Consider the following 111,394-nt stretch of genomic DNA (forward strand, 5'->3'; position numbering starts at 1 on the left):
ACAAAGTAATTTCTAAATGTAAAAAAGAAGATGTTACCCTAACAAGTCTTAATCTTGCCAGAAAAGAAGATATCTAGTTGAACAAGGAGCTGCTAGATGCCTTTGTCTGAACTTTTCACAACCATACTTTCACCTCAGATGTATCTACTGGGGAATATGTGATTGGCCATCTTCCCGAACCAAGGGAGTTAACTGACTACAAAAGTCCAGTTTCCACCCTTACCAAACCAGGGTGGAATTTCTTGACTCGATCGTAGCGCCACCAGTGTCTTATACGAGTAATGTCCCTTCTATGTCCCCCCCATTGACCAGTCAGATTCCACCTCTCATCTCACTTGCATTTGCTTTGAACAAAATTGTGACACCCAGTGAAGACGATCTGATCGATAATAAGATCTATGTTGTAATAGAAACGGTCATACCTCGCGAAGTGCATCAAACCATTTGATCACCATGATTAGAAACATGAAAAGATTATCTAGTTCGTTGCGCGATTTTTATTGGACTGTGCATAGACTCCAGCCAAGATGTCACTCCGGAAGTCAAGTCTAGTTCGGCAAGGGTGGAAACTGAAATTCTACAGTCAGTTCACTCCCTTGCCTCTGGAAGATGGTGACCAGGTAACGTTGAAGGACTGCGCAACCTCCGCAAATTGGCTTTTTATTACTGAGAAGACAAACATTTTTACAATCAGTGACATTTATCAACACCTAATACACATCAATTAGTAGGTTATGAACTTACAAATGTGTACTGAAGTATTGCCGATATGATACAATAACTTCATATTTGTTGGTGCTGGTAATGACTGACATTTTCGATCAAGGTCAATCATGAACACAGCCATCAGAAAGGCTTCTCACCACAGCAACTTGTGCCACTGTAATAGGTCTTGACCAAGCTTCACATACATCATCTCAGGAGGTGGGTTCTCATTTGGGTTGACTTACAGTCCAAGTCACCAAATCTGGAAAACTAGTTTAATTCATGAGAAAACACTTTTCCATCAGTGTAAATAAAGGCACGTGATAAAAATGCCACTAATATGTCAAACGTTAAGGTCAGTTGCTTATAATAACACCTGTCAATAGTTTGGTCCTGTTTATTTGTTGATAGCATGAGAGATATTGTGACTGCCTTATTACTTCAAATAGCACATACTAGAAGTGAATTCTTAAGTTAATTCAGGTGGATATGTTTTAAGTCCTGCTGCATCAGACAAGCGCTTGCCTTACATGCAGTGAGACGGGATTTTATCTCATTTTGTAACCTGAAAGAATTCAGTTCAAAAAGATATTATCCAGAATCTTTTTACAGGTTTGTTGAACAAGCATTTATTGTTTTCAAATTCAGAAAAAAATTGTGGTTAGCTGTGTCAATATCGACATGTCATTAGTTTCAGAATTTAGGGCATTTCCTTCTGAGATCCATTTTTCCAAGTAATCGAATGGCAACATAGGGTATTTGTTCCTTAAATATAGATGTATGTTCGTGATGATTAGTTGACTTCCTCTAAATGAATATTTTGGAATAAAAGATTTCGGAAAAACAAGTATTATAGTTTGTGTGGCCTGTAGTGTGACACTTTCTCTGCAAGTGAGAAATATGTAATACTGACGCTATCACACGTTATTGCATCCCACGTGGATCTTGTTACAGAAATATACTGATTGAGACCCTACCTAGATCAACCTATTATAGCCCGGCCTCGCGTTATTCCATTAGTCATTATCTTTATGAATGATCATAATGAAATATTTGTTTTTTTTGGTCTTGACATCCCAGTGTTAGCTCGTGCACGTCGTATCGCATTTGAAATAACGGATGAGGAATTGCCAAGTACCATGGACTGTGACACAATAGTACAAAGGACCAAAATCCATCAATTACACATTTACATTTGATCGTCATGTAACATAATATATTTCAAAGTATTTATTTTGCAAAGTGGCCAGAAAATGTTTCGCAAAATATAATGCCATGTAACAGACACGCGGTCCCACATTTAAAACCTCTCGTTTATTGACACAGGATGACATTTTGATTACATGTAACCTTTTCTCGAACTGAACAAATCTGGTGCAATGGGAAGGGTTCTGTGAATAATCAAACCCACCCACCTTTTACAATCACACTTATTATGCTATTCAATACTGAAACATAAACCCCTTTCTTTTCCTTCCGTTTTTCGGCGACCATCCTGGTTTCCCAGCTCGGTGTTGATGTCTTGCACGTTTGGGACGAAAGGCTGTAAATTGTCGTCTGCTCTCCATAATGTCATCTGCGGGCTATTTTTCCTATGGCGCAGTGCAGTGAGCGGGGTGTCAGGCGTCGATTGCGAGCAATGCAACCCGAGTTAACGCATTTTCTATCGACAGAGGTTTCAACAAAATTAGGGGAAATTCTAGCCAGACCACACAAATTGGATTTACATCGTCATGTTATCTTGCGAACATGAAATGGTAAAAGTCTGGTATTGTGAACACATTGGGCATTGTACAACATTCTGATCGTATGTCTGGTTGAGTTGAGCGGCTCATAGGGACAACCGCACGTGCGCGGTGATGTCTGAACGCTCGGGTCCCCGCTTTGTCATGTCTGCGTCACCTTGGTGAGGACGTGTCAGAACAACTGTTAGTTGCAGTTGTGAAAGATGAGGGTGAAGTTACATGCATTAACTGCAATGGCATGTTGCTCTAAATAGAGATTTCGGTTTGGTGTTATTTCTCGTTGATTAGCGTAAGCCTTCACTCTTGCACGCAGTATACCGTAAGTCTTACATATGGTGAGGCCAACGACTGGTCATATATCAGAAGAGTAAGTGTCAACACAAACTAAAAATGACCAAATAACCATACATGTATACCGACTGAACGCCTCCCTACAAAACTATAGGAGGTAGCGGTTGTACCATACATGTATAGGAGGCAGCGGTTGTACCATACGTGTATAGGAGGCAGCGGTTGTACCATACATGCACCGTCTAAACGCCTTCCTACAAACTATAGGAGGCAGCTGTTGTACCATACATGCACCGTCTGAACGCCTTCCTACAAACTATAGGAGGAAGCGGTTGTACCATACATGCACCGTCTGAACGCCTTCCTACAAACTATAGGAGGCAGCGGTTGTACCATACGTGTATAGGAGGCAGCGGTTGTACCATACATGCACCGTCTTAACGCCTTCCTACAAACTATAGGAGGCAGCTGTTGTACCATACATGCACCGTCTGAACGCCTTCCTACAAACTATAGGAGGCAGCGGTTGTGCCATACATGCACCGTCTGAACGCCTTCCTACAAACTATAGGAGGCAGCGGTTGTGCCATACATGCACCGTCTGAACGCCTTCCTACAAACTATAGGAGGCAGCTGTTGTACCATACATGCACCGTCTGAACGCCTTCCTACAAACTATAGGAGGCAGCGGTTGTACCATACATGTATAGGAGGCAGCGGTTGTGCCATACATGCACCGTCTGAACGCCTTCCTACAAACTATAGGAGGCAGCTGTTGTACCATACATGCACCGTCTGAACGCCTTCCTACAAACTATAGGAGGCAGCGGTTGTACCATACATGCACCGTCTGAACGCCTTCCTACAAACTATAGGAGGCAGCTGTTGTACCATACATGCACCGTCTGAACGCCTTCCTACAAACTATAGGAGGCAGCGGTTGTACCATACATGTATAGGAGGCAGCGGTTGTGCCATACATGCACCGTCTGAACGCCTTCCTACAAACTATAGGAGGCAGCTGTTGTACCATACATGCACCGTCTGAACGCCTTCCTACAAACTATAGGAGGCAGCGGTTGTACCATACATGCACCGTCTGAACGCCTTCCTACAAACTATAGGAGGCAGCGGTTGTACCATACGTGTATAGGAGGCAGCGGTTGTACCATACATGCACCGTCTTAACGCCTTCCTACAAACTATAGGAGGCAGCTGTTGTACCATACATGCACCGTCTGAACGCCTTCCTACAAACTATAGGAGGCAGCGGTTGTGCCATACATGCACCGTCTGAACGCCTTCCTACAAACTATAGGAGGCAGCGGTTGTACCATACATGCACCGTCTGAACGCCTTCCTACAAACTATAGGAGGCAGCTGTTGTACCATACATGCACCGTCTGAACGCCTTCCTACAAACTATAGGAGGCAGCGGTTGTACCATACATGTATAGGAGGCAGCGGTTGTACCATACATGTATAGGAGGCAACGGTTGTACCATACATGCACCGTCTGAGCGCCCAAGATGGTACTTGTTGTTACCTGGCGCTCGGTAAGGAGCTGAAACAAGTCGGGAGTCAGTAAACTGTGTTAAACTGTGTCATGGTATCTCAGTGGGCCAACACTATAAAATTGGCATTAGTTCGGACTAGTGCAAGCAGCCACACACACACACATACTCACGCACACACACACGCACGCACGCACGCACGCACATACAAGCACGTCGCTATGTAAGTGCAATAATCTTGGACGCGACGTTTAAGCCCATTTCACCTCACCCCACCTTCCTACAGAACTCTATATAGGGGCTTGTACCATACATCTACCGACTGAACACATTTCTAAAAAGAACTATAGGAGAAAGTGGTCTTGCCAGGGATAAAACGGGAGAAATTAGAATAGAGAGTGGGCACAGATTGGCATCCAAATCCAATATGATGTCCAGATGCAGTTCAAAACGGACACAAGGGGCGGTCGGGTAGCCTTGTGGTTAAAGCGTTCACTCGTCACGCCGAAGACCCGGGTTCGATTCCCGACATGGATATAATGTGCGAAGCCCATTTCTGGTGTCCCCCGCCGTGATATTGCTGGAATATTGCTAAAAGCGGCGTAAAACCATACTCACCCACTCACTCACTCACTCAAAACGGACACGGGGCTGTTACAAATTAGATAAAGTGCGAGCTAGTGATATATCTGTCGTTTGTTTATGGCCTGAAACGATCAATGCCGTTTTCTCTAAACTGCGACAATAATTACTGTCTCATGTAGAAACGTGCTCACAGACACTAATATTGGATTATAGACACTAATAGTGGATCATAAGTACAAAGAGTGGATCATAGATGTCAATAGTGGATTATATAGGCACTAATCAGTAATAGGTGGATTTAACCTACAATTGAGCGGCAATGCCAATTCCTGGAGCCACTGTTATGTGTAGATTTTGCAGACTGAGCCAAATATCACCGAGTGTTCGGTACGGGTGTTTCCGGACTTGTTGATGTTTCAACCCTGCTTGTTTCCCTTGTCACGACTTTCTGTCTCCCCGTGTAAACAGTGAACAATGTAACATGTTTAAAAAGAGGAGTCAAAGGGATACTTGTATTTCAACTTGGTTCTGTGAGATACGACTTGGTAACTGCCCCTATTTCACATAAGTTAACATTTATGAAATAATATGAGATAGCTACGTGATAAATCGCAAAGAATAATGAAGAACGAAGCGTGGTTTTTATTGTATACTTCAGTGTGAGAGACTCACGTTTCCGAACTTGAGAAAAGCGATATCTTCATTGCAGTGTACATAACACTTGATATTTCACTGCAGTGAACACTTGGACGGAACTATTGTCATTCAAGAGTTACCTTCCCGCAAATTGTCTCCATTTATCGTAAATGTAAAATGCCCCATTTTTGTTACTTGACCAGCGTGTCCTCTCTCGTTTCAAACAGCTGTCTCGTAGATTTCAAGAATATTTTCGAGTTGATTTTGTATATAATCTTATCCAAATATATGATAGATATGAGAGATTATTATACGAGCATGTGTTTTATACTGACTTTATACAGTGTTTTATTGTACGATAAACAACGATCACGTTATATTTTATATGAGATATCAACATTATGCACAGTCACTTTGAGGATGTTGATATAATGTGCAAGCTTTGAAAAAAGTCACCACAATTTTAATAATGATGACTCCCTGAATAGAATTCGACCTCGGCAATGTCGGACAAGTCCATTTACTGAATAAGTGGGTTAAGTTTGTATTTATCGCATATTCTCACAATCTTCACGACGATTATCTGTTCCTTTTCTTCCAAAAAGGTTGTCATATCTCTCCAACTTCTGGATGCGATCGTTCGGTCACTGCGTTCATCTGCGTTGCCCAGCTACATCAATATGAGGAACAGCTCACCAGACGCTTCAACGTCGCCCAACATATGTTCGAATCTCTAGAAATGACCGCATGATAGAACAATGTTTTATCGTGAAATAAACGCTTTGTTCTGCATTGCTCTTGCGATTTATCGCGTAGCTATCTTATATTCTGCTGTAAATGATATTTCTTTCATCACAGAATATTTTATTGTTTTAAGATTCAATTTAGGTTTTCGTGGTATTGTCAAGGGATTCGATTTAGCCCTTACTCCAAAGTTGTCCAATGATATTAATACGCAAACAATTCAGAGATGAAAACAAAATAAGTGTACAGTGGCTTATTCACGTTTTTCTCCTATTTTTCTCCATTTGAGCTTAGACACATTAGCTTACACTTAACAAAGGTTTGGTTCCAGTTAAACCATTGCAATACTTTATGGCCCCAACGACAATTCCGGGGCAGGATAGATCCTCACTCTGTCCTACTTGAACCGACCACAGAGGATCGGGTGTTCACAATGTGTGACTTATTGTGCGTCATAAAACATAATTCATTCAGTATTTTATCCTGTCAACATCCGGGTTTGAACTGGTCTTCATCAACCCATGCTGCAGTTCCCATGCTTGTCGTAAGAGGCTACTAACGGGATCGGGTGGTCAGACTTGCTGACTTGGTACATGCATGTCGTCGTATCCCAATTGCGTAGATCGATGCTGATGATGTCAATCACTGGATTGTCAGACTCGATTATTCACAAGCTATATTACATGAAAATGTATGTTAAATAAATGTACTTGAGGCTACATTTCAACTCTTATGTGGAACATAAAAAGTAAATATTTGGCAAACGTACAATTTGTTTCTTTATCTTTGGCTGTACAACGTTTGGTATCGTAGGCCAAATTTAACTAACACATCACTAAATATAACTCTCCCATCTTATTATAAACACGATTCTCATCATCAAGAACATTACATTCTATACAAACAAGCTTCAGGATCGCATACATGTAAAGTGTTTTTTCCTCTATGAACATTTTGTATACCAAATGAGTAAACCCGCTGCGATTATGCACATACCGCCGTTATATTGCTGTGATATTGCTGGATGCGTCGGGGACAAAAAGAAAACAAACAAACACCCAGTGATTCATGAAATTTGCATTTTGATTAATTCGAAAGCTCATTCAAAGGTAAATTCTGGGTTAGAAAAGGTCCCCAACACTATATACAAGTTGTAAGAGGCGACTTAATGGATCGAGTGGTCATGCTGCTATTTCTGTGTTCAGCGTGGGGGCGGTGGGGTAGCCTAGTGGTTAAAGCGTTCGCTCGGCACGCCGAACACCCGGGTTCGATTCCACCCCCATATGGGTACAATGTGTGAAGCCCATTTCTGGTGTCATCCGCCGTGTTACTGCTGGAATATTGCTAAAAGCGGCGTAAAACCATACTCACTCACTGTGCTCGGCGTGTGTCGCTAATTGAAAACAAACAGGCCGTGATATTGTTGGAATGTTGCTGTGGTGTAACAGTGGTTTTAAACAAGGAAACAAAACTCAAATACTAGGAAATAATTAATTGTAGTCATATCTACACACATTATTTGTCACATTGTCTGTAAAAGAAAGACCAGAAGCTAATACTACACATTTATCTAATCACTACGACATCTATACTTGAGAAAACTCGAGACTCCAGCAATCGTATCGTTAACGCCGGTTCCGGGACTTCCGTACTTCCTCGTAATAACGTTACGTGCACTTGTGATACGGGTCATTGATCACATTGTATTTTGCTCTGATAAAAAACGAACAAGTCCAGAATTGATATATTCTATTTTACACTCTCATAGCGAGATGGCAAAATTCCCGAAGATCAAAGTTACATGAAACCTCATTCTGTGTATAATATTTATGTTTATACTAATATAGTCAAGAAAGCTTGAAACTAGACTAGACTAGAAACTAGACTGGAAACACCTACATTGTATATATATACAAGGTAATGTCAGTGTCAAATTGTAACATGACCACATGGAATTCCAGAGTGACCTCGACTGTGGTATAGTCTAGATAATGATTTCTGTGGTATAGTCTAGATAATGATTTCTGTGGTATAGTCTAGATAATGATTTCTGTGGTATAGTCTAGATAATGATTTCTGTGGTATAGTTTAGATAATGATTTCTGTGGTACAATCTAGATAATGATTTCTGTGGCATAGTCTAGATAATGTTTTCTGTGGTATAGTCTACATAATGTTTTCTGTGGTATAGTCTAGATAATGATTTCTGTGGTATAGTTTAGATAATGATTTCTGTGGTACAATCTAGATAATGATTTCTGTGGTACAATCTAGATAATGATATCTGTGGTATAGTCTAGATAATGATTTTTGTGGCATAATCTAGATAATGTTGTCTGTGGTAAAGTTTAGATAATGATTTCTGTGGTATAGTCTAGATAATGATCTATGTGCATGGTATAGTCCAGATAATGTATACACTGTATGATTCTTCCTACACGCGATAGGAGCGTTCGCTCGTCACGCCGAAGACCCGGGTTCAATTCCCATCATGGATACAATGTGTGAAGGACATTTCTGGTGCCCCCCCCCCCCCCCCCCCCCGTGATATTGCTGGAATATTGCTAAAAGCGGCGTAAAACCATACTGACTCACTCATACACACGAGGCATTGTTCACGTTGTCTGTATCCCAAGGTTATCGATATACATGAGGTAGGGTACCCGTTCCCTGAACTGTAAGTATTGTATACACTACAAATGTTTGTCGGTATACATGAGGTAGGGTACCCGTTCCCTGAACTGTAAGTATTGTATACACTACAAATGTTTGTCGGTATACATGAGGTAGGGTACCCGTTCCCTGAACTGTAAGTATTGTATACACTACAAATGTTTGTCGGTATACATGAGGTAGGGTACCCGTTCCCTGAACTGTAAGTATTGTATACACTACAAATGTTTGTCGGTATACATGAGATATGAGACATGTTTACAATTGTACAATCAGATATGATACAGAGTTTATGTCGTGTTTCTGATCTTCCACTCCGACTGTAGGCAGGGATGGCAAGTTTTATAACAAATGATGAAAGGTTCGGCTCTACCATAGGCTCCATGCCATACCCTACACAGACGGTGAGACTACAACTTTCCATATACATATGTGTATCCGATACGTGAGACGGCAGCTGAACTGGGGGGGTTCGTAACTGTGTGGTTTTCGGTTAGAATATGAAATAAAATCTTATAGGCAATCACAATATTCTCACGATCCAGTGACCGACTTCCTTTTGAAACCCGAATTTGATACACTGTGAGCATTACTGAAACACTAAAACGTAACCGGAATTTCGAATGACTTAAAAAGGAGTAAGATTTGAAAATTGTATAGGCACATAGTAGAGAACTGGTATATTTTCTTTCACATTCTGGAAATCTCAGACCTATATCTGCTCCGTCTGCGGAGGATGTTTGTAATAATAATTTTGCGTGGATGCCTCATATGACTTGTTGTACATACTTCTGTGCATTAAGCTGACCTATGTTGTAAAGTAGCGGTTATGTATAAGACCCACCTGTGGACTGAGGACATACATATATATGGTCATCAATTTCACACACCACTATGCATGCTAGGAGATTATACTTTCTATTGACAATTTTAATCAATAGCTGCTCGGAATCTGATAGAGTTGAATCAGTTATAACGCTGTCATTATGTTGAGAGCACGAAGGTCCCCGCTTGACACTATCCGCTGTCGACATGACCTGGCCTGTCTGGGTGCATGGATTAACAGATGCATGAACGTTCCACAATTACAGCGTTGTATACGATCACTAATGTGATGGCCCCAGTATAGTAAGTAAGCTGTGGAAGGAACAGAATGGTGGTCACAATTAATGTCTCGTGTTATTTTCGGGTGCTGTTTGTAATTTTATTGATTGGAAATTGAACTCTGGCACAAAGTTTACCAGTATCTACCAGTATGTACACCGCACCGCACCGCACCACCCTACCATAAAACACCACACACCATATCGCAACATACCACACCGCACCGCACCGTGCCACGCCTGCCTACCATACAACACCACACACCATATCGCAACATACCACACCGCACCACACCGTGCCTGCCTACCATACAACACCACACACCATATCGCAACATACCACACCGCACCGCGCCACCCTACCATACAACACCACACACCATATCGCAACATACCACACCGCACCGCACCACCCTACCATACAACACCACACAACATATCGCAACATACCACACCGCACCGCACCGCGCCACCCTACCATACAACACCACACAACATATCGCAACATACCACACCGCGCCACCCTACCATACAACACCACACACCATATCGCAACATACCACACCGCACCGCACCGTACCTGCCTATCATACAACACAACACACCATATCGCAACATACCACACCGCACCGCATCGTACCTGCCTATCATACAACACCACACACCATATCGCAACATACCACACCGCACCGCACCGTGCCTGCCTACCATACAACACCACACACCATATCGCAACATACCACACCTCACCGTGCCACCCTACCATACAACACCACACACCATATCGCAACATACCACACCGCACCGTGCCTGCCTACCATACAACACCACACACCATATCGCAACATACCACACCGCACCGTGCCTGCCTACCATACAACACCACACACCATATCGCAACATACCACACCGCACCACACCGTGCCTGCCTACCATACAACACCACACACCATATCGCAACATACCACACCGCACCACACCGTGCCTGCCTACCATACAACACCACACACCATATCGCAACATACCACACCGCACCGTGCCTGCCTACCATACAACACCACACACCATATCGCAACATACCACACCGCACCACACCGTGCCTGCCTACCATACAACACCACACACCATATCGCAACATACCACACCGCACCACACCGTGCCTGCCTACCATACAACACCACACACCATATCGCAACATACCACACCGCACCGTGCCTGCCTACCATACAACACCACACACCATATCGCAACATACCACACCGCACCGTGCCTGCCTACCATACAACACCACACTCCATATCGCAACATACCACACCGCACCGTGCCTGCCTACCATACAACACCACACACCATATCGCAACATACCACACCGCACCGTGCCTGCCTACCATACAACACCACACACCATATCGCAACATACCACACCGCACCGTGCCTGCCTACCATACAACACCACACTCCATATCGCAACATACCACACCGCACCACACCGTGCCTGCCTACCATACAACACCACACACCATATCGCAACATACCACACCGCACCACACCGTGCCTGCCTACCATACAACACCACACACCATATCGCAACATACCACACCGCACCACACCGTGCCTGCCTACCATACAACAACACACACCATATCGCAACAAACCACACCACACCACCCTGCCCCACCCCACCCTACCCCAACCCACTCTACCCCACCCAACCGCACCGCACCTTACCGCCTTTACCATACCCCACCACATAACGCCCATATCGCAACATACCTCGCCACACCACGCCATACACCACCCCACATCACGCCCCACCACCCTGCCCCACCCCACCCCACCCCACCCCATCCCACCGCACCGCACCGCACCGCCCTTACCATACCCCACCACACCACGCCCATATCGCAGCATACCTCGCCACACCACGCCATACACCACCCCACCGAGAAACATCTAAACAATGGTGCCGTAGTGACAACAGTTTAATGAGCTTTGCTTAGATGCATGGAACCTATTAATATGTTCCTGTGTGGTACCTCATTTGCATATTCATCGGATTGCGACACCATGTTTACCGGATTGGTTTATCTCATCCGTAACACTTGGTCTCTTTTCCAGACCTTAGAAAATAAATTTGAAAAGTCCAACTTAAGTCTAGAATGATTTGGCAAGTCTAGATTGCCCCAACTATAGACTTCTGAAATTAAAGCTTGTTCAGGGCTCCATTCGGATTATATATTTTTTATTTCGTAGATAAATATGTTGAAACGGTATAACTTTATTTCTGGGACTAGATGTCAGTCTAACGTAGTTCGTTATAAACATATATACAGCATAACTACAGCAAATAGTCGGGACCAAATTGTAAGTTCGTTATAACCGTAGTTTACTGTATATATTTTTACACACATAGTTCAAATTTTCGTACAGAAAGAATTTGGCGGGATCGGTCCCCTACTGATAATCTAGATCAAGGACGCGGGAGTACGTGAGTATGTGTTTCATTTATAACTGGTCCTGCAATCAGGAGACACAAGAATGATGGCCTTTGCAGTCTACGACTATTTTATTAATATAAATCAGGGAAAACATATTTGCAAATGTAGCTTTCGAGCTGATATACGAGACATATTTCCAGCCCTGTTGCTTCATTCATGTTGTTTATGTGTTTCCATGTTGAGATACACATCTCCGTCCAGGCGACACGTGCACAGACACATGACGGAATAGTTCAAGATACGGAATCGTGAGCTTGTACGACTTAGTTACACCCCAAGGCTGCAGTTAAGGCGTCAGGACGTTATGTATCCGTATAACCCCATCCTTAAAATGAAAATATAACGCAGTTCCATTACTTAATTACATTTAAATCAAAGCAACACGTCAATGGGACCTGCTCGTGGTTGCTGTGCTGCAGAGATCGCCCGTACCGAAGCTGGAAATAGTCTGCTGGTATTAATGTCAATCGTCCACAAGGCATTCACGTTGAAACTCCATTTCATCCTCAACAAAACACTCGAAATGCTATCATTATATGTAGCATGAAGCTGAACTTATCAACATATGTCTATTATTTAAGCCACTGATGTGGAGTTATCACATGGCTGTCCAAGGAACTGAGTTCTCGTCTGTTTTCAGGAAGAAATTTCACATGTTATTTAACACCTTCGGGTGATATATGTTTTTTAGTAGCCTGATCAGTCTGAACGAGCCAACGTGAATCGGAGTTATCTACCCTTGCTAAGTCATGCATTAATCGTGTGATTTGGTTTCAACTCAAATGAGTGATGGTCGCATTGAATTGTACTTTCATCGGACGGGATATTTCACAATATCAAGACCTGACACCTGGAAAGATGTGTAATTGTAACGTGCCTGCTCATGACGTGACGATTAATGGTCTCTAATGGGATTATAGAAAAAGACATGGACGCCTGTCGATGAGTATTGTTTGAATTAACCGTACTTTCATCAGGTCGTGCTGGTGTTATTTGAGCCTATCCGAGCCTGTGCTGAAGTCCGTGGCTGTTTTGTAATTATATCCTAATAATCGGCAAGTCTTGACAAGCGGATACTTACTACGCCAGTTTATATTTTTTTTTAATGATAACTTGTTCTTACTATTTAAATATTTTAGCATTTAAGATTTAAACAAATAATCATTTCGTTAGAGACTTGTGCAAGTCTATTTGAGCAACCAGTCTCTCTCTCTCTCCCTCTCTCTCTCTCTCTCTCTCTCTCTCTCTCCCCGTTAGTGCATGCTAAGTCGTTCAACATAAAAATTGCGTTCCATACATAATATTAATTGCCAGTTTATCTGTCGACAATAAAGGCGTAAATATCGCGACGGAGACCCGACATAAACAGGATATAGAACATAATTTAACATTAGTAAAAACATGCATGGGCACTGTCTGGGTGGGTTCCTTGCAAACATCACATCATTTTAAGTACGTTAGTCTATTGTCATGACAGAGGCTACTTACCCACTTGGTAGAAATGTCCTGCATCCATGTATTTTAACGTGTTTCACACATGATAGCATGACTGCTCAGTCGTGCATAGATGAGCGAGAAACATCTACATCAACTGGAGGGTGTGAACTGCAGTGTAATGGTGTCTAACTGGCTGATCGAAAAGTGAAACTACAGATGTGAGTTTATCTTCACTGTACAGCTGCTATAACAACGACCCCAGTTCCACAATGCGATCGTATTGATACCATTGTCTTAACAACGACATAAATAGTTTGTAAAGTTTACTAAGTTAGTGAATTTCACTGTCCACTCGGACAAAAACATGTTAGTAGACTTTACTTATCAGTTAGTATTTTTTACTAGGTGGCCTATCGTCACTAACTCAAAAAGGACAAGTACTAATCAGATATACTTTCGTCAGCTTCCTGTATTATTGGTTGGTTGGTTTGTTGTTTAACGCCGCACTCAGAAATATTACAGCTATATGACGGCGGTCTGTAAATAATCGAGTCTGGACCAGACAAACCAGCGATTAATATCATGAGCATCGATCCACGCAACTGCGATACGATGACATGCATCAACCAAGTCAGCGAGCCTGACGACCCGATCCCGTTAGTCGCCTCTTACGACAAGCATAGTCGCCTTTTACGGCAAGCACGGGTTGCTGAAGACCTATTCTACCCCGCATCTTCACGGGTCCTTCCTGTATGAGGCAAATACAACACATTGATGAACAGCAATAATTTAAACCTAAACATGTTTAAAGGTGTTTAAATTCTAAACCTGTTTTGGGTTATGGGGATGTTGTGTTAGGTGGTGTTTAAGCTACGAGGCGATGGCTCACTTGTGTTTAGACCCTAAACGTGTTTAGATGGAACACACCAACTGTGCATTCCGTTTAGGATTGAAATACATTCCTAAACATGTCTTTAGTGTTTACATTCAAAACATTTTTTACAGTGCGGTTTAAGTAGTGATTTATGCTAATATGATAAGTTTTATTTCCAATCTTCAGCGTCCTGGTGCAAGCTACCATGCAGGGTAGTATATTTGCTGTTTACTAACCTTCTGTTACTAATTAAGTTAGTAGAATTCACCAGGGTTTTTCTCAGTTAAGCTTGTGATACCAAATGTGATGTATGATCATATTAGCGCAAAGATCGCTTTGTGCAACAGAGCCCAGGATGTTACTTACTCTTGATAATATAAATATACTGAACCATAAAAATGTCACTTCTCATGTTCAGACTGCGGGGTACTGTTATTTGATGCCATTCTATAGTCACTGCGTCGGCGGTTGATTGTGTATCACGTATGCAATCTTCCAGGGTTGGGCGCTTTATATCACATTTGAAAGGGTTAGGCGTAGTCACAGTGGGTTGTATCAGTAATGTACATGGAATAAACGATGTTAGAAACTGTACTATAAATAAGGCCAGTTATCATGCTCCAGTGCATCTTCCCGAGGCAAGAGAGTTAACTGACTTTAAAAGTCCAGTTTCCACCCTTGCCGAACTAGGTTTGAATTCCTGGGCTCGATCCTAGAGCCACCAGTGACTATTAAGATTTATGTTCCTTCTAAGCCTCTCCTATGGAACAATCATATTCCACCTCTTGTACCACATGCATTTGCTTCAAATAAAATGGCGTCGCCCAGTCAAGACGATCTCATCGATAATCAAGATCTATATTGTGATCAAACGGATCTTACATCGTGAAGTGCATCAAATCACGTGAGCACCTTGATTAAGATTTGGAAAATATCTGTTGACACCGAGTTGGCGGTGCACATGCTTTGCAAATCCTGCAATCGAACGAAATCTGCATGACAGTTTAGGAACCGGTTTTCGATTTCACTGCGCAATTTTGATTGGACTATGCATGGACTCGTTAGTCCATAATCCCAGCCTAGTTCGGCAAGGGTGGAAACTGGACTGTATAGTCAGTTAACTCCCTTGCCTCGGGAAGATGGCTCCAGTGAGGACATATATTTGTCTAAAAGATAGATACCTCACGTTGATGAAATAACATGCTTATTCAAGCGTGTGTGAATATATACCTCATGCTCGAACTACCTTCAGTCTCCCTCCAATACGTTATGCTTTCAGAAAACATACATTGTACGAAGAACATTTGTTTTTTCTTGACAAATGACATATTTATTTCATCTCGTGACGTGGCAAAGGTGACAATTTGCCTCGCGGCTGCGCACCTCATGAAAATATCAGCTTTGTCAGGATTCTAAGTGAGGAAAAGATGTTATTTAATACGAAAATCAAAGTATACATGAGTTAACATAGTTTTACCTCACGTAATTATCAGTTCGAACGACCCGTGAAGATCCGGGGTAGAATAGGTCTTCAGCAACCCATGCTTGCCGTAAAAAGCGACTATGCTTGTCGTAAGAGGCGACTAACGGGATCGGGTCGTCAGGCTCGCTGACTTGGTTGATGCATGTCATGTATCGCAGTTGCGTGGATGATGCTCATGATGTCAATCACTGGCTTGTCTGGTCCAGACTTGATTATTTTCAGACCGCCGTCATATAGCTGGAATAATGCTGAGTGCGCACAACAAATCAATTCGAATCCCGAGAACGTGAACATTGTGGTCCGTTGGTTGTCCAGAGACAATATATTATTTCGCTCCCAAAGTCTAGTCATGGTTCTTGAACGGCTTGCCCGAAAGAGATGTACACTAGTTTAACTATTAAACCCATGTTGCCGTCGTAATATAGTCTGTCTTACAGACCCTGATACAAATATATATCAAATACAGCCCATGTAAGTCTCTAATGTTTGGCAAGTCTAAATCACTGCAGTATCTGAAAATGAAGAGAGTCACTGGGCTCCTTTTTATTATATTTTTATTAAGATAACTGAACAACTGTTTTTTTAAGTACGATATGTTCATTTCAGAGACTAGATTTTAGTCTAGTCGTAATACACCCGTGTCTATAGGTAAGTTATTACCAAGAGCTAATATGAACAGGTTTACTCGAGTGCAGCCTCACGCTTAAGTCGGTGTTAAAGTCCTGGGCGTCACCGTATATAACTTTATAGACTTTATAGACAATTCGACAATGTGATATTCAGCGACGACTTATTGGTACTCGCTTTTTCTTGAATGTATATGAAGCCCATTTTTAAAATTGCATCTAATTCTTAAAAGCTTGACAATAACAGGGACATTACGAGTAAATAGTTACAGGGCACGAGCAGACATTCATGTAGGATATATATTTTGAAAGCAATACAACTGCAAATTATTGTTCATTTATATGTATGAAAGAGCAACATAATCATACACACAAACATCTATTTAGTTTCTGGAACATGCAGTAGCTGAATGTTAATTTCTTTTCACTACATCTTTCAAAATTTGCCTGTACCATACATTGGGCGTTTCCCCGTTATATACTTGTTGTGCCTTTCACTGTTGTCAATGGTCCGAAACAAACCACCACACATCTCTGTCTCTGTTTGTCTGAATCACAAAATTTTAAACAAATCCAGTCAGAGCTCAAGTACTAAAATCTGACGTTTAGACTGACTTAACTTATCTTACTTAAAACTATATATCAACAAAATTAAAAATTAGAAATATCCAAACGGATACCCGTGAAGATCCGGGGTAGAATAGGTCTTCAGCTACCCATGCTTGCCGTAAAAGGCGACTATGCTTGTCGTATCTTGATGCTTTGGCTTGATGTCGGAATGAGTGAATGAGATTGGTTTACCGCCTCTTTGAACAGTATTTCAGTTTGTCCCCGACAAGACAGCTTGATTTTGGATGAACGCTGAGGAGATACATGGCTTAAACGCCCACCGCTTAGATGAAGATCTGGGTTACAATAGGTCTTCAGGAACCCATGCTGGCCGCAAGAGGCGGCTAACGGGATCGGGTGGTCACGCTCGTTGATATGGTTAATGTATGTCATTGTATCCCAATTGCGTGGATGGATGCTCATGATGTCAATCACTGGATTGTTTGGTCCAGTCTTGATTTTTGTACAGACTGCCATATAGCTGGAATAATGCGGCGTTAAACAACAAACAAACAAACAAACTCAGGACCCCCAACGACTCGCGTCGGGTAGATAATGATACAAATGGCAGTCACAGCAGTGAGTCAGTATGGTTTTACGCTGCTTTTAGCAATATCCCAGCAGTCACAGCAAATACGAATACAAGAAAAACTGTAATAAGTACAATCGGTGGTTTACGAAAGCTTATTGGGTCAACATCGTAGCTAAGAAAATTTAACCGTCGTAATTACGATGTTTTTGAAAGTCGTTGTTACCAGAATTAAGTCGTTATTACTAGAACATTTGTAAAATTAGTAATAGTAAAAAATTGTTTAAAATTACCTAAATGTGAAATTCTTGTAAACCTGGACAGTATCTCTCGAAGCAATATTGACAGTCATTTATACAGACATGATAAATACTACTAAAAATATGTTAAGGATCACTCGATTGTCACTCGACATGACAGATTAACTATCGTAGTAGTAATATGAAAAAATCGATAACCTTTAACTTCTTTTGAGAAATATATAACAACAGTAGCACACATTAAAATAAAACTAAATTCATGATATACAGATCTTACAAATCTCGTTATATATGTTAGGCAACATTTGTTAATGTAGCCAAATAAACACTGATATAAGAGAAAATATAAAAAACCAATGAAATCATTTAATAACAGTTTAGATAAATTGAAGTGTTTGAAGTAATATTTTATTGGTATTATCATTTTGGTCATACATGAGAATAACATTTACAATTTCTCTTCTCCCACAGATAATTTAATAGGTTGTGACTGTAAATAGATGGCAAGTTATTGAAGACACAAAATATGTTGCACTTTGTTTTCAGGTTGGTCCAGATGTCATTGAAGTGATGAAGTTTGTCTCACTCCATCTCAGTGTATTATATGGTGGCTGATTAGGGCCATCGCCATATCGCCCTGAGATATCGCGACAAAGCGATAACACGACATGAAATTGCGATATTGCGATACAGCCAATAGACACATAGCGATAACACGCAACGACATGGCGATATGGTGATAACGCGACATCGCGATATTGCGATATGAAAACGCGATATGGCGATATTGCGACATAGAGATATTGCGATATGGTAACGCGATATGGCGATATGACGATATTTTCAGTTGTTATATCTGCGCATGCCAAAACCGAAACCGATCCCGAGTCGCTATTTGCAAAAAGTGAAAAACAAATATTGCTTTGTAGGAAGATAGTGATTGGACATTAGGGCTGGGACGGGGCAAAATATACTAGCCGGGTACGCACCACCCTATTACCCGACCCCACCCGGGTACCCGCTGTAGGTATTCAAACTATCCGATTTGGAAAAGTTTGACCGTAGCCCTGGCAAAACGTACTTTGATAAAACGTGTAAAACGACCCGCTCATGCATACACTGACGTTTTTATCTTTATTCAAACATATAAAAGTCAGAAGGAATGGGTGCTTTGTCAGAAAGAAATGGACACATTAGTGACTTATAGTGACCATAGAGTTTTAGATAGTATTTGTGATTAAACAATATCTATCACGTGACTACTCACGGGTCCGGGTAGTCCTGTGGGTACCCAGGTCCTACTCAGTACCCACCCGACCCAAGTACCCGAGTTACCTGTCCCAGCCCTATTGGACATGAACCAATTTAGTAACAGAATGTACAGTAAGATATAACAAAAAATAATTCTGCAGATGACGTCGGAAGAAAATTAGAAATGATCAACCACTGTTAACTGTTACGTATTATTGTTCTTGTATAATCCTTCTTATTTTGTTGTTCCGAAAACATTCCACAACGCTTTTTTTAAAAAAGTGTTGCATTTGCTGTTAATAGGTGTATGTTTCCGGGACATGGTGCAGTCAGGCTGCACTTTCCTGCTGGCTACGCGAATAGGGAGATCTGCTGTCTCCTCAGCCGCCATCATGATATATACACATCAGGCGTTGTTCCTTGTTCGTTATACTAGATTGAACTTGTTACTGAAGTATAAACGAAACACAACATCTTTATGTGCGATGTAACACACATGTACTGTTACTTAGTCGAAGGGTAGCACTTTAAGTGAATTAATAGATGATTTGAAATGTTTCAGCATACGAACACTGAAGGGAACACTCAGCAAACTTGACCTAAGACGTTGTCTTCCCGGTACAGTTCGTGAAATAGTTACACATGCAATTCAGGTGAGATTGTTGTTTTCCTTAATCTGTTATCAACGGTTATTTGACAAATATTATATTACGCGGATTGTGTTTCCATGCATATGATATTTTCTGAAATGTTAGGTTCTCTTCAGGAGGTACATGGTAGTGGTAATTGTCTCGGGTACTGAAGCATGGCAGAACGTCTGAGAAATGTTCTTGGTCATGGAGAACCGAGGTAGAGCGTTTTGTGCAGCTTTAAGTAAAGTGGAATACATTCGTGCACATTTCTCCGTGAAAACAAAGCATCAGTATCCATCAAGAAATATAGTATCGAAATGCGCAACAAGCGACAGCTGTACGGTGCAAGCATATAATTTGTTGTGAGGAGGGCCGAAAGTGAGAATAAATCGTTGGTGGAATTTCTCATATTATGACATAAGAACCTAAATGTTATTTATTTCAAATTATTTCATACTTTTGTCCGAAAGTCCTATTCATACCAGGGCCCTGGTTAAGGAGATACTAAGGACTGTCGACCAGGACAGAGTCTCGGCTCGACGGACCCAACGCCTTTCAAGACGACCGTACAATAACAAGGGACCAAATTGTCTTGTACACATAGATGGCTATGACAAGATTAAACTATTCGGTTTTGCTATTCACGGTGCAATTTGCGGGTGAGTTCGAATTCACATTATTTCTTAAGAAGGTGCATGTAGTAAATAGTTCAGTGTAATGGCTCATTTCCTCACAATGTGGGGGCACGGGTGGCCGTCGTCAAAGGCGCTGCAATTTGCTGTCCTGAGATGCTTCCCTTGGGCACCTACGAAACCCATGATTGTGGGTCCAAAACCCGGTTCGCCCCAATTATATTTTATAGGTTTGTCAGTACCATACCCATGCTTGTTGGTTTCACCGAAGTGGTAAGCGTCTGACACCCGCACTATTTCGGGATTTCCTCCCACATTAAGCTGACACGCCGTGATATACCTGGAATACTGTTCAAAGATGCATTATATCCGGGTCACTCACTCACTCCCTACAATGTGACTACATTGTACGTGAAACGTTAATATAAATATCATGAAAGTTCTTTTTTTCGATAGATAAACATAATTTCCCAAGTGCAATGTGAAATGCCTTCAAGTAAGTACATGTTTAATGTATGCTTGGTGATAAACATGAATCTATAATAGAAAACAGACTCCATATACTCCATATAGTATAAGCAACAGTACTAGAGATTGGGGCAACTAACTAGTTTCTCACATAGTAAGATATATTTCAGTGAAGGTGTCTGCACATTTTGATATAATTTTTCAGCTTTTCAAGACGAATACTATGGCTCAAAGTTGGTGGAAGTAACAAAGATCCATATGTTGTAGCACATTATGTCCTGGAATACGTTGAGGTGATTCAGAGGCGATCGTCCACAGGTATACTAGGTAATGCACAGGAGAAAAAGGCGAAGATTTCTGTTTCAAACGCCACAGATTTTGATACACTCAGAATGTAATACCTGAAACATCATGGTATTGCAATTATTCAGGATTTGAGCACCGCAGCTTGATTGTGATTGACATGAATGGTATTTTGCATCAGATCAACGTAGTAGATGTTCGACCACGGCAACAATGTTAAATGTGCAACTTGGTGGTTGTCTTTCATTACATTAATGGTGGACTGAACACGAGTTGTTTTCCATTCAGGGGTTCCCCGTTGCATAAGGATGGGCCGGGGAACTGAGAACGTGTTTATTGAAGATATGCAAAAGGCAACGAGGTGGTCCCACGTGGATGATATGGCAGGGGAAAACAGTGTCTTGTGTGGAAGTTCTCACAGACATGAGGTAATAATTGATCCTTAATCCTGAACCCTTTTCCGAAGTATGAAACATTGCCTCACGATAATGTGTACATTTTTAACAAGGTTACATTTGCAAATTTCAAATTTCATAGAATTTTTCATGTCTTTCAGAATTAAGGTGTATTTTCCATATGTTATATACTTAGAAGTGGTTGGAAGCCATTCAACACTAAATAAATATATGCTAGGCCAAAAATGTAGGGGATATTTTGTTTTGAGGTGAAAGTAAAGGAAAAAACACCAATGTTTGGCAATGAAAGTTTGTGATTTATGCAAGTATATATCCGCAAAAATCACGCTTCCACACACGTGATCTCGGACCACATGCAAAGCGTAGTATGCCTGATTTACCATTGTCACTCAGACTTGGATGTGAGCAAACGCGTATTGTTTTCTTGGAACTAAACACTCGAAGACATTTCATTAAACACATATAATCATTAAGGAAGCAACAGGGTCGATCATGCGACGTTTGCCACGGGATGGACGTTTAGGTGTCATATTCGTGCTGCAGGCGGACACACGTCAGAATAATGCTGCCCAAACGCTGCATGTCTCTCAATCTGTCGTCAGCACATTGTGGCCCAGATACCAACAAACACATAACGTCGATGGTCGACGCCGCCTTGGACGCCAAGGCCAACAACTCCAGCCCGACACACATTAGTCAGGGCGATGGCATCAAGACATCGGTTGCAAACTGTCACTCAGATAAGGGAGCGCTTGCAACAGGCAACTGGTGTAAGATTGCATGCCCTGAGGATGCGAAATCCTTTGCACAGATCGAACTTGCGTGCACGACGTCCAAGTGTCATTCCACAGCTTGCTGCACTTCATCGAGTTTAGGGACGTCCTAATGAGAGTGTTATACACGTTAACGTCGTACAGCATGATTGTTTGGGGGGTATGTCCCTAATAGTATGGGGTGGTATCACAATGACTAGCCGAATTGCACTCCATATTGTCCATGGAACTGGTCAATACTATCGAGACATGCCATGCCATGCCCAATAAGCATGGTGTATTCTTATACATGCCACCGTTGTTTTTAGGGTGAGGTGAGGTGAAATGGGGTTTAACGTCGCGTCCAAGATTATTGCACTTATATAGCGACGTGCATGTACGTGTGTGTGTGTGTGTGTGTGTGTGTGTGTGTGTGTGTGTGTGTGTGTGTGTGTGTGTGTGTGTGTGTGTGTGTGTGTGTGTGTGACTGCTTGTACTAGTCCGAACTGATGCCGATTTATAGTGCTAGCTCACTGAAAATCCATGCCGCAGTTTAACATGAATACCCCACTCAGGCACAGTATACTGACTCCGAGCCGACCAGTCCTTGTTTTAGCCCCTTAATGCCGAGCGCCAGAAAGGGTAACAACAAGTACAATCTTTTAACGTCTTTTGGTATGACGCGGTTGGGGATCGAACCCCGGACCTTCCGCTCTTCGAGCGGACCCTCTACCACTAGACCACATAGGTCTGTTTTTAGGGAGTAATATAACTGATTTAATGTTTTGTAAAACAGCATATATTTTAAACTCTATGGTTGGACCAAATATGTTTCGTCGAATTCTTAAATGTTTAATAGGCAAATTTTGGTAGGGTGTTCAGGGTAACATAAATAACCTACAATATATGAACTATAACAAGTGTCGAGAATGGCCGGACGTACATGATGAAGAAAATTTTATTTCAGGGTCATTGTAAGGCACAGAAATTGCTTCGGGTAGATATGTACAATGCCCGGTCAGTATGACATATGAGACATTAAAGTCTTTCAAATTAAAAGGAAACGCTACACGTCTGTTTATATTCAATACGGGCCAGTTTGTAATTAAAGCATAACAGACAACTCTCGCACTCTCCGTGAATCGTTAATTTGTATGAGCACGTGTTACTTGTCATAACACAAAAAGGGGCGTTTGTCAGAAAGGGCCCCGATTGGCGGAGAGGCATGGATTGCCTAAAAGTCGGCCCGGGTCGGGCCAACGTGTAATACTAAAAATGGATTGCAGAAAATTAGAGCGAAACGTGCATATCTGGACAAATATATCTCAAGTGTCTACACATGTATAGTTTTGTCAAGGAATTGAGTTATAATATATAACTATAAGTGATAACTATGACTAGATACCGTGAGCCCCCAGAAGAGCCAGTGTGTCTGGTGTGTCTTGATTCTATGTGTTTTCTTTGAGCATATGAGGTGTGATGTCCTGGGCAGGAAGTGAAAGTGTTTTGACGACTTTCTTTTCTTTAATTAATTAACGTGTTTGGCCTCCCTAATTAAAATTTGCTCATTCAACCAGCATTTTATGTTTTTATTCTGGAAGTGGATACCTGCGAATGTCAAACGGACTGACACGGACATTCTACATTCTACCCCGGATCTTCACGGGACAGATATAACTACATTAACGATATGTGTAAAGGATGATTAAATCATTTGGTACCAACTTAAAATTGTCATTGTTGTAATCACCAAAATGCAGCAACGAAGATGCTTAATTCACACATTGTAACCATGTGGGGCATCGAACCCGGGTCTTCGGCGTGACGAGCAAACGCTTTAACCACAAAGCCACCACACTGACCCTGATTGAAAGGAGACGAACCTCAGTCGGCTGTTGTAGCCAGGATATTCAATGTGTACAGGGCACCTTTGGTATCGGTACCAACACGTGGCATGGTGCATCACCGACCACGGCTGACTCGGACATTTTCATACAACGCCATCATTTGCGTTAAATGATACACCACTACCGCAGCACACGTGACGCTACCCGTGAAGATCCGGGGTAGAATAGGTCTTCAGTAACCCATGCTTGCCGTAAAAGGCGACAATGCTTGTCGTAAGAGGCGACTAACGGGATAGGGTGGTCAGGCTCGCTGACTCGGTTGATGTATGTCATCGTATCCCAATTGCGTGGATCGATGCTCATCACGTTAATCACAGGATTGTCTGATCCAGGATCGATTATTTACAGACCGCCGTCATATAGCTGGAATATTGCGTTAAACAACAAACAAACAAACATGTGACGCAGAAGCCATACCAATATCTGCTATAACTATTTCAAACTTGTAAGACAATCTTTAGGAATATGGGTCATATTTATCAAGTAAGCTTGAGTCCAGGACATTATAGCATGTATTGCAAGTATGCACTTATAAACAGTGAGTGAGTGAGTTAAGATTTAACGCCACATCGGCAATATTTCAGCCATATCGTGACGACTTATAAACAGTAGTAACGCCTCCAGCACCTCAGGGGCAATGGGTTGACCCAGTGGTTAAAGCGTCCGCTCGTCTCGCCGAAGAACCAGGTTCGATTCCCTACTTTGGTACAATGTGTGAAGCCATTCTGGTGTCCGAAACGTGATATTGCGATGTAAAAACATACTCACTCATTCACTCAGCATTACATATGCGAAATAACTTGACACTTGATGTCTTAAAATCAAACAACATAGGCTTATATCCTTGAATGAAAAGCATTTATTTAAAAAGTAGATATAATTGATTTATGAACCTCGTTTGAACATGAATGATTTATTTTTCAGAAAACTGAGTTCGAATACAACTGGAATGGATCCAGTCTTGACTAAAGGATAATGGCCCTGACTTGGACCAGTTTTGGGACAGTACAAGCATTGGGTATTGTCGTGAAGGACATTAAGTAGTAATACACCTGTATAATGTGCCCGGCAATACAGAGCCTCTAACAGCTGAACACATTGTTCTCATAAGGTACTCTCCACACGGCAACACTGACTTTTATTGTCATGATTTTATGATATTCCTTATTGCGACCTTCATGCTATTTTCGTATTATATAATGCAAGTCTTTCAAAGACCGGTGTTTCGTATCCCCTGGCAATGGTATGGGTAACTGAGTGTATGTCGAGCCCCCGATCACACCACCTGCCTGCACGGGACATTCTCTAGAGTACATGGCGCTGAATCCTAAACCGATTATATGCTGTGACCTGACGGGTACATTTAGCCATGGCAGCAGTGGTTATAATCAGATACACTGGAGTGAGTATGGTCTTAAGCCGCTTTTAGCAATATTCCAGCAACTCCAGACCGCCTCCGTGGTCTAGTGGTAGAGCGTCCGCCCGGAGAGTTTCGATCCCCAGAAAATCCAGTCATTGATATCATAAGCATCGATCCACGCAATTGGAATTCGATGACATGCATCGACCAAGTCAGCGAGTCTGACCACCCGATCCCGTTAGTCGCCTCTTACGACAAGCATTGTCGCCTTTTACGGCAAGCATGGGTTACTGAAGACCTATTCTACCCCGGATCTTCACGAGTCTCTTCTCATTTGAACCAACTTGTCGTGGAAGTGGATAAATACAATATTTAGAAAAACTTTGTCCAAGTTCAACGGGTATGCAATGTTTGATAAACTATCAAACTGCTGGGCAGATCGGGACTGTATCCCTTCCTGACTTCGTGACAGGCCCACTGAATCTGTTTATAGTACTCTAGGGCAAGCTGACTGAATCTGTTTCTGATACTCTAGGGCAAGCTGACTGAATCTGTATCTGATACTCTAGGGCAAGCCCACTGAATCTGTTTCTGATACTCTAGGGCAAGCCCACTGAATCTGTTTCTGATACTCTAGGGCAAACTGACTGAATCTGTTTATGAGACACTAGGGCAAGCTGACTGAATCTGTTTATAGTACTCTAGGGCAAGCCCACTGAATCTGTTTCTGATACTCTAGGGCAAGCCCACTGAATCTGTTTATAGTACTCTAGGGCAAGCCCACTGAATCTGTTTCTGATACTCTAGGGCAAGCCCACCGAATCGGTTTATGACACACTAGGGCAAGCTGACTGAATCTGTCTATACCACTCTAGGACAAACTGACTGAATCTGTTTCTGATACTCTAGGGCAAGCCCACTGAATCTGTTTCTGATACTTTAGGGCAAGCCCACTGAATCTGTTTCTGATACTCTAGGGCAAGCTGACTGAATCTGTTTCTGATACTCTATGGCAAGCCCACTGAATCTGTTTATGAGACACTAGGGCAAGCTGACTGAATCTGTTTCTGATACTCTAGGGCAAGCTGACTGAATCTGTTTATGACGCACTAGGGCAAGCTGACTGAATCTGTTTATGACGCACTAGGGCAAGCTGACTGAATCTGTTTATGAGACTCTTGGGCAAGCCCACTGAATCTGTTTATGACGCACTAGGGCAAGCCCACTGAATCTGTTTATGACGCACTACGGTAAGCTGACTGAATCTGTTTATGAGACACTAGGGCAAGCCAATTGAATCTGTTTATGACGCACTACGGCAGGCTGACTGAATCTGTTTATGAGACACTAGGGCAAGCTGACTGAATCTGTTTCTGATACTCTAGGGCAAGCTGACTGAATCTGTTTATGACGCACTAGGGCAAGCTGACTGAATCTGTTTATGACGCACTAGGGCAAGCTGACTGAATCTGTTTATGAGACTCTTGGGCAAGCCCACTGAATCTGTTTATGACGCACTAGGGCAAGCCCACTGAATCTGTTTATGACGCACTACGGTAAGCTGACTGAATCTGTTTATGAGACACTAGGGCAAGCCAATTGAATCTGTTTATGACGCACTACGGCAGGCTGACTGAATCTGTTTATGATGCTCTAGGGCAAGCTGGCTGAATCTGTTTATGATACACTTGGGCAAGTTGACTGAATCTGTTTATGACGCACTAGGGCAAGCTGATTGAATCAGTTTATAGTACTCTAGGGCAAGCTGACTGAATCGGTTTATGATACACTGGGACAAGCTGACTGAATCCGCCTCAAAGATCTGTCCTCTTTGTTCGTTATTTCCTTCTTGATATTGAATAAATATAAGTGGAGAATAGACATTCATATCACTAAGTGGTGAAAACTTGTATTTGTGTAGAAATTGACACACTTTTGTGTTATTGTGGTCTGACTGCGACACAAACATGTATAGCAGTGCCTCCTCACAGGTGGGCGTTTTGACACAGGTTTAAATGTCATCACAATAAATGAGATAATAACACTTCCTAAATGGTAGATTGATGAATTCTGTTAAACAGGGTTTAACGAGAGTTTTACAAAAAGTTTCGAAGTGGTTTTAAAAAAGGTTAACAATAAAGATTATATAGAATAGAATGTTTATATCAAATATAATACACTTGAATGAGTGCTGCTTATTGAATAATGCTGACACAGTAAACATTTATTGTATTTATGTATATGATAAGCTAGGGCATCGGCTGTAATTTGAATATTGTAGTCTGAAGCAATTTGTATATTTTGAAAACTACCTGCCATCATAACATTTGACTCAAGTACCGTACACATTTCAAAATTGTGTTCCAAGTGTACAAAGTATAAACAAGATTCTATATACCAATTTTTGTCCTGTGTTAATAGGGACCGCGTTTAAACTTGTTAGTTGTTTAACGCATCACTCAGCAATATTCCAGCTATATGATGGCGGTCAGTAAATAATCGAATCTGGACCAGACAATCCAGTGATTGACATCACGAGCATCGATCTACGCAATTCGGATACGATGACATGCATCAACCAAGTCAGTGAGCAGTCGACTCTTACGACAAGCATGGGTTGCTGAAGACCTATTCTAACCCGGATCTTTACGGGTCGGGGGTCCCGAGGCTTCATCTAAGCGGTGGGCGTTTAAGCCTCCTCAGCGTTCATCCAACATCAAGCTGTCTTGTCGGAAAAAAACTGAAATACTGTTCAAAGAGGCTGTAAACCAATCTCACTCACTCATTCCGACATCAAGCCAACGCATCAAGATACGACAAGCATAGTCGCCTTTTACGGCTGACCGCATTTAAAGAGGAATTACCTTGTAAACAATCATGTTGTACATATTCTGACACAAAGGAAAGGTGGTTATCCTCTCTTTATAGATTTTGCACATCATTGTACGTTCAGTTAGTGAGTTTGGACCGACCCCAAACAGTGCTTCAGTTGTGTTGCAGTGTGGGAAGGGATACGTGTTAAAAGACCTTTGCCACTCTGGTCAAACCCGCAAACATGGCGCAGTGCTGACCGAGCATGGATCATAATCAGAGTGAATCTTGGAACTTTTTCCAAGATCTGCAGGTCCTGGCACTGGTAAAAGTGGCCACTTTCCACAACTAATGGCTGCACCTTAACAATTGTGGCACCTGTGTAGAGAATGGGCCTCGTTGGCTAACGGGCGACTCGTGACCTCTGCAGTGACAGTGTGATTGTGATCTGGGTTGCAGGTTTCCTCTCAGCCGAATGTGCAGCAATGCTGCGTCGACACTGCATGTTGCACCTTAACGGTGCATGAGAACACCAGGTATTTACCCTGGGACTTTTCAAGGATTCCTTTCTGGACAGTTTTCTCAGACATCAAAAAAAAGGATGAGTGTTTACATAAGAATTTGTGTCCCTGTGGTCTGTTATTATTCCAGTCTTGGAAAAACGCTTCCAAATCTCCAAGATTTACATGATTTTCCAAAAGAGTTCACCTTTTTTAGCTCCCACCTGCAATTTCTCTGTTTTCTGCAGCCAAAAGGTTGACAGAGCAAATGGAATCAATTTTTGTTCATTCTCTGTAAACAAGGGACTACAGACTTAAATTTCTGGGAGGGAAGCAGGGATTTTGGTGGGAGAAAAAATGTCCCAGGCATCCCCACCCAGTGAGAATATCAACAGGACCCTAAAGAGTTTTTACTGTGTTGTTTTTCATATATCCCCGCAGCTGGTAACCAAATCAGTGATTGTCACACTGAACGACTAATCCTCATATATTGGTCACCTTAAGCTGTGACAGGCATTGAGCCATGGGTGTGCAGTGGGGATATTTAGCAGTGCTACTTTAAGCTGTTACATGTCTCACGTTTGCCTACCTCACATTACTTCAACATGTGTTATTCAAAGGGTGACACACCTTATCTTCTTCCTGGTTCTTTTCTTCCTTTTGTGTTCAAGGTAAGCAGCATTTGAGTAGTGTAAGAAACATGAGAAGCTGGGTGTGTCTGACATACTGGACACATCTCAATAACGATGGTAATAGTATGACCAGCATGGGGTACTGGGTGTGTCTGACATAGAGGACACATCACAACAACGGTGGTAACAGTATGACCAGCATGGGGTACTGGGTGTCTCTGACATAGAGGACTCTCCACAATAACGGTGGTAATAGTATGACCAACATGGGGTACTGGGTGTCTCTGACATAGAGGACTCTCCACAATAACGGTGGTAATAGTATGACCAACATGGGGTACTGGGTGTCTCTGACATAGAGGACTCTCCACAATAACGGTGGTAATAGTATGACCAACATGGGGTACTGGGTGTCTCTGACATAGAGGACTCTCCACAATAACGGTGGTAATAGTATGACCAACATGGGGTACTGGGTGTGTCTGACATAGAGGACACATCACAATAACGGTGGTAATAGTATGACCAACATGGGGTACTGGATGTCTCTGACATAGAGGACTCTCCACAATAACGGTGGTAATAGTATGACCAACATAGGGTACTGGGTGTCTCTGACATAGAGGACTCTCCACAATACGGTGGTAATAGTATGTCCAGCATGGGGTACTGGGTGTCTCTGACATAGAGGACACATCACAATAACGATGGTAATAGTATGACCAACATGGGGTACTGGGTGTCTCTGACATAGAAGACTCTCCACAATAACGGTGGTAATAGTATGACCAGCATGGGGTACTGGGTGTCTCTGACATAGAGGACTCTCCACAATAACGGTGGTAATAGTATGACCAGCATGGGGTACTGGGTGTCTCTGACATAAAGGACTCTCCACAATAACGGTGGTAATAGTATGACCAACATGGGGTACTGGGTGTCTCTGACATAAAGGACTCTCCACAATAACGGTGGTAATAGTATGACCAACATGGGGTACTGGGATTATCTGGACTATCACGGACACTCCACAATAATGGCAGTTAAAGCAAAAGATGATTCTATTCAGAATAAAACAAAACTTAACAAATATCTCAAGACTTTTATTGCCAAACAATAAATTACCTATTTTTGCCTGCCCTCGTCTGATGTTTCTATGCAAAGAATCAGAAGAAAACTCTCATGGCCACTGATAGCTGACACCCAATTCACAAAGTCAGTGAAATGTTCATTCATGCCCCACTATTTCTATCAACATGATCAAAGAGTTATTTACCACAAAAAAAATAAATAATTTTGAATAAGAAAAATCTGCATTCCCAATACCTCAAATATATTCCTTTCCACGTGAAGTGCTACATAAATTATATCTCTTGTTTCTGAGTTTACAAATTTCAAAACTAGCACAAGTTGGTTTGACATTTTGCTCACATGTATTTCAAAAACATCTTTTAAAGTGATCTGAAGTCAACTGAGGACAAAGCCAGAAGGGAAATAGGGTCCAAAATGACAATACAGACTTCTGGCTAACCAAAGACTATTTCTGATGTTCAGTAGTTTTTATCATTTGATAAACTCTACTCTTAACAGTCACAACGGAGTTTCCAGGACAAAAGACCATGGTACAGTGTATTTGACGCTCTGTTTATTTAAAACATATCCAACACTGCACAAGCAATCTGGTAGATTGATCATTTACAATGTCCTCACATCTTATTAATGATCTAAAGAATGGACTCATCATTGCAGTAGCATGTTTCCAAAGATGGAAGTGACACAAGGTGAACAGCCCATGTCTTACTCTCACAAATGAAAGCCAAAGTCGCCAGTTTACATGAACAGATCATATGTATGTAGGGTAGTATTCCAGCACCAAGATGACACCTGAATATCTAGACTTAATGTATGAGTGAATGAGTGAGTCAGTGAGTACAGTGTCTCGCCCCTTTAGCCATATTCCAGCAATATCATGCCAGGGGACACCAGAATTGGGCTTCACACATTGTATGGAATGGAACCCGGGTCTTTGGCATGACGAGTGAACACTTTAACTAGTAGGCTACCCCAGCGCATCACTTAATATATTAAAAACCAGATGATACAAATAGTCAAGTCTAGCTAGCTATTCCATTCAAATGAAATCAGCTGTAGGCAAACAAGTTTTCTTAAACAGAGAAATATAGATGTAAGAAAAGACATAAAAGACTATGAGTTATTTAAGTTACCATTGTTTTGTTGTTGATTCAACACTGCAGCAGCTGACCAAGGGAGATAACTCTAAAATCTGACACCCTACTTCCAGAACCTCATATTTCACTCCACTGATTTAGTTAGATTCCACTCTATTTACATATACAAGATAGCTATGCGATAAATCTCAAAGAACAAAGAAGAACGAAATGTGGTTTATTTCACAATAAAACATTGTTCTATCATGACGTCATTTCTGGAGATTCAAACAAATACAACCTGATGACGTCATGAATTGGACAACATTATTTTTGAGTGAGAAGCATCAAGTGAGTTGTTCCCCATAGATGTACCTATCTGGGTAGCTGGGTAATCCTGATGAACGCAATGGTCGCATTAAAATTGTGAGAGATATGACAATCAGTATTGGGAGACAATTGGGAGAATATCCGTGAAATACCAAACTTAACTCTCCTGTTCACTAAATTTTATTTAGTGAGTCATCATTATATAAATTTGGGTAATATTTGAACAAAGCTTGGGCATTTTATTCACATCCTTAAAGTGTCTGTACAGAATGTTGATATCTGATATAAAAAATAAACAACAGCGCCCCTCATGGTTTATTCTCCCTGCAGTGTTTTATGGTATGATACTCCCACTCAACTTTTATTTCTTAAATATTCTTTCATCTCTTAACAATACAAAAAACACAACTAAGGAACCCATTTCCCTTGAAGATCATAACAAATACAAGCATTTGGCAACTATTTCATCTTAGTGAGGGTCCTCTGTTTTTCTCCATGTTCCACAATCTTCTCATCCACTTTCAGCCCTTTACGTTTGCGGACCTTGTTCATATACATGCGGGCTCGGTTGTCGGAGTCGGCCTTCTCCCCGAAGTGAGTGTACTCCTCTTCTGTTGTAGGTGTCCAAAACGGGTCGATGTCGAGCGTCTGAGAGGGAGAAAAATAAATGATAAACCTGTCACTGTATTACCCTATGTTGCATTAGGGTTCTGACAACCTCAGGTAAACCAAGTAACAAGCTCAACTTCCAAACCTAGGTTTTGAAATGGGTGACTTTTAAACCTGCTTTGAGGTTTTACATTTTAGTTTTAATACATGTATGTAGGTTTTACAATTTACGTTTTATATACTTGCCTCTCGATATGAACACAATTGTATTTGTTGATTGGTAAAAAGTTTTCTTTTCATGAAAATTCCATAACATAAATCGAACCTGCAACCTCACATACCGTGTTAAGTTTTGTAACACACTGTTTTCCCACTGAGCTTCTGGGGCAGGTCATGAGAGGTTGTTCAATTTTACATGTCATGACTCTAGCTGGTCCATGCTGCACATGGTTTTTGTCTTGCACGTTTTGATCGAATTCCTTTTATACCGCGACACATTGTATTGTTTCAATAATAATGTCGATATTTTCTCATTTTTCTGGTATTTCTTGCATTTTGACGGTTCATAAGTCAGATAAAACACACCTCCTTGGTTTTGGTTGAAATTGTAAAACTGCATACCAACAAACAATTGAAGGACATTTCATTTACTCTGTACTGACACCTTGTCCTCAAATTACACCCTCATTTAACAATAGATAGAAAACAAAAACAACATAGAACATTTTTGCAAAAATTACAAGTAACTCTAATAATTAATTTACTGTTGTCATACGACTATCACATAATCCATGACATATACACATAGAAACAATCCAGGTTGTTGGGAGGACTGCCATGGTAGATGCACCTACCTCCCAGTGACTGAAGGTCAGCTGTGGACTGGCCAGACCGCTGGTCTTCTTGCGGATGTCCTGAGCAAACCCAAAACTTTCAATGATGGGGAGCGTGGCTTCTACGCTGAAAATCTGTGTCCCTTCCCTCATCTCTTCGGACATCACTCGACCATTCCTCTTGCCCAGGACTGCATACAGTTTACCTGGTGGTGGAAAATAAGGATGGGTTGTCATCATGGAGACTACACCAACACTTCCTGTATGTTCAACACAAGTTAGAGCAGCTGATGTGCTTTTGGAGGGAATGGCTAGAGAGGGGGGAGAGAGGGATGCCAGAGAGAGGGGTGCCAGCGAAAGGGATGCCAGCGAAAGGGATGCCAGAGAGAGGGGTGCCAGTGGGAGGGATGCCAGCAAGAGGGGTGCCAGTGGGAGGGATGCCAGAGAGAGGGGTGCCAGTGGGAGGGATGCCAGCAAGAGGGGTGCCAGTGGGAGGGATACCAGTGGGAGGGATACCAGTGGGAGGGATACCAGTGGGAGGGATGCCAGTGGGAGGGATACCAGTGGGAGGGATACCAGTGGGAGGGATGCCAGTGGGAGGGATACCAGTGGGAGGGATACCAGTGGGAGGGATGCCAGTGGGAGGGATGCCAGTGGGAGGGATACCAGTGGGAGGGATGCCAGTGGGAGGGATGCCAGTGGGAGGGATACCAGTGGGAGGGATGCCAGCTGTACTGATGCCAGAGAGAGGGGTGAGTTGTGAATTGTGTATTGACATTAGCTGAAGACTTGGGCTGGTCACCACCACTGACAGCATGTATGTGTTCACTGGAGACGAAGGACCACAGTGCAGCCCGTGAAGTACTGATGACTGTTTATAAGGATACACAAAATGCTACGTCTCAGACAATCTCACATGGAGAACATATTGGTGTAGGCATGGTAACGAGGATGTTTCAGTTGGAAAAGAATGACTGGTGATCTAAATTTTATTTTTTATCTCCAGTTAGAAATAAAATTATTTCATGTTGTACTGACGTGAGAGGGCCTGACAAGCAAGTGTGTATGTTCTTGTGCCTTAGCTTACCGAGCACCTCTGTTGTGGCCTGTATCGTGCACTTGTACATGGCGACTGACAGCCTCTGTGGCTGAGCCTGGTACGCCCGGCGGCACCCATCTCTCATGCAAGACATCAGCTGACCAGAGAATGGACCAAATGCTACTTGCTTCTGTTTGGATACATGAGAATCCCCCTCAGTTGAATCACAGTCTAGAGTTTCATCACAGTCTACAGCAGTGCTTGTCCTAGAATTGACCTTGACCTCCCCATTGACCTGAGGTTGAGCTGAACGCTTAGTCCTAGATTTTAATGAGGTCCCCTCCACAGTAACATAGTCCCACTTCTCCACCACAAAACACACGCCCACCATTGGCTCATCACACAGTGGCCCTGACAACGTAGCCATCTGGAACCCATTGACTACAGAACTGTCAAAGTTCCGACACTGCATGGAGCTCGTGGATTTCTCTATACTGCTCCAAACGGATGGTCTCTGGTAGCCTGGAATTCGGTTCAACAAAATATTTGGTCCATTCCTCCGAGGTCCAAAACTCCACATCTGATCAACAGCATCCTTCCAGAAGTCTCCGGCATGTTCGAATTCCTTTTTCAACTTTGCCTTCAAATCATTCAATGCTTCAATCGTTGCCGTGTTCATCTTAACTTCATTTTCGCATTCTGATTTATCATTGATTCTTGCAGTTGTGTTCTGGTCGAGAGTTTTTATGATTGTTGGGTGGTTATTCAAGAGACAGGTAACTGATTCCGGGAGGGGTGCAGCACGTACATGAAGCACACATTTCCTGTTGGATGTATAAACTTCTATCAAACCTTCCTCCAATGCATCCTCCTCCTCTTTTTCACTCTCTCTTGTAACAACAGATTTGATTGGCTGGTTTTGGTCCTGAATAACCTCATTGACCCTGTCAATTTTGGGGGGCTCAATTATTGTCTCTCGAAAAGGAACAATGGGAGCAGACGCAGACACTTCAACCTTGGCATATCTGAAAGAGACGAGATTCATCTCAGAGGTCACGCTACTTGATATACATAGTCCCCAAGACAAACAACAGCTTCTACTCCAAGCATTCTCAGTTATATATGAAAAGTATGTCTAAATTGAAAATTATAAAAAAAATGCTTTTCGACAAATGCTTTTATTTTCTCAGATGGAACTTTGAAGCACTCTTGATGAGTTATCTCCCCTTAACCATACATACTGGCTGCTGGTTGAGGCAGTGTCCCTCTGATACTGAAACATTTCCAACAAACTCCTGGACTCCACTCAAACTCACAATCCCAACTCTAGATTCCTGTTTTTTTCCAATTACTTCAGGAGGACAACATATGAACAAGCATGAAATACTCACACCACTGTATTTGGAATGAGTAAGGATGAGACAAATGGACAAACAACTTCTTTATTACAACTAGGAGCGATGGTTTCGGTGAAGGTTCTAACACCGTTATCAAGCAAGTGAGTATGGTTGACAAGAATATATAGTGTTTATACAGTTGAGTAGGTTTAAGATCAGTTACACTGTTGTATTTGTAATGAGTTGTGTTTCTGCATGAAGTTAGTCAGTGAATGCAACAACTGTGTCCATGAAGCTTTTGGAGGATCATACACTCAAGCAATGCAGAACTTACCAACAAGAAAGGAAATGTATTCAATACTGTGAGATTACATTATGTGCCAAGTTTGGTAAAGAAATATGATAGTTTTCAAGATCTGCTCCGGAAACAAGGACTACCGCCATTTTCAGCCTAAGTTAAAGTCGTTGCCATGGAAACTCAATTTTTACATTTTTTTTCAATCCCAAACTATCAAAAGGCACAAGTTCACCACTAGATCTATCTATGTGCTAAGTCTGATGAAGAAATATAGTACGGTTTTCAAGATCTGCTCCGGAAACGAGGACTACCAGCATTTTCAATCTAAATCAAAGTCCTTGCTATGGAAAATCAAATTTTTTTATTTTTTTAAATCCCAAACTATCAAAAGGCACCAGTTCACAACTAGACCTATCTATGTGCCAAGTTTGGTGAGGAAATATGGTACAGTTTTCAAGATCTGCTCCGGAAACGAAAGGTGACGGATGGACGGACGGATGGACGGACGGCACCCATTCCTATATCCACCTTCCACTTTCACTACGCCCAAGTCAGCAGCATTCCAGCTACATTCCAATGGCCAGTACACACATATAATCACATATGGAACAGACAAACCTGTGGCATGATCAATAATCTGTTTCATATGGTGTAATCACTTGATCACTAAAATACGTTCAAGTATTACTTTTGAAAAATAAAATGGCACATAAAGATTTGTAGGATTTGTACCAATCAATGAGTTTGACCTTACGGACATCGATATCAATTTGTGCATGACTGTCTCACCTCCCTTGTGGGGCGGTCAGGTAGCCAAGCCCATTTCTGGTGTCCCCCGCCGTGATATTGCTGGAATATTGCTAAAAGCGGCGTAAAACCATATTCACTCACTCACTCACCTCTCTTGTAAATCCTCGATACACCGGTGCAGATGCACCTCCCCTGCGGTGATGATGACATGCTCCCCGGTCTCCTGAACCAGGACTTGAACACATGGGTCCGCCTGGTTCAACAGCTTCAGACCCTGTATCACAGCTGCCATGTCACCTGCAGCAGCACAATACACACGTCATGTCACCTACAGCAGCACAATACACACAGCATGTCACCTACAGCAGCACAATACACACGCCATGTCACCTACAGCAGCACAATACACATGCCATGTCACCTACAGCAGCACAATACACACAGCATGTCACCTACAGCAGCACAATACATACATCATGTCACCTACAGCAGCACAATACACACGCCATGTCACCTACAGCAGCACAATACACGTCATGTCACCTACTGCAGCACAATACACACGCCATGTCACCTACAGCAGCACAATACACGTCATGTCACCTACTGCAGCACAATACACACGTCATGTCACCTACAGCAGCACAATACACACGTCATGTCACCTACAGCAGCACAATACACATGTCATGTCACCTACAGCAGCACAATACACACAGCATGTCACCTACAGCAGCACAATACACATGGCATGTCACCTACAGCAGCACAATACACACAGCATGTCACCTACAGCAGCACAATACACGTCATGTCACCTACAGCAGCACAATACACACGTCATGTCATCTACAGCAGCACAATACACACAGCATGTCACCTACAGCAGCACAATACACACAGCATGTCACCTACAGCAGCACAATACACACGTCATGTCACCTACAGCAGCACAATACACACAGCATGTCACCTACAGCAGCACAATACACATGTCATGTCACCTACAGCAGCACAATACACACGCCATGTCACCTACTGCAGCACAATACACATGTCATGTCATCTACAGCAGCACAATACACACAGCATGTCACCTACAGCAGCACAATACACATGTCATGTCACCTACAGCAGCACAATACACACGTCATGTCACCTACAGCAGCACAATACACATGTCATGTCATCTACAGCAGCACAATACACACGTCATGTCACCTACAGCAGCACAATACACACAGCATGTCACCTACTGCAGCACAATACACATGTCATGTCATCTACAGCAGCACAATACACACGTCATGTCACCTACAGCAGCACAATACACATGGCATGTCACCTACAGCAGCACAATACACGTCATGTCACCTACTGCAGCACAATACACATGTCATGTCACCTACAGCAGCACAATACACGTCATGTCACCTACAGCAGCACAATACACACGTCATGTCACCTACAGCAGCACAATACACACAGCATGTCACCTACAGCAGCACAATACACACAGCATGTCACCTACAGCAGCACAATACACACGTCATGTCACCTACAGCAGCACAATACACACAGCATGTCACCTACAGCAGCACAATACATACGTCATGTCACCTACTGCAGCACAATACACACAGCATGTCACCTACTGCAGCACAATACACACGTCATGTCACCTACAGCAGCACAATACACACAGCATGTCACCTACAGCAGCACAATACACACGTCATGTCACCTACAGCAGCACAATACACGTCATGTCACCTACAGCAGCACAATACATACGTCATGTCACCTACAGCAGCACAATACATACGTCATGTCACCTACAGCAGCACAATACACACGTCATGTCACCTACAGCAGCACAATACACACAGCATGTCACCTACAGCAGCACAATACACACAGCATGTCACCTACAGCAGCACAATACACACGTCATGTCACCTACAGCAGCACAATACACACGTCATGTCACCTACAGCAGCACAATACACACAGCATGTCACCTACAGCAGCACAATACACACGTCATGTCACCTACAGCAGCACAATACACATGGCATGTCACCTACAGCAGCACAATACACACAGCATGTCATCTACAGCAGCACAATACACACGTCATGTCACCTACAGCAGCACAATACACACAGCATGTCACCTACAGCAGCACAATACACACAGCATGTCACCTACAGCAGCACAATACACACAGCATGTCACCTACAGCAGCACAATACACATGTCATGTCACCTACAGCAGCACAATACACACGTCATGTCACCTACAGCAGCACAATACACACGGCATGTCACCTACAGCAGCACAATACACACGTCATGTCACCTACAGCAGCACAATACACACAGCATGTCACCTACAGCAGCACAATACACATGTCATGTCACCTACAGCAGCACAATACACACGTCATGTCACCTACAGCAGCACAATACACACGGCATGTCACCTACAGCAGCACAATACACATGGCATGTCACCTACAGCAGCACAATACACACGCCATGTCACCTACAGCAGCACAATACACACAGCATGTCACCTACAGCAGCACAATACACATGTCATGTCACCTACAGCAGCACAATACACACGTCATGTCACCTACAGCAGCACAATACACACGGCATGTCACCTACAGCAGCACAATACACACAGCATGTCACCTACAGCAGCACAATACACACGTCATGTCACCTACAGCAGCACAATACACATGTCATGTCACCTACAGCAGCACAATACACACAGCATGTCACCTACAGCAGCACAATACACACGCCATGTCACCTACAGCAGCACAATACACACAGCATGTCACCTACTGCAGCACAATACATACGTCATGTCACCTACAGCAGCACAATACACACGTCATGTCACCTACAGCAGCACAATACACACGCCATGTCACCTACAGCAGCACAATACACACAGCATGTCACCTACTGCAGCACAATACACATGGCATGTCACCTACAGCAGCACAATACACACGTCATGTCACCTACAGCAGCACAATACACACAGCATGTCACCTACAGCAGCACAATACACACAGCATGTCACCTACAGCAGCACAATACACATGTCATGTCACCTACAGCAGCACAATACACACAGCATGTCACCTACAGCAGCACAATACACACGTCATGTCACCTACAGCAGCACAATACACACAGCATGTCACCTACTGCAGCACAATACATACGTCATGTCACCTACAGCAGCACAATACACACGTCATGTCACCTACAGCAGCACAATACACACAGCATGTCACCTACAGCAGCACAATACACACGTCATGTCACCTACAGCAGCACAATACACACAGCATGTCACCTACAGCAGCACAATACACACGCCATGTCACCTACAGCAGCACAATACACACGCCATGTCACCTACAGCAGCACAATACACACAGCATGTCAGTTTGTTTTTTTTGTCACCTACAGCAGCACAATACATACGTCATGTCACCTACAGCAGCACAATACACACGTCATGTCACCTACAGCAGCACAATACACACGCCATGTCAAGTCGGCAGCACAATACACACAGCATGTCACCTACAGCAGCACAACACACACGCCATGTCACCTACAGCAGCACAATACACACGTCATGTCACCTACAGCAGCACAATACACATGTCATGTCACCTACAGCAGCACAATAAACACGCCATGTCACCTACTGCAGCACAATACACACGTCATGTCATCTACAGCAGCACAATACATACGTCATGTCACCTACAGCAGCACAATACACACGCCATGTCACCTACTGCAGCACAATACACACGTCATGTCATCTACAGCAGCACAATACACACGTCATGTCATCTATAGCAGCACAATAAACACGCCATGTCACCTACAGCAGCACAATACACACGTCATGTCATCTACAGCAGCACAATACATACGTGATGTCACCTAGAGCAGCACAATACACATGTCATGTCACCTACAGCAGCACAATACACACGTCATGTCACCTACAGCAGCACAATACACACAGCATGTCACCTACAGCAGCACAATACACATGGCATGTCACCTACAGCAGCACAATACACAGGCCATGTCACCTACAGCAGCACAATACACGTCATGTCACCTACTGCAGCACAATACACGTCATGTCACCTACAGCAGCACAATACACACGTCATGTCACCTACAGCAGCACAATACATACGTCATGTCACCTACAGCAGCACAATACACACAGCATGTCACCTACAGCAGCACAATACACATGGCATGTCACCTACAGCAGCACAATACACAGGCCATGTCACCTACAGCAGCACAATACACGTCATGTCACCTACTGCAGCACAATACACGTCATGTCACCTACAGCAGCACAATACATACGTCATGTCACCTACAGCAGCACAATACACGTCATGTCACCTACTGCAGCACAATACACGTCATGTCACCTACAGCAGCACAATACACACGTCATGTCACCTACAGCAGCACAATACACACAGCATGTCACCTACAGCAGCACAATACACACTGCATGTCACCTACAGCAGCACAATACACATGGCATATCACCTACAGCAGCACAATACACATGGCATGTCACCTACAGCAGCACAATACACATGTCATGTCACCTACAGCAGCACAATACACAGGCCATGTCACCTACAGCAGCACAATACACGTCATGTCACCTACTGCAGCACAATACACATGTCATGTCACCTACAGATCCTAAAGATCCTGGCTAGAATAGGTCTTCAGTAACCCATGCTTGCCGAACTCGTGACTATGCAATGGGATAGGGTGGTCAGGCTCACTGACTTTTGGTTGATACATGTCATCGTACCCCAATTGCATTGATCGATGCCCATGATATCAATCACTGTACTGACGATTATTTACAGACTGACGTCACATAGCTGGAATTTTTCTTTAATCATAATGCCTCCTAGTTTCCAAGCAGTCAGAGCTGACCTGGGTGAGCTGGTTCAATGGCCACTCTGACGATGGGATCGGCATCAAAGAACATCTCTGTGAAGGAAGGGCAAGCCACGGTCGATGAAATGGTGCCGGACTTCAAGATGTGGTCATCCAATCCCCCAATACCTGCAACACAGATACCACCAACTTACATTTAATACCTGAAAATTTCATTATGGAGCCAAATGGATTTGAAATGTAAGTTTCAGAATGACTAAAATTAACCCAAAATTCACTAAATCTGAAACTTTGAGTTCAAGAAATGACACATATCATGAGTACTTAAGCCATGTTTCATGCTTATAGGCAGAGTTGCCTGATGGGCCTTGCATGACCTGTAGAGATTGAATGACCTACAATGTTGCCTGTGAGGGTAATGCATGACCTGTAACTACAGACTAACCTAGAATGTTGCCCGTAGGGGTCATGCATGACCTGTAACTACAGACTGACCTAGAATGTTGCCTGTGAGTGTCATGCATGACCTGTAACTACAGACTGACCTAGAATGTTGGCTGTGGGGGCCATGCATGACCTGTAACTACAGACTGACCTAGAATGTTGCCTGTGAGGGTCATGCATGACCTGTAACTACAGACTGACCTAGAATGTTGGCTGTGGGGGCCATGCATGACCTGTAACTACAGACTGACCTAGAATGTTGGCTGTGGGGGCCATGGATGATCTGTAACTACAGACTGACCTAGAATGTTGCCTGTGAGGGTCATGCATGACCTGTAACTACAGACTGACCTAGAATGTTGGCTGTGAGTGTCATGCATGATCTGTAACTACAGACTGACCTAGAATGTTGCCTGTGAGGGTCATGCATGACCTGTAACTACAGACTGACCTAGAATGTTGGCTGTGGGGGCCATGGATGACCTGTAACTACAGACTGACCTAGAATGTTGCCCGTAGGGGTCATGCATGACCTGTAACTACAGACTGACCTAGAATGTTGCCTGTGAGTGTCATGCATGACCTGTAACTACAGACTGACCTAGAATGTTGGCTGTGGGGGCCATGGATGATCTGTAACTACAGACTGACCTAGAATGTTGGCTGTGAGTGTCATGCAGGACCTGTAACTACAGACTGACCTAGAATGTTGGCTGTGGGGGCCATGCATGACCTGTAACTACAGACTGACCTAGAATGTTGCCTGTGAGGGTCATGCATGACCTGTAACTACAGACTGACCTAGAATGTTGGCTGTGGGGGCCATGCATGACCTGTAACTACAGACTGACCTAGAATGTTGGCTGTGGGGGCCATGGATGATCTGTAACTACAGACTGACCTAGAATGTTGCCTGTGAGGGTCATGCATGACCTGTAACTACAGACTGACCTAGAATGTTGGCTGTGAGTGTCATGCATGACCTGTAACTACAGACTGACCTAAAATGTTGCCTGTGAGGGTCATGCATGACCTGTAACTACAGACTGACCTAGAATGTTGGCTGTGGGGGCCATGCATGACCTGTAACTACAGACTGACCTAGAATGTTGCCCGTAGGGGTCATGCATGACCTGTAACTACAGACTGACCTAGAATGTTGGCTGTGAGTGTCATGCATGACCTGTAACTACAGACTGACCTAGAATGTTGGCTGTGGGGGCCATGGATGATCTGTAACTACAGACTGACCTAGAATGTTGGCTGTGAGTGTCATGCAGGACCTGTAACTACAGACTGACCTAGAATATTGCCTGTGGGATCTATGCATGACCTGTGACTACAGACTGACCTAGAATGTTGGCTGTTGTGGCCATACAGATCTGTAAATACAGACTGACCTAGATTGTTGCCTGTGAGTGTCATGCATGACCTGTAGCTACTGACTGACCTAGAATGTTGCCTGTGATGGCCATGCATGACCTGTGACTACAGACTGACCTAGAATGTTGCCTGCAGGGATCTCATCCATCTCTTCCAGCTCGCGTCCCATGAACAGGTAGAGATCCTGGACTGTGAACCTGGTGATGTGCTGGCTGCTGGACAGGTCTCGTACTGTCATCCCTGGGGTTATCTCCCCTTCAAGGTCAGGCTGCAACATTCACACAGCTATACTGTACTCAACACTAGAGGTTTCATCTGATATATTCTCGAACTGGGTTATGAGACAACTTTAGGTATATCTTAAATGTATTTTCAGTAAAAAGAAATCAGTATTCCGAAAAATGTGTGACTTTTATTATCCTCCATGATAATACAAGAGATAGTACTAATCAAAAAAGGGAATTCCTAAGAGGGTGTGAGTGAGATGGGTTTAACGCCGCTTTTAACAGTATTCCAGTTATATCACGGCGTGTCAGCTTAATGTGGGAGAAAAGCCTGAAGCGATGCAGGTCTCAGACGTTAACCACTTCGGTGAAACCCACGTGCACAGGTATGGTGCTGACAAACCTAGAAACATAATCGGGGCGAACCAGGATTCGAACCCACTATCATAGGTTTCTGGTGTGCCCAAGGGACGCAACCCTGCACAGCGAATTGCGGCAACTTAGATGACTGGGCCACCTGTGCCCCCAATTCCTAAGAGGAGAGTTAATATTAACCAATAGCATGAAGTGAACACAGACCATATAGCACAAGCTGAATCAGCTAAGTTCCATGCACTTCTGTTTGCTTGGAAGCAGATGCTTGCCTCTAGCTTAAGTCATTGAGAAAGTGACACACACTTCCTGCTTTTAAAACAGGCAACCCCATTTTTCATGGCAGCCATATTGAAAACTGGAATCAAACTCTTGACCAAATGGAGGTGTCACCATTGATGGGAACAAACCAGTGAAGTTACAGATGGTCCAGAGGTTTCTAGAGGAGATGATGTTTACAGATGCTGCTGATGCTGCCATGGGACAAGCAGACAAGGACATTAACTCCCTTGACTTTCAGTTAGGTGAGACGAACAGTATAAAGCAAACCATCTACAACTATAAAAGCATGAGCACGTGGAACTGGAAGCAACTCCTATCACTGTTTGTTCCCTAATTCCTCAAACCTTGTAACTCAGGAAATACATACGCCTCATGCAGAAACACTTTGAAAGAGCCCCATGGCTCATGTATGCTTCTTATTATGCAGTGCAAATAAAACATTCTACATTAACAAGGCCCCAAGGAGAAGAAATTCAAAATGCTGCGCAACTTGCTGCCAAGTTCTATACCTTGTCAAGCACCTTCTCTGGGTCATGTTTTGGCCCAAGGACATACAATGTGCAGCCTTTCTTCACTGTGCCACTGAACACGCGAGCAAAGGCGACGAACACATGTCCATCCAGATCACTTGATGCCTCGACGTCATCAATGGCTACTCCATTTGTAGCAGCTTCTGGAACTACAAAATGGAAATCCTAATTAAAGGAAAATCAGTAAAATCAGATCTCTACTTAAAATGCACAAATACGTTCACCATTACCTAAATAAATTTTGAGTTGCTTTTATACAAGTACAAGTACAATGTCTACACCTAGATCTGACATGGGCACCAGACCATGGATCATATTAACTCTTTAGGCTGGCCCAGCATTAGTAACACACTCTCTCTGATAGCTCTAAATGGTCTCCAAAAGTGAGATTAAATTGTCCACCTTCCTCCAACGGTGTGTCCGTTGTCTTCTCTGACTCCTCTGTGCTGCAGTCTTCGGCAGATGCCATCTTCTCCGCATGTCTTTTCCTCGCGATGTCTCTCCTTATCTGCAGCTCTTCCTCTGTCAGAGGTCTGAAATATCATAAGACACATGAAGTCGACCCTCATTATCTTAAACACTGTTATCTCGAATGTACTCAAACCTGTTCTCGGCCTTACTTTGTTTGTTGTTTAACGCCGCACTCAGCAATATTCCAATTATATGACGGTGGTCTGTAAATAATCAAGTCTGGACCAAACAATCCTGTGATCCACATCATGAGTGAGTGAGTACGGTTTTACGCCACTTTTAGCAATATTCCATCAATATCACGGCGGGGGGACACCACAAATGGGCTTCACACATTGTACCCATGTCGGGAATCGAACCCGGGTGTGACGAGCGAACGCTTAACCACTAGGCTACCCGACCGCCCCTCCACATCATGAACATTGATTACACAATTGTGATACGATGACATGCATCAACCAAGTCAGCGATCCTGACGACCCAATCCTGTTAGTCACATCTTACCACAAGCATTTTCGCCTTTTACGATCCCACTAGGTTCAAGATAACAGGGTTTGACTGTACAATGCCTTGTTTATTTAAGGCACGATAAAGTTAACAGTGGACTCTCATATTCATAAAACCACACAGAAATTGTCATCTTCAGTGTGGCTACAAAAAAACCAACATGGTTCTAGAAAATAATAATTATAATTATATGATAAATCACTTGTGACTGTGTAGCGATGCGTGACTATGTGTGACAATGTGTGACTGTGTATGATGGTACGTGATTGTGTGTAATGATGAGACAGTGTGTGAAAATGTGACTGTGTGTGACTGTGTGTGACGATGGTGTGACTGACCTCTGTTTGTTGTGTGGCAGGTGCCGCCTCTCTACAGGGAACATCTTGGACACAAACACGATCACAGGAGTGTCTGTCGTCGGGTTGCATGACAAGAAATCTGAACAGAGAAAGACGAGTTCTGTTGACATAACATCTACACAAAGTCCACTGCTGTATTGTGAGAACCACTGAATACCTTACACAGAAATAGTCAATATCAATATGTAGTTCACATAAAAGGGACCTCTCAGTATCAAGCTGAATCAATCTGGTCCACAAATTCAAACAAATATTCAACCAAGTCAAACATCTGACAATCCAAATAGAATATCACCATAAAAAAAAGTACAACCACCATTCAGAGCTGTTAGAGTGACACAGTTAATAGACATGTACCACATAAACCAAGAAACCTATGACCTTGGCCCTGGAATGGCAAAGGGACACAACTGTGCACCTTTACCCACTAGCCACCCACTCTGTTCTGAGTGAATGTTGTGTGGTCCTGCTGTCTGCAATAATCCAGCTATATCAGAAAAGCCTAAACACAATCAGCGCACACTGGTGTACAAACAGCCAGGTCACAATCTGTTACCACCTTATCCTCAATAGTTTGGGGTAGATGGAGCTACTCGACCAAGTTATCTCCCCTTGCTGACTGACCGCAGCGGGCCCTTGACTTTGTTCACACGACTCACGTGGCTTCAGATGTTGGGTCTGCTCTGGCAGGGAGTCAAATCTCTGTGAGTGGCTGCACATGAGTTTCTCCACTCGCTCCTCCGTCATCTGTAGCGGGGACGGCAGTGTGTCCACTACCACAGCTGCAACAGGGACATTAGTGCTACTCAGCAAGGAAGCACACTTGGTTTAAGCATGTAAAGGGTATCTAACCAGTTTGATTCAGTGCAGTGTTGACAGTGAAGATGACATTGAAATGTCTTCTTTTAAATGCCCCACAAAAAATGTATCAACTCAAATGGACTGTTGTGAAAACAAAATTTGTCAGACAAAAGACCATTGTAAGATTAACTTCTACTTGTCAATACTTGTTTGTGATAACTTTTCACATCCCCCCTCAACCCTCTACAATAAATGACCAGTCCATAAGTAAAATTGTAAATTTTCTAACGACAACACAAACAAAAAATTCTCTGTTCAAGAATAACGTTCGAACGCCATAGCGATAGAATTAAGTGAGTGAGTGAGTATGGTTTTACGCCGCTTTTAGCAATATTCCAGCAATATCACGGCGGGGGACACCAGAAATGGGCTTCACACATTGTACCCATGTCGGGAATCGAACCCGGATCTTCGGAGTGACGAGCGAACGCTTTAACCACTAGGCTACCAGACCGCCCCCGATAGAATTAAGAATGAGGGTGCTGGATATGTCAGGTGATCAGGTCGCTGGGGTCGTGTCGCATGGGATTTTGGTGGTGCGTGAGCCATGATCACAGTGATATGTGGGATGTGTTTGGGTGAGTGGTGTTTTCGAAGTTGGAAACTTTGTTCTAGGACGTTTCCACACCAAGATCTAAGAATTAGAGGAAATGCATAGTGTGAGATAGGATAAGTTTAAAAATTTATATTCTTAGCTGAATCATGGGGTTAAGAGGAGTCAATTTTAAAGCCCCACCTGAAAAATGACCCCCTTTCAAAGTCAAATGACACAAATTAAATTCAAAGGACTTTTGTCTCAATAAAGCAGAATACCAAGTTTATGTTAAACACAGTGTAAGTACTGGGTGCTGTTGTACAAAGCGATCTTAGCGCTAAGGTGATCATAACTCCCATACCTTAACACTGACTTATGACAGTCGTAGTGCTAAGGTTGTTTTGTACAACGGCACCCTGGTCTTAGAGGGGTCACGGTATGAGTTACACATCCATATTTCTGAACCAGTAACAAACAATGGGGACAGAAAGCATGTGATTGAGACATACCTAGAACTGCTGATGAGACAGGAAGCCACTGAGATGTAACTGCCTGTAGATGTACGCGAGGGTCGTTGTGTCGGGCATCTCGGGCCAACACCTTCAGTTTCAGAGATTTCACAATCTTGTCCGTCTTCTCCTTGTCCCTGGAATCAAATACATATCCACTACTACTTGAAGACTATGTCACAGTCATATGCTTCTTAAACAGTTCTGACGAGAGTAGGGAAGGTTTGACACTAGAGCTAGAGATGTCATGATACAGGTGTCACATGAAATGATACATATCTTGATACAGAAGCCACGATACAACAAGTATCTTGATACTGCATCTACAGCATTTTGTGTGGAAAACCCAGTTATTAGACTGAGAATAGAGTCCATAGACTCGCTCATGAAGGAAAAGACAGACAATATAATACTAATACCCATCGACATGAGACTGAATCAAATCAACTATTCTGTATGAGAAAATAATAAGAAACGAGCAAGTTTATGCACTGTATTGTGACAGGCAGGAAGGAAAAGCTGGTCAGTCTAATTATCAGACCGGTTTCGTCTCCAAAAGATGACCAAGAAAGTTTAATTAAAGGAATTAAGAAAATTGTTTATACTTGCTTATAGATATTGATGTGAGATCACCATGGACAATCGATATGGGGTTAAACGAGAATTGATGCCAAATTAAGTGTATTGGGTATGGTATTATGCAAAGTTCACCGATGATGCACCAGTGGCCCGGTGAATCGCGACATCACTACTAAGTGCCTCCTCCACCAGTGGCCCGGTGAATTGTGACATCACCACTAAGTGCCTCCTCCACCAGTGGCCTGGTGAATCGCGACATCACTACTAAGTGCCTCCTCCACCAGTGGCCCGGTGAATCGCGACATCACTACTAAGTGCCTCCTCTACCAGTGGCCCGGTGAATCGCGACATCACCACTAAGTGCCTCCTCCACCAGTGGCCCGGTGATTCGCAACATCACCACTAAGTGCCTCCTCCACCAGTGGCCCGGTGAATCGCGACATCACTACTAAGTGCCTCCTCTACCAGTGGCCCGGTGAAACGCGACATCACCACTAAGTGCCTCCTCCACCAGTGGCCCGGTGAAACGCGACATCACCACTAAGTGCCTCCTCTACCAGTGGCCCGGTGAATCGCGACATCACCACTAAGTGCCTCCTCCACCAGTGGCCCGGTGAAACGCGACATCACTACTAAGTGCCTCCTCCACCAGTGGCTGGGTGAATCGCGACATCACTACTAAGTGCCTCCTCACCTTGAGATGACTATGGAATCATACACAGCCCAGATCTGTTCCAACACAAACTGTACAAACAATGGCTTCTTCCCTTTAGACTGAAATACAAGAAAGATCCATTTGGTGCAAATCCATGTAATTTTCTCACAAAGTACAGCAACAGGCATCATGCACATCTGCTTGAAGCATAAATTTCATTTGAACCATAGCGTTTCTTTGCTGCTTGTTCCACCATAAATAGGTACTACAGCTGTCCCATAATCTTAGTAATCTTAGTACATATCTTGTGTTGAAATGTCTCACAATCTGAGTACATATCTCATGCTGAAATGTCTTACAATCTGAGTACATATCTCATGCTGAAATGTCTTACAATCTGAGTACATATCTCGTGTTGAAATGTCTTACAATCTGAGTACATATCTCGTGTTGAAATGTCTCAGTGTATGTGTATGTGTAAAGGAACTTTTCTCGACTATAACCGTATGTTTTTTAATATTCCAAGAAGTTGGAGACAAAATATTGATAAAAATCTACATTCCTCTTCTAATCTCACAGTATCTCCTTGGATTTATGATCTTACACGTTCTATTAAAGGAACAAAAGTGTTTTATAATAAACTGATAGGGAATTCCCTCCCTCTCCCTAAATCTTGTTTGAAATGGGAAAATCAGCTGGGAGGCTCTTTTCCATGGAATCAAATATTCAGTGTATATTGCCATGGGTTAAGGGACACAAAACTCAGGGATTTCCAGTTTAGATTTATTCATAAAGTAATATTTACTAAACGTGAGTTATTAAGAATGAAACCTATTGATAACGATGAGTGTTTTATGTGTCATACTCACAAAGAAAATATTTTTCATGTTTATATCGAATGTCATGTTGTTAAGAATTTTTGGTCAGATTTCTGTATTTACTTGACTCATATCTTGCATAGAAAAATCCTTATAACTGACAACGAGCTCCTCTTTGGTACCTCTGATGTATTAATTAACCATTTGATTGTAGCTGCTAAAAGATTCATCTTTGTCCAGTGTATTAAGAATGAAAATGTTGACTTTGTTGCTTTTAAGAACACAATAAGAAGTATCTATGACGTTGAATATCATATTGCACGTAGAAATAACGACTTCTCTGCCTTTAATAGAAAATGGGCTTTGTTTCCTCAAACTGCAAAATAACTTATTCACTTGATGTTTGCAACATAATTTGATGTACCATAAATACCGCATCTTCTTAATTGTATACATAAATATGCCTTCATCTGTACCATGATGTGGATTATGCCTTCATCTGTACCATGATGTGGATTATGCCTTAGGCCTCCTCTGTACCATATCCTTTTGAGAAGTACCTGTATTCATAAAGCTGTATTGCTTTCCGAGTGCTTATGTATCCTGTGTATATGACTGAATAAAAATTTAAAAAAAAAAAAAAAAAAAGTATGTGTACCAAATCTTTTCATGTTTTTAATCAAGGTGCTCAAGTGATTTGATGCACTCCACGCTGTAAGACCCGTTTTATTAAAATACAGATCTTCATTATAAAACAGATCATCTTGACCGCCATTTTGTTTGAAGCAAATGCAAGTGATATGAGAGATGAAATCTGATTGGTCCACAGAAAGAACATGGAAGGGACATAACTCATAAATGCTATTGGTGGCGCTACGATCAAGCCTGGAAATTTCAGCCTAGTTTGGCAAGGGTGGAAACTGGAATCAGTTAACACCCTTGCCTCAGGAAGATGGAAATCTCCAGCAACACTCAAATATTCATAAAATGTACACATTTCCCACGTGACCACATACCTGAGCACCTTTCATGACTCTCTTGTTCTTCACATTGAGATAGTAGTCCCCCCAGAGCGTCTTCTGTAGAACTTTGTGGCTCATCCCCAACTTCTGGGCCCACAGCTCAGCAAAGTGAGAGATTCTGAAAGATGGATTCCCTCTACAGTCAACTCCTACACAACAGATTGGTAGCTAGTGTTATTCATACTGGTGCAACACAATCCACACTACAGGATTTTATTTTATTTTGCAATAATACTAGTAAAGATCTTTGAAAAGATCTGTTTGATTGCCACTATTAACACTGCCCAACACATGTGATTGGTTTTGAATGAATGAGTGAGTGAATTGGGTTCAATGCTGCTTTGAACAGTATTTCAGTTATCGATGGTTATATCACGGCATGTTAGCTTAATGTGCGAGGAAAGCCCAAAGTCATGTAGGTATCAGACATTTATGAAACTCATGAGAAGGGTCATGGTGCTGACAAAGCTAGAAACATAACTGGGATTTGAACCCTTGATCATAGGTTTTTGGCGTGCCCAAGGGACACAACCATACACAGCGTCAACTTGGGCACCCATGCCACCTGATTAGTTTTGAGAGTTCAATTGAAACCTACAACTTGAGACAAGCATCCGTACCTAAATCCCCAGCCGTCTAGTGCGCTGGCAAACACAACGTTGTCCTGGTCCGGGGAGAAGTAGATGTTCTTGTTCTCCATATTCTCATCTTCATCTTCCAGCGTGGTCCAGTCGTAACACTGAAAACATAGAGAGGGCCATTAACAAGGGTGGTCCAGTCGTAACACTGAAAACATAGAGATGGCCATTAACAAGGATGGTCCAGTCATAACACTGAAAACATAGAGAGGGCCATTAACAAGGGTGGTCCAGTCATAACACTGAAAACATAGAGATGGCCATTAACAAGGATGGTCCAGTCGTAACACTGAAAACATAGGGAGGGACGTTAACAAGGTTATTCCAATAACACTGAAAATATAGGGAGGGACGTTACAAGAGTGGTCCAGTCTGAACACTGAAAATATAGGAAGGGACTTTTAAAAGGGTGGTCCAGTCATTATACTGAAAAAATAGGGAGGTACGTTAACAAGGGTGGTCCAGTCATAACACTGAAATATAGGGAGGACCGCTGACAAGGGTGGTCCAGTTGTAACACTGAAAATATACGGAGAAATGTTCACAAGGGTGGTCTAGTCAAAACACTGAAATATAGTGTGGACCGTTGTCAAGGGTGGTCTAGTCAAAACACTGAAATATAGTGTGGACCAGTAACAAGGGTGGTCCAGTCATAACACTGAAATATAGTGAGGGCCAGTAACAAGGGTGGTCCAGTCATAACACTGAAATATAGTGAGGGTCAGTAACAAGGGTGGTCCAGTCATAACACTGAAATATAGTGAGGACCGTTATCAAGGGTGGTCCAGTCATAACACTGAAATATAGTGAGGGTCAGTAACAAGGATGGTCCAGTCATAACACTGAAATATAGTGAGGACCGTTATCAAGGGTGGTCCAGTCATAACACTGAAATATAGTGAGGGTCAGTAACAAGGGTGGTCCAGTCATAACACTGAAATATAGTGAGGACCGTTATCAAGGGTGGTCCAGTCATAACACTGAAATATAGTGAGGGTCAGTAACAAGGGTTGTCCAGTCATAACACTGAAATATAGTGAGGACCGTTATCAAGGGTGGTCCAGTCATAACACTGAAATATAGTGAGGGTCAGTAACAAGGGTGGTCCAGTCATAACACTGAAATATAGTGAGGACCGTTATCAAGGGTGGTCCAGTCATAACACTGAAATATAGTGAGGGTCAGTAACAAGGGTGGTCCAGTCATAACACTGAAATATAGTGAGGGCCAGTAACAAGGGTGGTCCAGTCATAACACTGAAATATAGTGAGGACCGTTATCAAGGGTGGTCCAGTCATAACACTGAAATATAGTGAGGGTCAGTAACAAGGGTGGTCCAGTCATAACACTGAAATATAGTGAGGACCGTTATCAAGGGTGGTCCAGTCATAACACTGAAATATAGTGAGGGTCAGTAACAAGGGTTGTCCAGTCATAACACTGAAATATAGTGAGGACCGTTATCAAGGGTGGTCCAGTCAAAACACTGAAATATAGTGAGGGTCAGTAACAAGGGTGGTCCAGTCATAACACTGAAATATAGTGAGGACCGTTATCAAGGGTGGTCCAGTCATAACACTGAAATATAGTGAGGGTCAGTAACAAGGGTGGTCCAGTCATAACACTGAAATATAGTGAGGGCCAGTAACAAGGGTGGTCCAGTCATAACACTGAAATATAGTGAGGGCCAGTAACAAGGGTGGTCCAGTCATAACACTGAAATATAGGGAGGACCGTTATCAAGGGTGGTCCCGTCAAAACACTAAAGAAACACTGGAGGATAACACTTCACACACGTTAAATCCTATGCTATCAAGATTAAAAAAAAATTTAAAAAATTATTCCTAAACTCGGAGACTGGGCTTAACTCTCAAAAGACATCAACAGATGTGGCCACTGACTCACCTGTGGGTCAGCCTCTCTGGATGTGGAGCGCTGCAGTTTGTCGATTTCCTATTGATGGAAAAAATACCACATATCAAAATGACTCTGCCACCATGCACAAAGTTTATCTAGCATGCGATCTTTTGTGAAATACACACTTAAAACACATGACAAAATAACTGTAACCTTGATCTCTGATATCAAAATATACCAAACTTACTGTGGATGTTTTCTCCATGGCCTCAGATGTAAACAGCTCATTGGTTAAGAGATTCACCTGAAACAAACATAATACAAGGCTTAAAAAAATTAAAGAATTGGTTCTCGGATATTGGCTTTGGAAAATAAAGTGTGGGCGGGTGGTGTTCTTCTTTTTTCTTTTTCTTAATTGTTCAAACTAGTAACCAAATAAACAGTTGTGTACAATCAACCTGGGAAAGAGCCTCCTTACATAAATGTATTCCTTGATAAGTAAATTACTGGAATACAGTATTTGACTACCATGAACTTTATGATGATGCAGGCGGTGCCTAAGAACAAAGACTATTATTTTTTTAGCCCAACATCATTATTTTAAATGTATACTGAAAAACAATGATCTGTTCCAATGATTTGGCGATTGATGGCTGATATAGTTAATGGAAATGGAAGGAATGTACTTTGTAAGACAGGCAACAGAACACCATGCCCCACCTGCTCCAGTATCTGCTGCAGATGCATGTGAGCCTCTAAAGGAGACATCTTCAGCTCCAGTACAAGTCGGTCGATCTTGTTGAGAACCAGGACCGGTTTGATATTCTCCAGCCATGCCTGCCGCAGCACTGCATGTGTCTGTATTGACAATCAGGGAACATCAGCTATCACATCATACATGGCAATCTAGAAGTTAATATCAGAATGCCAACTTTATAGAGTTACCTCCCCTAGTTTGAACAACGAAAGGACAAGATATTGTTAATCATGTTTATTCCTGGCTTATGTAGGATACCATAACAAGACCAACATGCTCTGCTCAATTGTGGTACCTGCGGACAGACTCCCTCGACAACATCCACCAGCACCACTGCCCCATCACACAGCCGTACCGCCGTCGACACCTCACTAGAGAAGTCTACATGGCCCGGTGAGTCAATCAGGTTAATCAGGTACCTGGCCTCGTCTGCAACACAGACAGTATCTTGACATCTTGAACGTTCAACATTGCTTTGAACAACAGCTGAACACTGTTCGTCATATTACAAAATGTTATAGGAAAGCCCAAAATGACACAGGTCCTACTCATTTACTATAGAGACGAAACATTGGATTTTGCTGACAAAAGGATGATCATAATCAGAATGAATTTGGATTCAAACAATAAGTCGATCCTGGCAAAGGTAATGGTTGCAAACATTGCCAAGTAAGAGATTAGGATTACTTCATCTTAATTACTGCCCACAGTGACACTAGTGGTAAACATGGCCTGGGAACACCCAGGCAAAGCCAAAAAAACACTTTTAACTGACACTCACCTTTCTGATAGAAGAGAGAAATGGCACTGGACTTCATGGTGATGCCTCTCTCCTGCTCATCCTCCCGACTGTCCATGTACCGCAGCTTTCCAGCCATGCGCTGAGAGATGATGCCATTACTGGCAACCAGTGCATCAGCCAGAGTTGTCTTCCCTGTCAATAACAACAAAATGGAATGCCTGGAGCCACACATGGGTAGTCCACAGCAGGACCGACAGTAGTGAGTGAGCAAGTATGGTTTTATGCCACTTTTAGCAATTTTCCAGCAATATCAAGGCGAGGGACACAAGAAATTGGTTTCATAAATTGTACCCATGTTGTGAATTGAACCCGGGTCTTCGGCGCGACAAGCGAATGCTTTAACCACTAGGCTAACCGACCACCCCGACTGACAGTAGTGAAATGTACACGTTTCATTTTTTTTCATAACAAGAGACAAACATTAATTCTTGAAATTAAATGCTGGACAAGGTAACAAGTCTTGTACATGTTGCATTAAAATGTAAGGAGGATATTTTCATGTTAGGTGTGACATGTATTATGCGATAAAATAATCATGTTTCTGTTTACTATACATGTTTAATAGTCTATTATGCACAGAAAATTAAAGCGAGTCAAATAGCAAGCATCTCAGGTAATAAACGTGTCTATAAACATGATGAAAGCTATAAAAAGAATGTCAGGCGAATTGTGTATAAAACTGTTCATGTTCAAGTGAACTAGAAGTTTACATGTCATCCCTGACCACATAAACCTACTTTGATATTTTCAGTACTAAACAGTGCTGAAACAAAATCCATGGTTGCATATTTTAAGTATGTTCAGAACTGAATGAGAAGCAGTTTTTGTCCTTTTCATCACATCCATGCTCATGAAATTCACCTGACAACCGATGGAAGGTTTGGGAGATCTTGAAGGAGAGTTTTAATTTTCATTTTGATAAGATTGTAGAAGAACAGGTACCTCCGAAGTTAACATGCAACTGTAGATAGTTTACCATTGTTTTCTCTAGTGTTAACATATATGATATGAATACAGCTTTTACCATTGTTTTCTCTAGTGTTAACATATATGATATGAATACAGCTTTTACCACTGTTTTCTCTAGTGTTAACATATATGATATGAATACAGCTTTTACCATTGTTTTCTCTAGTGTTAACATGTAAGATATGAATACAGATGTAACACAGAATCCAACTACATACTCACCATGATCTACATGGGCAAGAATACAGATGTTGCGAACATTGCTCGGATTTTTCTGAAGTGACGCTAACTGATCCAGCGTCTTGGTCCTCATACTGATGATGTATACTTGAAAAATTAATATACTCTAAAACTGAAACAGACGATAAACAAATATTGCTTTATATGTAAATCGGACTAAATATGTCATAATGATTAATACAAATTGATAAGTAACCATGCATTTAGCTACTGCATTTTTGTGGGAGTTTGTGTCAGTACAGACCTGTGAAGATCCGGGGTGGAATTGGTCTTCAGAAACCCATGCTTGCCGTAAAAGGCGACTATGCTTGTCGTAAAGGACAAATAACGGGATCCGGTGGTCAGGCTCGCTGACTTGATTGATGCATGCCATCGATCACAATTGCTGTGACATGTGAATTGATCCCCAATAACTGATCACAGGTAATCAGACCACCTTTTCACAGACCACAGGTAATATTTCCACCCATAGCACAATCACAGGTAATTATCATGCAAACTAGTTCATATTTCATAGAGATGAGGAATAATTCATTCTTATTAATAAATTTGATAGTGACTAGAACTTTATCTTTATCAAGTTTATGTTTTAGCGACCATGCTTGTTGTAAGAGGCGACTTACGGGATCGGGTGGTCAGTCTCGCTGACTTGATTGATGCATGCCATCGCTCACAATTGCGTGGGTCGATGCTCATGATAGTAATCACTGGATTGTCTGGTCCAGATTCAATTATTTACAAACCGGAATATTGCTGGGTGCGGTGTTGGAAAACAAACCAAACCAACAGATGCAAATCAGAGATATTGGTAAATATAAATTGCTGGCACGTGAAATAGAATGTTCTTTTTCTATACGACGGATAAATAAAATAGTTTTGTACTCCAAACGCTGAAAGTCAACAATGAACATAAGCTTACAGATTATTGCGATGGAGCTGATTAGGGAACACTTTCAGGGTGTCAAACAGTTTTCAGATTCTCAATACAGGTTGCTGAAAATGAGAATTACAAATTGTGGTTTGAAGGACATTAATAACACAACTGTTAAGACAATACTCACCTATGGTTAAATCATTTCTGTTTCAATATCGATATCATCAAGTTTATACAAGTGTTATTTTACACAATATGTCATTACGAGTGGCAATAACAACTATTGCACATGTGCTTCCGGAAAGCGCCGCCTATCGGATTACAACACTTCCGTTAAAAGGGAAACAACTCTCCCAGTTATATGCATCTCTTCCTGGTGCAAGTTCGCCCCAAATCCAAATACTACTCCTACTAGATTCTACCACTGCAGTCGAAACTACCTCAAGACGAAATATAATTATAAGACATGCTTAATATTTTCATTGTGCTTTTGGTTTGGAAATTATCGTGGGTTTTCGTTCAAACTTATGACAAGGAAATCCTTATTTTCCTCATATAGGAGTGAGTGAGTATGATTTTACGCCGCAATATTCTCGCAATATCGCGGCGGGGGACACCAGAAATGGGCTTCACGCATTGTATTCATGTGGGGAATCGAAAATGGGCTTTCGGCGTGAAGAGCGGACGCTTTAACCACTAGCTAGGCTACCCAATCTCTACTGATGAAGGAATTTCCTTTTCTGTCGTGATAGTTTGGTAAGACGCGTTTATCTGGCACCATAGATTTAAAATCTAAACCGCTCAGACGTTCTTGAGTTGGATATGGGTGTGCCTGTTTTATTAGTGAGTATGGTTTTACAACGCTTTTAGCAATATTCCAGCGGGGGACACCAGAAATGGCTTCACACATTGTACACATGTTGGGAATCGAACCCGGGTCTTCGAACGCTTTAACCACTAGGCTACCCGACCGCCCTCTGTTTTATGAGAACGGTCGACGTACTACCCCTTTATATAGACAGACTACTTTGCAGTTACAGTAGGCAGGGGATGGTCTCTTAGTTTTAGATATAGATCGGCATGCAAACAAACTTCTTCATAAAAACATAGCACTCCGCCCCCCCCCAACAAAAAAAGATGAAATAAAACAAAATAATGATGATAATTATAAAAATAATCAAAATTCAGTTAGGTTTCTTACCTTTGAGGTACGTATTATGGGATTGCCTATCAGTCGGATCCCTGTGGGGACACATGGTTGGGAAAGGTCCCAGGCAATCTATGTTAGTCATAGAGGCGACAACATGGATCAAGTGGTCAGACTTGGTGACTTGGTTTATCGCCTGTAATATCGCACCCCGAGAGGGTGTGTCGTAGCTCATTATATCAGTGACTGGTTTGTCTGGACCAGATTCGGTTACTTAAAGGACGAGTGTCAGAAACAGGTCCGAGACAGGTCAAGGTTGTCATAATGACAAATTACTCCATTATCGACGATCACACCCACATGAAGAGTATATACACATAATTAACGATCAACCACTCACCAATACTGTGCAACAAGGGAAATGCTAAGAAAATCAGGATTTCGAGAGGCCAAGGGGCCTTTTCTTTCACCAATTATATTGCAGTGAGACGTATTCAATCTCACTTAACATGCACAATTCACCCTGATGAAAACATCTTGTTTCTGCACAAACTGGTTGTATGAAACTATATGTATGTCACACTATAATATTGCCAAACATAATATAAAATACGCACGAAGTGAAGACGCGTATTTTTCTCTTCACTCAACATCAAAATTAACTGATCGACTCCGTGGTCTAATGGAGAGGGAAAGGTCGGGGGTTTCGATATAAAAAGACGTTAAAAGATGGTACTTGTAGTTACCCTGTCTGGTGCTCGGCATTAAGGGGCTAAAACAAGGACTAGTCGACTCGGAAAAAGTATACTGTGTCTGAGTAGGGTATTCATGTTAAACTGCGACATGGTATCTCAGTGTGCTAACACTATAAAATCGGCATCAGTTCGGACCAGTGTGTGTGTGTGTGTCTACATATGTACACACACACACACACACACACACACACACGTGCATGCAGGTCGCCATATAAGTGCAATAATCTTGAACGAGACGTTATACCCCATTTCACCTGACTCAAAATCAACTGATCATGTTGTGGTGGCGCTGAAGTGGGTCTACTGATCATGTAGTAGTACTGGTGAAGGGGATCTACTAATCATATGGTACTGCTGAGGTGAGTCTACTGATCATGTGGTACTGCTGAAGTGCGTCTACTGATCATGTAGTATTGCTGAAGTGCGTCTACTGATCATGTAGTACTGCTGAAGTGCGTCTACTGATCATGTAGTACTGCTGAAGTGGGAATACTGATCACGTGGTACTGCTGAAGTGGGTCTACTGATCATGTGGTACTGCTGAAGTGGGTCTACTGATCATGTAGTGGTACTGCTGAAGTGCGTCTACCGATCATGTAGTACTGCTGAGGTGAGTCTACTGATCACATTGTGGTACAGCTGAGGTGAGTCTACTGATCACATTGTGGTACAGCTGAAGTGAGTCTTCTGGTCATGTTGTGGTACTGGTGAAGTGGGTCTACTGATCATGTTGTGGTACTGCTGAAGTGGGTCTACTGATCATGTAGTGGTACTGCTGAAGTGAGTCTACTGATCATGTTGTGGTACTGCTGAAGTGCGTCTACTGATCATGTAGTACTGCTGAAGTGGGAATACTGATCACGTGGTACTGCTGAAGTGGGTCTACTGATCATGTAGTGGTACTGCTGAAGTGGGTCTACTGATCATGTTGTGGTACTGCTGAAGTGCATCTACTGATCATGTAGTACTGCTGAAGTGGGAATACTGATCACGTGGTACTGCTAAAGTGGGTCTACTGATCATGTAGTGGTACTGCTGATGTGAGTCTACTGATCATGTTGTGGTACTGCTGAAGTGCGTCTACTGATCATGTAGTACTGCTGAAGTGAGTCTACTGATCATGTAGTACTGCTGAAGTGCGTCTACTGATCATGTAGTACTGCTGAAGTACGTCTACTGATGATGTGGTACTGCTGAAGTGGGAATACTGATCATGTAGTGGTACTGCTGATGTGAGTCTACTGATCATGTTGTGGTACTGCTGAAGTGCGTCTACTGATCATGTAATACGGCTGATGTGAGTCTACTGATCATGTGGTACTGCTGAAGTGGGTCTACTGATCATGTAGTGGTACTGCCAATTTCAGTGGTACAGCTGAGGTGAGTCTACTGATCACATTGTGGTACAGCTGAAGTGAGTCTACTGATCATATTGTGGTACTGCTGAAGTCAGTCTACCCATCATGTTGTGGTACTGCTGAAGTGAGTCTACTGATCATGTTGTGGTACTGCTGAAGTGGGAATACTGATCATGTAGTGGTACTGCTGAAGTCAGTCTACTGATCATCTGGTACTGCTGAAGTGAGTCTACTGATCATGTAGTGGTACTGCTGAAGTGGGTCTACTGATCATGTTGTTTTTCTGCTGAAGTGAGTCTACTGATCATGTGGTTCTGCTGAAGTCAGTCTTCTGATACAAAAAGACGTTAAAAGATGGTACTTGTTGTTACCTTGTCTGGTGCTCGGCATTAAGGGGCTAAAACAAGAACTTGTCGACTCGGAATAAGTATACTGTTTCTGAGTAGGGTGTTCATGTTAAACTGCGACATGGTATCTCAGTGTGCTAGCACTTTAAAATCGGCATCAGTTCGGACCAGTACATATGTAACCACACACACACACACGTGCTTGCCGGTCGCCATATAAGTGCAATAATCTTGAACGAGACGTTATACCCCATTTCACCTGACTCAAAATTAACTATATGTTCGACGGATGTACCATATAATGTATTAGAAAGACTACACTTTACACTATGTTCCATAATACTATTTTTTTTATGTCAAAGTACATCGTATTTAAAGGAAACATGTTCATTGTAGTGAAGCCCATACGCTGAATGGTCTAGGTTTACTATTCACTGTTTTCCGTTTCGATCATTCAGGGAAAACAAACATAACGTTCTCCATAATATAAATATGTTTAAATTTTTATATATTATTTTTACAGTTGATTTAGACATTATATTAATATATCGTTTATGAATATAACGTCTAAGGCGCCGCGATTCGCTGTGCAGAGTTGCGTCCCTTGGGTACGCCAGAAACCTATGATTGTGGGTTCGAATTCCGGTTCGCCCCGATTATGTTCCTAGGTTATATCACGGCGTGCCAACTTGATGTGGGGGGAAAGCCCGAAGTGATGCAGGTCTCAGACGTTTACCACTTCGGTGAAATCCACGAGCACGGGTATGGTGCTGACACGCGGCGTTAAACCAAACTCACTCACTCAATGTGTGGATGCTTAAATTGGCGTAGCCACACGTATACAAAAACGTCCAGCAAGAGTCCCTAAAAGATCGAAATGTGTAGCATGTTATTTATTGAATTTGTTCAACATATAGTGGAACTCAGCATCACCACATGGTCAGCCAGCGTTGTGACGTCATAGGCGGCACAATAGCAATGACGTCATAGAACAGTACCATGACGACGTTCCTAGTCCAATCCACCAGTTCTAAGCACATTGTCTTTGTGTTCACACGTACACTTGCTGCGTGTCATAAAGATCAGACTGTTACTGTTCAGGATCGCCGATTATTTGATACCCGTGACCATCATCTACTGCTTATGAGGTAAGCAAATATGTTGGAATTAATATAGGGGTTTATCATCGTATATTTCCGTAATTAAAGCATGTTGTTTACATCTTAAAGATTGACCTCGTTCCTCGGCTACACTAGCTTCAGATTCTTTCTGAAACTGGAAAAATCGGAATTGCATATAAAAAGTGCCCATATCGATAAACAATGTATACGGTGGTTCTTCATATTCCGAAATTCAAAAAGAACATGTGTATGTTTATCTATCAACAGATGGCTTTGTGCACACAAGGGCGTTTGAAAGAACGAAAACTTCTCTCTCCCATTCTCGAGGCGGAAGACGAGGTGTCTATATTGTCTAGTCCAAGAGCCATGGAACAACACAATGATTTACTGGGTAGGTTATCATTCTGTTGGGTTTCAAGTATTTTGGATTTGTACGGAGTGATGTCAGAAAAAAAACACACAGAAGGAAAACTTAGAATGTTTTGCGTAAGAGTCACCCATCAATTTGATAACTCTTGTGGGTAAGTGGATGTAGAGTCCTTATCACCATGCTAAACATCTGAAGAGAATTGGTGTTGCGTACAGTCAACTTTGCCCACGTGCTAATGTGGAACTTGTTCCGACGTGAAACACGATTCGCTTTTTGTTTTCAGCTCAATACATGGACTTGAAATCGCAAGTTGGAGATATGGAGGAGAGGTAAGCAGAAGCCATGACTAGACAGAAATAAACTTGTGGTACACCAGGTGGTCTCGGATCAAATATAGTAAATTTTGTATTTGACAATAAACTGGCAGTGGTAAGACATTGCCAGCAGAAGTATAAACTTACATTCATTTGACAGTCATTTTGGAAAGAAAAGTTGTTAATATATACTCTTTATATTTTGATACAATAAATGTCTCTTCTTCAGTCTTCTTGACCATCTTCTCAAGGAAAACCAGAACCTGCGCCAGGTGAATGAGCGACAGAGTCGCGAGCTCCGACAAGAATATGAACTGAGACTGAAGGCAGAAAAGGACAGGGCGGGGTTTAGAGTAGAATATCTAAATTACAAGCTCAGTTTAACAATGGAGCATGCTGAACTCCAGGAACTGAAACAGACGCTGGAAGAGCTCGCCAGCAGCCGGGAGATGGAGAAACAGGCGGAGGTGGAGCAGAGGAAGAAGCTGGAGGAAGAGCTCGAGCAGCTGAAATCCATCCATCAGTTTGCAACCCTCCAGCGCCAGGCTTTACCTCTGACCTGCCATAGTCCAGGCAAGACACAGGCCAGTCTCCCGGTCATAGCTCCCCCAGCCCACCCAAAGAAGGCACAAAGGCCGTACACTGGAAAGACCAAAAGAAAAGTTCCATGCAAGATCCAGCCTGCGCAGAACACAGCCTCTGCTTGTGGGGACAGCACGATGAAGACCATAGCTGACAGCAAGGTCAAGGTCACTCCTGGCACAGAACTTACACCGAAGGACACTAAGAGAGGTCAAAATGTACCTAAACAGTCACTTAGATACTCAAGGAGAGTTCGCCAGATTCACTGAGATATGTTGACAATGTTATGTGTGTAATATTTTCGCTTTTAATTGATGAGCAGAACTTGTTTGTAAGAACAACTGTGCAGCACCAGTTTCCTTTGCAAGATAAGAACGGGACATATGTAAATTTTCAATTAATTTGTACATAGAGAATTTAGTCTGACAATGATTAAAATTTCTTACTGTTTCAACAATTGTTTTTTGTTGATGTCTCAACTGTCCTAAAAATGCTCCACGTCGTATTATCTTATTTGTTAATGGCGGACCGAATCAGCATGGGGTACTTATTGAAGCGAATCTACTGATCATGTTGTGGTACTGCTGAAGTGGGTCTACTGATCATGTTGTGGTACTGCTGAAGTGAGTCTACTGATCACATTGTTGTACTGCTGAAGTGAATCTACTGATCATGTTGTGGTACTGCTGAAGTGAGTCTACTGATCATGTAGTGGCACTGCTGAAGTGAGTCTACTGATCATGTAGTGCTACTGCTGAAGTGAGTCTACTGATCACATTGTGGTACTGCTGATGTTAGTCTACTGATCATGTAGTGGTACTGCTGAAGTGAGTCTACTGATCATGTTGTGGTACTGCTGAAGTGGGTCTACTGATTATGTTGTGGTACTGCTGAAGTGGGTCTACGGATCATGTTGTGGTACTGCTGAAGCGAGTCTACTGATCATGTTGTGGTACTGCTGAAGTGGGTCTACTGATCATGTTGTGGTACTGCTGAAGTGGGTCTACTGATTATGTAGTGGTACTGCTGAAGTGAGTCTACTGATTACATTGTGGTACTGCTGATGTTAGTCTACTGATCATGTTGTACTGCTGAAGTGGGTCAACTGATTATGTCGTGGTACTGGTAAAGTGGGTATACTGATCATGTTGTGGTACTGCTGAGGTGGGTCTACTGATCATGTTGTGGTACTGCTGAAGTGGGTCTACTGATTATGTAGTGGTACTGCTGAAGTGAGTCTACTGATCACATTGTGGTACTGCTGAAGTGAGTCTTCTGGTCATGTTGTGGTACTGGTGAAGTGGGTCTACTGATCATGTTGTGGTACTGCTGAAGTGGGTCTACTGATCATGTTGTGGCACTGCTGAAGTGGGTCTACTGATTATGTAGTGGTACTGCTGATGTTAGTCTACTGATCACATTGTGGTACTGCTGAAGTGAGTCTACGGATCATGTTGTGGTACTGCTGAAGTGAGTCTACGGATCATGTTGTGGTACTGCTGAAGTGAGTCTACTGATCATGTTGTGGTACTGCTGAAGTGGGTCTACTGATCATGTTGTGGTACTGCTGAAGTGGGTCTACTGATTATGTAGTGGTACTGCTGAAGTGAGTCTACTGATCACATTGTACGTGGTACTGCTGATGTTAGTCTACTGATCATGTAGTGGTACTGCTGGAGTAAGTCTACTGATCACATTGTGGTACTGCTGAAGTGAGTCTACTGATCATGTTGTGGTACTGTTGAAGTGGGTCTACTGATCATGTTGTGGTAGTGCTGAAGTGAGTCTACTGATCACATTGTGGTACTGCTGATGTTAGTCTACTGATCATGTAGTGGTACTGCTGAAGTGAGTCTACTGATCATGTTGTGGTACTGCTGAAGTGGGTCTACTGATTATGTTGTGGTACTGCTGAAGTGGGTCTACGGATCATGTTGTGGTACTGCTGAAGCGAGTCTACTGATCATGTTGTGGTACTGCTGAAGTGGGTCTACTGATCATGTTGTGGTACTGCTGAAGTGGGTCTACTGATTATGTAGTGGTACTGCTGAAGTGAGTCTACTGATTACATTGTGGTACTGCTGATGTTAGTCTACTGATCATGTTGTACTGCTGAAGTGGGTCAACTGATTATGTCGTGGTACTGGTAAAGTGGGTATACTGATCATGTTGTGGTACTGCTGAGGTGGGTCTACTGATCATGTTGTGGTACTGCTGAAGTGGGTCTACTGATTATGTAGTGGTACTGCTGAAGTGAGTCTACTGATCACATTGTGGTACTGCTGAAGTGAGTCTTCTGGTCATGTTGTGGTACTGGTGAAGTGGGTCTACTGATCATGTTGTGGTACTGCTGAAGTGGGTCTACTGATCATGTTGTGGCACTGCTGAAGTGGGTCTACTGATTATGTAGTGGTACTGCTGATGTTAGTCTACTGATCACATTGTGGTACTGCTGAAGTGAGTCTACGGATCATGTTGTGGTACTGCTGAAGTGAGTCTATGGATCATGTTGTGGTACTGCTGAAGCGAGTCTACTGATCATGTTGTGGTACTGCTGAAGTGGGTCTACTGATCATGTTGTGGTACTGCTGAAGTGGGTCTACTGATTATGTAGTGGTACTGCTGAAGTGAGTCTACTGATCACATTGTACGTGGTACTGCTGATGTTAGTCTACTGATCATGTAGTGGTACTGCTGGAGTAAGTCTACTGATCACATTGTGGTACTGCTGAAGTGAGTCTACTGATCATGTTGTGGTACTGTTGAAGTGGGTCTACTGATCATGTTGTGGTAGTGCTGAAGTGAGTTTACTGATCACATTGTGGTACTGCTGATGTTAGTCTACTGATCATGTGGTACTGCTGAAGTGGGTCTACTGATCATGTTGTGGTACTGCTGAAGTGAGTCTACTGATCACATTGTGGTACTGCTGATGTTAGTCTACTGATCAGGTTTTGGTAGAGCTGAAGTGAATCTACTGATCAGGTTATGGTACTGCTGAAGTGAGTCTACGGATCATGTTGTGGTACTGCTGAAGTGGGTCTACTGATTATGTAGTGGCACTGCTGAAGTGAGTCTACTGATCATGAAGTGGTACAGTTGAAGTGCGTCTACTGATCATGTGTGCTGCTGAAGTCAGTCTACCGATCATGTGATACTGCTGAAGTGAGTCTACGGATCATGTAGTAGTACTGCTGAAGTGAGTCTACTGATGCTTTTCGTATATCTTCCATGAATAAAACTATTTATTAACGCTTGCCTCACCGTTGGGATTCGGGGTTAGAATGCCTATGCTGGTAGTATTTTCGTAACAGTGTATTCGATGGTATACATAATATAAACAAACCGTTTACATACATCGAGACAGCTATATGACGGCGGTCTGTAAATAATCGAATCTGGACCAGACAATCCAGTGACTGACATCATGAGCATCGATCCACCAAATTGGGATCGATGACATGCATCAAACAAGTCAGCAAGTCCGACCAACCGATCCCGTTAGTCGCCTCTTACGGCAAGCAAAGTCACCTTTTACGGCAAGCATGGGTAAAACTGCTGAAGACCTATTCTACCCCGGATCTTCACGGGTCGTATACATGTATGTGACATAACTTGGTGAAATTACATGCAACATAACTTGGTGAATCTACAGAAAATAATTTCCACAGTGCATCATGCATACATTTATGGGGATCTCCTCACTTTGCCACCACCTATTGTTCTCAGTATGAAAATCAGTCAGGCATGCTAATTGGTTAAACAATAGAAGGCATCAGGGGTCATCTCAAAATTTTGATATGTGATATGCACAAAAATTTCATTATTTTATTCTATATAGCACTTCATATCATAGCGTTAAGTAACATTACATTTAGCGTTTTGATACATTCATACACATATTTACTGTGTATTTCATTATTTCATTATTTTATTCTATATAGCACTTCATATCATAGAATTAAATAACATTACATTTAGTGAGTGAGTGAGTGAGTATGGTTTTACGCCGCTTTTAGCAATATTCCAATATTACAGCAATATCACGGCAGGGGACACCAGAAATGGGCTTCACACATTGTACCCATGTCGGGAATCGAACCCGGGTCTTCGGCGTGACGAGCCAACGCTTTAACCACTAGACTACCCGACCGCCCCAATTACATTCAGCATTTTGATACATTCATACACATGTAGTCCACTGAGATGTGACACTGAATCGGCATACTCAATGGATGTTTTGATGCCAGCTAGAAGAAAGTCCTTTTCTTTTTTTTCTCCCTATACTAGGCTTCTGCCACCACGACTGTTGGGAATGAACTGAATATCCATCTGTGCATTTGCCATTTTGCAGTGACCGAAAATTAACCTTCTTTTATAGCAGGATCTACAAACTGAACGTTGATCGTTAATCAGTAATTAATCAACAAATAAGAAAATTCGCTCACCAATATTGCCAGTGAAAACTTTTGACATTAATTGAGGGGGTGAACTCAGTTCAGTATTTGGTGACTTTGATATGGCCCCCATGCTTGTATAAACATTGCTACTGTTAATCCCTGGTGGCCTGGTGGCAAAGTAAGGATAAACCCATTTATGTATGTTTGATTTGATTGACTTGCATATTGTAAGCATACAGATTGATTTATCATATATAAAAATGTCTAATATATAAACACACACACGGCCCAGAAATTTAAGCTTAGCTGTTCCCTGCGTAGACTTAGTGGCATTTCTCCTGTTAAGGCCTGAAGTGAGATGTAGGAGGTGCCATGTTGGGTGCGTGTAATGAGTTTGAGAGCCTGATATTGTATTGAGTCAAGTTTTTTAGATAGAGAGTTGTTTAGGGTGTTGTATATGGCGCAGCCGTAGTCTAGTTTTGATCTAATTAGGGATATGTAGAGAGAGAGGAGAGTATCTTTGGATGCTCCCCAGTTAGAGCCAGTTAGGCATCTCAGGGTGTTTAGGTCTTTACTGCATTTAGTTGTTAGGTTTTGGATGTCAGCATCCCAGGTGAGATGTTCATCGAAAATAAGTCCTAAGAATTTGGTTTGTTTTTGAAATTTGATTGTTTGATTGTTTAGCTGGAGGATTAGGGAGGCGGGTTTCATGTTTTTATGTTTGAATACTATTCCTGTTGTTTTTTCTTAGTTTTTTCCCAATCAAACCCTCTCATCCAAAACTTAATAAACCAAAACATCAGCCCTAAAAACCAAGCTCTAGCTCGTAAACAACCCTTACTTACCCCAATATCCCAAAGAATAACAAACTACCTAAATGAACACCAAATTAAAAATCTTCAACAAAACTGCAAACAATCAAATATCTTCACCCCTAAACTTAAAATACCCAAAATAGACACAACACTAGCTAGCCAAATAAATAAACAAACCGACCCAAACATAGCTAAAACTACCACACTAGCATACATACACAAAAAATGGCCAAATTGGTGTCACATTTACACGGACGGATCCTCAGATCCGACCTCCAAACACACGGGTTTCGGAGTCCATACCACACAGCCAACTAAAACCACACAATCCTTCCGACTCCCAAACAACCAATCAATATTCACGGCAGAACTAATGGGCATGGCCTCAGCCCTCCACAATCAAGAATCCAAAAACCACAAAAAAAATCCTAATACTTACCGACTCCCTAAGTGGACTGCAAGCCCTCCAAAACAAAAATACCAAAAACCGACCTAAATTAATAAATAAAATACTTAAAAGCTCCAACGACCTAACTAAGGCAGGCAAACAAATAACCTTCTTGTGGATACCAGCCCACGTAGGAATATACGGTAATGAAAACGCCGATAAAGCAGCTAAACTATCCCTCAAAATCCCAGAAATAAGCTTAAACTTACCCATCTCAAAATCAGAAATTAAAAGTGTAAACAAGCAAAAAATCACCAAAAAAAGGCATAACCTATATCTAAACTCAAATAGCCAAATCAAAAAAGTGCTCAGCAAACCACTAACCAAACCAAAAATTCTCCATCCATCAAAAGAAAATCGACAGAGTAATCACTAAACTCCAAACAGGACACACCAACCTAAATAACCACCTAAAAAAAATAAAAAAACACACTACAGGTAACTGCCCACACTGCAAACAACTAGAAACCCCAGAACACGCTCTCATCCACTGCACACACTACCTCACACATCGAACCGCATTACAAACCACCCTCAATCTAAACAAGGCTCTCACTCTAGAAGCAATACTAAACCCACAAAATAAACTAGAAAACTTCAAGGCCTTAGGCGTATTCTTAATCAAAACGGAACTAATAAAACGGATCTAAAAACATAATAACCTACCAAATCAAAATCACATAAACAAACAAACATCCACCATACCCAGCTCCCTTAGTTCTCCTCCCCAACCCCATCGGCATCTATTCCAAATATCAAAATTCCCAAATTATATATAAGCAACCCCTAAAGCCCCCTCTTGGGTTGCACAGACCACCTTCGCCCCTTTCGGAAACACATTAAATGGCCTGGCCGGGTCCGTGTGCGAAATACGCATCAGTCGGAAAGCGCACGTTAAATCTCCAAAGTAAGTAAGTAAGTAAGTAAGTAACACACACACACACACACACACACACACACACACACACACACACACACACACACACACACACACATTATTAATTGTTACTAAAATGATCGATACTCATTGATCATTTATTTCAAATTGGTCTCGGTTTTCAGAATAGATATTGGAACATATTGTAGTGATAGTTTTTATCATCCTTATGTTGGGTTCAAATATATACATGTTCACATTCATATAACGATTACTATAGGTGTTAGACCTACCGATTTACCATAAGACGTAACTAAAAGTTGGTACGGGAGGCGGGGCAGTGAGCTTAAGGGTGAGTAGGACCCCGGTACCCACAGGGCTACCCGGACTCGTGGCTATAGTCACGTGATATATCAATTGTTTAATGACGATAACAGTCAAACTCCATGGTTACACAGCAAGTCGCGTTTTTCTGACAATTTATACACGCATTTTATTTGACTTTCGTGTGTTTGAGTAAAGATGGAGCTTAATTCTGTCAACTTCAGTGTATGGATGATAAAATCGTGTTATAGGCGTAAATTCTACCTAAGTTGTTTTGCAAGGGCTCCGGTCAAAGACATTTTGCACCCAACTTGTGATCTTCAGCGGGTACCCGGGTATAATGTTTTTTATTACCCATATGGGCTCAAGTGTAATAACTTTTTGATATTTGCACAGTGTGCAATTAGTGATTCTTGAAGCTGATTGGTCAGTGGAACAAATATCAATTTACAACGGAACTATTATTTTTTCTCATTCCATTCATTCACAAATCCACGCCTTTCCCTTCAGATGTTTTACGTGCTACAATCTCACTGATTTGAGATTTTTAAGACAAGACACATAGTTTCATATTAACAACATGATATTACATTATCATTTTTTTCATTTATTACACATGATTTTCATTTTACAGTAAAAACCAAAACTACGTCCCCGTTTGTAAACAAACATGGCTGGCCATTTGAGGCCTGTCAAAGTAAATGACCTCGTTAAAGCGGACGGAGATCTGACTGACATGAAAAGTTATTCGTATAATTCAACCTCTGAACACATTTAATGTCTCTGTTGTCAAAACTGCATATGGCCAGATTGAAGTTCCAAGATTCAGATTGTGATGTTGCCAGAAACTGTTTCTAGAGCGCCAAGATCATCACCACCAAGTCCTGGTTTGCGTCTGTGTTAGAGGGCTTGCTGTTTGATGAATTTTTCGACCACCCGAATCCCAAAACCGGACTTTGTATAGACAGGTTTGCCTTTGTGAACGAAGATGACACCAATAACTGCCAATGAAAATCAAAACACAATAAAAAAGACTAAACTTGACAAGTTGACATGAACTTAGTTCACATATGTATACAGGAAAGAAAAACACGAAAAATGTGACTACTCACAATTTCAACGATGGCATGAGAATAAAAACAAATTCATTTTGCAACAACATTTAGACTTTCCTAAAGACATCATAAAGATACACTATTTCGTAAAATTTTGTAACGTTGTGTGAAGAAATAAGAACGTGACACTTTTTTATACAATGTATACGTTTTTCGTAACCGCGACGTCTGCAAAGCACGGCGCTGAGCGGTATGCAGGCTCACAGGTAGGTGCAACTAAACATTATCATTTGCAAATTTATCATTTCGGCATGCACATCAGACAGTTCAGAATTCGAACTGTCTACTTTGAAGGAGATCAAGGGTAGCCTAGAGTGTTACCTTATCGACATGATTACCAGCATCTGGTTGCGAAATCGATGCACTTTGCTGAACTCGGAGAGGTTTTGAAATCAAAACAAAAATAATTAAAAATACAAGGAAAAGAAAACTTACCCAAGCGAGCAGATACTGTGTCCGATATTGAACTAATTGAACCCCGTGAATGCGGACAGTTTAGCACCAAGTCTCCAGATACCGTCAAGTCAATTTAATTTAAGCGCAGGTGGATATTTCCTGCATATTGTCACAATTAATGGGGGTTGGGAGTGGTCGTGAAAAATGTTATATATAGAACGGGGTGTGTGTGCGGTCTACTGGCCATGCAAACTCACCGCTGGTACTGCTAAAGTGAGTGTACGAGTTGATCATGTTAATTGTGGTACTGCTGAAGTGAGTCTACGAATTCTCTCTCTTCCCCCTTTCATCCACGCATCCACCTCTATAATACATGAGTAGTTCCTAACGTAAAACGTTCCTAAATCAGATCAAAAATAGTTTAATCAATTCAAGGCAACAATTTTTTAACCAACAATAAATATTTTAACATACAACGTGATGGTAACTAAGAAACTAAACAGACAATAAACAACCATACTTGTCATTGTTACCATATGCGTGACCAACTCATATAAAATTAAGTAATTTCTAAAATAATTAAGTTAAAATATGTCTTGTATGAAAGGTGTCCGATGAAGCGAGTTTATTGCTATAGTCTACATTCCCAAGATCTGTGCCACCTTTTTGATTTTGCAAAACGTGATATATCCGAACCCGGCATTAGTACGGTAATCAACCACCAGGTGACACTGCGCGTTGGGTCTACCCTATTCTTTGTGAGGGGAGTTTGCACCATTATCAACACTTTCATGTGTTTCTCCAAGAAAAGAGAACGGAAAGAATTTTACCCGTATCCCCCTACAAAGGTTATATATCCCTTGCGGCTCAATCCATTTAATTATATATACGAATCCGCCCAGCGTGAGGTATAAGGATTATGACGAAACCTGATACCCTTACATTGGACTGCCCTGTTGCCATCCGCCATTTTTGATAAACATATTGTGTTGTCTGCTTGGCGACCCGTGTTTCATCGTTACCACCTGCTCTAGACGAAACAGTGATATCTAATCGCAACTTTGAAAGAAACTGCATCTAGATACCACGTCTCAAACATCCAGTGATGGGGAAAAGGAGATGCATATGTGAGATCTGTACATGCGGGTAAGTAGTTTATCATGGTTTTAGTGTAAAATGTCACTAGTCCTGTTGACGAGGTGTCAAGTGTCGTTAGAACAACCAAATGAAGAAAGTTTCTCCCAAAGGAAACATAATTGTGTAGTAAACATATTCTTATCAGTATATCACAAGTAAATATCTGAAGAACTTTTGTTAAAATCTTGTTTCAATATGGCCAATTTAACCAGTTAAAAGACCATTAGATATTGGCAGGGACACTCAATTCCCACAATTAATATAATTGTCCGTGGCATTTTGATAATCATCTTTAGTATATTCAATTTAGTGTAGCTTAACTTGACAACACTCAGAACAAAATATAAACCTCTACAGTATGAAATTAATTAGTGAGTTAACAAAAACTGAAAATGATTCTTGTTTTGCTGTAGAGACAAAATTAATTAACTCTGCATGTACCACCACTATCTGTTCTCAAATAAAAAAAACAACTAGAAAATAGATGCTATCTACATCTAGTAAAACCAATCTATTAGAACCTAAATAGAATTATCCTTTTTTACCCAAATCATTATTTATGGTGGTGATTTAAATTTTAAGGGATATGTTATTGTATCTGCTTGGGCTGGGACAAGTCCAAATTTACTATTCGGGTACCCACCCCCCTATTACCCGACCCTACCCAGGTACCCACTGTAGGTCTCAGGAGATGTCTCAAATTGTCCGATTGGGAACATTTTTAGCACAGCCCTGACAAAATATATTTAGATACATGTATTAAATAATCTGGTCATACATACACTGAAGTTGAATTAAGTTACTGTATTCGACGTCCCGCTCTAATAAGCGCCCACAGCAACATTTGCTAATATATTGGCTAGTGAACAATCCCAATTAGCACCCCTTCCAATTGATCAATGAACACAAGACTTATTTATTCGCGTATAACTCGCACTCATGTGTTATATGCACCCTTAATTATGGGCAATTAAATTCTGGAAAAATATATCTGTCGTACATTAACATTTCAGACTGTCAGCATATACCACGAAATTTATTTTTCAACTCTGTTTTTTCCCCAAAATAATATTCTGATAAGAGCCCCCTATTTCAAATTTTGAGAGCGCCCTGGGTGGTTATTACGTCAAATACGGTATATCTTTATTCCACCATATGAAAAATCAGAAGGAATGGGTGCATAGTCATAAAAAATATGTGAACATTAGTGACTTGTAGTGTAACCATAGAGTTCTAGATAATTTTTGTGATTGAACAATATATCACGTGACTAACCATGGGTCCAGGTAGTCCTGTGGGTACCCGGGTCCTACTCAGTACCCACCCGACCTTGGTACCCAAGTTACCCGTCCCAGCCCTAGTATCTGCTATTGCATTGGGGACCTTGTCCAGCAGAAACAACTTGTCACCACTCAGGTAGAAAGATCCGGTAAAAGCTGATGTGTTGCCCTTAGTCTGCAGTAAATGTCAGTAAAATTTCCGAAATATTAATTAAACATTTTCCGGTACACATGCATTATGCCAGACACCTATCCGCCATGTTTGTTAGATGCTTACACATAAAGCCGCACGCGACAGCATCACTATTTGAAAAATAGGCAAGAAAGATTAAAATAAACCGACAAAATGACTCCACTTGCATGTGTATGGTTTAACATGATTAAACCTTGAAATTGAATATCAAAGTGATGCATAAACTTTGAAAATGACATCGAAAAAGTACTCGAAAATAGAAGTTCCATATTGGTGTGCAACAACCTCATCAGTGATATCCGTCCGTACCACATTTCAGCAAAAACAATATTTTGTATCTACCATGTCTACTTTGGTAATTAAATGTAACATTTACTTATGACAGCATTTCATTCAATCTGTTGAGTGGGGGTCAAGCCCTACAAACCCCTGTTATTTTAGCAAGACAACGAAAATGGCGTTCTAAAAAACTTAGAAACAGTTACTAAGGAATGAACTTGTGCACATCCCTTACCAGAAAGGCGGAAGGTGTCGGTATACTGCATTTTTACCCTTTTTCCAATTCATGTCATAATAGCTCTGACAGTATGTCAAATTAGGATCAGAACTGAGTATAACAAGAATAAAAACCTAAATGTCTGATAACAGACATGGTTCATAAAGAATACAGAGATGTAATTATCTAAATTTATGGTTTGTCGACTCTCATACATGATTGGCCATTGGTCAGTCATTGATTGCTATTTCTAACCACATTTTATCCTATTTCCATCACTTCTTGACTGAGAGTGAGGTAACATGACATGAATAAAACTTGGTGATGTGTGTGTGTGTGTGCACATGCATCTGGGAAGCTGTGAATATCCGGGTTAGAATAGATCTTCAGCAACCCATACTTGCCGTAAAAGGTGACTAATGGGATCGGGTGGTCAGGCTTGCTGACTTGGTTGATGCATGTCATCGTATCCCAGTTGTGTGTGGTCTTTTCCCTCGGAGGTGTGTTTTATCCTATTAATACACAAATCAAATTATAGATGTTTATCCTACAAAAGAAATAAAAAATAAAAAATCTCATCTCTGTTTTGCGAGACACAAGAAATTTACTCTGACCTAAAAATGTTATCTACCGGTAATACATGTTTCAGTATAAAATGCAAAAACAATCTTTGACCTCATACACAACACATATAACCTGTTTTCTCAGTCAGTAAGTCCGCCATTTCCTACAAGAGAAGCTGTCATACATTACAACCTGTCCACCCCATGGGGAACTTCATAAGGTGAAACTTGAGCATGTCAAAATCTGAAATCAATAAAGAAATAAAGCTGATAGTAGCGCCCCCATCTCCCAGATAAGGTCTCGGGTATATTTTTAAGAAGTCAGTCTTGAGGGCCTGCCCTTGGCTTTATTGTCAGGTACATCGCTAGGTTGGGGTGCAGTGTCATGGGAGTAGTTGATCTCCTTCATGGATAAGAAATGTCTAGCAACATGTCTAACGTCGTGGGGATCTATTGCAAATTTGTAAATCTGATAAAAAGTATTTGAAATAAAATATATTCTAAAAAGTCCCTTCAGAAGATATGTCAGGATAGTACTGTCATAATTGTTTGTTTCTTTCTACTTTAGAATTATTATCTTCAGAAGAATTTTTTATATGTACATAGACATGTCGAGAACAATTTTTTAATTTAGATTTTAAATACAAAAGAGTTACTAGCACTTTAATATATTTCAAGATTTATTAATATTACTGATGTAATAAACATGGAATTCAAAGTGAGGTAATAAAGGCTTTTATTGATGACTCTTTGAAGAATAAATTGATTCATTTTGAAATTTATGAGTGAATAAATTTGGGACAAACGATAGATACAGTTTAATTAGTAAGTTCATAATTGATTGACATAGTGAGAGTTAATATTTTTCTTTTATCATTCAGCCTTGAATTTTTACAGTTGAAATGACGATAAAACATGATTGATTACGTTTCATTGACTGAACAGTCATTCCATTCATCACTGGCAATAGTGCTCTGACAGCAATAAGCTGATGTAATGGCCACACTGCCATTGTACGTAGACCATTGTCGCTGTAACCAAATCAGAAGCTATTGATCTTCAGCTGATACATTTTATTGACATTGATGTTCCAGGATTATTGATTTTCTGTAGTGATTAGATACAGTCAATGACAGTATGATATATCGTACAAAGAAGGATTAATCAGATTTGGTCTTCTGTAGCTGCACAATACAATGCTTGAAAGATCGGTAGACATTGATCACAAGGGGTAACCGACCTAACCTAATAATGTCTGATCATATCCAAGGTTAGCACAGGTTTGTAGATGTGAGTGATGTTTTCATGAAAGATCAGTGATGATTAGGAACTATTTATAAATATCAATAGGCTTAGGTACTGTTTGTAAAACTGAGGGAAATGTTTTCCATGTTGTCATTAACAGAACATGAATACTACTGTGCATACTCCTAGTGGATAATGTTAATGTGTTCCAACCTACTGTAAACTAGAAATGGACTAATACTATTATAAAAACGTTTTAGCAGCGGTAGAAACTAACAATTTTGTCCACTAGTCCTCATAATGATCACACATTGCAAAACCCTTTAAAAAGGAAAATGTCTACTAGTCCTTATGATACCTTAAGTATTGGGCAGTTTGGCAAGAACTACAGGACTAGTTCCAATTTCTAATGCTGGTTTTAGCATTTAAAACATTACCTTTTGGACGACACTTAAATAATAAAATATACAGTGATTTTCCCATTGAAAAATGCATTAGGATATTTTCTTTTTAAACAACATTTGTCTATGTTGTCACCATATATTGTCAGGACATTTTGGATGACAATCAGACAATGTCCTAGAAAAGTAACCAATCTGGGACCCTGATGTATAGATAAACTATGAACAATATACATTTCCCACTTGTATACCTTTAACAAAGATTGCTGTGAATATCTGCAAGATTGCTGTTGTGCGTTAAGCAATAATCACTCACTTGCCCACTCTAACATGGCACAGATTATTTAGAACGACAATGTATACCTAATATTTTCTGTTATAATTATTGCAATTGGCATAAATGACTGACCATTGTAATATCTACGTTATGCATGTATGGAACATGATAGAAATGGTTTGTCGTAGATTGTCTGAATTTTTAGGACCAGATCACTTTCATAACCTTGGATGGACACTTAGCAGTGTGGATTATTAGATATAAAGTAGATGGCAGCGAGAATAAATTCAGCAATTTAATGTGTTTGAAATTTGAGTATGATTTATATTTGACTTTTTTCTCTCAGGCGCCATCGCTGCCCGCATCGCCCCAATGTGACGATAGGGAGGGGAGACAGACCATGTTTGCTGTCTGAGTATAACACAACCTACAGGGCCCACCCTATCTTGCCCCGGGAGTCGTGCAAGCCCCCTGCAGTAGCCATCAAGGGTGAGGGACCCCTGGAAGACAGGACTACGCACAGGTATGTACAGTTATACTGGAGGACTTTGTCAGTACTTTACAGGTTTGTCTGCACTGCATTCCAGCATCACCCACAAATACCAGCTGCCATGCAGTGGAACAATCACACACTTCTATATTCAGTCACTCAAGGGACAACCATTTAATTTTTGGGTAATTGGGTTTTGGTTTTCTAGAAATATATACACGCCCCTTTTTTACTGAATTATTTTCACATACACCTTGTATTGTCGGAAAATAAAAATGTGCCCTTTTCTAGCAGACAAGTGTCCAAAGAATAGAGTGTAATATTCTTAGTTATTTAAACCAAAAAAATGAGTAACTGTTTATGTTGGAAAGAATGATTGAGCTCCTAACCCAAAGCACCAGATAAGCTGCGTATTTGCAGAAAATACGCATCAGACATTCAGAAATATGCAGTAAAATAAAATCCAAGCGTATCAAATACAAAATGAACATTACAGATACGCTACAAAAATAAAACTTGTGCATATCATCAAAATATTGTGAAGTAACCCTGCATATTCGATTAGCAAATCAGCAACTTATTTTGAAATTGTAAACGGGCATTCCGTCAACCTTGCCAAACTCCACGATGACAGTTACATCATGATCATTTGCCATCGCACTTTCTTGTGGAAGTACCGTGGTATTTTTAGGTCCTATAAAGCTCTTGAAACCACACGACACCAGTTTGCAGGGACTTGATGAATAGTGTTTTTAAATATTTAACTTTAATATGAACATGTGTAAAAACTAGTGGGTAACAGAAATTTGAATACCCAGATAGAATTACTGATACCTAGTCTGTCTTACAGACCCTGATACAAATATATCAACTACAGCCCATGCAAGTCTATAATGTTTGGCAAGTCTAGATTACTGCAGTATCAGGAATGAAGAGAATCACTTGGCTCCCTTTTTATTATATTTTTATTAAGATAACTGAGCAACTGTTTTTTCTGTACGATATGTTCATTTCAGAGACTATATGTTAGTCTATACTAATACCCAATGATTTTAAAATGCATGGGTAAAATACCCACAACACCAAAAGCTTATCTGGAGCTCTGTAACCATTACAAAATTAAATGCTGATCTCAAACCAAAAATCCCAAAGTGGCCAGGGCCCACTTGCACAAAGCGATCTTAGCACTAAGAGTATTGTAAGCCTATGTTTAGGTATGGAAGCGCTAAGATCACTTTGTGCAAGTGGGCCCAGATATCAACAGTATGTATTCATGGGTGATGGAGGAAGGTAGTATGCTAACCTGTGATGTTGAATGGAGATGTTCCTTGTCCAAGTGGTACAGACTACGCTGGTGGAATGAAGCAATTGCCAGAATAGTGGCGAAGGATGTTCACAGGTCTCGAATAAGAGAATTTGACTTTTCTACTATAATTATTTATAAAAAATAAAAATAAATAATGGCTGTCTGCATAGATAAAGGGGATGCTTTGCATTATATTGTGCTTTACGGCACTCGTTTCAAACTGGCGAGTTCCATTTCAGACTACACTCGAAAAATATGTTGCCACAGTTCTCGATTAAAATTTTGAAAACTGAACAAAAGAACATTCCAGAATGCCTAATATATGGTTGCGATTGTATGGCAGTGCTTCCCAGGTACTGTGTAACGTCTGCTCCGTTCAAATGTTTATCCCAAGGAAGCGAGATATAGATATATAATTTTGACGAAATCAGTCGTATGGGTCGTAACTGTTTTTCGGAATACCCCGCAATAACGTTTTCAAGGTTGCATGATAAGAAAACACTTTCCGACTGTCACTTTCACGATCTGGTAAGCGACGCGTTGATTGGTCGGATGAAAGGTCGTTCTAACGTGACCCATAATGGGATGTCCTCAGATCTTTGTTCAGCGATCGTGAGAACTAAGATCTGATTTTAATGAGATTGGAAATTGGCAAGTCCTGTAGCCCTTGCCAAACTGCCCAAAGGTTAAGGACAAGTAGAAATTTGCAAATTTTAAGGGTTTTGCTATAGTTTAATGTTATCATTATAAGGACTGGCCACTTATCTGTCTTTACCATCCATTACTGCCTGCTTTCTCCAACTATCCATGCCAACCCACAATAGGTTTTGTCATCTCTGTCCAGTTATATTGTGCCTAGCATGTTGAATGAGTAGCCTTGCTGTGGCTGTAAACATTTTTTAACAATTTAGCAAAGTTTGATATGTAAACAACAAATATAATCAATTTTTTTGTCATCTTAAGAATAAAGTTTAATCCTACATATTTTGGGGATACTTTAAGAAGAAATCCAGGTTTCTTTTGAGCTGGCATGAATATAATAAAATACTTAGCAAGTCTATGCTCATAATTCCCTCTACTCCGACTGAAGGCTCTGGCTTTTACTCTGTCCCCCATAGTGTCCAGTAACATGCTGCAACATTTCATTGATAATGTCACGGGGGAATAATTAAGTGCATGCAAAGTTAAACATTAGAGTGTACTGAAAACAAAACTCTGTTCAATTGTCAGAAAACAAAGCTATGCATTTCTGGACGTTCTAAATATTCAGTTGGTCCTTCAATTATAATTTATCAATCTGTACAAGCCCAAGTTGGGCCTAGAATGTTTTTTTTCTACCAGACTTTTGCTCATAAGATTTAATCTGAAAGATATGTGTGGGCAAACAAGAATGCATCTTCCTGAGGCAAGGGAGTTAACTGACTTTAAAAGTCTAGTTTTCCACCCTTGCCGAACTAGGCTGGAATTACTGGCCTCGATAGTTGCGCCACCAGTGGCTATTACCAATTATGTCCCTTCTAAGCCTCTCCTATAGAACAATCAGATTCCCCCTCTCGTATCACTTGCGATTGCTTCACACAAAATGGTGGCTCCCAGTCAGGACGATCTGATCGATAATCAACATCTATATTGTGATAAAACGGATCTTACATCGCGAAATGCATCAAATCACATGAGCACCTTGATTAGAAACATGAAAGGATTTGGAAAATATCTGCTGACAACGAATTGGCGATGCACATGCTTTGCAAACCCTGCAATCGATCGAAATCTGCACGACAGCTTACGAACAGGATTTCAATTTCGGTGCGCGATTTTGATTGGACTATGCATAGACTCGTTAGTCCAGACAAACCATAACTCCATAATACCAGCCTAGTTCGGCAAGGGTGGAAACTGGACCTTTGCCTCGGGAAGATGACAAGAATGTGATTGACAATTTGGATGTGCATATTATCAGAGAAACAATTTGTTTTAAAAGTTGTTAGAAAAAATAAGTTACATGTTACGAAATTTGATAAAAGTAACTGACATAAGGAACCAGTAGGTCTACAGTGCCATGTATCCAACACTCAGTACACATTTCTGGGGTTCAAACACTGATAAACCTCAGACTTACATATTACATGCCATGGCATTGTGCAGTGTTCAAAATTAAGGGAGGTCTTTGAGGTTTTCTATGGTATTTGAATCTATCGACCCCCTAAATCTTCATCTTTAACATTATAACAAGGGCCCTTTACCTTTCATGTTAATTTCAAGCACTGATAATGGATTGATAGCTATTTCAAACCATATTCCAGAAGGATAAATAAATAGATTGTAGAATTACTCTTGTTAAAATTCTTATCTCTTTTAACTCTTTCTGTCAATATTAAGCAATAACTCTGCCATGAAAGATTTGGTAATATTTCCCATTTCACTCTGAAAGAAAATATGCTGACTGTGCAGTTTGATTGGCACTCTTTTATGCTAATCATAGGGATGTGGTTGTCACTGTTTGTCATCAAAACATAAACTGTTGTCAGTATCTAGCTTGACTTGTCATAAGAGTCACATAATTAACACCATTCACACGTCATGCGTGTTCCTTCAGACAATATCATACTACACTGCACATCCCATTTTACTCCAACTTCGATAATCAATACTACGCAATAATAGCTATACCCCAATGTCAATAATAACCATACTCCAATGTCAATAATAATCATTAAGGAATGTAATGTTTGTGACAATGACGGTAATGTTCTTAGAAGCTTGACACATTCTTTCACACCTGCCTAGCAACAAGGTAGTATTTGTTTACATAGATTTACCCACTGAAATATTGATTGGAAAAGGCATTGTTTCTTGGTGCTAAGAGCCTGAAGTAATTGTATGGATTTAGAACTAAGACCGAACAGTCTTCACCGTTCATTAATGCATCAAGTGCATCAGTGTGACTCGGTCATAGTGAGAATTGGTTTCAGTTTCAAGATTGACCCTTGGTTTTAGAAATCAATTGATCAATAATTAATGATCAGTCAGGAATAAGAATAAGAACACCCTACATTTACAGTCTGTGCATTGAGTGGATTAGCCCGAATTTGACGCTTAGCATCATTTTCAGGAGATTTTATGTTATTGGCTGAGCTTACTAGACTGACGACAATTTTATAAGACATGGGCTTTGTTCCAGTGGCTTAAACACAGACAGTATTTAAACATTACTTTTCAGTCTTTCATCTAATTTTAAAAACCCAACCCAAAACCAATGATATTATGCCAGATTCTGCATCACAAAACAAATCCACTTGGCACCATTGCAATAGCATCTGGCTATTTTACAATAAGTACCGCAATACATATCTTCCCTATTGTGATAGTTCATACTGCAACACTTTGATAATATGATGTTATGTACACTTCGAATTTTGAATATCTAAAAACAAGTAAATGATAAGAAAAATAGCGATATCATCACAATATTTGTATTGTCATTCATTTTCTGTACCTTCCTTTAACATATAGCATATTCTTGATTTATTGAGGGGGAAAATTGAAATTGAAAAACAAGGAAAGTCGAAATTATGATCCTGAGTCCAAATGATTAGTTTCCACTCTGTGTTGGAAGCATGGTGGAATAATTATTATAAATTAATTCTGAGTTGGTGATATGGGAGTATGAAACAGGTCGAATTTGAATTAGAACCTAATGACTACTAGTGTTTGATTGTTTAATGATTTAAATGGTGAGATTTCAAACACATTCTAATTTTAGCCTACAACAAGTATTTAGAAGACAAAATGCTAGAACGTGAAAAATATTTTGATACTTAAAGAAAGATAACTTGCACTAGCAAAATGCAACAATTAAAGTAAGGACTGATGTGTTATTGTTTTACTCATCGAGTTAAGCCCAAATATAAACTGGATGAATCTGCATATCAAGAGATTATGTTTCATCACATGGCCTTTGTTGAGTAAAATATCTTCTGCAAGGCTTGCCACTGTCCTACTTTTATTGGAGCAAATGCTTTTTAAGTTATTGTATTTCTGATGTTGGTCATGTTTTTGTCTCAGCGTGTGTTTTTTGTAAATGTACATTGTGATGTATTTCAGGGTGGACTACATCCCCCACCCCATAGAGCGCCCCCAGTTCCATGTCCCTGACCAGTACTCCCAGCCTGCTGGGAATCATGATATGATGACGTCATATCACAAAGATTATACAGGTAGGCAGATAAACATGATTAGTCTCGTAGAACTTGATGTGTGAAACCTCAATTCAATAGTTCCTATTTGAATTCAGGGGTAGACACCACTGGGGATGTCCAAATAGTCTGCAGTTCCTTGTGGACCACTGTGTTCTAGCTAGATCTGGGGAGACAGTAACTAGTCCCTGTAGATTATAGCTAGGCTCGCACATTGGCCTTGTCTGTCCCTAGAATGTGAACAAATTAGTGGCTTTGTGATCTGTACTACTGTTGTTGCTGTTGATTCTGAGCCAGGAATTCGCTGGCCATTCTGAATGTGCCTTTTAAACAAGTCAAACTGATGCAGCTGTTGGTCATTGAGCAAAATTATAGAGAAATTATAATTATATCAAACATAACATGGGAAATCACTCGAATCTGTTGATTCCAGAAGTAGAATCATTCTCATGATTTCTCTATTTAACATAGAATGTTAATGTCAACAATAAAAAATATAAAAAATGATCAGACAAAATAGTGCTACTGTTAAAAACATCATTCATATTTGCAATTGCTTTGTTGATAAAGAGATCCAAACCACTGTCTTATGATTATTCATTTTGTTTCAATATGTTTCAGTGTATTACAAAATATTAAGTAAATTTAAGTATATTCATAATCATGAATATATTGTACCACAGATAAGTCACTTTTCCCTCAAAATTTGAGAGGGGCGGTCGGGTAGGTTGGAGGTTAAAGTCTTTGCTCGTGATGTACCATAAATACCGCATCTTCTTAATTGTATACATAAATATGCCTTCATCTGTACCATGATGTGGACTATGCCTTCTTCTGAACCATGATGTGGATTATGCCTTAGGCCTCCTCTGTACCATATCCTTTTGAGAAAGACCGATATTCATAAAGCTGTATTGCTTTCCGAGTGCTTATGTATCCTGTGTAATGACTGAATAAAAATTTAAAAAAAAAAAAAAATCTTCGCTCGTTACGTCAAAGACCAGGTTTGATTATCGACATGGGTACAATATGTGAAGCCCATTTCTGATGTCCCCCGCTGTGATATTGCTGGAATATTGCTAAAAGCGGCGAAAAACCATACTCACTCACACACTCACTCAAAATTTGAGAAGTACAATATAGGAAAATTGAAACTTTGAATGTTTAAAAGTTATGAATAACACTGATCAGATTGTCAATAAAAGCGTGAAGAACCATATTCTTAGTCAGCTGTCTTTTGGTGTATATTGCTGTGACATAAGGCTCGACAATATCACTACACCATATCAGATTTCAAAAGAAACTGAAGAGTGCTGTATATCTTATCTATTGCCATTCAAATCCTTGCTATTCAAATTTACACTTATTGAAAACCTCACAGTGGTAACCGCGACCAATTCATGATGACAATTTGTTGCCCATGGCAACCTGTGCTGTTGTGTCAGAGAGCACACGCTGCTAGTATCCATGATATGTGAAGTGTGAATGTGTGTATACCTCCATGTTAGTATGAATAAATAATGACACACCTGTCAGGCTTGACGCTAGGTAATGCTACTGTACAGGCTGCGACGGGTGGCAACTGTTCCCAAGGTGGGAAATACTGTCAGTGTTTCTTGAGGCCTTCCCTATTTGATTACTTGTGTTTTCTAAGTATTTTGTAAATTTTTGTGTGCCCTATTGCATGAGCCAAAATAAACCTAAGTGAAATTGTTTGCTTTGCTATAACACAGAAAAGAATCTTCTAACCTCAGGTTTCATACTACAGAAAGTAGATCTGAGAATCAAATTTTGCAAATGTTATTTAATTTGGAAAATATTTTAAGTATAATATTTTTCAGTATTCTCTTGGCAAATACAATATGTTGGCGGCAAAACCCAACCAAACAGAAATGTGTTTAGATTCCTCTTTCTTTTTCTACAAATTAAAACAGTTCAGTTGTCTGAAATAGTTTTTTGTCTGAAAGAAAAACATAAAAAACCCATAAATTTTTTTTTTTAAAAAGATTTGTTTATTGGCATTGTCTTAAAATAGGAAAATAACACAGAAAAGACAACAATTTTAATCTCTCTTAAACAACCACAGACAACAAACAAAAAAACTATATATAGCAAACAACATAAATATTTATTATAAGGGTAACGCTATTTTTCAGGGCATTATCATTTGCAGAAGCCTGAGGTCTTCCATTTACTTCCATTAACCCGACGAAGGAGGGCAGTTGAAAAGATCGCAGGCTTCTGCAAATGATAATGCCCTGAAAAATAGCGTTACCGTAATTATAGCTAAAATGGATAGAATTTGTTATCATATATATATAAACAACAATATTGGTTTTGAAACATTTACTGCAATCAACACAAATTTCACTGACCCGCTTTTACGAATATGGAAACGTCATAGAACAAACTAGATGGCATCTCTATTGAATGTGACATCACCTTTCCCTATCCCCATGACGTCACCTAATAACGGGCATGATAATGGCCTGTCGTCAAGCATTATTGGGGCATTATCAAGTTACAGTGGCCCGCTCATTTCTGATAACGTGCGGGCGGTTTAATGATAATTCTATCCATTTTAGCTATAATATAAATTAAAACACTCACAGAAAATAAATTCCCATGGCATTTAAAAAGTTATTACTCAATAAACTTTGTTATTGCATGCTGACCATGGTGATTTTGTCCACAGAGAAGCAGGGCGCCCCAGCCAAGGCCATCAAACAGCTGGGCATGCGGCACGTACCAGGGAAGTTCGAAGGCGAACCCACTTACAAAAGTAGGCACACATTTTTGCGGAGATGAAGAGTTTTAATGTTCCATGGAACAAATGGAACAAATGGGGACCTACTTGGTTACAAATTTATGTTTGTGATTAGTCAACAACTCAACATATTAAATTATGCTATTGAGGAGTGTTCACAATTATAATAAAAATATAAAGTTTGAAAATCTGTGCAGTAAATGAGGAATGTTGCCCGTAAACAGAACAAGTTTTATCACTTCTATGGTTACGTGTTACTTATGAAACTGTATTCATAAGTGTGATTACTCTGGTAACAGTGATTGAGATTTGTTTTCTTATAAGTTTTTCAGTATGTGTTTGATTTGCTCTGGAAGGGAAATAAGTGGTATATGATGTACTGGTGTACTGGAAAAGGGAAATAGCAAAAAGGTTTCCTCTTTGAAGTGTGAATAAGAGATGCATTGTATTCACCTGACCTGTAGTGATGTGATTTGATAACTAAGCATTCTTTCACTTGAGTTTTCATGTGACATTTTTCTGTTTCTAGCTGACTACAGAAAGTGGGATATGGCTGGTCGCCCTAACAGATTTGGTGATGTTTCTACCTGGAACCCTCCCCAGCAGCCATTTGAAGGACAGAGCACATTCACCCGGGATTACCAGCGCTACAACCAGGCTCCCCGTACCACCATGAAACCAAATGAGGCTGCCAAAATGTCTGATGCTCCTTTCGATGGAAACACTGGCTACAATGCTGCATACATCAAACATCCTCTTCAGGCAAAGTTTGTGAAGGAAAAGGACACCTACAGACCATCTGGTGTCCGCTTCGATGGCCTGTCCACCTTCAAGAGAGACTACCAAGGGGCATATGCACCCAAGACAGACAGCTGTAAGCCTGACGCTCAGGCATTCCAATCTCAGGCCCCTCTTGAAGACATGACAACCTTCAAGAATGACTACCGGAAATGGGATGCTGATCGTCCATTTGTAAGGGATCCGGAGCAGTACAAGAAGCCAGTCGGCGACATGGACATGAACACAACACACAATCTGGCATTTAAGGAATATCCTTTACAGCGTGCCTTTGCCAAGAGGCCCCACTCTGCTAATATCATGAGAGCTGGAACCTTCGATGGAACCACAAACTACTCCACCGACTTCCGCCCATGGGACCTTGGACAGAGAAGCCGTCCAGTCATGAAGCCAGACTACCAACCCAACAACGCACCATTCGAGGGCATGTCCACCCAGAAGTCTCACTACATTCCCCATCCAATCAATCCCAACCAAAGCTGCAAACCTTCCAACGACTTCGTCCAGAGCCAAGGTCCCTTTGATGACAACACAATGTACAGGATGGACTACACCCCCAAGGCGTCGGAGCCCTGCCCTGCTGCAGTCATCGATACCACACGATCCACCTACAAATTTGTGGAACTTGATACTCGTGGTCACAAGCTATATCAACCTGTGTTTGAGTCTGTCACAGCACTTAACGGGTACGAGAGAGGTACCCCTCAAGTTAGAATGCAAACTCTTGTTGCATAAGGACTGACTTATATAAAAGACTAATAACCACATGTACATTTTATATACTGTCATGGCTGTGTCTTATTCTGTTTTAATTATGGATATGTAAGTAAGAAATAGTAAAAAGTAAAGAAGTGTATCTTTACGTTGCATACGCATATGTCATCAAATTATAGGGATACTTTTGAATACTAAATGTTATTTTTCCATTCTTTTTGTGACAAGAGTGAATTTCTTTAGCTCAGCCAACCACTGATATGTAATGGGAGGATTTTAGTAGACACATAGTATTAATGTGTTACAGCATTAAAGGACTATTATTCCGTCCAGAGTTACCCCACTTGCTGCAGCAGGCTCCTCTTCCAATCTGCCAAATGTGTGATTGTGCCTACATGGCACAGATGTGTTTCTGCCATAGATGATAGTATAGACATATTTTTAACCACATTTTTGTAATTATGTGTAGGAAGTCTTGTAGAATCACTGCCCTTATTAAGCCACTTGCTTGATATTTAAATCTGTTATGTTTTTTTACATGTAGGAAACTATCTTTCAGTCATTCCATTGGTAAAAATTCTCAGTTAATTTTCCATGTGAATTTTTATATATGATTTTATAATTTGTTCAGAAACTAATTGTTACAAATATCTTGAAAATTACAATAGCTAAGCAGTTGACTTGGGGAGAATTCTTTTTCCCCATTTTCCTTTTGCGTGAAGGAAGATCTTTTTCACTCATTCTATTGTAAATGATTCTCAATTAAGTTTCCTTACAAATTTTTAAATATGATTTTGTTATTTGTTTAGAAACAAGTTGATGCTAGTTATTATCACTACAGGAGCTAAGCAGCTGGCTTGTAGTTAATTGTTTTGTTATGAGCATATTACTTAAATATGTTTATCATACTGTGATAATTATTTGTAAATATTGCCAATGAACAAATTGGAATTTTATATAAGGAATATTGTTATTTATTAAGGAATTGTTGAGTTTGTGAAAACGTGGGAGAGTGATTATCTTCAATTTCGATATTTCGATTATGAATGATTTTGTCGAAGGTATTTCATGATATTAACATTCCAGTCTTTTTCTTTACTTCTCTTAATTTTTGAAGTATTTTCAACATGAATGTCAAGGGAAAAAGACTTTTGTTTTCTGTTTTAATTACCATCAGTTTAAGCCCTGTGTGCCAGGTATTTCTTTCTGATATTGTGTCCAAACACAAGAGTGGTGGCTGAACATATGTTTACATGGCACACGTTTTTAGGACAAAAGAACATTAATTAACATTCAGTACACCATTTGTAAGGGCGAAAAGCCATAGAAACTGCTGTTGATATTCGTCGAACAAAAACAAGACAAAGACTCGTTGGATGTTCTTGATATTCTTTCTTGCTACCTAATCATGAGTGTCAGTTTTCTTTTGGAGACTTCTTTTTATCTTTTATTTGTTGAAAGGAATATTGGGAATATTCTTAAAGCGTTCTTCATATTTTGAAGAATCGAAATTTGTTGTTTAAGTCACTGAAGCTATTGGGATCATGCTACTATTATATATCAAGTCAAACACCTTAATTATGATAATTGTTTTATAATTATTTTTACAATGTAAACCATTGGTAAAACTGACATAACATGTGACATGTATTCTGTAGTAATGTTTGTGATATTGACAAGTGTAAAATGTTTCATATCTCACAATATTCATTTCCTAAATCTGTTTCATTAGTGTAGAAGAGACTGAGTGCATTGTGAACTGTACACTGATGATAGATACATGTGTTAGTACTGTATGTCATGTGCAAGTATCCGTCTCATGTTGAGAGAATGCAGAAACATTTCAGAGAACTGAAATGAACACCACTGTGATTGAAATTGACAATGCTGTCTTTGTAAATAAATGTGCCTATTTATCTACATAAACGATACTCTATAAATTATCTGTACCATGTCTGTGATCTGGTTTTGATATTCTCATCAAAACACTGGGTATTCATTGGAAAAGATATCTCGCAATAAAACATCCAAATGTCACATCATTCAGTGTTGCTGTTTGTCACAAAGAGTTAGTGACAATGCTGCTTAGAGAGTGTTTCATTCATAACATGGCAGGTCACATTAAAGTGGGGATGGCCCAAAGCAACATCTACATATTTTGTGAAATTCATAAGTATTTTGTTGATTGGTCAGATTTCATAACTGGGGATTCAATCTCACTGTGATGTTGGCAGTTATGATGACTGGACATCCATGTCTCTGGAGGTAGTGGACATTAGGGCTGGGACGAGTCCAAATTTACTACCCGGGTACCCACCTCCCTAGTACCAGACCCTACCCGGGTACCCACTAAAGGTCTGAGGAGATGTCTCAAAATGTCCGATTGGGAACATTTTTAGCATAGCCCTGGCAAAACGTATGTAGATAAATGTATTAAACAATCTGGTCATTCATACACTGAAGACCGATGTGACATAAAGCATTAACTCACTCACTCACTCACTCATACACTGAAGTTGAATTAAGTTATATCATTATTCAATCATATGAAATATCAGAAGGAGTGGGTGCACAGTCAGAAAGAAATGCGAACATTAGTGCCTTGTAGTGTTACCATAGAGTTCTAGATAACTTTTGTCATTAAACAATATATCACGTGGCTAACCACGGGTCAGGGTAGTCCTGTGGGTACCCGGGTCCTTCTCAGTACCCACCCGTCCCGGGTACCCAAGTTACCCGTCCCTGCCAAGTTACCCGTCCCAGCCCTAGTGGATATCTGGTCTTGGTGAAACCCACAAGCACAGGTAAGGTTCTGACATATCATGGGTTACAACTGGAGTGACTGGTGGATATAAACCCCTGACAAGAAGATCCTGGTGTTGCTAAGGGACATAAGTCTAACAACAGGCCACACTTGACCTGGCACTTCTGAGATTCCTTACTACAAATCCATTATGGAAATTCATTTGAGGTCCAGGATTTGTTTATGAAAGTGTCACCCTGTCACAGACGTAATGAGTTATGATAGGTTTATATAGAGAACTGGTGGGTGGGTGAGTTGGGTTTAACGCCGCTTTTAACAGTATTCCAGTTATATCACAGTTATATAATGTGGGAGGAAAGCCTGGAGTGATTCAGGTCTCAGACGTTTACCACTTCGGTGAAACCCACGAGCATGGGTATGGTGCTGACAAACCTAGAAACATAATCGGAGCGAACCGGGATTCAAAGCCACAATCATAGGTTTCTGGCGTGCCCAGGGGACGCAACTCTCCACAGCGAATCAAGGCACCTTAGATGACTGGGCCACCCGTGCCCCCACAGAATTTGTGATGTATTCACCTTGGGGTGCCCTTTGGTGTTGAGTATATAATCAAGCTCTATACCAGCAAACTATACATAACCAGACTGCAACTTACAGCAGAACCAATTCTGAGATTAATCCTTACTATTTAAGATTTATATTCTAATGACATTTGATGTTAATCACTATTTTTTTATAAGTTAATATCGTGCAAACTTTGCTGCTGAGCACTTTGTTTATAAACGTTAATTAACATAGGTTACACAAATTATGCCCAAACAAATAAATTTCTTAACTCAATTTGGGATGAAAACGTGTTAATGTTGCCACTTTTGGTAAAATCATCTAATCTTGTTAACAAAGTCAACTTTCAGCAAATCTGCCATGTTTTTGACATATTTAGACATCTCGGACAATATAAGCACAATTTAGCTAAAACATGTAAGTTGAGAAAACTCACTATTCTCTGAGTGTTTACGTAACATTTAAAAAAGGAGGGACGGACAACTCGAGACACCAAAATGACTATCATTGACAGCAGTCAGTTATTTTATGGTCTGTCAGAAACATGAAAAGTTATATCACAGGTCCGGTGTTTCGCTAATATCACTATCCTGCCTCAGGGACCTGTGAGTAATATATCAGCACATTAATTTATGAATTCTGGACTGATACAGTGGTTATGCAACAAACAAACAAACAAACAAACAAACAAACAAATGATAAACGCCAGTTCTGGCGATTGAATGGTCAAAGAGAGGAGTGAACCACAAGTTTCAATCCAGAGCACATGTTTGTGATATGCCACCACATTTTCCACTGTCTCAGCCCACAACTGCCTTGGGTAAGGGCAGTGAGGTAGCCTGGTGGGAGAAAGCATTTGCTTATCATGCCGAGGACCGTGGTTCGATTCCTTACACAGGTACAAAGTGTGTCACCTGCTGGGATATTGCCTTGGGTATGAATGACAACAAAAGACACAGACTTTAGATATTAGGATTTATTTTTCTGAACAGATTGTGTTTGTGAAGAATGAATGAACAAAGGAGAAAGAATAAACTTAAGATGTTATGATTTATTTCTCTGAAACAGATTTATATTTTTAAAGCATAAATCAACAGAAAGATGCAATTATATTTTTATTCAACAATTATGATTCCACCTTTATTGATGTTTTGATATTTATAACAAAATTTATCCTATTTTCAATTTATTTGACACAAGGTAGACACAATTGTATGGATAACAACTTCTTTAATACAGTATTAAAGAAGTTGTTATCCATGACATTGTGTCTATCTTGTCATCCGTCAACTTTTAAGTAAAGCCTATTAAACAATTTATTTGACACAGTTAATGTTTACTGATCTTCAGCTTATTTATACACTGTATACAAACTACTAGCCTAACTAAACAGTGACCTCCCCTTCGAACCACACCCACACCACATTATATGAATGAACCTTTATTCATGTTTTAATAATCATAAGAAATATACATCATGTAGCCAATTCATATTAATGTTTACCAATCTTTATCTTATTCATACACTGTATACAAACTACCAGCCTAACTAAACAGTGGCCTCCACCTCCCCTTCTAGCCACTCCAACACCACCCTTACTAGCCCTGACTTTAACATGGTATGAAAGAATACCTTTACTGAATTTTTATTAAGAAAATACATCATGAGGGCAATTCTTTTTAATGTTTACCGATATTCAGCTTATTTATACACTGTATACGAACTACTAAACAGTGGCCCCACCCCTTCTAGCAACGCCCACACCACCTGTACTAACCCTAACTTTAACATGGTATGAATGAATACCTTTACTGAATTATTATGAAGAAAATACATCATGTAGGCAATTCATTTTAATGTTTACCGATCTTCAGGTTATTTATACTCTGTATACAAACTACTAGCTTAACTTAACAGTGGCCTCCACCTCCCCTTCTAGCCACGCCCACACCACCTGTACTAGCCCTGACTTTAACATAGGGACAAACTTTAGGAGCTGAAGCAAGGGGTCAGCTAGAACCACTGGAGGGGCAGGATCAGGTGCTAGAAACACTGGCAGGACCGGGTGCTAAAACCTCTGGCAGTGGCATGAATAAATGAACGGGGGCTAGAATCAGGGTCAGGAATAGGAGATAGAACCAGCGGCAGGGACTGTGAAAACAATGCAGGTTCACTATGTAATGAACAGTGGGAGAAACGGCAGGACTGTTAATGACGTGATCTGAAGAATAACAATGAGAGGAAACAATTGCTCATTGGAATACAAGACAGTGATAAGAATAGGGCATAAGTTATAACAAACTAGAGAAATGACATTCACATTGGTAATTAGAGAAGAAGCATGCACCTATTTTGAAAAGTTAAATAAAGATTAAACGTAGCGTGACCAAGTATTACAATATCACACAAAATGACTAGAATAATGCCAGCAAGTAAAGACATTTCCATTCAAAGCTAGGTAAATATAGAAAACTGAAAATACAGCATTTCATTTTACTGAAATAGATGCTTCAGACATACATTAACAATGTACATCTGACCATACCTACCATACCTACCATACCTACCATACCTACCATACCTACAGCCTGGCCCTCTTACAAACCTTCACCTCTACCTCATCATCCTCATCTCTCTTTCTCTTCCTGTCCACCATCTTGTTCAGGGGTCCAGGTCTCTTGCTAGGGACTGGAAGTGGCACTCCTTGGTGGCTTAGGCTGGTAAGACTGCAGGACACATCACACTGGCTCACGTTGGTGAAGCTGCTCACTGGGCTGACAGGGAGAGATGTGGTGCTTGAGGTCAGTCTTGGTCCATACTGAAAAGGGTCAGAGATGTTACAGAACCAGAAGTCTTTGTAAACTGTAGCTGAGAGGGTGATGCCATCTGGGAAACCTGACATGACTGATTCCAGGGATCTACTAGGTTTGGGCCCATAGTTCAAGCAGGTGGTGCTGGAAGATGGGGAGGGAAGAAGATCATTGTGGAATTCCTCAGAATTCTTGAAAAGGGTAGAAGAGCTGGGGAAGGGGTCAGTAAGACTGGTGGAACTCAGGCTGGTCAGGCTGGAGCTGGTGCTGGCTGGGAGAGACTCATCACTTGGACAGACAGGCCAGATATCTGAAGTGGCTGATAGAAATGTTGATGTTAGATCAGGGGTGTCAAAGAATGAAGTAAATCTGGGACATTCTGGATAAAGGAAGGAGTCGTGGTTTTCTTGTAACTTGCCGGTGGGGCTGTTGGGGGTGTTACTTCCAAAAATGGATAATCTAGGGGTAGGGTTAGTGGGGCTGATGGACCTTCTTGTGGCAATGGAGGGGATGGCAGCATCAGTCCAAGTTGTGTGGGGGTAGAGACAGGTACAGCGAGGCTGAAAGTCATCAAGGCTCACCCAACTCTCATTGGGACACAACATCTTGTGGTTCTGAAGTGTGTTAAAGATTAATTTTATTAATTAGAAGTGAATTTTACTCAAAAAATCAAGAGACATGTATTTAAAAATAATATGCTTTTAATTTTATTGGTTTATTTTAAAAGAAACTTCAAGTGATGTGTTATTGTCTACGCCTTTGAAGTTTTAAGAAGGACAGTGTCTAATAGTAATGCCTAAATCACTTGAATTACCTTCACAGTTAAACACTCTTGCACCAACGCAAGATTATACTAGAGTACTCAACTCCAGACTCAAGTCTCACAAGAGGAATCTGTCAAATAAAATACATGCATGTATGAACATGTGACTGTGTGAAATAAATTAATCAGTGAATTACTGGATTATTTTTCAGTAACTGATTCATTTCAACCTCAAACCTTCTACGTGCCTCTTTTTCACATTAGGCATTTGTCACTATAATGTCAAGGTAGGTCTAGCAATGATAGATCTACACTCACCAGGCCTTGTGTTAATAAATAGTATTATATACATGATGAACATGAGTTGGCAGGATAGATAAAGACCAAATTAAAACTCGCATCTAGTTTTTCATTACTTAATTACTGACATAGGACAGTCCGCCAACCAAAAGAAATGGGGAAGACATAAACTGATGCTACAAAGACAGACGTAGGGCCAAGTATCGCTGTCAAGATGTAGTAACAGATCAATTGGAAAAGAATAACATATTATTCTCCCATACGATATGCAAAGAAAGGGACGGTCAAACTACATTTTATCCAACTAGAAGCCCTGCACTTTTCTTATGTGCAATCGGGATTAGTAAATGTGTTTTGTATACTGCACGCTTATTCCCTAGATTCATATTTCTATCATGTAGACTCAAACATCCGGGTAGAAATAGTGTTATAACCCCAGGCGGCCGGTTGACCTGCGTCTTACGGTAAAGGATGTATGTAGAAGTTTATATTACATGGACATTTAGTCATTACAATGTAGAGTTCTGGTGGGTCTAGAATGGACATTTTGGCTGTTGTCAAGGATGACTTGTTATGTTTAAATTGACAACAAAGGTAAATCTGGGAGAATTTAAGCAACAGAAGACTACATCTACACAGGAAATACGTTTAATTACCTTACTGTGGTAAGAGGAAAGTACAGGAACTCAAATATGTCGAAGAAACTTTCAAAAAAGCAGAGGTGTGATAGCAATGATACGCTTCGGTAAACGAAGATTCGTAAGAGCCGGGCTTGAACTTGGCAACCGTTACCCTAGCAACACCGGAATTAACGTTTATTTTTAAGACAATCTTAAGTGAATGAATGAAATATTCGGAATAACAACAAAGTGAAATTCCCTGAAAATACAAATGTAATATATGGAAAACTTACCCTTTCCTAAATATAATTCGTAAAAGGGAGCTTACTCTGAAAGTTATAACGTGTTATCTCCCTTTGCAATACCGCTAAACGCGTAGATATATAAAATCAAGAAACTATATTTTGTGCTTTATGTTAAGAAAGTCACTTTGACTTGGAAAGGAGCTCAAATTGGCTTGACCGTTTTCACACCCATAAGATGTACTAAGATGTAAAAGCGCAATAATACGATTATTACCTTCCTATATCTAGATTAGACAAGTATTTATCTCCAAATGTAAACCACAATAAAAGCAACAATTACAAATACATCTTGCAAGGGTACACACTACATTGTGATTTGGTTATATCGTCAGAGCTTTTCTCATTATTGATGTAAATCTCAACATCTTTAATATATTTTCCTGAAAGACTGTGCAACATTGCTGATGCATATAAGTGAATAGTTATGTAAGTGACGTTGTGCAAAACTGTTGAAATATCTATCTATACGTCTATGGTCTATTCGAAAATAGAATGAGGTGTACAATGACATCAAATGTGCACTAATTACACAAATAAGACATCGCTCATTATTTTTAGAGTTACAAGAACATTCCCCTACTTAAAATACATCCCTACTTTTACACTTTCACATAGTCTGTCGCCCAGACCCTAGAGAATAAATATAAAAACAGGTCTACATTGCCTGTTAAAGGTAAAAGGTTTATCTAATTGCTTTAACTATGAACATTGTCTGTCTCCCAGACCCCAGAGAATAAATTTAAAAAGTCCAACTCAAGTAAAGAATGATTCTACATTGCCTCAGCTATGTTTATCTGATGTTTCTCTCGTTAAAAGTGTTGCAAACGACTTTAAAGTTGAACATTGTTATATGTAACCAACTGTAACGCAACATTATATGCATATGATGTTTTTTTGGATTTAAAGATTATGCAAATATTTGAAAATATTTAAAAGTTAACTTCAGACCGTACTGTCAAATCAAACGTCCTCAAATCAAATGCAAGTGCAAGTTCGAACCCCGCTGGCGACACATGTTTTCCGACAAAAATAGTGTCATAGCGACTGATTTACGACACCCATTGTCTGATAATTGCAAAGGCTCATTACCCTGGAGCCACGACTTCATATGCCTTGAAACACTTAATTGCTGTTATTCATATGATGCTAATCCTATTTGTTAATCCACTTTTGTGTACATCGACCGTCTGCCATCCTGAAAAAGATGTACAAGTATGTCACTGATGATTTACTGTTTACATTGATATTTATTACTTACTAAATGTCAGGTGAACTTGGCTATATAAGCCTTGGTCCAGAGAGGCAGGAGAAAAGAAAGGCCTTATCCTTAGCCTAGCTGGGGTTAGGTGCTCCGGGGTGCCTAGACAACAACCACTACCACTATGTGCTGACCTGGCACATAGTGTCTTTTGTATGTATATATCTACATGTATAAAGTAAAACTGTATATACCGCAAGCCATCGTCTCCAAGTTGTCACTTCCCACAGGAACCATACGTCGGACAACACACGCGTTGTTAATAGTTCTATCTATTGCAAGTGTAAATCAATTGAAACGTTGGTTCCAGGTAATGTATAATTGACAACAAACTCTCCTTTCCTGAAACATAATGGAGCGTTAAAACAAAAAGAAGTGAATGGTGTCACGGGTGTGTCTAAATTAGTTTGTAGGCCCCGAATAGCAGTGCACTTTAAACCGACACGCCGTTGTATAAGTGATTAGTTTGTTGTTTAACTCCGCACTCAGCAATATTACAGCTTTGTGACGGCGGTCTGTAAATAATCAAGACTGGACCAGACAATCCAGTGATTGACATCATGAGCATCGATCTCCGCAATTGGGATACGATCAACCAAGTCAGAGAGCCTGACCACCGGATCCCGTTAGTCGCCTCTTACGACAAGCGAAGTCGCCTTTTACGGCATGTATGGGTTGCTTAAGACCTGTTCGTCCCCGGATCCTGTCAACATTCTTTAAGTTGAGTAATCAGCAGACGTAGAGGAGAAGAAAATAACTCTCAATTTTTTGGTCTTATTCCACATTTGTGTAATTATAGCCCATCGGATCCATAAGCTGAGCAATTCATATAGAACCCCAACAAGGACGCTGTGGCGAACACAAAGGACTACAATCATCTGTGTCTGTAATAGACACAATATTGTGTCTGTAACAATTTCATCTGTGTCAAGTGAGAGTGAGATGAGGTGGGGTGCAAAGTCTTTCACTCTCATAGCGACCGTGTGCTTATACTGAGAAACCATGACGCAGTTCTACATGGATTCCCAACTCAGACACATTATACTGACTCCCACCCGGCCAGTTCTTGTTGTATCTTCTAATGCTGAACAGTAACAAGCACCAACGTCCAACATCTCTTGGTATGAAGCGGCCAGGGCATTGAAACGCTAATGAGTGAGTGAGGGTATCAGTGAGTGAGTGAGTGTGTGGGTGCCTGCGTCTTTTGTTGTTGTGTCTAATTCCATATTTGGCCAGTTCTTGTTTTATCCTCTTAATGCTGAGCAGTAACAAAAAGCACCATCGTCCAACAGCTCTTGGTATGAAGCGGCCAGGGCATTGAAACGCTAATGAGTGAGTGTATCAGTGAATGAGTGAGTTTCCGTGCGTGGGGAATGTTATTTTATGGTACACTTCGCAATATTACATCATAACGGATCATAAGATACATCATAAGATAATTAATATCAATGGTAATTGTATGAAGCAGTAATGGTAATGGCTGGAATAATGCTAATAGTGGCTTGAAACCATCGCTGCACTCTGGTGTGTCTGATCCTATTTCATTTACTTCCATTGATGAAGTATCACACAGCTTTTAGCAATATTCCTGCTATACCATGGTAGACACTAGGAATGGGCTTTACACATAGTGAGTGAGTTGTTACTTATACCGTTTTTAACAGTAGTCCAGCTATATCAAGTGTCAGCTCAAAGTGGGAGGAAAGCCTGTTGTCATATAGTGCTAAGACGTTTTCCAGTTTGATAAAACGCACGAACATGGGTATGGTGCTGACAAACCTAGAAACATATCATTAGGAGCGAACCATGATTCAAACCCCTTGGATAGGTTCCTAGTGTGCAAGTCAACTCTTTACAGCAAATTGCGGTGCCATAGACGATTGTGCGACTCGTGCTCACACATAGTACCCATATGGGAAAACAAAACCAATGTGGCCTAGACTTCCCTACAGGCCCTCAAATACAAACTGGCTGCAATGATAAATATGCTGTAATTTTATTGATTACATTATATAGCTACAATCAATTGTTCATTGAGAATATTTCATTGTTTACCATGTTTACAGTAATCATACAATTTTGCATTCAGTCCAGATTACAGGATAACGTCTGGTGTGGTATTCTCTTGGCTGCGTCAGATGGATGTCCCCACTATGTGATAACAAAGTCACACTGATTCTAAACACTTCAAACTCAACTGGACATATTGGATGGTCTGATAAAGATAACTTCAAACATATTGAAGTGTAGAAATATCACAACACTCGACCACCCAACAACATACATCCTACATGGATCATCTTCCCGAGGCAAGAGAGTTAACGGACTTTAAAAGTCCAGTTTCCACCCTTGCCGAACTAGGCTGGAATTACTGGGCTAGATCGTAGCCCCACCAGTGGCTATTACCAATTATGTCCGTTCTAAGTCTCTCCTAAGGACCAATCAGATTCCACCTCTCGTATCACTTGCGTTTGCTTCACACAAAATGGTTGCGCCCGGTCAGGACGATCTGATCGATAATCAATATCTATAACTGACTATAAAAGTCCAGTTTCCACCCTTGCCGAACTAGGCTGGTATTATGGAGTTACATTTTGGCTGGACTAACGAGTCTATGCATAGTCCAATCAAAATCGCTCACCGAAATTGAAATCCGGTTCGTAAACTGTCGTGCAGATTTCGATCGATTGCAGGATTTGCAAAGCATGTGCACCACCAACTCGTTGTCAGGAGATATTTTCAAAATCTTCTCATGTTTTTAATCAAGGTGCTCACGTGATTTGATGCATTTCGCGACGTAAGACCCGTTTTATCACAGTAATTCCAGCCTAGTTGGACTTTTGAAGTCAGTTAACTCTCTTGCCTCGGGAAGATGATCCATGTAGGATGTATGTTGTTGGGTAATTCCAGGAAAGGAGAGTTCGTTGTCAATTATACATTGTCTGGAAACAACGTTTCAAATGATTTACACTTGCAACAGAATTATTTGTTGTTGTCGGAAAACATGTGTCGCCAGCGGGATTCGAACTTGCACTATTTGATTTGAGGACGTTTGATTTGACAGTACGGTCTGAAGTTAACTTTTGAATATTTTCAAATATTTGCATAATCTTTAAATCCAAAAAAATATTATATGCATATAATGTTGCGTTACAGTTGGTTACATATAACAATGTTCAACTTTAAAGTCGTTTGCAACACTTTTAACGAGAGAAACATCAGATAAACATAGCTGAGGCAATGTAGAATCATTCTTTACTTGAGTTGGACTTTTTAAATTTATTCTCTAGGGTCTGGGAGACAGACAATGTTCATAGTTAAAGCAATTAGATAAACCTTTTACCTTTAACAGGCAATGTAGACCTGTCAAATCATTCCAGACTTAAGTTGAACCCCGTTTATATATTTATTCTCTAGTGTCAGGGAGACAGACTATGTGAAAGTGTAAAAGTAGGGATCTATTTTAAGTAGGGAAATGTTCTTGTAACTCTCCATTCCTTAAAAATAATGAGCGATGTCTTATTTGTGTAATTAGTGCACATTTGATGTCATTGTACACCTCATTCTATTTTCAATAGACCACAGACGTATAGATAGATATTTCAACAGTTTTGCACAATGTCACTTACATAACTATTCACTTATATGCATCAGCAATGTTGCACAGTCTTTCATGAAAATATATCAAAGATGTTGAGATTTACAACAATAATGAGAAAAGCTCTGACGATAGAACCAAATAACAATGTAGTGTGTACCCTTGCAAGATGTATTTGTATTTGTTGTTTTTATTGTGGTTTTCATTTGGAGATAAATACTTGTCTAATCTACATATAGGTAGGTAATGATCGTATTATTGCGCTTTTACATCTTAGTACATCTTATGGGTGTGAAAACGGACAAGCAAATTAGAGCTCCTTTTCAAAATAAAACTGACTTTCGCGTTTAGCGGTATTGCAAAGGGAGATAACACGTTATAACTTTCAGAGTAAGCTCCCTTTTACGAATTATATTTAGGAAAGGGTAAGTTTTCCATATACATGTATTACATTTGTATTTTCGGGGAATTTCACTTTGTTGTTATTCCGAATATTTCATTCATTCACTTAAGATTGTCTTAAAAATAAACGTTAATTCCGGTGTTGCTAGGGTAACGGTTGCCAAGTTCAAGCCCGGCTCTTACGAATCTTCGTTTACCGAAGCGTATCATTGCTATCACACCTCTGCTTTTTTGAAAGTTTCTTCGACATATTTGAGTTCCTGTACTTTCCTCTTACCACAGTAAGGTAATTAAACGTATTTCCTGTGTAGATGTAGTCTTCTGTTGCTTAAAATCTCCCAGATTTACCTTTGTTGTCAATTTAAACATAACAAGTAATCCTTGACAACAGCCAAAATGTCCATTCTAGACCCACCAGAACTCACATTGTAATGACTAAATGTCCATGTAATGTAAACTTCTACATACATCCTTTACCGTAAGACGCAGGTCAACCGGCCGCCTGGGGTTATAACACTATTTCTACCCGGATGTTTGAGTCTACATGATAGAAATATGAATCTAGGGAATAAGCGTGCAGCATTCAAAACACATTTAGTAATCCCGATTGCACATAAGAAAAGTGCAGGGCTTCTAGTTGGATAAAATGTAGTTTGACCGTCCCTTTCTTTGTATATCGTAAGGAAGAATAATATGTTATTCTTTTCCAATTGATCTGTTACTACATCTTGACAGCGATACTTGGCCCTACGTCTATCTTTGTAGCATCAGTGTATGTCTTCCCCATTTCTTTTGGTTGGCGGACTGTCCTATGTCAGTAATTAAGTAATGAAAAACTAGATTCGAGTTTTAATTTGGTCTTTATCTATCCTGCCAACTCATGTTCATCATGTATATAATACTATTTATTAACACAAGGCCTGGTTAGTGTAGATCTATCATTGCTAGACCTACCTTGACATTATAGTGACAAATGCCTAATGTGAGAATGAGGCACGTAAAAGGTTTGAGGTTGAAATGAATCAGTTACTGAAAAATAATCCAGTCATTTACTGATTAATTTATTTCACAGTCACATGTTCATACATGCATGTATTTTATTTGACAGATTTCCCTTGTGAGACTTGAGTCTGGAGTTGAGTACTCTATTATAATCTTGAGTTGGTGCAAGAGTGTTTACTGTGAAGGTAATTCAAGTGATTTAGGCATTACTATTAGACACTGTCCTTCTTAAAACTTCAAAGGCGTAGACAATAACACATCACTTGAAATTTCTTTTAAAATAAACCAATAACATTAAAAGTATATTATTTTTAAATACATGTCTCTTGATTTTTTTTAGTAAAATTCACTTCTAATTAATAAAATTAATCTTTAACACACTTCAGAACCACAAGATGTTGTGTCCCAATGAGAGTTGGGTGAGCCTTGATGACTTTCAGCCTCGCTGTACCTGTCTCTACCCCCACACAACTTGGACTGATGCTGCCATCCCCTCCATTGCCACAAGAAGGTCCATCAGCCCCACTAACCCTACCCCTAGATTATCCATGTTTGGAAGTAACAGCCCCAACAGCCCCATTGGCAAGTTACAAGAAAACCACGACTCCTTCCTTTATCCAGAATGTCCCAGATTTACTTCATTCTTTGACACCCCTGATCTTGCATCAACATTTCTATCAGCCACTTCAGATATCTGGCCTGTCAGTCCAAGTGATGAGTCTCTCCCAGCCAGCACCAGCTCCAGCCTGACCAGCCTGAGTTCCATCAGTCTTACTGACCCCTTCCCCAGCTCTTCTACCCTTTTCAAGAATTCTGAGGAATTCCACAATGATCTTCTTCCCTCCCCATCTTCCAGCACCACCTGCTTGAACTATGGGCCCACACCTAGCAGATCCCTGGAATCAGTCATGTCAGGTTTCCCAGATGGCTTCACCCTCTCAGCTACAGTTTACAAAGACTTCTGGTTCTGTAACATCTCTGACCCTTTTCAGTATGGACCAAGACTGACCTCAAGCACCACATCTCTCCCTGTCAGCCCAGTGAGCAGCTTCACCAACCTGAGCCAGTGTGATGTGTCCTGCAGTCTGACCAGCCCAAGCCACCAAGGAGTGCCACTTCCAGTCCCTAGCAGGAGACCTGGACCCCTGAACAAGATGGTGGACAGGAAGAGAAAGAGAGATGAGGATGATGAGGTAGAGGTGAAGGTTTGTAAGAGGGCCAGGCTGTAGGTATGGTAGGTATGGTAGGTATGGTAGGTATGGTCAGATGTACATTGTTAATGTATGTCTGAAGCATCTATTTCAGTAAAATGAATTGCTATATTTTCAGTTTTCTATATTTACCTAGCTTTGAATGGAAATGTCTTTACTTGCTGGCATTATTCTAGTCATTTTGTGTGATATTGTAAAACTTGGTCACATTACGTTTAATCTTTATTTAACTTTTCAAAATAGGTGCATGCTTCCTCTATAATTACCAATGTGAATGTCACTACTCTCGTTTGTAATAACTTATGCCCTATTCTTATCACCATCTTGTGTTCCAATGAGCAATTGTTTCCTCTCATTGTTATTCTTCAGATCACGTCATTAACAGTCCTGCCGTTTCTCCCACTGTTCATTACATAGTGAACCTACATTGTTTTCTCAGTCCCTGTCGCTGGTTCTATCTCCTATTCCTGACCCTGATTCTAGCCCCCGTTCATTTATTCATGCCACTGCCAGAGGTTTTAGCTCCTGATCCTGCCGGTGTTTCTAGCACCTGATCCTGCCCCTCCAGTGGTTCTAGCTGACCCCTTGCTTCAGCTCCTAAAGTTTGTCCCTACCAGATGTTCTGGCTCCTATTCCCAACATTTCCCATCCTAGTTTTACCTTTTAATCCAGTCCCCACCAGTAGTTCCTTTTCCTCTTCCTGTCCCTAGTTCTAGCTGCTACTACTGCCCCTACCAGAGGTTGCAGCTAATATTTATGTCCCTTACCCTTGCTCTAGCACGTTTATTTTCCCCCTGCCAGTGGCTCTAGCTCCTCTTACTGTCCCATTCTCTGGTTGTATTTCCTAATCCTGTTCCTAACCAAGCTCCCATTTTTGTCCCTGCTAGTGGCTCTAGCAGCTCCTACTGCTGTCCCACCAGTGGTTCTATCCCCAAATCCTGCCCCTTTCAGTAATTCTGACTCCTTACCCTTGTTGCAGCTCCTGTTACCGTGGTTACCTGGTTAATGATATACATGATAAAACATATACGCTAAATGGTACTAAATGATAAGAATAATACTAACAACAATGCTTAATAATCTCATATCTGGTGAGGTGAATCTGGCATTTGCTTCAGGCTGGAAGACTAGTCCAGTACTACATGTGCAGGTAACAGATAGGTAAATACAGGTAGTAATAAATCAGTGATAAAAAATAAAGTACACAATATGTTGTTCAAAACTAACTGGCAGGGAATAAGTATAAACCTTTGTTTTAAAAACAACCTGTGCAATGAGAAAAAGGCTCATGTTTCATTGGTCTCAAATGTATAACCCAATTTCTGTTTGACATCTGATATATTTTCTATCATCCACTTTTAAGATATAATGTTAAAGTCAGGGCTAGTACAGGTGGTGTGGGCGTGGCTAGAAGGGGAGGTGGAGGCCACTGTTTAGTTAGGCTAGTAGTTCGTATACAGTTTGTAAATAAGCTGAAGATCGGTAAACATTAAAAAGAATTACCTACATGATGTATTTTCTTAATAATAATTCAGTAAAGGTATTCATTCATACCATGTTAAAGTTAGGGCTAGTAAGGGTGGTGTTGGAGTGGCTAGAAGGGGAGGTGGAGGCCACTGTTTAGTTAGGCTGGTAGTTTGTATACAGTGTATGAATAAGATAAAGATTGGTAAACATTAAAAAGAATTACCTACATGATGTATTTTCTTAATAATAATTCAGTAAAGGTATTCATTCATACCATGTTAAAGTCAGGGCTAGTAAGGGTGGTGTTGGAGTGGCTAGAAGGGGAGGTGGAGGCCACTGTTTAGTTAGGCTGGTAGTTTGTATACAGTGTATGAATAAGATAAAGATTGGTAAACATTAAAATGAATTGGCTACATGATGTATATTTCTTATGATTATTAAAACATGAATAAAGGTTCATCTATATAATGTGGTGTGGGTGTGGTTCGAAAGGGAGGCCACTGTTTAGTTAGGCTAGTAGTTTGTATACCATGTGTATACAGAGTATAAATAAGCTGAAGATCTGTAAACATTAATATGAATTGCCTTCATGATGTATTTTTATTATGAATATTAAAACATCGATAAAGGTTCATTCATATAATGTGGTGTGGGCGTGGCTAGAAGTGGGGTTGAAGGCCACTGATTGGCTGGACTAGTAGTTTGTATACAGTGTATAAATAAGCTGAAGATCAGTAAACATTAACTGTGCCAAATAAATTGTTTAATAGGCTTTACTTAAAAGTTGACGGATGACAAGATAGACACAATGTTATGGATAACAACTTCTTTTATACTGTATTAAAGAAGTGGTTATCCATACAGTTGTGTCTACCTTGTGTCAAATAAATTGAAAATAGGATAAATTTTGTTATAAATATCAAAATATCAATAAATGTGGAATCATAATTGTTGAATAAAAAATATAATTGCATCTTTCTGTTGATTTATGCTTTAAAAATATAAATCTGTTTCAGAGAAATAAATCATAACATCTTAAGTTTATTCTTGCTCCTTTGTTCATTCATTCTTCACAAACACAATCTGTTCAGAAAAATAAATCCTAATATCTAAAGTCTGTGTCTTTTGTTGTCATTCATACCCAAGGCAATATCCCAGCAGGTGACACCAGAGATAGGCTTCACACTTTGTACCTGTGTAAGGAATCGAACCACGGTCCTCGGCATGATAAGCAAATGCTTTCTCCCACCAGGCTACCTCACCGCCCTTACCCAAGGCAGATGTGGGCTGAGATAGTGGAAAATGTGGTGGCATATCACAAACATGTGCTCTGGAGTGAAACTTGTGGTTCAGTCCTCTCTTTGACCATTCAATCGCCAGAACTGACGTTTATCATTTGTTTGTTTGTTGTATAACCACTGTATCAGTCCAGAAGTGGGTTTCACACACTGTACTCCCATGTGGTGAATCGGCCATAGGCCATCAGCTTAAAGAGCAAACGATTTAACCACCATTCTACCCAACCGTGCTTCTGGCTTTGTTGGCTTCACGTTGTCCATTTGGGCATCAAGAGTTGTCTCCCTTTAAACTTGCCCCCGTGCGTTTTAGACAGGACATCAACCTCTCTGTCGACGCAACTTGTCGCGGATGGAATCGGGTGTTCAGGAGCGAGAGAGTATCAGAAGCTTTCGTAAAATCCCATGTGCACGCCTCACTCAGGTTTATATTCTATAATTGGTTTATCAAATGCTTATGGAATAGGGTATTCATAAATTAATTTGCTGATATATTACTCAGAGGCCCCTGAGGCGGGATAGTGATATTACCGAAACACCGGACCTGTGATATAACTTATCATGTCCCTAACAACCCATAAAATACCTGTCTACAATGTACTTGTTTAGTGAAGCAAACCTAGATTAGTCGCTCCTTGTTGACACAGCCGATCAGGCCTGATTTGATTCGCGACAGTGCAGTAATGCGTTTGCTTCTCCATCCGTACTCAAGTGAGAACAATCGATTCCAGCAATATGTCCTAACGGCCACAGTAACAACAAGCGAAACAAACAAACGGTGGAGGTCACCGAACTCGGCAATAGTCCATCTGTAGACTGGCCTTATCTTGTGGGCGATAGCATTATGACAGTCAGGGATAAAGGGAATCGAACCAAGGTCTGCAACATGATGGCCGAATGAGTTAAGCTTCATGTTCAGTATCCACAGTGTTCAGAAACTGCCTGGGATGGGTGGGCACAGTTGGCCCAGTCGTCTAAGACGCCGCGATTCGCTGTGCAGAGTTGCGTCCCTTGGGCACGCCAGAAACCTATGAGTTTTCCGGTTCGCCCCGATTGTGTTTCTAGGTTTGTCAGCACCATACCGGTGCTCGTGGGTTTCACTGAAGTGGTAAACGTCTAAGACCTGCATCACTTCGGGCTTTCCTCCCACATTCAGCTGACACGCCACGATATAACTGGAATACTGTTAAAAGCGGCGCGAAACCCAACTTCCTAACACACACACACACACACACACACACACACACACACACACACACACACACACACACTCACTCATAAACTGCCGAGCAAAAGAAAGTATACACTTGGGGAAAGGTGGAATGGGGTTTAAAGTCGCATTCAAGATTTTTGTACTCATATAGCGATGTGCATGCATGTGTGTTTGTGGCTGTTGGTACTTGTCTAATTGTTTGACTAATTCCGATTTTATAGTGCTAGCTCACTGAGATACCATGCCGCAGTTTATGAATACCCCAGTCAGTACACAGTATACTGACTCTGAGCCGATCAGTCCTTGATTTAGCCCTTAACGCCGAGTGCCCGGAGGGTAACAAGCAGTACCATCTTTTAACCTCCTTTGGGGATCGAACCCCGGACCTTAATTCGGGCGGACGCTCAAGCACTAGACCACCGAGGCGTTCGGTATACACTTCAAAATTGGATTCGACCAAAAATTACAAACGTTATGAAATCGCTACTAGGCTGAAAACACTCGAAACACTGAAAACTTAAAGTCCAAAACACAACAAAAATCCCCACCATCGAATAACCATTTCCTGTTTGTGTAATTTTTAAGCACCATCAAACATGAGGGTAAACTTTCCTTTGTGCGACAGTTTACCATCACGTTTTAATAACGTTGATTTTTCGATTGTATGCTGTTCAACGGCGCACTCAGGAATATTCCAGCTATATGGTCTGTAAATAATCGAGTTTGGACCGGACAATCCAGTGACTGACATCATGAGCATAGATCTACATAATGGGGATACGATGACATGCATCAACCGAGTCAGCGAGCCTGACCACCCGATCCCGTTACTCGCCTCTTACGATAAGCATGGGTTACTGAAGACCAATTCTACCCCTGATCTTAATTTTTCCCCTGTTGAATGGACACTTTTGACGACTCTTTCTGACCGATCAAGCTGCTCAAATCTATTCCCTGTTGATGCTAGTGTATGTTGTTGTTAAACAAGCTCGAATAAAAAATCCAGCTTGTTTAAACCGTCCCAGAGAGTATACCAGCACCGCGCGATGGTATTCAAGCTTTACAGCCAAATCAATATAGCACTCATCGCTTGTAGTCAGGCGTGTTACCTACTTGTACAATTCATTTCATTCAACATCCACCAGACACATCATTCCGACATTCAATAAAGAATGCCACTTGACTTGTACCTGTCTTTGTTTTAATATGTCATATCGGGTAAACAGTCGCAATCGCAAATCATCTGTTCTGCCTCCACAAACAACTCCGCCCTGACTACGGCCAACACATAATCTTTTGTCGTTAAGAATAAATCGAAGTTTAAAGAAAAGATGTCCAACATTTATTTCGATAATAAAGCGAACAGGCAACGCGTACACCCACCTCACCTACAGGAACAACACTCTCACCATGACGATCTCCTGTAGCAACGGCGGTAACGGCGACAATAAACACACAACACATCTTTCGATTACCTATTTGCTGTAGAGCATCGTTATCTGTTGTACTTTACGCCTCAATCTGCAGTCGATCCAGAGTTATTGATCCTATATTGGGAGTTGGCAAAATCACTGACATCGTGATGACTGCACGTAGGGCAGTGTGATGAGCTCCTGTTACCACTGGTAATCTCTCGTAACCTGCAGCGCAGACTGGGGAGCTCATGACAGCCCATCTCCATAGGAACATCCTCGGGACTCGAACTTACTGCTGGCAGCATCCAAAATGCTTCCTATGAAATCTGCTTGATTAGCCCGATGTCCCATGATACAACAATCTGATTGATTGTTTCCTTGCGATATAAAATGGTTGATTGTCTCGCTGTTTCATTATGATTTCGCGCTGTTGTAAAATGATACACATCTCATTGGTTGTCTCGTTAGTGCATTATGATACACATCTCATTGGTTGTCTTGCGTTTCCATTATGATACACACCTCATTGTTGTCTCGCTGTTGCATTATGATACACATCTCACTGGTTGTCTTGCGTTTCCATTATGATACACATCTCATTGTTGTCTCATTGTTGCATTATGATACACATCTCATTGTTGTCTCGCTGTTGCATTATGATACACATCTCACTGGTTGTCTTGCATTTGTATTATGATACACATCTCATTGTTGTCTCATTGTTGCAATGTGATACACATCTCATTGGTTGTCTCGTTAGTGCATTATGATACACGTCTGATTGGTTGTCTTGCGTTTGCATTATGATACACATATCATTGTTGTCTCATTGTTGCATTATGATACACGTCTCATTGATTGTCTCATTGTTGCATTATGATACACGTCTCATTGACTGTCTCGTTGGTGCATTATGATACACATCTCATTGATTGTCTCGTTGGTGCATTATGATACACGTCTCACTGATTGTCTTGTTGGTGCATTATGATACACATCTCATTGTTTGTCTCGTTGGTGCATTATGATACACGTCTCATTGTTGTCTCATTGTTGCATTATGATACACATCTCATTGATTGTCTCGTTGGTGCATTATGATACACATCTCATTGATTGTCTCGTTGGTGCATTATGATACACATCTCATTGTTGTCTCGTTGGTGCATTATGATACACATCTCATTGTTGTCTCGTTGGTGCATTATGATACACGTCTCATTGTTGTCTCGCTGTTGCATTATGAAACACGTCTCATTGATTGTCTCGTTGGTGCATTATGATACACGTCTCATTGTTGTCTCGTTGGTGCATTATGATACACATCTCATTGTTGTCTCGTTGGTGCATTATGATACACGTCTCATTGTTGTCTCGCTGTTGCATTATGATACACGTCTCATTGATTGTCTCGTTGGTGCATTATGATACACATCTCATTGATTGTCTCGTTGGTGCATTATGATACTCGTCTCATTGATTGTCTCGTTGGTGCATTATGATACACGTCCCATTGTTTGTCTCGTTGGTGCATTATGATCCACGTCTCACTGGTTGTCTCATTGTTGCATTATGATACACATCTCATTGATTGTCTCGTTGGTGCATTATGATACACATCTCATTGATTGTCTCGTTGGTGCAGTATGATACACATCTCATTGTTGTCTCGTTGGTGCATTATGATACACATATCATTGTTGTCTCGTTGGTGCATTATGATACACATCTCATTGTTGTCTCGCTGTTGCATTATGATACACCTCTCATTGATTATCTCGTTGGTGCATTATGATACACGTCTCATTGATTGTCTCATTGTTGCAGTATGATACACATGTCATTGTTGTCTCGTTGGTGCATTATGATACACATCTCATTGTTTGTCTCGTTGGTGCATTATGATACACATCTCATTGGTTGTCATGCGTTTGGATTATGATACACATCTCATTTTTGTCTCGTTGGTGCATTATGATACACATCTCATTGATTGTCTCGTTGGTGCATTATGATACACGTCTCATTGTTGTATTATGATACACGTCTCATTGATTGTCTAGTTGGTGCATTATGATACACGTCTCATTGATTGTCTCGTTGGTGCATTATGATACACGTCTCATTGATTGTCTCGCTGGTGCATTA

General features: G+C 40.9%; 4 protein-coding genes and 1 pseudogene across 4 annotated transcripts; 3 read left to right on the forward strand and 2 right to left on the reverse strand.

Moving 5' to 3' along the window:
• Nucleotides 1-31,070: 31,070 nt before the first annotated feature.
• LOC139478878 (elongation factor-like GTPase 1) lies at nucleotides 31,071-58,321 on the reverse strand. The gene is made up of 21 exons (XM_071261554.1): nucleotides 58,214-58,321; nucleotides 57,135-57,264; nucleotides 55,923-56,075; nucleotides 55,437-55,570; nucleotides 55,105-55,242; nucleotides 54,632-54,688; nucleotides 54,433-54,480; nucleotides 52,510-52,628; nucleotides 51,884-52,007; nucleotides 50,089-50,168; nucleotides 48,816-48,952; nucleotides 47,570-47,692; nucleotides 46,890-46,989; nucleotides 45,976-46,106; nucleotides 45,553-45,722; nucleotides 44,283-44,433; nucleotides 42,375-42,506; nucleotides 37,490-37,637; nucleotides 35,004-35,980; nucleotides 33,938-34,122; nucleotides 31,071-33,122 (listed from the first exon to the last, which is right to left on the reverse strand). Exons 2-21 carry the CDS (start codon nucleotides 57,223-57,225, stop codon nucleotides 32,934-32,936), a joined length of 3,387 nt encoding a protein of 1,128 aa, XP_071117655.1. The 5' UTR covers nucleotides 57,226-57,264; nucleotides 58,214-58,321; the 3' UTR covers nucleotides 31,071-32,933.
• Nucleotides 58,322-63,021: 4,700 nt separating this feature from the next.
• Nucleotides 63,022-64,289, forward strand: LOC139465003 (hyaluronan mediated motility receptor-like). Its single transcript, XM_071246667.1, has 3 exons — nucleotides 63,022-63,145; nucleotides 63,408-63,453; nucleotides 63,668-64,289. Exons 1-3 carry the CDS (start codon nucleotides 63,022-63,024, stop codon nucleotides 64,287-64,289), a joined length of 792 nt encoding a protein of 263 aa, XP_071102768.1.
• A 9,075-nt stretch (nucleotides 64,290-73,364) lies between these two features.
• Nucleotides 73,365-90,295, forward strand: LOC139478898 (stabilizer of axonemal microtubules 2-like). Its single transcript, XM_071261577.1, has 5 exons — nucleotides 73,365-73,541; nucleotides 78,334-78,510; nucleotides 83,888-84,000; nucleotides 86,675-86,761; nucleotides 87,276-90,295. Exons 1-5 carry the CDS (start codon nucleotides 73,501-73,503, stop codon nucleotides 88,277-88,279), a joined length of 1,422 nt encoding a protein of 473 aa, XP_071117678.1. The 5' UTR covers nucleotides 73,365-73,500; the 3' UTR covers nucleotides 88,280-90,295.
• Nucleotides 90,296-94,168: 3,873 nt separating this feature from the next.
• LOC139478905 (uncharacterized) lies at nucleotides 94,169-95,077 on the reverse strand (annotated as a pseudogene).
• Nucleotides 95,078-103,040: 7,963 nt separating this feature from the next.
• LOC139478913 (uncharacterized) lies at nucleotides 103,041-103,874 on the forward strand. Its single transcript, XM_071261602.1, has one exon. It carries the CDS (start codon nucleotides 103,041-103,043, stop codon nucleotides 103,872-103,874), a length of 834 nt encoding a protein of 277 aa, XP_071117703.1.
• The last annotated feature ends 7,520 nt before the right edge of the window (nucleotides 103,875-111,394 follow it).

This window comes from Haliotis cracherodii, unplaced genomic scaffold (assembly GCF_022045235.1).
Source record: "Haliotis cracherodii isolate W230 unplaced genomic scaffold, xgHalCrac1.p SCAF_1, whole genome shotgun sequence".
In the NCBI taxonomy this organism is placed as follows: Eukaryota; Metazoa; Mollusca; class Gastropoda; order Lepetellida; family Haliotidae; genus Haliotis; species Haliotis cracherodii.

Bases quoted from the DNA above. Each gene is read 5' to 3' on its own strand.
- LOC139478878 (XM_071261554.1), bottom strand. From the start codon at position 57,225: ATGAGGACCAAGACGCTGGATCAGTTAGCGTCACTTCAGAAAAATCCG. The intron at 46,107-46,889 runs GTCAGTCACACC...ATGATATTTCAG, and splicing joins CTGCCACACAACAAACAGAG to ACCTCTGACAGAGGAAGAGC. The intron at 35,981-37,489 runs GTGAGTGAGTGA...CGTCTCTTTCAG, and splicing joins ATCGAGGATTTACAAGAGAG to ATATGCCAAGGTTGAAGTGT.
- LOC139465003 (XM_071246667.1), top strand. From the start codon at position 63,022: ATGGCTTTGTGCACACAAGGGCGTTTGAAAGAACGAAAACTTCTCTCT. The intron at 63,146-63,407 runs GTAGGTTATCAT...TTTTGTTTTCAG, and splicing joins ACAACACAATGATTTACTGG to CTCAATACATGGACTTGAAA. The intron at 63,454-63,667 runs GTAAGCAGAAGC...TCTCTTCTTCAG, and splicing joins GTTGGAGATATGGAGGAGAG to TCTTCTTGACCATCTTCTCA.
- LOC139478898 (XM_071261577.1), top strand. From the start codon at position 73,501: ATGGGGAAAAGGAGATGCATATGTGAGATCTGTACATGCGG. The intron at 84,001-86,674 runs GTAGGCAGATAA...TTTTGTCCACAG, and splicing joins ATATCACAAAGATTATACAG to AGAAGCAGGGCGCCCCAGCC. The intron at 86,762-87,275 runs GTAGGCACACAT...TTCTGTTTCTAG, and splicing joins AGGCGAACCCACTTACAAAA to CTGACTACAGAAAGTGGGAT.
- LOC139478913 (XM_071261602.1), top strand. From the start codon at position 103,041: ATGTTGTGTCCCAATGAGAGTTGGGTGAGCCTTGATGACTTTCAGCCT.